Here is a 122,214-nt window from a genome sequence, read left to right as displayed (position 1 = left end):
CGGCGAAGCCTTGCAAAAAAGCTGTGACTTCTTTTTTGGCATTTTAATGTGACGCGCGAAAAGTCTGGAAAACGGGATCAACAAAAGTATTTCTCTCTGAATAAGGATGTGTGCATATAATGGAGGCTTTAATCAATGTGCACGTAAAAAACCATGTCAGCACAAAATAAATCAATACATGCACTGCACTTGAAATCATTACATAAGCACGACGGAGGCTCGTGGGACGAGACAAAAAAGGTACAAAACAATTCTCCACAGCGACTCCCTTAAAATGACATTTGTGCCTTTAAGGGACACGGCAGAGCTCTTTATCTCCCAGGATCAACTGGAGCTGTTCTCACACGTAAAATACAGATGAAATATGAGAATGTTCCTTGTGTTGCTCTGTGCAGTGGAAGTCTTAGTGTTTAAACTTCAATAATTCAAATACCTTTCATTTAGATTTTCCAGTCCACAACCGGACTCTTTCTGTCCTTATTCAACTTTTGCACAAGTGGATCTGTTCTCTTCCTGCAGATGCATTTGAGAACAAGCGACAAGCTCTGCACAGTCACAGACATTCAGTGAGCTCCAACGCCACGTGGACTTAGATACTGTCCTTCAGAGGGGCCCTTTAACAGCGGCCCCCTGTGTCAAATGTTCCAAGGGGGCCAATACTTCCACCTCCAGGAGGTCAGGTTTTCCACCGAGCAGGTCAATCTAGATAAACATGTATTTCAGAACTCAAATGGATCTTTCGCATTAATTATGTTAAAAAGCGACATGGGCCGAGCCCGATGCATCGGGGCCTTTTTGTTTCTGGTTAGATGTTGTTTGATTTTCCTTTCTAGCTTTTACCAATATCACCCCCCCCCCCCCCCCTCCCTCCCACCTCACTCGTGTGCGTGGCGACCACAGCTATTGACAAGCCGTTTCATCGAATTGAACCGAACATTTCTACCTTTAAAAAAAAAAAAAGGCCTGCCAGCCAATCACCGCGCGGGGGAGGCGGGCCCTATGCAAATGTGTTGGCAAGGGAGACGCAGCGGTTCATTCATCTCCACAGAGAGAGGGAGAGAGAGATAGGGGGGGGGGGAGAGACAGAGAGAGAGGGAGAGAGAGAGGGAGAGAGAGAGGGAGAGAGGAGAGTTGAGCACGAAGGTTATTTTGCATGAGGGAGGAACAGCTTCGGACCGAAACAGAGCCGCGAGAAGAGCTGCGAAGCAACGAAGCGGAGAGAGGAGCGTATTCTTCTGCAGAACATCACAGGGTAGGAGGAGGACGTCGGGTGTCTTTGTGCCATCGTGGTTGTGTGTCTGCAAGTGTTGCTCAGATGTGTCACGTATTGCCTTTGAACTGGGTCTGAATTACAGAGTGTTGCTGGTCTGTAACGGGTGGAGGACCTGGCCCGCTTAGCCCAACCAGTGTGACACGCATCACCATTATAATGAGTGCAGGCTCCCAGTGGACTGGACTGCCCTGTTGGGGGGGAAGGGGTCTTGCTCAAGGGCACTCGGGGCTGGAGAGTGAATCGAACCTGCGACCGCCTCAAACACGGGTGTGAAAACGCAGCCGTGGACGTCGGTGCAGGACGTCCTTCACGCTTTTAGGGGCAAACCGGATGAACAAAATAAGGCTCCAAACCGGCGTGTCGCACCGCGCGTTAATACGCGCGCACACGGAACCACGTGTGTTTATTAGCCTGGACTTTGGGTGTGTGGCGGGTGGGGGGGGGGGGGGGGGGGTCGGGATGGGGGGCGGCGGCTGCTATATTTGCACCAACTCGTTTCAGCACAAGGAAGTTAGTGAGCAAACAGAGCTGCTTTCTAGTCATTTCTAATTGATCCGCGCCGGTCAGGACGCGCGGCGGTTCCTCTCCTCCTCTGCGTAATTCCGTCCTCCGTGATCGACAGCAGGTCCCGCTGCGGTAACAGGGACCGGCCCACATTACCGGAGGCCGCCGGGCGGCTCTGTGCATCGTCAGCGGGTCACACCAGATGAGATATTGCATCACAGAAACTGACCCGCGGGCGCGCGTCTGCATATTGTCGCGCGCCTCGCTGGATCCAAAGCATCGATTGTTTTAATACGCGATACGCAGCAGGAGCGCGATGTGGGGCAGAGACACGAGTTGTTTGCGTGGGCTTAACGTATCGACGCGTTAATGCTGGTTTGTCTTGCTGCACTTCTCCACCCTCAGGGGACGGTGTTTGGTTCAGTTCAGTCAGGCTGTCTGAGCATCACCGCAACACTGCAACCACCCGCATCTGTAACATCATTGTAAGAAAGTCACTCGTGGTTTTCTGCATGTGAACACAGAGTTTTACATTAGAAAATGAGCGCAGCTTTCATGGGTAAAACTCTGCAAACTAATTCTAAATTAGCAGTGAATTTTTATGCTTCTGACGACATCTGTCAGAAACCTGTAATTTGTGTTACCGAGCTGGTGTCAAGCTCGGCTCCATTATGTGGAGAATAATTTCCTTCTTTTTTTTTTGTTCTTCCCATTTATGTCATGTTCCCTGAGCCAACGTATATTCATGTTCTTCACAGAGAAAAGCAATGCGTCACTACAGCTGACTGCTAACACTTAATGGAATTAACTGCCCCAAGAAAAACAACCACCCTGAAAATGAAAACGTTATAAGATTATAGCAAGCGTCGTTACAAAAAACCGTGTCCCTCATAAAGTGGCCACTGAGAGTTATTCTGTGCGTTTCTCACATAGACTGTATGTAAGAAGTGGACGCAGTGTGAAGTCCTCGTTGGGGAACCGCTGGTTTGAGGCCTCACGTTGTTTTTGGGTCAGTTTCACTCTAAATTAACCATAATTTACTTAATGAACATCATGCTGTATTAAAGAAGACTTAAACCATAAACTCGTGTTTACAATGTTTACTGAGGGAATAAATCAAGTCGTTTTCTCATAGACTTCTATGGGACCGGCGCAGTCGCCCCCTGGTGGTCAGCAAAGATAATGCAGGTTTAAGGCTCTTTGGCATTGGTTTTCTTTTCAGGCTTCGTCAAAAGCATAACGATCTAGTGTTCTAAATGCTTTGCCTGAAGGTCACACGCTGTGTCTTAGATGTTGACGTCTCCATCATGGACCGCAGCGAGCGCAGACTGCAGCTTCATGCCCGGCTGTTGGCTGCAGTGCTTCCCGCTCAAACTCCAAGTCCACTCTGAGCTTCCACTTCCAAACGCTTAAGTGCTGTCTCGTTGACCTTCACTCAAAGCCTGTGCACAAACATGCGCTCCCACCGCCCTTCTTCTCGTCACGGCGCCTCCCAACGTTGTTAATGCCCAAGTTAAGTTGATTGTTTGGGTCTCTGCAGGGTCGCGGGCTCAGCTCGCCGTTATTCTCCACAGGTAAAAGAAGCCACTCACTGGATGGGGGAGCACATGATCACAGCGACTTCCTCTGTCCTAAATACCTATTATTCTAACTCATAGCTTGTTGGGAACTGTTCAATAACGGCTGTTTGGCCAGTGACTCCATATTTCATTGTATGCAAAGGGTCAGCAGCTCCGAACGGCGCTCTCCTCCAGAGGTGTGAACGCCGTCTGCACTGTCTGAGTCAGCTTCGAGGTGGACTGACAAGCTGTCAGGATGAAGCCCGCCTCGAGCCCAATGCATGCTGGGATAGACTCCACTCTCCCCCGGTTTACAAGAACTGCTGGAAGACAATAAAATGCCCCCGCGCTCAGATATTCAGTGTGGACAAATAATTTAAAAAAATAAATATTTCATTCAGACCCTGAATGAAGGAGTGAAGAATCTATTGCCGCTCGAGTTCAGCATGAGGTAGTTCGACCTGTTTCTTTGAGGGTCGTGTGCAAATGTCTCTACTGGATGATGTCATTAACAAAACTCAACACTACTGCGTCGCACGATAACGTCTCCGGCCTTTGGTGGAGAAGGTTTTTTTTCTTCCTAACGCCTCCCTGCCGCTGCCGCCTGCCCTCGCCCACTTCCCCGGGCGAGGAGCTGCTCGAATTAATTCACCAACGCCGCACCACCTGCTCAACGCCGGCTCAGCCCGCAGATCCAACTTGGCGTTCGGCATCCTCGCCGTGCCACGTGATCACGACGCTCAGTCTCCGTTCAGAGGGACTTGACTGCAAAAGCACTGTATATTTTTGCATGAAGATATGGTGGTTGTCAACATGACGAAATGCACGAGGGATTCCTTTATTAGTTGTAAGTGTTACGGCTGGTGGCACCACGGGGACCAGAAGAGGAGCCAGAGAGCAGGGTGAGGTGCAGCAACAGCTGTTACTTGTCCAAACAGGTTCGGTACACAGGAGGCCTGTGAGGAAAAGACAAGGTCAGGAGAAAAGAAAACAGCAACGAGGACACGAGGAACTGCCTGGAAGGCTCGACGAGTTTGACGATCACAAAGGCCGCAAAACGCATAAAAACAGAGACGGGAAGACTCTGAAATGGAAGGCAACAGACGGCAGTTGAGCCGCGGTAGTCATGGCGACGTCAGCGGTCGGTTTGAGGGCCGCATGCTTGGAAGCCGCGTCGATACTTTTCGCACACACACAGAGAGCGGAGAGGTGATTCGAAATGGGCGGTGGTGACGCAGCGAGACCGTGCATTTCCCCCGGCAGCCGCCCGTCAATCACAGTAAGCCCCGCCCTGAAGCCGCATTTGCTAAACGAGCATCATGCTGTATTCAAGATGACTTGGAACTAGAGATTGAGACCATGAACTCGTGTTCAAAAGGTTTTCTTGAGATAATAAATGACGTGTTGAGTAGTGTCTTTTTCTCATAGACTTCTTTCCCCCTGCTGGTCAGTACAGAGAATGCAAGCAGACTTAAATAGCAGCACTGAGCCGCTCCGAGCGCAACGTTGCGGCGCCTCCCTGCACGCTGTCAGACGTCGATCGGCCTCCCGCCACCACAGGAACGCGTGAAAAGTTCACACCAACGCAGGACGGTGTTCAGCACTGCCGCAGGCGCTCGTCCCATGCTGCTCCCTGAGCCGGCTTTCAACACAACACACGGTGAACACACGTGTGTGTGTCTGTCGCTCTCGCGCCCGGGCCGCAAAACAGAAGAGTCTGTTTTTGTGCGTGCATATGGTGTGTGTGTGTGTGTGTGTGTGTGTGTGCGACTGGTGGCATCTTCCGACCTCCGATAGTTAAAGTGTCACCGACGTGAATGTGAATTACCCGCGTGGTGGCTGTGCAGGTCCGCCGGGGCCGAACCAACAGGGGACGCGTCAGCACTCAGACATGAGTCACCCCGACCTCGCTGAACCGCGGCAATAAACGAATCCCGAAGTGAGCGCATGGCGTGTTGTTGGTTTTTTTTTTGGAGGTACCCGGGAGATAAAGGTTAGGAGGGAGGCTGAATCACGAGGGCACACGGACGCCCCCCCCCCCCCGTCCCCCCACCGTGTTTCCTCCCCGCGCTCCAAACCGCACAGAGGCGAGCGGCGTTTCTATAGCGATGCACCGGGGAGAGGCATGAATTACAGCAGGCATAAGATCCACGTCTCAGTGGTTGGACCTCAGCGCCACCGAGGTCTGTGTGACTTCTTATTGACGCCGTTCATCGTCAACGACCCCCTCAAGTACCCAGTCGAGCGCTGATGTGGCCTAAATGTAGGCGTTCAATGGCTTCCGCCAGGCCCATCGCTCAGGGGGTCTCCCGGGTGGACCCGCTGCGACCGTCCGTCTGGGCAGCGAGCCGCGGCAACCGTTGTCAAGGCAACAAATTGTCCCGTTTCACTTCCGATGCTGCACGAAGACCAGCGAGCGAGCGGTGAAAGCTCCACGCGTCGGCGTCACCTTTCTATCCTCTTTTAATGCTCCCTCTTTCTTCGGCACACTCGGGACGGGAAGTTCGGGTCATTTTACCGACTCGGTCCTTTGAATCTCGTTCAGTAAAATGAGCGAATCTTTTTTCGAGTCATTCGTTCGTTTCGGGGGGGTTAACTACTCCCGGCCGTGTCCTCGGGTCAACGTTTCGTTCATTGAGCCTATGCAAAGTCCCGATGCGTGGCCACGACAAAATGAGCTGATCTTTTTTCAAAGAGGACTCGTTACTCTCGAGTCCTTGTAAGGATTCGTTCAAAATGAACGGATCGTTCACGAGCGACACGTCACCAACGCACACACACGAGTCAATGGCTCGGGCTGGTATTGGACTGGTTCCCTATTGATTGCTCCCCGACTGCAGCTACGGGTCCATTCTACTTTTTCCACTCTGACAAACGTTGTCGCCGCTGCAAACACACAACGCAGCTACGCACAGGAAATTGACTGTTACGTCGGAGGCCCAGCTTCCCATTTTTGCTCCCGTTCCAACTCAATTACAGCTTTTCCCGGGCTGATCATTTCCCCCCGCCCCCCCTCTGGGCCCCGTCCAGTCAGAGACGCGGCGCCTGGGCTTCACGACGACGTGCCGCTGTAATCTCGCTGCTTCTCATTGCTGCTTCGTCCTGTCGCCATAACAACGGAAACACACTCTGCTTAATTAAAAAGCAGAATAACTCCAGCGTGATTCGAGTTTAGGTCAACTCCTGATTCTCACACACCGACCCTACGAAGAGTAATGGATTGTAATCCGTCCAAATCCCAGAAATACCCAGAAGTCACAACGCCACTTTTAATCAAAACCACAATCCAAGCCCAGCTGTGGACTTTTGTGAATCGACTATTTGAAGAGAAACGTGAGGGAAAAAAAGGGTGAATAACAAACAAAAACATTTAATCGAATCGCCTCCACATGGGCAAACCCGACAGTCGTCCAGCTGCAAAGTCCAGGGTTTTATACTTCGGTGTAATTATTAATTATTAATTAGTTTGCCCGCCTGGCTGGTCACATCTCTCGATGGCATCCTCAGGAAACTCTATTATCTGCTTCATTTGCGTCCCGAGCAGACGGATAATCTCTCCTCTGCCTCAGCCGGCATAGCAGCTCCGAGGAAAGTGCTTGTGTGTGTGTGTGTGTGTGTGTGTGTGTGTGTGTGTGTGTGTGTGTGTGTGTGTGTGTGCAAAATTTGAGTTAAATCAATAAGGAGATCAATAAAGATCATGATATTGAATTCTAAAAATACATTTCTAGATCTGTAAAGGAGGATCACTCAGGACGGAAAGCCGTAGCTCCTCCCCCTTAAAGACGGATCCATGTGGACAGAAGCATCGGCATATCTGAGGGTGGAGTCCAAGCTCCAAAGATAAATTATTGCGAAAAGCTCCTGATCGAACTGCGACCTGTTCGCCGGACAGTCCTCCACATCTTCGGCCCGGCCGCAAATGGTGCTTTCGGCGGAGAGGTCCCGTGCAGAGCGAGCGCCGCGTCCCTCCCCTGATCACCTCCGCCTGCCTCCCTCCTGCAGCAGTCCACCTCGCGACCCAAACGGCGAGAAGAGGAAAAAAGGTCCCCGGTCCTGAAATAAACCCTGAGTCGTCTCCGAAGGGATCAATTTGTGTTACTGCACAGAGTCCTTTGTGGGAACACTTGAGCTTTGCTCTTTTACGGCTGCTCTCGTCGACGTCATAACAGTGGAAGCTCCTCTGTGGCAATAACAAAGTCACATGTGTGACTCCGACATTTAACATCTGTTTGATTTACTTATTTTCCTCCTTTTCTGCCTGACCAGCCTTTTATTTTCTCAAGCACCTGTAAGATGAAACATTTGTTTTTAAGTCTTTCAACCTGATTAGATCACCGGTGCTGGAATGTCCTGCGCGCCACTAACGTCCTTCATATTGTTTTTCCTCTCAGCGCTCGTTTGTCCTGCAGGGCCTCCAACATGTTAGGACAGTTTGGAGTGTCCTGGGGTTCGGCTGTGTGACATTAAGCATGACGGCACGATGGTTTAGCCTCTCAGCCGAGTCCCGTGTCCTCGCTCTTCGTTCCTCACTCCTCTGACTCAACGGGGTTTATGGAGATGAGTCATTATGGAAACAGGAAAGAACTTTTGCTGGTGTTCAATGCAAAGGCCGTATACAAGAAGTGGACGCCACGTGGAGACAGCATCACCGCGGCGGTTTGTCTACCACATCCTCACCCGTCTCACCTGTCTCTCCCTCTCTCTCCCCTCCCCCCCCCCCCCAGAGAGGTGAAGCACCATGGGGAAACACAACAGCAAGCTGGCTCCGGAGGTTCTGGAAGACCTGACCAAGAGCACGGAATTCAACGAGGCGGAGCTCAAGCAGTGGTACAAAGGCTTCCTGAAGGACTGTCCCTCCGGCATCCTCAACCTGGACGAGTTTCAGCAGCTCTATGTGAAGGTGAAGCCAGGAGAGAGAGAGAGCGACGTTCTCATTGTGTGTTTCATTGACGCGTTCCTTTCATCTTCATCCTTGCGTCTTCCATGAAGTGTCGCGCGACGTCACCGTGCCGCTCTCTTTCTGTCAGTTCTTTCCATATGGAGACGCGTCGAAGTTCGCCCAGCACGCGTTTCGGACATTCGACAAGAACGGCGACGGCACGATCGACTTCAGGGAGTTCATCTGCGCCTTGTCCATCACCTCCAGAGGCAGCTTCGAGCAGAAACTCAACTGGGCCTTCAACATGTACGACCTGGACGGGGACGGCAAGATCACGCGCGTGGAGATGCTGGAGATCATCGAGGTGCGGAAGCATTTGTGTTAACGGGGCTCCCTATTGTTCATGTGTTTGAAGACGCCGTCTCATTACCCCCCCCCTCTCGCCTCTGCAGGCCATCTACAAGATGGTGGGCACCGTGATCATGATGCGTATGAACGAGGACGGGCTGACCCCCCAGCAGCGCGTGGACAAGATCTTCTCCAAGATGGACAAGGACCACAACGACGAGATCTCCCTGGAGGAGTTCAAGGAGGCCGCCAAGTCCGACCCCTCCATCGTCCTACTGCTGCAGTGTGACATGCAGAAGTAGAGGGAGGGACGGGAGGAGAAACAGACGGGGGGGGGACTGAAACTAGAGGAGGAAGGAGGATTAGAGAACAGAAGGGCTCTGGAGGAAAGGGGAGGAGGAGGAGGAGGAGGAGGAGGAGGAGGAGGTAGGGAAGCTTTATTTCGCTTTAAATATTTCTAGGCAGTGATGACTGCAATTGTAACACAGTGCACCTCTGCACAAACACATACATGTACACACACACATATATATATATATATGTGGATCTCCTTACTCCTGAATGGTTTGCCAAGATCTTAAAAGAATTTAAATTACGAGAGATTTCAATGGTTAAAAAACATTTTCTTTTGTTAGCTTTCTTTGTGTCTATCTGCCAAATGTTAAGCTGCAAGAAAGGTTAGCTTAGCTTAGCTTAGCATTGAGACTGTAAACGGGGCTCCGTTCAGAGGTAAATAAATGTGCTCGCATAACGTTGGAGCTTCTGCTACGCGGCGCTAGATGGTTTCCATGTGCGCCTCTTTAAAGGCAAATGAACACATTTCTGTTTGTTCAGCGTCTCACTCAAGTGTAATTTCTGGGCCCCCGAAGCCAATTTGGAAACACAGCGGCTGTTCGGAAGCTTTGCACCGCGGGAGAGTTTAAAAAAAAGAGAATGGCATTAAACCAACGAAGAAGCTGTTTGGTTCCAGGAGTCACCAATGATATGTAGATAGGGAACGGATTATGTAAAGGAAAAACACCACAGGCTGTGTGTGAGTGTGTGTGTGTGTGTGTGTGTGTGTCTAAGAAGCTGATGAAATGTTAAATGCATGAACAACAACTGAAATTAGAAGTCGTTTCATCATCTAAGTTAATCACCTGTTTTAGATCACAGTTTATTAATAAAAAGAAGTTACTTTTGATCACTTTACTCAAAGTATTAGGCATGAGACCTGTAAGGAGTTATTACATTGTTACATTATTACTTTGGTATAAATGCATTAGAAACATTTTAACTGTGTTTTCTGTTGGGAAACCAAACTGAAGTAACTCTGACAATTACAGGAAACAGAAATAAAAACAAATAAGACAAAATAAAAGCCTACAGAATAGTATTAAAGCTAATGTTGCTTCTTTAGGACCAGAGATTTGTCCTGATATAAATGTATCTACATACGTACATACGACAAACTACTGTTTCTGAAACTAGAGGATATATAAATACATTAGGACAGTAGTCACTGTGAGACAGAAACAGGAGTTTGTGGTGAAGGTCAAGCCTCCTCTTCCTCCTCTTCGTCCTGCTTTCCCTCCTCGTTCTGTGTCTTGTTCCTCCCTAAATGTCAGAAGCGCTCCGATAATCGTGGATCCAGAGGAACTTTGCTGAACTCGGCTCACGTGTAAACAATCTATTTGAAAAAAAGAGCAAAAGGTTGAAGAGGAAACCTGGGCGCCATGCTGTGTGTGTGTGCGTGTGTGTGTGTGTGTCTGTCTGTGCGTGTGTGTGTGTGTGTGTTTGTGCGTCCACGGATCACCTGCTTGTGAACGTAAATGATGACTTTTAGCTGTACATTGCGTTAAAACAGTAACTTTAACTGGATAATTATGGAGCGTCTGGTTAGTCACAGGTACGATAATGAGCATCCTTTGTTTTACATCTTTACAAATGAGCATCGCTTTAATGTAAGTAAAACGTCACCGCGCGGCTACTTGTTGCTAAGCGCCTTTTATTAAGACACTTAATTATTATCTCTCTCTCTTGTTCCAACCACAAAACTTCAACCATCTCAGCTCGCCCTCCTTTTCCACGTCCCTTCACCCTGTGTGCTAAGCTAAGCTAAGCTAAGCTAAGCTAACTGTAACCTGGCTGTAGCTTTTCTACTCAGCGTACAAATAGGACGTATTTCCCAAAACTATCGTTCTCACTATCGGTCGTAGTCGGCGTCGATCTCCCCGTGTGCTCCCGCAGAGGGAGAAACGATAAGTTATGAAAAGATAATCCGCGTTAGAAGAAGACTCTCTGCGTCGCGTCCTCCCGTCAGCCAATCAGATTAAGCCCCTCCTCCTCGGCCGGCCAATGAACAGGCTCCCTCCCTGAAGCGTTACACGATGATCTAACTCTATGTACATTGACGATTCCAGTGCAATCGTGTTTATTAATACAAATATATTATGTAAATGTGCCGCTAGCGTAGATCTAATTTCATATGATGACACAGCTGTGTGTGTGTGTGTGTGTGTGTGTGTGTGTGTGTGTGTGTGTGTGTGTGTGTGTGTGTGTGTGTGTGTGTGTGTGTGTGAGAGACTGAACAGCGCGTTCTGTATGTTGGGACACTTTTGCAGCCATGTGTTTTTGTATTTGTATAATTTGTGTAACAAGAGACGCCTCAGTTTCGTTTAACTTTGTAAAGAACAGTGTGTGTGTGTGTGTGTGTGTGTGTGTGTGTGTGTGTGTGTCACACAGAGTGTTATTAGCCACACCTCCACCTGCTTCCTGTGGTACCTGGTTCGTACTGCTGTGCTGTGCTGCATGTGATGAGAACACAGGTCGATTCATCCTCTTTGTTTTAAAGGTAAAAGTCTCTTCGGCGAATAACGTCTCACGCGGCAAAATTGTTAACTTTACTTTTATTTTTCACAAACGGTGTCCTGTGTGAAAGTTGTTACGGTTTCTACCTTATTTCAGAAAGAAAATACGTACACGGCACAACAGGAATACAGCTTTTGACGCCGCTTGAATTGTTCCATGAATCACACGCGTGATGTCCGTCACGATATTTGACAATACAGTCTTTTAAAGGGACAAACATCACACGCTTAGTTCACAGCTACTGAAATACTTTTGTTTCTGTTGTTTCGATTGCAGCCGCGTTTTTTTTCTCCATGCAACATGTAATTCAACATGCAACATGTAATTCAAAGCTACTATTTAAGACCGAATTCAATATTTACTCTTTAGATTTGATGTGCCAAAAATGGGATCGCATGAAGTGAAATATAATCAGGTGGAGTTCAACATGAATGTGAAGTAGCTGAGTGGAATTAATATGATCACGGATAATGTACTTTTATTTAGATAGAGAGGGTCACATGTGCTCGCTTGTGTAATATAAATCTATTCAACATTTCTCTATGATGTTCATGTAAAAGTCTATTTCTCCAGTCTGACGATTTTGCTTTTTGTTTCTTTTTTTGTTTGCAATGTTCTTAGTCTCCTAGAACAAAGACAATGTACTTATTTTTGTTACATAGAATAAAACACATGGATGTCGAGAGTCGTTGTCGTCTCGCCTCCTCTGATCGCATCTTCACGCACCCACACAAACACACACACACACACACGCCCACACACGCACACACACACACACATATATACACCCACACAGACACACACACACACACACAAACACACATACATACACCAACACAGACACACACACACACAGACACACCCACACAAACACACACGCCCACACACGCACACGCACACACACATATATACACCCACACAGACACACACACACACAAACACACATACATATACCAACACAGACACACACACACACACAGACACACCCACACAAACACACACACACAAACACACACATACATACACCCACACAGACACACACACGCCCACACACGTACCCACACAAACACACACGCACACACACAGACACACACACACGCCCTCACACGCACCCACACAAACACACACACGCCCCCACACACACACCCACACACACACACACACACAGACACACACACACGCCCTCACACGCACCCACACAAACACACACACGCCCCCACAGACACGCCCACACACACACACACACACACACACAGACACACACACACACACCCACACAGACACACACACACACACACAGACAGACAGACACACACACTCACACACGACAGTGAGCTGAGAGATACATATATACACCCACACAGACACACACACACACAAACACACATACATATACCAACACAGACACACACACACACAGACACACACACACAAACACACACACACACACACACATACATACACCCACACAGACACACACACACACACACACACACATACATACACCCACACAGACACACACACGCCCACACACGTACCCACACAAACACACACGCACACACACAGACACACACACACGCCCTCACACGCACCCACACAAACACACACACGCCCCCACACACACGCCCACACACACGCCCACACACACACACACACACACCCACACAGACACACACACACACACACCCACACAGACACACACACACACACCCACACAGACACACACACACACACCCACACAGACACACACACTCACACACGACAGTGAGCTGAGAGTGTGAGTCACCATCCAGCAGTGATGTCACAGTGCTGCAGTGATGTCACCAGTAATGCTGTTCCCATGGAAACCGGGCTGATGTGGCGAAGCAGGGAGACGAGCGCGGCGATCACGCGCTCAGGCCGCCACCGGCACGCGCATCAAGTGACTCGGGAAGATGAAGCTCTGCCTGTAAAAATCAACCACGGACGTTAAGCACCCGCGAGAGACGCCAACGCCAAGGGAGACTCTTCTCATCTAAGAAAACAAACTGCTATGCGTTTGGTGATGTGTGTTGGGATAAACGTCTGATTAAGGACTAAAGAAACTCTAACAGCACTTACATGATCATTTAAGGTCAGTTTCTTTCAGAACAAGCCATATTTTTAAAGGGATTTTCCGTCTGGTTTCAGCTCATTCACATTCTAAATAAGTTATAAATAACCCACTGCCCCGTCCAGCCGGCCGTCACGGATCGATGTGGATCCATTCCGAGCCTCGCTGTATCGGGCTGCAGCTCAGTGGGAATCCAAACATCACGAATGTGCTCGCAAAGGCTCAGGAACATTGACTCCCGCTGCAGCGGTAGAGGTCAAACTGAAGAGGCGCCGTGTGCAGGAGCGGCCTGCAGGTGGCGCTGTGAGCTCAGCAGCCCCCAGAGCGCCACCGTCAGAGAGACAACACTTCTAATTAAATAATAATAATTAATAACAGTGATGCATACGTCAATAAATCATTAGATCCTCTCTAATACTCTAATATATTCATTCCGAAAAAGCTCTTTCTGTAAAGTTATTGGTACTTTTACTGCATGTACTTGAATGCAAGATTTTTAATGTTCACATGTTTTATCTTCATATATATATATTGTGGCACAGAACAGAAGTAATTACTCACACAAGAATTTGTACAGTGCTACTGCAACGATTACTTCTACCTAATAATGCTGATGATTGCAAAGTGGTTCCATTACTACTACCAGAAATGGACCTGCACTGATACACAGACACATGGAGCTAATATGCAGGTACAGTATGTTCTCCTCTGCATCTGGGTTGGACTCAGAAGACCGTTAAACATGCAATGCATTAAATACATGCAACAACATGCATAATATAATTAAATAATAATTAAATTAAATAAAAAATTAAAGTAAGTAAGAAGCCCCACTGTTGTTCATTTTGAAAGGTGATGCCACGGCCTCTAGACATTTGGGAACAGTTAACTTTCTCTTCTATTTTTTTTTTGTGAAATCGATTATTTTTCACAGACTCATTGGTTTGTAAAACTAAAGTGTGGTCGTGAGTTTAATGGGCCGGACGCTTACGGCCCCACCGGGAACTCAATGGTTTTAAATAAAGTTTACATCCTTTATCCGCTACCTTTGAGCTAATTTAACTCTCAACCTGCCGCTCAGATGAGAGTGAGTACGAGAAGTGAAAACAACAAGAACTAAATGTGTGTGAACTCAAATCAGGTAAAAATGGGGACTGGGACGGAAAGGAAAAGAAAAGAAAGCTTCATGTGATTTTGCCTTTCTTTGCAAATCATCTCCCTCAGTAAAAACATTTCTCACTCCACATTAAATGGCTCATCACCAGGGCTATTTTTTGCTGCTGTACTTATGTTTCCCATGAGCCTCTTGGGCATATTGTACTGTCCACGAGGGGCAGCGAGCGGGTTGTTGTTTGGGGCGGAGCCACGCTTAATAAGGAAGCGGGGCCGTGATTGGCCAGCGGGAGCAAAGAGAGTGACAGAATGGGACGGGGAGGGGGGCCGGGGGGGGGGCAATAAGAGAGAGAGACACGGGGAGAGAGAGAGAGAGAGCAGCAGATGCTCTTCTGCACAGCCTGCAACACACTTCCATAAAGGACAGACTGCACGTGGGACAGTGTGTGTCTGTGGGACGGCCGCAAACATCTCGCATGTCCTCTGGATTTGGACACTGAGCAATAATCCTCTCGAGGGATAAAAAAAAAGGACACCGGACGCTTCTGTAAACCACCGTAGACGTCAATGGGAGAATCTCCAGAGCGGCACGTTTTGTGCTTCTGAGTTTGCAGGGGGAGAAGATCGAGTCTCCATCGGTGGAGGTCGGAGGGTCGCCCCCCCCTCGCCCCCCCTTGGGACCAGAGAGACGGTGATTCTCTATGGTGAAGATGAGTCTGGATCCCGTACAGGTGAAGGAGCTCAATGTTTCCCCTTCGCCCAACGGGGACAGCAGAGCATCATGGGAGGAGGAGGAGGCGGAGGAGGAGGAGGAGGACCGCTTGGGCATCGCCACCAAGACTAAACCAGTAAGTGTCACCGACCTGTCCAGCGTGTCTCCGTCTCTTTGCTTCCGTCTTGCCGCGAGGATGTCCAGGACGCAGAAGCTGTCTTTACCGGACTCCAGATTTCCTTTCCAGGACGCTTCTGACCGCGGCTCCTCTGAGCTTTTTACGACTAGTCTCTTTAAAGTCTGGTGTTTGCGTTGCCCACCTGTAGCTCATCAATGGGGCGGGGCATCAGACAAGGTGAGTTCTGTGAAGTCAAATCACATCATGAATGGAACAGCGGACACAGACAGTAAAGACAATAACACGTGTGAAAGTCAGAGCCACAGAACGGCTTTTACCTTCTTCAGAGGTCATCTTAGATCTTAGAGGCTTGACTGACGAGCTAACCAGCATTTTTCATTCTTATCATTAACTTTGATGTTAATGCTCATTTCCATCTATTCATATTAATTAATTAATTACAGTAAACCTCATAAGGGCAATGAAATCTGTCTGTATTTTATAATATGAGTATGAAGCTAAACTCAAAGCAGATCAATAAAAAAACATAAAATCAATATTTTGATTGACTGGATGCTATTCTTTTAACTCGGAACAGTTTCAGGATCTACCGAGAAGATAAATTGAGTGGTTAAAACCCCCAGTAGGTCCATGGTCCTCCAGCAGATTGATTTATATTTCTGAGAAGTGACATCACAGTTTGCAGCTGATCCTCAGTGGACGGCTTTATTGTCGTTCATCACGTTGCAGCACCTACTGCACAGGACGCACCAGCGTCTCCGGGGACTTCGGGTGAAAGATCGGGAACAAAGAAGGAGCGCGAGGAGCACAAGGGAGCACAGTACCGAGCAAAAGGGGGGGTGCAAGGCGCTGCGGCTGAAAGTAAAAGCGGAGTAATCTCTGCAGTTTGGGGATTAGTTTCAGACTGTAAGCATCCATTACATGGCAGTCATACCGTATAATGGGCCGTGCATGTGAAGAACCACATGTTCACACTGCGGTTATAACCACAAGATGTTGCTCATGTTAATCATGTATCCAATTAATTTCACCACAGCGAGCCTGATGCATACTGCATTTCTTGGATCTGTATTAACTGATCATTTATCGCATACTGTGGGCCTACATGTCCCAAAAACTATTTAGGTAGGTATTGTTATATTAAATCTGTGTTGGCTTAGTGTGTCAACTCTAGGAAATGCACAATTGATCATGAGATTTTCGATTGATGAGCTAGTATTTGTTCTTATGGGGCAATAATGGAAGGTGTTACATTGATTTAGTAAAGAGAGTTTTTATTCAACAAGTAATTAAGTAATTAATAGAATAAATGGAAAGAATACTTTTTCAAGCATAATATATTTAAATCATGGGTTCCTACAGAAAACTGGATACAGCATAGAGGTGTGTGTGGGGGTGGGGATTCAAATCAGCCGATGAAGTGTGACTTCCATGTTTAAAGTGACTTTGCAATTGACCCATATCTGTTACCACGGCCCACATCTGTTAGCACGGCCCACAGCTGTTAGCATGGACCCACAGCTGTTAGCATGGACCCACAGATGTTAGCATGGACTCACAGCTGTTAGCATGGACCCACAGATGTTAGCACGGCCGACAGCTGTTAGCATGGACCCACAGATGCTAGCACGGACTCACAGATGTTAGCATGGACCCAAATCTGTTAGCATGGACTCACAGATGTTAGCATGGACCCAAATCTGTTAGCATGGACTCACAGATGTTAGCATGGACCCACAGCTGTTAGCATGGACCCAAATCTGTTAGCATGGACTCACAGATGTTAGCATGGACCCAAATCTGTTAGCATGGACTCACAGATGTTAGCATGGACCCACAGCTGTTAGCATGGACTCACAGATATTCGCAATGACCCACAGCTGTTAGCATGGACCCACAGATGCTAGCACGGACTCACAGATGTTAGCATGGACCCAAATCTGTTAGCATGGACTCACAGATGTTAGCATGGACCCAAATCTGTTAGCATGGACCCACACAGCGTTAGCATGGACCCACAGCTGTTAGCATGGACCCACAGCTGTTAGCATGGTCTAATGGCTCATCAGCTGCGTGAGCGCGGTGCAGATTGGCGGCTATGAACTGGCCCAGTAGGACACGCTCACGTGGACTATCACGCTCCAAATAGAGCGTATGCCGCCCGCCCAGGAGGCACAAGGTACCTCTGACAACAACACTCAAAGAGGTGCTCAAGTAAACATTTCTCCAGCGTGTCTTTACAAAGACAATATCCACTACGTTAATGCTCTCATCTCCAAATCCAGAAGCTCAGCTTTACGGTCTTTTAGTTTTATGTTGTCCTTTTTTTTTTAGCAATATAACAACAGTTGTATCGTATAACATTATAAAACTTTTTAAAAGGCTTCCTTCAGAAGTATCAGGATGAAAAATACCAATAGTAAAGTTGTATTGACTAATTTATCCAAATGGTTCTATCCAGGTCTATAAGCCACTGATTAGCATTGCTGGAACTGGCAGAGTCACAGCTCCTGTGTTACCATATCTGCCAAGGCATCATCGCTGGCCTTTTACTCATCTATAAATATCAGCCTCCCCGTCGCTGCCCCCCGTCACCCTCTGCTCACACTCCAACCGCTTTATTTTCCCCACTGCTTCCCTTCTCTTCTGTTTCTGCGTGTTGTCCGGACGTCTCTGTCCTCCTTTCAATCTCAGGCCGTGAGATGTCTCACAGCCTCACATGTACAATGCTCGAATAGATGACTCATGGATCTGCACAAGTCCTTCTTATCTGGCAGAGCTCTGACAGGATTAATATAGAGGGTGGGGAAGAGAAGCGGGGAAAGGTTCAACGCCATTTTCCTTATTTTGTTTGTAGTTTCTGTAATGAATAAACAAAAAACTGGTAATAACAGGTTACTCTTCACTCACTGTGTATTTAAATGCGTCTAACTGCCTTTGCTATCACACAAATCAATAAGCAGGAAATGATTGTGGTGATCAATGCGAGCCTTCCTAAGAGGGCAGGAGGCTGTTAACACTGTTTGACCGCAGCAAAGAACTGGCCTACGGGCTTCCACGCCGCCCGCGTGCCACGTTATTCATAGAGTAAACTGACATTAAGGGATAAGCGGCTAAAAAAGGCCGGTAAGTCTGCAGCAATGTGTCCGGGTGCTAAATAATTTAAAAGTCAGAGCATTGATATCGTAGCAAACAACCATTTAAGAAATGGCGGAGTGATGTCAACCTCCTCCCTCCATCTGTTGCTGTCCAACTTTCTCTGTGCTTTGTATACACAACAGGTCCGGCTGCACATGCATGTGAATCTAAGTGTAAAAAGACAATGTGAACTGTGAGACAGATACTGTATATTTGTGTGGGTTTTTGGAATTGGTGGGATTGTCAATGAAGCTCAGTTGGATAATTAAAAACAAACTGTCATTGTGCGAAGGTGACAGGGAGACGAGCCCGGAAGGTGGAGGGAGGCGTGTTTTTTGTAAGTATGTCCCGTCAACGTGAGGTCAAAGGTTGTGTCCATGGCTACCGAATGAATGTCAACGACTTACTACCCTTCTACTAACCTTCTCTGTGATGGCCGTCAATGGGCCTGAGTGATCACGAATCCCTCCCCCCGTCCCCTTAACGCACCAACACGCTGCCCCGATGCGTCCCCCCGCGTGCTGTTGTTCACATTATGTGCTGGATGGTTACAGGCTGGACGGAGCCGATGAACCAGAACGATGCTCCTGTTTTTCTAAATATCAGTCCGCTGCTCTATAGGCGGAAAATAAAGACATTTAAGACTTTTGTGTAATGCATGCACATGCACTCATCGAACGGTAACAGCCAGTGCGTCAAATACCCAGAGGCATTCTGGGGGACATCACCGACACATCACCGCCCTGGCGTCCACGAAGCGCGGGGAGACGATGTCCAGGTTCTTGCCAAAGGCAAATCAAATTTGTCCAAACTTGGAAACGTTTAGCGGCGCTTGTTTCGTGCAACCTGTTGCACCTCTGACGGTCGGTGTCGTTTATGGCGGTAGAAATAGTCTCCCACGCTGACTTTTTGTATTTGTAAATAACGGTTACGCGCCGTGTCACGCCATCGCCTTGTCAACCGGATGGTGTCATCATTATCGCCAATAATAGCATCCGTCCTCACATTCCCCCTCGAGTAAACGGCGTTAGCTACGTTAGCTCAGGTAGAAGCAATAGCTGCCATGTTGAGAGCCGTTGAAACGCATTTTTTTCTGACTGACTCACAACCTTCAGATGCATTCAAAATAATTAAGCCAGTGCGCGATACCTTTCTTAGCATCACCTTTACGTGTGTAATAAGATATTAAAGCCTGCTGGGGGGTCGTGTGTGTCGTCGTCTGGCTCAAGCTGAGTTTTATGTTGCTCCATATAGTCGAATGGATCGAGTCTAATTCCGAGCGTTCAACACAAACCAACTGTGAGAGCAGGAGAAAGTATTACACAATCGCTATTACATAAGCACTCAGCATGTAAATGAGTGTTATCGTTCCATCACATTTTACATTTAATCTGATTTAGATGTGCGTCACGACTAATCCTACGTGTGTGTGTGCGTGTTGGCAGGTAAGTAGGTGACTCGTCAGCAGGCAGCGGTGTTGCGATAGAATGAGGCTGAATGGAGGAGCAGTGAATCATTGGCTCTGTCCAGTCTGTGGCCTATTTACCAGCACACAACCCGCGTGCGTTTTATTACACCGAGTTCAGCTGGACGCTGGAGGCATTAATGCCCGCTGCCCCCAGAAGAATGCCCCCCCCCCCCCCCCCCCCCGCCCCCAGGCTGCGTGAGGCCCTGTTCATCATGGATCCTGCAGGAACACGCGTGTACAGTCGTCACTTTGTAGCAAACTTGGTAGCAAACTTGGTAGCCCAGCGTGTCAAACTGTGAGTTAGAAAAGAACATTACGATTGGGCTCAAAATAAGTCACAAGTAAAAGATACAGAGTTTAACTACAGGCTAAACATGTACAGGTGTGAGACGCCAAGGAGGACTTAGCAAGTTATTTTAAGAGCCTGGGCCGTAGATGCATGGCACTTTTTACCTCTTCCACCGGCCATAGACGTCCATTCGTATGTGTGTTTCCGTTGATTGTGGCAGTAAGTGAAATCTATCAAGGCCAAATGCAGCTTTAATGAGGAGGAAGTAGCATTATTAGCTTAGCTTAGCTGATGCTCCCCTCTGCTCTGCAGGCCTCTGACACCTTTCACCTCTCCTTCCACTGTGTTTCAATGGGCCGTTTTTCTTCGTAACCGTTATCCATCGTGTTCTCTGTTTTTTTTTTTCTTCCTCTCAGCCAAAGCCAGAGAACGCCGTGACCGTGGCGGTCTCTTCTCGCGTCTTGTTTCGCACCGAGCTGGAGCAGAGGGTGTTTGAGCAGAAAGGCGTGGAGGAGTATCTGAGGTACCAGATCGAACACGAGAACGAACCCTTCGCCCCTGGACCCGCCTTCCCCTTCGTCAAGGTGAAAGGTCACGCGGACGCGCGCTCCACGGGCAGACCGCGCCGCGCCGCGTTCCCGGCTGACGCTCCGCTGTGTCCCGACAGGCCCTGGAGACGGTGAACGCTCGCCTGCGGGAGCTGTACCCTCAAAGCGAGGAGCTGTTCGACATCGTTCTGGTGACGTACAACCACGCCCACGTGGGGATCCGCCTCATCAACACCATCAACCATCACAGTGAGTCGTCCCGGGACAATAAGACATCAGATTGACATGTGAGAGAAAATGTAGTTGATGCCACATTTAAGGGGCCAAGGCTCATAAGAATCATCCTTCTTCTCCACGTGTGATTTGTTTGACCTGCCGCCGCGTTGGACGCTCCTGAGACGTTGCGATGATTGACAGTGTGAGACAGGATACAGGAGCTGATACAAGCCCAGCTGAGACTAACAAGCGTAACACCAGCTGATCCTTCCCAGGGACATCTCGGCCCTTGCGATGACGTCGCGCTCGCAGACCGCTTCCTGTCCGCCGCGAATGTGTTTTCATGTCCTCGCCGCGTCGGGGGGGGGGCTGGGGGTGCGTTCACTGTCCTTCGGGGATGCGAAAACCCATCCGAGAGGCCCCCAAACGAAAACAGGTCTGAGCGGATCCACCAAAGCTGCACGCTGGCCCCCCCCAGATGCTTCCTCGTTGGATCTCGCCGGCGGGTCTCTGCGTGAGGGGGCCTCACCAGCGTGACCCCTGACCTTTCCTGCAGCCTCTGTGATGTCACGGGGGATGAGAGTTTGTTTGAACGCGCTGTGTCTCGGCGTGACGGTCAAACGAATGATTTCTCAGCTTCTCACATTGGAAACTGAATGTGGGAACTTCGGAGAAACATTCAAACGCAGATTCATCACTCGTCCCCTGCTTGCTATTTTTAACGGTCGCAGGATGCGGTGTAACGTTCCCCTCCGTGCATTTCAACGAGTCTACGGGCTCGTTAGTCCACGGCTGTGAACGACGAAGGCCTGCAGGCCACGAACATCTAACACAGCCGTGATTAAAATGCCCACTGTTTGATTAGAAGTAGTGTTTGTGATTCCTTAGTACCGCCGTTGTAAAGTTGCCACAAACGGCGGTAAAGCTGAGCTGCAGCAGAGCGCGGACTGGGAACATCACAAAGGATGCTGGGAAGACACCCCAGGGGGTCCTCGCGGCCCCCTTTGACCTCAGCGCAGCCGCCTCTTGTCACCTATATCACTGACGCTCGGTTTCTGGGTACCTGTGATGCTCTGGGGGGGTTTTCTGTACCGACCTCTGAACAAAGCATCATCATATGTTCGCGGCCAGGAGGCTTTTTCTCTCGTGCTGCTCATGTTAAAGTTGTAACTGTGACCTTTTGAGTGGGAAAACCACCAAACGAGACGTGCGAGTTGAGGCGTGTGATGGTGGTGTCAGTGTACACAACGTCACCGAGATGACCGGCATGTGCCGTAATGTGCAAGCAAGCGGAGATTTCGCGAGGTTGACTCGGACGTTCCCGAGGGAAATCAAACGTTGGGACGGGGACATGCAGCCGAGTGCTGTGACTGTAAAATGTCAAACTGCTCCACAAAGCGGCTCATTGTTTGATGTCTTTCTGCATTCCTGCTTTTATATTTTCCATGTTTTTGATCTTTTGAACAAGCAAATAAATCAGATAGATGATATGAAGAGAGTTTAGCAGCAGGGGGGGGAAACGGAAAGATACAAAGACATCAATGGCGAGTTCCTCTGTGGGACTCCCACGCTCCCCGTGTCTTAAAGCGAGGGGGACGCTTGGGAGGTTTGAGATGACGCGGCGCAGTGAAGTTTGGGGGCCAAACTCAACACGGCCGGACTACAAAGCTAAATAAACCACTTGGCAAATCTGTGGAGGACAGTTGGACCTTTGAATTCTTTTCCTGCTCCATCTCCACGTCCCTGTTGGTGCGTCGTATCGTATTCGCCTGTGTTCATATTCACAAGCTCTTTTAAAGCTGCACTACATAACTTTGCACTTTTGCTAATTGGGTTTGAGATCAAAAACATGATAATCCAAAATCATTTAAGACAGAGAGACGTCGAGTCGAGTGCTGATGACTCAACCAACAGCCCGGATTCGTGATTAAATCACACGACAATAAGGGAAAATGTTACTACGATGAAGCTTTCAGTGATCTGCACCTTCTCCATGTCTGCTGATCCACATGAGAAGTCAAAAGAGAAAGTTGTTTGTATGAAAACGTCCCGGTCGCGTTACAGTCCCTGTTGAAAGGTTTGACCCAAGCATGAGAACCAAAAGGACACCGGGAAGGAAAAGAGACGGGACGCACGGAGGGTGAAAGCTGACAAAGAGACGCGACACAAAGAACACAACAAACCGACTGCACGCAGGTGGGACAACTGGACGATCCAGAGGGAGGGAGATGAAATAGGAGACAAGGAGCGGCGAGTGGAGTGAATACTTTCACAATTCCTGCCCAGCCTGTTTATTTATACCAGCAGAACATCCTCCGCTTTAGCATTTTCACAAAGAGCCCCGGCCTCCGCGCCTCTTTGTGCTCTTTCATCTGCAAACCCAAAGCGGCGCTTCACAAGCCGGCACCCGGCCGCCGGAGTCCGTGACCTCACGCAACTGCTCGCCGATGAATTATATATGAAAAGAAATGAAGCTTTGGTGTGGAACCGCGGCTTGGACACGGCACGTGTTTGCAAACTGCGCCTGTGGAAAATTGTAAAACACGAGAGAGATGCTGGTGTGTGTGTGTGTGTGTGTGTGAGTCTGCTGCATCGACGTTGAACATTATTTTGGTCAATTTGTCTCAAACGAGCCCCTCATCTTTCAAGCTTCTAGCAGACTGACGCTATTAATAAGAAACTTTAACCTTGCCGCATCAATCGCCCCCACAGCACACTAACCTTCTCTTTGACTACATCTCCATCCATCACAGGTGTCCCCTAGTCTCACTATGTACACCCTTCAAGTCCACAAACTCCTTTAATCACACAACGACATTGTCTCCTCCCCCCCCCCCCCCAGTAGCCAATGAGAAGCCTCATTCCACTCTTCTAGTCCTTCGTTTTTCCTCTCCTCATATTAACTGTGACTCCTCCTGCTCCCAGCAGAGAAGGAGGATGTCTCTGTTGTTGTTTCCGTTGCTTTGTTTGTGTCTCGGATGGTTTGGACAAATGGAGGCGGACCTCCGGTGCCGGGCCCGCCCCTCTGAACCCCCACGTCCACGTGGCGCTGCTCTTCTCTGCAGACCTGTTCATCGAGCGGTTCTGCATGACGGGGGGAAGCAGTCCCATTGGCTACCTGAAGGCCTGGCAAACCAACCTCTACCTGTCCGCTGACGCCGACAAGGTCCGGGAGGCGCTGGCTGAAGGTGAGGCCCCCTCCCCCCCCCCCTCATCCCTCCCCCCCCTCATCCCTCCCCTCATCCCTCCCCCCCTCCACCACACACACACACACACACACACACACACAGATATACCGGCGTGATGATTTGTGTTCCTCGATGGATTCCCGCGTGTCATCATCTGAATACACGTAGATGTTTTAAACCCCAGATGTTACCGGGCAGACGGGGCGCATTGGTTGGAGCAGAACATTTCATGCTCATTGTTACTGCTGTACAAAAGGTAAAGAGCAGATAGTGAAATAGAACGCTGCAAAAAAGAACTTCAGACCAAAGGGAAACCAGACTTCTTGATTTTCTAGTAATTAGGAACCAGAAAAATCAGTTATCTGTTCACTTGGAGGCTTTTTGTCTCACATATTGTTAATTATGAGAAGTTAAGTTAAGGGACATGAAAGGTTTCACGTTACAAAGGAATGTTTCTGTTTCAAATTGTGATCCAACAATCTGTCAGTCGCATGAAGTGAAGTCTATATTTGGGATTATTTAAAGATTAGTGAAATAAAGTGAACGTGTCCGTCCACTTATTATCTAACCACCATGTGACGGTCTGCAGGATAGAAGCTCTCTAGAGACTGATGTCTGTGTTCATGTTCAGGCATCGCAGCAGCCACCATGTTTATGACGGAGAAGCTGACGGAGGTGTCGGAGTCCCAGCTCAGGGTGGCCTTCGACGGAGACGCCGTCCTCTTCTCCGACGAGTCGGAGCGCATCTTCAAGGCTCACGGGCTGGACAAGTTCTTCCAACACGAGCAGGACAACGAGGACACGCTACTAGATCACGTAAGTGTTCTAGTGGGTTAAAAGTATTTCATGCTAGTTTATGTAATCAGTACATGTTGGCTTTCACTGCTCCTTCGTGACGATCATCTCCTCCGGCACGGCAGGGCCCCCTGAAGGGCTTCCTGGAAGCTCTGGGGAAGCTCCAGAAGAAGTTTTACGCCAAAGGCCAGCGCCTGGACTGTCCCATCCGAACGTACCTGGTCACGGCTCGCAGCGCGGCCAGCTCCGGGATCCGGGCGCTGAAGACGCTCAGGGCCTGGGGCCTGGAGATCGACGAGGCCCTGTTCCTGGCGGGGGCGCCCAAGGGCCCCATGCTGGAGAAGATCCGGCCCCACATCTACTTCGACGATCAGATGTTTCACGTGGAGGGCGCGGCCGAGATGGGCACCGTCGCCGCCCACGTGCCCTACGGCGTGGCGCAGAAACACAACCAGCCGCAGAAACCCGGCGCCAGGAAGTAGAGGGCGGGACCTCAGGCACTCAGATGCCCCTCCTCCCCCCCTCCCTCCTCAGGGGAGCGAGGAACATCACAACGGCCAAATGGAGCTGAGAGGCGTCAGAGGGCATGCGAGGAAGAACTCGCACTGAGTTGAATGTGGCGACGTTTGTTCACGGTGGGAAGCGGGTCGGCTCCACCTTCACGCTGGCAGGTGTCAGATGAAGGATGGCCACAGTCTTACATTTCAAACCCAAAGCTTAAGTGTTTTGTCAAATCTTGGTGGATTTTCGAAGGTGCTCGGTGATCTTCTCCAGCGTGTCACCAACAAATGAGCCGAAAGCACAATGCGGATCTTTTAGAAGGTTGAAGGTTAAAAGTTAAACGGACAAAGAGATGAAAATCTCTCAATATGTGATGCGTTTTTTCTCTAAGAAAACAAAACACCTGCGCTTTAAATGCATCATCAGGAAAGTCACAAGGTGAAGTGTCAGTGATTCCGCACAACGTGTTGTGTGTTACTGGAGATAGAAAAGCCGTACGTTTCAGTCGGGGCCTTCGTTTCAGTGAAGACGCCGTTCTCAGCCCGTCGGGTGGATCGATAAAAGTTCAGCACAGACGTTTATAGACTTTTGTCACACTTGTTAAAAAAATGGGAGTCCTACAACACAGTTGAGGGAAGAAAAGCGCTGAAATCTAGAGATACTCAAAGCAGTAGCATGCAAAAGCGAGATGTCTACGATGAAGTACATAATAAAGTGTTATATTTTATTTACAACATCGCGGCTCGGGCTACATTTTGCACCACGTGAGACTAAGCAAAGTTGTATCGGTGCTTCAGCGTTCCGGTGTGTATAACAAGCAGACGCTCTTATTGCCGCAGGGTGTTCTCGTTGGTGATATTTCTGGCATCAGCAGCGAGGGCCTCAACCGGCAGCCGTCTTCACGCCGCCGCCCTCTGCTGTCGCGCCTCTGCTCAGCCGCCATCGAAACGCTTCCACCGATAAAACTGCATCCGACCTTCAATTCTGACCTTTTGATATTCGTCTTTCGCTGACGAAACGGCCTCTTGGTAAATGAACCCACGTCACGTCACTGTGACCAGCGATCAGCCAATTTAACTTCACGTTGAAGAGATGTGGAGTCTTTGGGCAGAATGAGGTCCGTTTGGACTTTATATTCAGAAATAAATTAATGAAGATCCCACAAAAGAAAGATAAATAACAAGTCCATAAACACTAATGTAGTGTCTTGCTTTACACGGATTGTGCACTTCTTCACTCTACCATTGAGTGGCAGCACTTGAATGATAAATGACCTTCTGCAGCTGCATTCACATGTTTTTATTTAGGTATTAGTGTTGGGAAATCCTCCCATGTTATAAACGTTGTCTAGAAACAAATAAATTAAATATTTTCCTCTTCACGTCTTCTTTGTTTCCTTTCTCTGGGCTCAAAATCTCACTCTTAACTTGCCAAACCTTCTCAAAAGGCAGCATCATATCTCCACCCCCACGACCCCTCCCTCATTCGCAGTGATGGAGATGTTAATGTTCCCGATCATGCCGAACTTAATGGCCTCCTCCCCAAAGGCGCCGAGACATCCAGCGCCGGTCCACCTGGAGCCGGCCCGCAGAGACCGCGTGATGGATGCGCGTCCTCGTGGATTTGATAAGCTCACACAGCGGCGAGCGAGCGAGGCCGGAAAGATACGACGTGAGCAGCTGCCAAGCCCCCAGATGTTAATGACACACACACACACACGCAGGCGGCATCTATACAGAGACAGTAACCATCAGTCTGAATGGAGGGTGTTGTAAGAAGATGGCTTCAATACGGCGGATTGAGGCCACGACCCTCCAGCATCCCGGCCGCTCGGTAAATGCTGGAAGGTGTTCAGGCGAAGAGGAGAGGAGAAAATGAATTGCGGATCCGTGGATGTATTTTCCATCCAGGCGTCACACCTTGTGTTCCTCTGCCAGGCATCGATCACAAGACCCTCATGAGAGGAGTCGTACAGGTGGATGGAAGGGAAAGTTATTCCTTCCTCTGACTACAATTGATTAGATTTTACTTCATTATCCCAGGGAATGAAAAAAAGCAAAAAGGCCGATGTGAAGAGCTAAGTTTTTCCTTCTGCCCGGTCACAAAGCAGAGCGGAGGGAAACGAAGGGATCAGGGATCTTTTCTTAATAACCTCGCCCGTGCACGTTAAGCTCAAAACAAACAGCTGTGGTTTATTAGTGTTTTTCCGTGTTTTCTGTATATTTTTTGCTCTATCAGCCCCTCCTGAATTTGAATGCTGTGCCATGAAGATGTAGCTCTGACAGAAGCATCGTGTGCGCGTCGTCTCACAGAGGCCCTTTGGTCTCATTCAAACTGCTAAAGCAGTGAAGAATGAAAAATGAAAAAAAAGCTGCAATTCCAATTAAGTTCAGCCTCATTAATCTCTATTGATCTCACTGCTGGAGATGATTCTGCAATAAGGAGACAATACACAGTAGGTTACTTTCACGCCTGAGACACATAAAAACATCACAAACAGGATCTTTGAAGGCCGGATTCTTCGCTGGTATTTGGTTCAAGTCCAACGTGGTTCACAGACCCCAGAGAGCTTCTCTCCTACATTGTGAACCACCGGGTACCAAACCAACGCGATGCTAATCTCTGTCTCAGTCTGACTTTTTCACGTCGCCACCGCTGCCCGCCGGCTCCAAACGACGACCTCAGAAAAGCGAGAAAAGCTGCAGCAGTTCGTTTGAAAATAACAGAAGTATTTCTGCCCAATTTCACCGGATTAGTGGAATCTCCCTTAAATCTCCGTATACGTTTTTTGTCTTTTACATAGTTTCTTCCGGACTCAGGCCCCCGTGTCGGTATCCATGGCAACAGAATAAGGCTGTCCCTCGAGAGAGATAAGAGGAGAGATGGGTACACGGAATGTGTGTCTGTGTGTTTATAAGGTAATAAACCAAGGAATGGCCTTTACAAAATCTATTTAGCCACCAATACAACTGTGTTTCCATGGTTACCTTATCCAGGATGTTGAAAGGCGGAAAGGGAGCCAAAGGAGGGAAACAATGATAAGAGTGAGTACATTGAGGGGAAAGAAATAAAGACGGGAAAATGGTGGGAGAGCCTGGAAACAGAAAACTGCGAGGAAAAGACAGCGGACAGGAAATCAAAAGGAAGAAATAAGCAGCGTTTTTAATAGGATTATAAATCAAAGTTCCTACAGGACCGACCACAAAAACAGCTGCATACTGAGTCGCCTGAAAGCGGGATGTTGCTAAAATCAAATAATTGTTTTTCCAAAAATCGCAAGCTCTAAAAAAGAGGTTAAATTGACTTTAATGAATAGTGTCAGTGTAATTATTAAGAGCAGATGGCATGAAAACAAACCCTCTCAGGCACATTGATTAACTGCTATTCACCGTTCATCTCTTGTGGCACAATTAAAAAGAGGAATTAAAGTAGCATGATTTGTATCTCCTGATTATTATTGTTTTATGTCCCAAATGCATGATGTATGCTTTGTGCTTTGGAGAATGACAAAAAAACAATTGTTCCTCTGATCAGTGTGTTTATTCTGAGTGCGGCTGAATCTCAGAGGAGAAAAGAGCCCTTTGCATTCGATGCGTCACAACTGTGATTATGTTTTAAATGTGAAGCGCTGGAGTCACACACCAAAAAAAAGGGCAAAAGAACACGCCGGCCTCCGGAGGAACGAAGCATGAACTCCACTCTGAGGCGCCGCGCTCATGGCTGAAATGATGGAGACCACTCAGGATGTTCCTCTGTCACGATTTTGCACTCATAATAAACTGATCTGAATATTTGTAACTACAGTGTTGGTGTTGAGCAGCATCACCGCTCTGATGCGTGGTCGCCGTGATCACCGATCAGAGAGACGCTGATGCCCTCAACGTGCACAGATTAGAGCTCTCTGCATGTGCGTTGGTGTGTGTGAGCACACAATAGCGCCGGATGTTTCTCTGAGCTTTTGTTTGGGTGTGTGTTGCGGATCTTGTGTGTGTGTGTGTGTGTGTGTGTGTGTGGTCTGACAATTAGGGAGGAGACTGACAGAATGGATTTCCTGTCGGAGCAATAAGAAGACACAGTCCCTCAGTGCACAAAAAGACACTTAACACACACATTTGTTTTTCGCTGTCCTTGTGAGGACCGATGCTGAGCTGAGAAGTGGACAAAAGCTAAAATTTCTTCATGCAGAGCAAATATTCCAAACTTTTAAAATGCAACTCCTGGCGTCCTGTTTGCTCCTCACTGAGGATCCGGTCACACGAGGGAACTAAAACAAGACCGCGAGGGAAAAGATGATGTCGCACACACAGAAGAATCCAACGCGAGGCCCCTTCACCACCTGTATACACACACGCACACGGACACGCACAGAAGAGAAAACTCACCGAAGTCGGTCTCTGAATGAGAACGTCAACAGCGGCTGCGTTGCCTGGCAACGCTGCGTAATGGTGGCGTGTGAGGACGGCGGGCTTCCTCCGGTGCTTCAGCCTGTGTGGACGGTGGGTGTTTTTTTTAGTGGTGTTTTTTGATAATAATTAATCATTAATAACGTTTTATACATTTTGCCCATCAACATTTAATTCATTTACCATCACTTCTTCATCTGTTTCCCTCTCATTTCATTGGGAAATATAGTAAAGTAAAATATCCCAAACAAACCAAAATTGCATTATTAAAATACCAAATCATACAGCAGCATCCTCACACCACACTTACTCTTTGAAAGATGTTTAATTTGAACAACAGCGTAATGACACAGTTGTATTATATCGTAATAGACGAGCTTCTTTGTCCTTATAGAACAATTCTTTTAATTCAGATTTCGTAAATTGATCCATCTGCTGGGAGATAAAACAAAGTGAGGAGGATGTAAATCATTCATTTACATCCTCCAGGTCCTCCTCACTCCTCCACTGCCACGATGCGTCTTCTCTGTCCCAGAGGTCCACCAGGCAGTACGGGACCCACACACACACACACACACACACACACACACACACACACACACACACACACACAGCGGATGGGCCGACAATGAGAGGATTTGCTGCATCGGACAAACGCCGTCACTCTCTGCGCTAGTGAGGTCAGCGCGGTGACCCCCCCGCTGTGCTTGTAGAGCAGATGGTCGGTGTGTGTGCTGCTTCTTAGTCGCGTGTGGACGTGTTTTCGTTCTGCAGCTCCACGCAGACCCTCAGTCCGTGTAAATTGGGGCCTTTTTTAATTTACTGTAAGCAAGTTGCACAATTAGAAGCTTCACTCGGCTTGACTGAGCCCCGACAGACGCTGTCATGCGTTGCCTTTATGGTCCAAGCCGTGCACAAAGAAAGCTGACACATGGTGTTGCTGCGCACACAAGTTGGTTTTGAGCCTCTATTATTGAACACCTTCCAGTGTCAATAATGCAGCGCATCCCGCCTGTGTGGGTGGAACACGCATGTACCTTGAGACAGTCGAGACGCGTCGACCAGCAGCGCGTTCATGGCGATCGCTCCGATGCTCCTGGAGTTTGATACTCCTCAACGCCGAAGGCCCGCGTGTCATGACGTGTGCGTTTCACGCCAAACCCGCCTGGCGACAGCCCGAGCTCGTGCCGCCTCTGACGGCCTGTGGGAACCATCCTCTCCGAGGCCGGAGTGCCGCTCTCAGCGCCGCAGCGGCGTCCGCTTGTCAGTACTTCAAATCTCTGTTCCAGAACACTCGGGTTGGACCTTTCGAAAACGCGTCGTGGCGGCAGCGCCATGTGAGCCTGGAATGGAACGGAATGGATTCAGATCCTGTGAAACTACGTCACTTTGCCGACGTGTGCAGATGGTGGGAACACGAAGCGCGCGCGGCGTGGATGTTGAAACGCTGTTTGGCCTCTGCTGATAAATCAATGATGACTGCGTGCCATCGTCCCCGCCCTCCCCGGCAGCACAGCGCTTCCCCGGCGCAGCTTCTATATTTAGATGCAGGACCCAGAATACAGTAGCGGAGTAATCAGCCCCGTCCTGTGTGAGCGATGAGCTGCTGGCGGCCGGCCTCCTTTCAGAATCGACAGACAATTAGTCGCACACGAGCAGGAACGCAGGCGCGGGCCCACGGAGACGTGGACGTCATGCCTTCGCCAGTCCCTCAGCCCAACCGTCGCAAGTAAACGGCTAACTTTAGCCTTTAGCCTAAGCTCCTGCAGTATGAGCCCTCAAACAGGCCTTTAAAAAAGCCCCAAATGACCTCACGTTTATTCCCACAATCCTCTCAGGCCTCGTTTGTCAAAATAAAGTCTGTATAATTAAGGGGAAAGAATTAAATCCCAAATGAAATAAACATGAAACAAACACGAAACAAATCCTATAAAAAATAATAGTAATAATAACTCTAATAACAAAAATGTATGTATTTGTATATTATATTATAATATAATAATATATATATTTTTTTCAGACACTGAAAATGTTCTTTTTTATATTAGACACACTTGTTCTTATTCACAATCACAGGAGTGAACACAATCTCGCATTGGGCTTCTGCTATCTGAGCACAGAAACACTGTTGGGTGGAGTCAAACCGACAGTCATCTCCTGTTTGCTCTGACTCACACAGACAGTTAGCCTCCACCCCCCCCCCCCCTCCTTCCCCTCCGCCTTCCCCACCCCCTCCACCTCCTCCGCCTCCTCCTGTCCTTCCCTCTCAAGGACCCAGTCCCAAACCCCACCAGGAGGCCTGAACACTTATGTGCAAGTGATCATGTGAAACGTATTATTATATAATATATATTATTATTATTAATATATATTATTATTGTTATTGTATACATTATTATATAATATATATATTATTATTATTAATATATTATTATTATGTATATTATTATGATTCTAAACTTGAGTGCAGTATTTACTGAGGTAACAAATCCAGCAACCAGTGTGTCGCCCCCTGCTGGTCATTAGAGAGATTGCAGGTTTGAGGCAGCTCTGCATGGCGGAAAGGGACGACCCATCGTGACGTCACACATTTCTTTAAAAAAGACGAAGAGGAGCCACTCCGGTAATTACGCGTATGACTTGTCGGTCTGTAGATTCATTGATAACTATGCGCATTGATTTTCCGCGTGTTAACTGTTGTTTGCTCTCTAATAAGGCTCCTCCCCACATGTCCGGAGGTTCGATATCAGACCAATCATGTGTCGCGTCGCATTCTTCACGCGAGAAAGTTCCAGCTAATTAAGGCGCCGAGAGAACAAATTGGAAACGTTTGACCTCCTCCGGCTTAAAAATAAGTCCCACCCAAAGGACGGTTGCCAGAAGCGCACAAGGGGACGTCCCCATTTCCAGCGCACGCATGTGTGCGCACGTGATAATTACTGCAGTGCAGAGGCTAATTGGGCCAATGCGTGTGAACTTATTAGAACGTCTCCCTGCTGGTATCCGTTTCTAATCTGGGGCTCATCTGTTGGAAGCGGAGGTGTCCTCCTGGGGGGCAGAGGAACGGTTCTCAGGTAACATCCAGAGGTGCGGAGACGTCTGTGACGGCTGAACTTCCTCTTTCTGTTCCAGGCGCCTCACACAGAAAAAAAAAATGTCAAAAACTTTGTTAGATGTTTAACTGTTTACGGGAAACACATGAAAAAGGCCACTGGCGCCTACGGGGGCCGAAGGGGCCTGAATCAAGGATGATTATTGACTTCTGGCAAAGACTCAGATGCTCTGGTTCTTCTCCAATCGCTTACTGTGTGTGTGTGTGTGTGTGTGTGTGTGTGTGTGTGTGTGTGTGTGTGTCTAAGCCGTTCATCGGAGGATGTCTTCTACTCCATGAACCCAATGAGAAGGAAGCAATCAGCTAAAGGGCGAAACAACCTTCCGCACAACAACAATGCAACACGGGCCGGCTGTGACCTTCAGCCATTGTGTGTATGTGTGTGTGTGCGTGCATTTGTGTGTAGGCTACTTGAGGCCATATCATGCAAACAATAGATACACAAAATAGGACCATCAGCCAAACATCCAGAGCGTTGTTTTTTTTTCTTTATGAAAGTCATTATTCATTCGGAGAATAAGTCGAACCATGTGGGTGAAAATCCAATTTACCAGAATGGGAAAGAAGGTGGAAAAAGACAAAAGGGGGACTGTAGATAATTGGGGGGAGAGCGAAAGCCAAAGGGTGAGAGGGAGACACAAAACAGGCGAGGTGAGAGAGGAAACAGGGGGGTAACAGAGTTATCTGTGACAGGGGGAGAAAAGGACGATGACGATGATGAGATGAAGAAAAAGGAGAAGAAAGGAGCACCCAGTGGCTGGGCAGGGGAGGCAGGAGAGGCAGGAGAGGCAGGAGAGGCAGGAGAGGCAGGGGAGGTAGGGGGGGCAGGAGAGGCAGGGGAGGCAGGAGAGGCAGGAGAGGCAGGAGAGGCAGAAGAGGAGAGGCAGAGGAGGCAGGGGAGGCAGGAGAGGCAGGGGAGGCAGGAGAGGCAGGGGAGGCAGGAGAGGCAGGAGAGGCAGGAGAGGCAGAAGAGGAGAGGCAGAGGAGGCAGGAGAGGCAGGGGAGGCAGGAGAGGCAGGAGAGGCAGAAGAGGAGAGGCAGAGGAGGCAGGAGAGGCAGGGGAGGCAGGAGAGGCAGGGGAGGCAGGAGAGGCAGGAGAGGAGAGGCAGAGGAGGCAGGGGAGGCAGGAGAGGCAGGGGAGGCAGGAGAGGCAGGGGAGGCAGGAGAGGCAGGAGAGGCAGGAGAGGCAGAAGAGGAGAGGCAGAGGAGGCAGGAGAGGCAGGGGAGGCAGGAGAGGCAGGAGAGGCAGAAGAGGAGAGGCAGAGGAGGCAGGAGAGGCAGGGGAGGCAGGAGAGGCAGGAGAGGCAGAAGAGGAGAGGCAGAGGAGGCAGGAGAGGCAGGGGAGGCAGGAGAGGCAGGGGAGGCAGGAGAGGCAGGAGAGGCATGGGAGGCAGGAGAGGCAGGGGAGGCATGGGAGGCAGGAGAGGCAGGGGAGGCAGGAGAGGAGAGGCAGGAGAGGCAGGGGAGGCAGGGGAGGCAGGGGAGGCAGGAGAGGCAGGAGAGGCAGGACAGCGGATGTCTTTTCCCATTGATACGGATCCGTGAAGATGGAGCAGAAAAGGTGAGATGAAAAAACAACATACAGGGTTAGAAGACAAACGCAGAGGTTTAAACATAAAGTTTACAGTCAAAGCAGCAAAATGCATTCTGACGGGAGGCAGAGGCCCCTCAGCCAGACGTGAGGAGAGTAAATAATTGAGGCGGTAAACGAAAGGATCAGGGAGCAGATCGGCAGGTGTTCCTCCTCTTCTGTGATCCCTCCTTCCCTCAGTGGGAAGCTGAGCGGAGGAATCAGAGGATGACTCATCCACCTCGGCCCACTTCCTCCTCGTACCTCTCCTAAAAAAAAATTGCACCGTGGAGGAAGTGAAATTCCGCAGCGAGGCATCCAGACGCCGCGGGTGTTTAACTGATGCTGCGAGTGAGCGCGGCCCGGAGTATATTTGCATCCTTCCCGGTGCCACTCGGGAGCGCGCCGAGGCAAAGGGTGCATTACTGCCCATCTATAATTGATGTGTCACGTTCCCCCCACCGTGTAAAGGGACACTCCGGACCCTCCAGATTGAATCAAATGGCATGCGCTTGCTATCGCCGGTCTTTATCTACACATTGCAACGCCCTCTGGGGCAAACTGTGACGCTAGAAGTGAAAGAAGGTTCCCACAACCCTGCAAATGCATAAACCTCAATGTATTTTATTTGGTTTTAAAATGCATCAGCACCTGAGGACCATAAACCGCTTTGCAGATATACACATAGTATATATTGCACATATACACCAAAATATTCCAATATACTTTTACTTTTATTGGATTACTGCTTTAAGAAATGTAAAAAGATCTGACTTTCATTGTCATATTTGAGTCTTTTTATAGGTTTATTGGTTGATTGAAAAGCCTGGGAAACGTTTAAACTAACTAAAATATCTACCTTGTAGTCTGGAAGGTGAGTTTTAGTGTATCCACCCAAATCCATGCTGTTAAGATATTATAACATGTACAATACACATAATAAGGTGACTAAAGATGGAAAGTCTTTAGAGGGACTTTGATCAAGTACAACATTTGGATGTTTGCTGTTGTTCACGCGCACACTCATTGTGTCAGGGGCGTGTGGGTGAGTGCGCACGTTGCCAAGGCAACAGACAACCGCATCCGCCCAGCGACACGCGCCTCCCAAACCAGCAAAACACGCACGCGCACGCTGGCATCACTCTGGCGTCTGGTGTGTGATCAACTGTCGGCGACGGTGCTCGTTAGTTCTATTGTGGGGAAACAGCTGGACGAGCCGCCGTCACAGCTTTCAATCGCAACGCGCACATTTAGAAAGAGGCGGCGTGTGTGGTGTTTGTTACGTCGTGGTCGTTTTCAACGCGCTGCGGGAACAATGCGAGGCTTCAGCTGAATGTTCACACGATCCACGTGTTCTTGAACCATAAATAACAAATGACGTAAAGCGTTGGACATCATGATGTGAGCCCGTCTTCCCTTTTCGTTCCCCAGGTGTGTCGGCCTTCTCGCTGGCCTCGCTTTGTCTCGTTAATCAGCCTCTCTGGTGTTGTGGGCTTCATCACTTCGGCCTCAGAAGGTCAGCCGGCTTCCCCTCGGCGGCCTCTGCTTCAGACGTCGTCGCCTCCAGCTGCCGAGTCTTTTTCAAGGCTGAGAAGAGAAACCTTGAGAAGATTAAAACCATGTTGATCCATTTCTGTGATGTGGACTTTTTCCTTCTTTTGCATTAAACCAAGCGTTTATGTGCTCGTAGCGAAAATGAACACTTTTCGTGCACCCGCCTTCGTTTGAAGGGCGACACTCTGCATCTGGGCACCAAACGCTCTGCTTCGTTAGCGGAACGCACAAAGAAATGCGTTCACCTTGGTCTCCAGAAGACCTTGGACCATCTGCCAATTTCATGATTGGGTTACGGTGCGCCGACCGGAGAGCCATCTCCTGCAGAGGGGCTCCTGAAGGAGGGAAACGGTCTCATTCGGCGCGGCCCGTTTTCCTTCTCCTCCTCCTCCTCCTCCTCCTCCTCCTCCTCCTCCTCCTCCGGGGAGAACTCCGGTTCCTTGACGCGAGGTATTCCACGCTGGTCGGCTGGAAGACAAATGTCGAGGACAAATGTCTCGTGTGCGTAGCCGAGACGCTCTTCAAGGACGGCCGTTCATCATGGTCACGGGGGCCCAGCAGAAGTCCTGCAGCGCTGATCTCACAGGTGAGAACATCCTCTCCTCGAAGGGGGGGGGGATTAAGTGGGAGCATCACAGCGGGCCGCCGGGTGCGTTTAAGCCGTCTCCGTCTGGCTGGAGTGTTTAAGCCAGTGGAGTAATGCACCACTGAGACTGGGAATCAGTGAGACATTACCAGAGAGAGTTTATGTGTGTGTCATGGTGGTGAAATGTGCCGGAGGGACGTACAACAGGCGAGGTTTACATTTCATGTCAATGCATCACCTCCCTATATGCAATTGCAAGAGTTAACACACATATATTTTCATATGTGCTCAATAAATAATGAACAGGTGAGTTTAAGGCTTTCGTTCATCTCACATGCTTTTCATCAGCAGATGCAGTTTGCGTGTTGTCGTGATTTTCTGACTCTTTAGCACCATGTATGTTTCCACCACCGAAGACCCTTCGTGCTCACGATTCTCGTTTTAAATCAATCTTCTTTTTAATCTAATAGCACAACACAGTGCATTCATACATCAATCCGTCTGAAGCGGGTCACGCGTGACCCCGACGTGCACTCCGTGTAGTTTTGCGACATGTGGGTTTGTGTGCGTCTCTCCTCTTTTGAAACGATATCTGCTGTTCGTCGAGCTCCCCTGCAGAGCGCGAGTCACTGCTGGATACGCCGCTGAGGTTCAGGTCCAACGCGGCCGCCATTGTCTGCCCTGAAAAGGCAAATATCCGGTTACACGTCCAGCTCGTTCACTGGGTTTCCACGTGTCATGGAGCTCGGGTCAAACAAAGCAATGGAAAATGCTCTGAATGGTTGAATAAACGACGAACAAACTACAGTTATTAGTTCATTTCCTGTGGCCGTTGTATCGCAGCAGTAAAAACAAACCTGTATCCTAGCAACACGACGGCTGGGATGCAAACCATACGCTGAATGCTGGACCTCAACAATCAGCCTTCGAGGGCTTTGAGAACACGCTCGAGCACACGATGTCATTTAGACCTTCCTGATTTGTCTTCTCCTCCTCAAGGCACCTTCAGGTGCTTTAGATGAGAGTCGTACGAAGCAGAATTTTTCCACGTTCGTTAAATTCCGTCCTCCGCCAGAGAAAACATCCACCGGCTGTTTTGATGTGGCGCAGTGAGCAGCGGGCAGCTCTGTTGGGTTTAAACACGTTGGCATCAACAACAACTCACCCTAAAAAAAATTCAAATACAGTGAAAACACATTTTTTTACATCAAAAACCTAAATGTTGCTTCATCAAAAGATGTTTGTCAATGATCACAGTGAATGATCTTTTACTACAATCTTTAAACAAACACACTGGGCTCATTTTCTATTATACATCAACCCCAACATCTCATCACTAAAAGAAACAAGTACAATATCGAAGGTTTCCTCCCACAGATGTTGCTGTTTACTTGTGAATTCCTGTATTTAAACGCCCGTGAGAACCTCGGAGGTGAAGGACATCGAGAACCTCAGGAAACCAAAACACTCGACCACCAGCGGATGACGAAATGTCCTCATTGAGAGGATCCGGCCGCTTCATCCAGAGGTGGAAGCGTTGGCGGCGCCGCTGGGCTCTGGGGGAGTGGAGCTCCATCGTGCGCGCCGGCCTTTCTGGTCCTTCTAGAATGCTGGAATGAAGGTGGTCTTTCTGGGCCGCCGTGTGTCCCACAGTGGCCGTCCCGCCCGGGGGAGGAGGAGGAGGACGCCGCCACGCGACCGCTGCGCTGTTACGCAAGACCGGAGAAAGTGCAACAGCAGCGTTGAACCCGCGTGCTCGGAGGAGGGAAAGTGCCAACAGTACACAAAACGCCCGGAGAGACAGAGAGGGGGGGTGAGGGGGTGAGGGGGTGAGGGGGGGGGGGAGGGGGGGGTAATCCAATCACATCAGCGTCCTCATTCACAGGACAGAGAGACAGTTATGAACAACTAATGAAATAAGCAAGAAGCTGAGTCAGATATGTGTCCCTGTCTCACCTTCGGTGATACAACAGAGGGGTGAGACGAGTCGGGGGGAGGGGAGGGGGGGGGGGGGGGGTGGTGGTGGAGGTGTGTGGGTGGAGAGCACACCACGAAAAACGAAGCAGGACACCATGTTCCTCCGCTACAGTAACTCCTCCACTCCTTTCGGGTCGCAAGGTCACGGAAATAGAAGACGAGAGAAACTCTCGCATAGCAGCTTCCCATCCGCTCGGATCCCTGCGAGCTGAAGAGAGCACGCGTGACCACGCACACGCACACGCACACGCGCCCCGGCAGGCCTCGCTCACGCAACTCTCCAAGCACCAATCATGCACACTTCCATGGACTTTGTGGAGCTAAACTTGGCCCGAACGTCGGAAATGAGAGCAGCAAAACTGTGCCAGAGCGCGGCGCAGCGTCCACGCTCCTCCGTATGGTGCACATGAAACCAATCCAAGCAGAATCAGGCGGTGTGCGTGCTTTGACCTCCTCGCCGAAGATCTTTCGCTCTCCGTGGCCTTTTACTGGGGACGTTTGGAACAGCTGGAACACCATTAACCAGTTGGTCTGGGTTCGCTCGTCATTACAAATGCAAATGTGTGCGTGTCGTCAGGCTTTTCTAGATGGTTGCCGTGGTTAAGACCAGGAGTCCTGATGTCTGCGCTCATTCCTCTGGCCCAAAGGCGCAGAGCTCTTGGGGTATGAAAGCGGTTGGATTTGGTTTGGACTGTTTTAAATCAGTCCTCGGCGGATTCTGAGATGGAATCAACGGCTTGGGACTAATCTACGTCTACGACTAATCTTACCTCCGCTAATCTGAAATGATTTGAGCGTTTTTGGACTCCCTGGAACCAGTCCGACATCAGCTTCCCACAGCGGTCTCAGGGCCTGTGAGGTGCGACCACGGCTCAGGTGGACAAGTACCTTCAGAAGTAAAAGAGCATCATGTGTGTTGTCTCGCTCTGGTTTATTATTCCAATTGTGCATCAAGAAGTCGGTGAGCAAACGCCGTGAATTAGAAAAGAAAAGTTGTTATGCTCGGCTGAGGTGCTGCTGAGGGATGAAACCTGATTGTGACGAATATACATGAATAAATCAAATGGCACATGAAGCACCTCCTCTCCCCTGAAGAGAAACAGAAAGAGTGCGTGGAGAGAAAAGGGGACTGAGATTTGTTCGTTTCACTTTTTTAAAGTAATTTAACATTTAAAAAGAAGAGTTATCACGATTATCATGATTATTATGCAATTTATTTATTTTTAAGTCTCTCTTTTCTCAAATGGCACTTTTCCTGTTGATGTTTTAGTGGGAAGTGTTGGTCACTGAGCTCCTCACATATTAAGAACAAAGAGTGAAACTTACTTTCCAAATATTGGATCAAATTGCAGATATACAACACATTTAGGGTCTTGAGTGGAAATCCTTGTCAAATCTGCATCACATGGATGGAAACCTTTTATTTGCATGTCACAAATAGTCCGCTTGACTATTTTATATTTCCATTTCCGTGTCGTTTTGATGAAGATAAACCACCAGTCATATCATGCCTGTGACCTCTGCGCCACCTCCATCTGCACCACAAAGAGCCCCAATGTGGCGCTGCAAATCACATTAGCACCCACTCAGCACGGAGCGCCGTCGTTCTGTGTGACACACACACGCATGTGCGCCTTAGCTTTCTGCAGCGAGAGGGGGAGGAGGGGGGGGGGAGAAAGAGAGGGAGAGAAATAAGAGGAGGGCTGTGCGCAACGTCGGTGCCAATAGGCTCAGCGCTGTCTAATTAAAACCCTACCACGTAATACCCCCCCCCCCCCCCCCGGTTTAAATCCACCCCACCGGGGCGCTCAGCATCTAAACACACACCGTCCCAATCGCCCATCGCGTCCCGACCGCCGGAGGAGAGGAATCAGCCCCAACGACACCGCTGCCTCCCGGAGACATGGTTCGCAGGGCTCGGCTGCCGTAGCCAAAGGACCCCAGCCCCCTCCTCCTCCCCCACACTCCCCCACTGCATCGCCCCCCCCCCCCCCCCCCCCCCCCTCCCCTCCTACTCTGCCAGTCTGCGTGGAAGGAGGAGAAGCAGCAGCAGCAGCAGCAGCAGCGGTGAAGCAGAAGGAGGATCCGGCATCAGCGGCACCGCGGGGAGAAGAGAGCGTCTGCAGCCCGAGACGAGCATCCGATAGCCGGTCACAAGTCCCGCACACCGGCCCCCCGCTGCACCGGAGGACGGAGACCATCCTCCCCGCGACAGACGCTGCCTCGGCTGCATCGGGTAAGGGCAGAAGGGCGGAAGGGTGGGGGGGCATTCGTGTAGTACAACGCAGACGTTTAGCCCTCCTTGACGATGCGCGCTTTACGCAACGCCGCCGCGGGTGTCGCGAGGGTCGCGTCGGGGGGGCTTCTGGAGACGCGACGCGGGCGCCTTTGCCCGCATGTGTCGGATTGTGTTTGGGGGACAGGAACCGGCCGATGGGACCTGAACCCGCCCCGCGGGACTCCTGCGGGGGTCGTTCGGTCGCGTTGAGACAGACGCCGGTGCTGCGGGTTGATCATCTGCTTGGATCGAGTAAGTCAAAAAAAAACCCGGAGCCGCTCTTCCGCGCGGGCCAATAGGATGAGAGTATTATTTATTTCTTTTATGAATGACGCGAACGAGGATGGATGCGCGTGGTGCTGCTCTGTGCCTCACGGCCACGAGGAGCATTCATCTCAATGACAACTAGGAAGAGAAGAATCGGACCCTCGGAGTCGCCTCCTTAATTCGACCTTCTCGGAATTACGAGCTACGTGAATTCTCTTTGAGGAATGTGGGTCATTTTACGCAGCGGTGGTTCCTCTTATAGCAACAATCAGGCTGTAACTTTGTAAAGATGTGCCTTATGCATCAGAAGAGTAGGATTACTACAATGTGAGCAGAGTCAAAGTTGTGTTGCTGTAATGCAGCGTGTGCTCTGTCCTCTCAGCTCCGCATCGCGTGCGTCTTGTGCCAGATGTGGAATTTTATCTGAAGTGGAAATCTCTTCTCGTTGGCAGTGGTTTTGTGGTCAATAAAACAGGAGGCAGCTGGGGGGGGGGGGGGGGGGGGGGGTGCATGCACCGTGACACCTTCAATCCCTCACCAGGTTGTTTTGGGACTTCTCTCCTTTTCCCTCAGACGACGAGAAGAAGAAGGAGAAGAAGCTTCACCTCTTTTTCTTCCCCATATGCCACCCAGCTGCGTCCGCACCACCCAGTCAGATCGAACTGGTTCCCGTCCTGTGCAGAGAGTCAGCTTACCCGACCCCTGCGGGGATGTTGGGAGGCGTCACGTGAAAGCCAGTTGGGGGGGGTGAGAGGTCAACGTGGCCGTCATTTGGGGGTGACCCTGGGGGGGGGGGGTGTAATGGTCACGTGGGGCACGGCGGCCCCCGAACAACTTGATCCATATTCAGGGGAAGATCGCTCCACTCGGCCCCATCGGGCTGATGTTTTGGTCTGGAAGGAGCGGGGCTTAGCCTTCACGTGCTAACGCTAGCGGTTACATAAGGAAGATGAATGTGTAACGGGGTGTTTCTCCCTCCCGCCTGCACACACACACACACACACACACACACACACACAACTTGTATACGCACACATCTGAGCAGATGTTAACCCTGAGGTGTTAAGCCCCAAGCTGAGGTGTGTTTCATTGACTCCGGTGCTGTGCGATGCACTTCTTGCAGCCGGGTGTTTTCTCACACAGGTGACCTTGCCCTCGTACGTCACCGCGGCGGGTTTGCCCCCCCGACCGCTTGTTTGCGCACAACCCCCGAGAGTCACTTTGGAATAAGGAGTCTTCCTCGGGCCGCTGGTGGATCACGGGATGGAAGCACATGGCGGCTCGGCCTCTTGGCTTTCTCGCTCTTTGTCCTCCAGAGAGACAAGTGAAACCTTTGAATGCTCCCGACGCTTGGAGACCTCTGAGGAGCCAGAGAGGCCCCCAGGCTTTGGGTCAGGGTCCCCCCCCCCCCCCCACACCTACTCCCCTTGCATAGGAATGCTGTTTGTACATCTTCAGGCAGCAGAGGAAGGCCAGTGGAATTCGGCCCATGGAGAGGAAACAAGTTGTGTTGCATTTGTCATTTGCCTTTTGCATTTATTTCAAATTATCTGATTTTCATCTTAAAGAATTCTAGAGAAGCTCCTCTTTAAACCTTTGCCCAGAAATGTGGTCATATCTGTCCAAAAAAGACTAAACATACACAAAACAATCTGAATATGAAAGTTGTGGAAGTGACATTCCACTTTGTTTTTGTTGCTTTTAAGGTCGAAAACATTCAAATGTTACTTATTTAATGAAAACATTTTTACTGCCCGGCTTTGGTTTGATGAGATGTTTTATTATTACAAACACCAGAAGCCTTTCTGACAGCGTCGGCCTGCAAAAAACATCCCCGCAGTGACCGAAATAGTCCCGATGACGTCAGCGCGGCGTCCTCGCGGTGCTTTCTCAGCCGTGACAAAGCTGCTCTCGAGCCACAGGAGACATTACGCGGCTGTAGCCGTCCTCATGACGACTTAAGTGGATCTCGCGTGCCCTTTTGATGCACCACAGTACCCATAATTCACGTGCCGCGGGGCATCCCGGCTTATCAGATCTTTGCCAGGGAACGAGAGAGCATCGGATCCACCTCGAAACGGAGCTCCTGCGTCCCTGTCTCCACGCGTAGGGGCCACGTGGCCCCGCCGGGGTCGACCCCAGGTCTGTGACCCCCGTCCCGTCGTGATGAGGCCCACGATGAGGCCGAGGGAGAGCGGCTGCTCCGCTGGAGGTCCCGAACCAAAGACGACACCGCCGCTCCAATTTGTGAGCACTTTGTTCGACTGAAACCCGAATCATTCAGTCACTTTTTAGGAATTATTATCGGCTCTTTTGGCTCGAATATGTAAACAAATCGTTATTGTGTTTGATGTCAATTCAAACCACATTTCTGTTTCACACCAATTGAAACTAAATTATTATTTCCATCATTATCGACCCGAGATCCTCATGGTTGCCTTGTCAGAGCAACCCGGACCATATGAGTGGAACATCTGTGTGAGCAAACCAGATGTGGAGCTTAAGCAACATGATTATTCCAATCCCCCGTCGTACGGACGACGAGCTGCTGCCAGTGAATCCAATCAAAAGACGCTGGGCCGGATTGATGTGATACAACTGCTGCGCGATTCCGCCTCTTGTCCTCCAGCAAAAGCGTCGGAAAACGAAATGAGTTGGAACGAGAAAGAGGAAAGAGCATCGAGTCGAAGCAGTGAATCGGCCCGAGGGCGAGTAAGAGAATGACGACTGATGAGGAGGTTTGAACGAACATCGGCGATTAGGAGCTCAGAATGTGGCCTAACGGGGAGAAAAGCGTGCGTGAACCACTGTGTGTGTGTGTGTGTGTGTGTGTGTGTGTGTGTGTCTTCTGATGAGACGTGTTGGAGAACACACACTCAGAAAAGAGAGGTCCTCTGTTTCGTTCCCAGCGCTCTGCTCCACGTCCTCTCCGCGGGGACGATCACGCCGGCAGTATTTTGGGATTATGAAGTGCGGTGAGTTTTATCGTCGGCGTCCTTCAGTCGGACTCAGGAGTCTGTCCACTTGCCCGTCCTTGGTCGCCCTAAACCTCCGGATGAGTGTACTAACGAGGACGCTCGGAGCGAAGCGCGGGGGGCAGGGTGGACGCAGCCTCCGTCTACGCTCCTCTCGTTCCACCTCTCCGCAGAGCCAGATTACACCTACACAAAGACACGCGGTCATGTGGTCCCAGTATCAGCGGCAGGAGGGATGTCCGTCCACTGGAATGTGACCCGTCCCGTTTCATGGGAGCCTCCTGTTTTTCCTCTTTGGCTGCTTCCCCCGATGGTTTCGACTGCGGCGACTTGTTTGTGTGTGTGCATCCTATTGATCGCTTAACTTGTCCGTTACTTTTGCTTGGTTATAGACGGCTGTCTGTAAACGGTCCTTGTGGGACATGAAAGCTTTGCTCCACCCGTTTCGGTGAAGAAAAAGGACCAGGTGAGTCTCTACCTCGGCCGCACGCATGGAGGCAGAGTGTGTTGTTTCTTCTCCCGTCCACACGAGAGTGGGGCGGCGTTTCCACGGTGACGGGGGGCGAAAGAGAACGTTCCTGTTGAAATATTACAGCAGCGTCGTACCATGACACCGTCAATTAAGCTCAGCCGTTTCCCTCTGGCCCCGACTCTCGCAGCCTCTCCGGGCAATAACAAAGGGCCGATCCGAAATAGAAAAATCAATGTGGCGCCGGCCGGCTTGGACGCGTTTACGAGCAGCTGTAATGACTGCAGACTCGTTGCTGGTGCAAAATCACGTTGCAACCTGCATCTGTGGCGCTGCTCCCCGGAGCCGGGGTCCATTAAGCGTGACGTCCGCCTCTCGGGCCCGGCGAGCGATACTCTTATTATGCAAAGCGCTGCGGTGCGTGCGTTTGTGTCTTCCCCCCCCGGTACGTCACGCACACAAACACACAGCGTGCATCCTTGAGGTTTAGAGGATTCGCTGTGGGATATCTCCACCACGCGTCGGTGCGACAGGCTCGCCTGGCGAAGGGCGAGGTCTCGCTGAGTCGGCCCTTTCGGTCGCCGAGGGTATTTTTAGACGCCGGCCTCGCGCTCGTTGCTTTCTGCCAGGTGGGATTCAGGTTGTCGTCGGAGTCGAAGATTCCCCTTCATCGTTTGACCAGAGCCCCTCACACCGCTTTCCCACGTCTCCCTCTACACCGGCGGGGGAAATCGTAACGCGCCGAGGGGGGTTTGTCGATCTCCCTCGGACGCGTCCACATTGGTTTTATCTCCACGGGGCCAAACAGCAGCGAAAAGGCCTGCTGGGGTGTTTTGGTGACGGGGACCACGTGGCCGCGCTCCAGCCGGTCCCGTTCGGTCCTGTTGCCGATTTCCTTGGCAGAAGCGGGACGGAAAGATCTGGAGCAGCGACAACGGGGGGGGGGGGGGCTCAGGCAGCGGCGCGCTCGGCCCGAGGCGTTGAGCGGAGATCAGGGGCTGTTAGGAAACGACAGAATGACTTTGCCGTCGTTTTATTTTGGCGGGGCCAGAAGGAGGAAGGACAACAGAACGGAGTCTGTCAGCGTATTGATTGCAGCTAAGGATAGAAGTATATCATGATCCTCCTTCAGCTCGCGGCATGAATAGAACTGGCGCCCCCTGAGGGGAACCCGTCGGCGCTATGGATTGGTTTAGGGGTCGGTCACACAATGTCACATAACCCGTCGATGGGAAACGTGATTTATGATTTGGTCCAAGAATAGAACTGATTTTTCAAACCAGCAAATGTCCCCGTTGACTTTCTTGTGAAAGCGGAAGCCATTGTTGGGCCCACGTGGAGACTTTGTCCTTCCTGAAAGCTTGGATTCAAATTGTTAGCTGCCTCATGAGCGCTGGCTGAAAAACAACCAGCATTAAGTTCCGTGACGGAGGATCTTGGTTCAAACTGAACAAACCTGTTCCAATCAGCTAATTGATTCCTGATTTCCACGTCGTGTGCCGCGTGCGTGCCTGTGAATGTCGCATCACCGGTGAAAACTGCTCCACTAATCTGTTTATAATCCACGGGATTACGCTGATCGCTGTTTGGGTGCCGCGGCGGTAATTATTGGACATGTTTTGTTGGCATACCTGAAAAAAGCGTCACACGCAAACACACAGGAATCCGGCTTTTATAATGAGTTACACAGCAGCTTTAACATCTGCCGTAGCGCCCTGACTAAAGGTTGGATTATTTTACAGGAGAGAACAGTACTGACGTCTATAAATATCGCCGCGCCCCGCGGGAGCCGGAACCGAGACTAGAGGTCGAGCAGAACTCCGGGCCCCTCTTTCTCTTTGCGATTGTCGCAGTTGACCCTTTGCTAAGTCCCGCCCCCGTAAAGCAGACTGGCCAATGGTAGCGTTGAGTTGGCCGGGCTTGGTTTGCACCCAATTGGGCGTTATGCTACGCTAGCTAGTAAAGTGTGCTAAATGTCCTTTTCAATGACCGTTACAGCAAATAAAGTCCCGCCTTCCCTCGTGGGGACGATGCTGTTCCTTCATTTCATGTAACATCAAACCTTCTGTCCTCAGCGGCCCTTCGGCTCCACGGCCGCTCCGACAGCTTGACGCAGTAGCAGCGGGGGGGGGGGGGGTCGGGGGGCTTAACGAATGGCTCAATTCCTTTCGCCTGTAACTCAGCAGGACACGTTTCACCTATTATCATCGTCGCGCAATGCAGAGAGGGAACCGGCTGCTCGGCTCAACTGGTCGGCTGACGCGTTACGCGGCTACACGGGTGGATTCTGCGTTGCCGTGTGCGAAGATGAGCTTTCTGGTGTGAATATTTCATGAGGGAAGGCAGCGAAGAGGCTAGAAAAATATGACATAAATATTACATCAATGAATATCTTCTCTCTCCTTGTTGCCATCAGCCGGCTTGTATCTCTCCCCTGGAAGGAAACACAGAAGAAAATGTGTGCTGACATGTTTGTATGCTTTCTTTTTTTTTTTTTTTATTAAAAATATAACAGCAAGAGAGATTTTTGTGTCCTGGACATCGGCAGAGGAGGACACTCGGGTCGTATGCTGGGGAAACGGTGTTCTTCTATAATCACTTCGTATTCAACGCAAACAGGAACGCATTCATCTTTGTCGTCGTTTTCCCGCAGGTCTTAGATAACAGAGTTTTTTTTTTACTTACTTCCGGACGGAGGACATTAAGCTTTGTCCTTGTGGTCCAGTTGGAGGTTGCGTAACGAGGTCGGCCTCCTCCCTGGTGGCGGTCTGTGTTCCTAAAAAAAGGGAGGTCTGCCGCCGTGGTCCTGCAAGTGTGCGTTAAAATCTCAATCACGTGTGGCGACGTAGTGAAAACACTGAGAACACTCTGCAGGAATGGACGACCATCGAACAAGCAGGAGGTCTTTATAGACTCAGAACAAGTGTCTCTTAATGTGATTATGATGATCATATTATGATTATTATTTCCGTTCTCTCCTCCCAAGAATGACATCGACGATCTGAACGATCTCCGTCCCTCTTTAAGGTTCCGCCCCCCCCCCCCCCACCGAAGCCTTTTGATCCCTCGCTTCTGCACATACGTGACCTTAAGTGTTGCTTCATCACTTTCTCCTTCGCCAAATCATTGTGCGGTTTTCACATCAGATGCTTTAGATGAAACGAAGGAGATGGCAGAGTACAACGAGGCCTCTTCAGGAGTCATTATCAGGATTCGTGCAGCAGGGGAGAGAGCTCCACACCGAGGACCAGCCCTCATTCTTATTTTTAACCGCTCCCTGAATGTCTTCTCCTTCAATAACTCTCCGCACCTTCAACCGCCCTTCTTCTTCGTCTTCTTCTTTCCTCCCGGTCCCTTGAGATGGAAGCGAAGCGAGTGAACTCATTGGTATTGATCAGCAGCTTGATGCCGAACGTATCAGTAAGCAGGGAGGACGCAACATGCAGCGAGCAGACGATGCGTTTGAATCCATTATTTACACGGAGGAGCTGCCGCCGAGCGTCTCCCCAAAGCAAGAATGACGCATCTTAGTCTTCATCGGTGACGATCTTTCCATTTCCATCACAGGCTCACTTCTTCGTGGCCGGGATTAAGCTCACCGGAGGACTCCCCGATAGTTACGTAAGGCCTCAGATGACATCACCGTGACGCCTGTTGTCTTATCCGTCGCCATGGGAACAGGCGGAGACCCAACTGGGAGCCCCAACGATCTCTGCTGTTCTTCTGAAGACCCGTAATCACATCTGCGTCATCGTGACCCAACAGTATGTGGCAAAATGCAAGGGGGGGTGGGGGTGAAGGCACAACGAGGGGAGTGGAGGAAGAAAATGAATGTGTTGGTCCTCAGGTGGTCTCAGATTGCTGCTCTGTGAGAAGATGCAACGGGAGGCTGAAGACACTCGAGAGAAAGAGATCAATGGCACTTGTCATTTCTTTGATCTGTTCTTTTCACTTGGTATCAGCTCGACTTCGCTTTATTCTTCAGCCGCACGTCTCTTCAATCCCCCCCCCCAAGGGCTGAGCTGTTGGCAGACTGAATTTTCTTTTCTTATGAGAACATTAAACCAGCTGGGGGCGGGACGGGGGGAGAATGTCTCTCTAAAGCGTTGAATTGGACTTTTGGACTTATCGGTCCTCTAACCTTTTCTGACGTTCTCCTTCTCGCATTCCTCCGACCCACTTTATTTATTGCAAGTTGTGCTGACGCCGTGAAACCGGCCTTTTATTAAAAAAGAAGACGGTCTTATGTGTTTTTGTTGTTTCAGACGGTTTGTGAAATTTGCAGTAAAACTTCAGTCCTCCTGAAGGAGCAGCCGAAGCAACTCAATTCATTTTAGTGTCCACTGATGGGCAATATGCTGCTTTAGGGATTATAGGGCAATAAAGTGGCTTCATAAAAAAATAAATTCCATTATAATATTGGCACAAAACATCTGGTTACTGGCTGCTTAAAATAACTATATTCTGAATCACACCTCAACGGTTTCATTAAAAGTTGTGCCTTGATTTAAATTCTATTAATTAGATTAGAGTTCGTCAGGTTTGAAACCGGGAGTTTGTTGCTACTTGGTAATTATTATTCATTATTTTCTATTTTCATTGATCTCTGAACTCCGATGCGATGACGTACTCCGACTTTCTATCATCCAACAAGGCTCTCTGTCTCTGGAGGAACCGCTCATCGCCGCTGGTGATCCGCCGTCTCCTCCGCCTCCCCTTCCGTCCACCGCCATCCTGTGCCTTTGCACGTTTTTGTCTCCCTCCGTCCTCCGTCTCGCCCTCCTTCCTCCCCGGCGCAGGGATCATCGGCCCAGATGTTGGCCACCCGCTTAGTGGCTCTGGAACAGATGTTGGAGGGGCAGAGTCTGTGCGCGTTGGGGGCTTCCACTGGAGAGAGGGATTGGCGATCCGTGCCTCATGATGGAGGGACGGTACGAAGCAGGGTTGGGTTTTTGAGGGGTGTTTGTTATGGCGAGATGCGCTCATATCCTGAGATGGCTCGGAGCGTTGCAGACGCCGCCCCATCACTGCCTTTGTTCTGACCAGAGGGAAAAGGAAAACGAGGGCGGCCAACTAACCCGAGCAAATGAGATTAGAGGAGATGTGTACTGTCGATTTGAGACGACAGAGATAATAAGAGATCATTATTTTTCCCGCGTTGTGAAGGTTTTGAAAGGTGTTTTCCAGCGATCGTCCCTCATCACACCCCGGCACAGTCTGGATACAAGCAGCACTATTATGCCACGTGGCAAAAGCCCAATATATCGCTTCCTATGTCTCAGTGTGCAGCCGGTCCCCGAGAGGAGGGACGGAATCATAATCGATGGCTGCAGTTATCCCTTCAGTAGCCTGGGAACTGACTGCAAGCGTCAGCGTCAGTGTTACGGGCCTTTAGTGGAGCCCGTCGAGGACTCAATGTGAGTCGGACTTTGTCAACTCGAGCAACGGGGCGATCGGCCGTGTGGGTTTTGTTTTGCAGGGAAGCAAATCAAAGACCTTCGACAGCCACAGCGCCGGTTAGTTTATACCTCATCAGAAGGTGTCCAAGCCCTGTAATTGTAATACGACTGTAATTCAGATAACCAACCCCCCCCGCACACACACACACACAGAGGACACTGCTTTGAAGGTGAAACCCTTTTTAATTAGCTGCCTACTGCAGAGGAGGAAAGTTGTTAGTTGATCTTTTTCTCTGCACTATCGTCCATGAAATGCAACCAAAACAACTTAATTGCTCACATGAAGTCTAAAAATGTTTTCAAGTGAAAGAAGCCGTATTCAGGTTGTGTGTTCATGCGCAGTTTAAAATAATATCAATTATTCTGTTTGTAAGTTGATTTATTGTTGTTTATTGTAAGAACATTGTCACCTTAGAAAGACCTTAATTTGTCAGTTAATTTGCAAAAAAGTACTTTTTAAAGAGTGTAAGAGCATTCATTGTCAAACGCCATTGTATTGTCATAAAGCTTCTCTTCAGAGCTGAGACGAGGATTATGAAACGAAAACACACACACACACAAACACATGCACGGCCACATAAACACACACACAGTCACACACGCAGCAAACAGCTGATTTGACACAAACACGCAGCTGGCCAGATAAACCCGTGAATGTGATGAGCGGGCTAACGCTTGACGTCACGCGGGTGCGTTAAGGATTATTTCATGTTCTGCTCATGCGAGGCAGCAGTCTGAAGCTGCGTGGCGTTGCGTAACATTCCGTGTCGAGGGGTCCGGGACACGATGTGACTAAGTCTGAATTCTGAATGAGTGAAAGACTTTCTGTGCTCTGCACGGAGATTTAATTTGCAAAAACTCAACCCCTGTGTATTCCGGGTGGTCGGTAACAGACACCTTCCTCACCTCTCGCCGACAGTGTCTCTCTCGTTGAATAATTGCTCTTTTTTTGGTGGGTGGCTCCGGTGACGTGACGGTGCTTCTCGTTGGTCACCAGAGGTCACCCATCGCTCTGGCTAACTGCTGCTGACGGCGCGTTCCTCTGTGCCTCTGACTGACAGGTGGGGAAAAGCGGCCTGTCCGGCGCTGTAGACGCTGTTGTTGTCAAGGAAACCAAGAGTCCGGTCCCGTCGCCATGGGGAAACAGAACAGCAAGCTGCGGCCGGAGATGCTTCAGGACCTCCGGGAGAACACAGAGTTCTCCGACCACGAGCTGCAGGAGTGGTATAAGGTACGCTGGTACTAACCCCTTAACCCTAACCCTTAACCCTAACCCCTTGAAACTAACCCCCTAACCCCTTAACCCTAACCCCTAACCCTAACCCCTTAACCCTAATCCCTTAACCCTAACCCCCTAACCCTAACCCTAACCCCTTAACCCTAACCCCCTAACCCCTTAACCCTAACCCCATAACCCCCTAACCCCATAACCCTAACCAAGAACCGTACTAACAGTACAAGTCACGCTGTACTATAAACACTGTTATTTACATTTCATGCAACCACTACAATTGACCGGCCGATATTAAACATATTAAAGCATATGATTGTTTCCGTTTTAGAGATTCAACAGTTTTAGGTATAACGTGTATAAATGATCTCTGCATTGCTTAGTCGTCTTGGTGTATACTCATTTCAGCAGTTAACTTCAAGCAACAACAGTAAACGGGTTAACACTGAAAGACAAAAGCACATACGACTATCAGAGGTCGTGGCAGGTGCCTGTCAATCACAAGTTAACCCCGCCCCAAGGCATACCCATCCGGCATCTCGTCCTGTGTGCGGTGTGTTTGTGTCACTTCTTTGCTGCTTTATGCGCGGATTAAACCCATGCAACAGCTGTGTAAGCCGTCCCCAATAAGAGCTGTGCATGATATCCCAGCACTTCCCCGACTTTACGTCCCACTGAACCCGGGTCTCTACGGGAAGTGGTGCTCGCTCTCAGCAGATTAACAGCTCCAGGATGCTGGAGACGCCGTATGGACTGCAGAGGATATTCCACGCGTGATCTCACGTTGTTTGACAGTTGATCAGAAAAAAGTTGTGTCGCTCTCTGATACGACAAAATTAAGATAGTAAGTAGTAGAAACACTGGCTTCTTGGGCACAAAGCTAATTTATCAATGTGCCTCCCTGAAAAAAGGATCGAACTGCTTTCAACCATCCAACACCAATCGTCATGTGGATGAAACGTTTCCTGGATTTGAAATGGTTAATTTGGATCTGATGATGTAAAACGTCTTTCCTCAAGGAGATGTACTATATTCTCCAGGACCAACTCATTTCCCCGCCGTCTGTCGTCTTCTCCCCAGGGCTTCTTGAAGGATTGCCCCAGTGGCACCCTGAATGTGGAGGAGTTCAAGAAAATCTACGCCAATTTCTTCCCCTACGGCGACGCCTCCAAGTTTGCGGAGCACGTCTTCCGAACGTTTGACACCAACGCCGACGGGACGATAGACTTCCGGGAGTTCATCATCGCCCTGAGCGTGACGTCACGGGGCAAGCTGGAGCAGAAGCTGAAGTGGGCCTTCAGCATGTACGACCTGGACGGAAACGGGTACATCAGCCGCGATGAGATGCTGGAGATTGTGCAGGTGAGCAAAGGACTCTGGGTATTGTTGTTTCTGTTGGGGGCCAAGTTTGTTGACAAGGTGAACGGTATTCAAGGTCCCTCCCGTAACAAGGACCCACGAGAACACTTTTTATTTAGTATTTTGTCGAGAACCCCTTTCTTCAAAGAACCCTTCGTATTTGCAAAAGTCGTATCTAGAACCCACGCTGGAGGGTTCCATCGAGGACCCTTCAGTGTGAAAGGCTAATGCGGTGTAGTGCAACACACAACAATAATTGCTCACAATCACATTTCCTTTGGGGGAAGGGGGCTGATGGGTTTCCCTGTCAACACTCATATTATCAACAGGCCTTGAAGAACTCTTGTCTTCCCGAGAGGGTTCTTTGGATGAAAGGGCTTTAAGTTCCACTCATAACCTTTGAAAAACAACTTAACCCAACAAGAACCCGTTTGGATCCCTTATTTCTAAGAGTGTAGGAGATGTTTGTACTCTGGCCCAAGAGTAAACCGCAATAACATCATTATTTTGTCCTCTTGTTGGCGAGTCTTCTACAGTGTAAGAGGACTTTTTCAAAAGCTGAGTCATAATTGTCAATCCAGATAAACTGGCGCTGCGAGCGCAATTAGTGGAGTTCCTTACGGTTATTATAGGGGCCACAAACAAATTACAGTAAGTTCAAAAGGATCCAAAGCAGAGACACATGACGTGTGTGGTGACCCCAAATTATGTCATAAATATATTAGTTAGCAAACTTAACGCATTTGTTAACCAAATACGATCCTTAGATTTTGTGAGCACTTACACTCACTTGAATTATGCAAGTTGGTGCATTCATATGTTCAAAGAGGCTCAAGCACCGACGTGCAAAGACTTCCTTAGACATCCTTATCTTAATGTGCTGACTGCAGTGTTGGCTCAGGCGTGGAGGCCGTTAAGCACAGGGCTCCATTAGTGCAGGATGTAATCCTGTCACTGAAGAGGAGAAATAAAGACGTGTGGAGATATTTGCCCATGGATCTCGCTGTGTGTGCGTCTGTGTGTGTGTGTGTGTGTGTGTGTGTGTGTGCTTCTGGGTTCTCATAGATTAGCGGGTTAAATTTAACCAGAGTTCATCCCTGAGTGTGCAGAATACCGGGATCATCCTTAACCTCATTACGGTCCGTTGGATGAGAGAGGAGGGGCCCATTGAGAGACACAGACTGTGTCCTCGTGGAGCGAGAACGATAACGATCTAAGACACCAACAAAACATGAATGAAAATGCACGTCATTATTAACCTAATGTATAACGAGGTTATTAAAGAGCTGTATGGCGGGGTTGCTGTGTTACTCAAAACCTGTGTCATACACATAATAATGAGTCTTATGAATCAGATATCAATGGCAAACATCCGTAAATCAGGTCCTGATCATTAACTTTTTAACAAGCTTTCAATTGCATCGATGTGAATTTCTGTGTGAATCGAGTTTGTCCGCGGTTTGAATAAATATTTCCTCTTGCACACCACGATTAATCTTTCTTTCTAAGGAAGACGTGGACTTTTATAGCACAAGAGAGAAGGTCTTACAGCCGTTACCAAAGAGCACAGAGGGCTTATGTTGTAAAAGCCCCCTTCCCTTCTAAGGATGCTGCAGTCAGTTTTAACACCTCACTCCCCCAGTGGAGAAGCTGTGATTTAATGGGCACGTAAGCTGACTGTAGATCTGCATCTGAGGCCGGCTGATTCTCTTTCTGCTCACTTGCAGAGGTGAATTTAATGCTGTCAGGGGACACGAGGAGCTCGTAACGATCCGCAGATGAAGATGTATCAGATCAATACTGTGAGCTCTGCTTGTAACCCCCCCCCCCTTCCCCTGATGGCATGTGTCATACGTGTGATAGCGTGGTTTGATAGCCATGAGGACCCGGGAGCAGCTCTTGGCATCGGGAGTAACAAGTGTCCTTGAATCGTGTGGACTTTAGAAAGCGTGTTCATCAGCATCTTGGAAGCTGCAGCGGCTTTATTTTTGAGTTCTTTCCTGCTGAGTCTCCTTAATGGGTCCCTGACGGCCTGAGTTCACTTATCTTTCTGTTCTGCCGCCCACCCAAAACCTCGTCCTCCTGCCCCTCGCCTCCCCCTTCAGGCCATCTACAAGATGGTGTCGTCTGTGATGAAGATGCCAGAGGACGAATCCACGCCGGAGAAGAGGACGGACAAGATCTTCAGACAAATGGACCTCAACAACGACGGTGAGACGAAATATTTCTGGGCTCCTGGTAAAACTTTTAATAGAGGTTCTAGCTTAAACAAATTCAAAGGGTTCTACCTAAAGCCAAGTGTCATGCCTGGAAACATCTATGATTCATCCAAAACCCCTACATGGTGATAAGAACCAGAACCTTTCAACCGTTTAAGGGTAGCAACAAGAACAAGGGGTTCTACCAAGAAATATTCCACGGGGGATGTTTCTACCAGTAATGGTTCTTTGGATAAAAATGGTTCTTGACAGAAGTGTCTCATGTAGCACCCTTGAAAAACTCAACAAAGGTTCTTCAGAAGCATATGGTTTTGGAACCAACATCTCTCAGGGTGGAAACAGGTTTTTTTGTTAGAACCCAGGATTGCATGTATTCCTTTTTTATATAAAACAATGTAATACATCCTCCCGTACACTTCAAGATATAGTCCCTTCTATTCTTTGACTTCGCAACACAAATCTGAAACTGCTCTATATCATTTAACAAGTGCACGTTTACATAATGCATAACAACACAGTATTGGCAGCATAACTGTTCCTCCCAAAGCTCTTGTAAATGACTCGGCAGAATCATTAACCTATAAGATGAATGTGTTCATCAATACAGGACAGAGTACAGAGGTCTTTATGTAACACAGTCCTCCAAAATAAATACTGATTTTTTTCCTTTTTTCTTCTCTCTCTCGCCTGCAGGCAAATTGTCCCTGGAGGAGTTCATCAAAGGTGCCAAAAGCGACCCCTCCATTGTGCGGCTACTCCAGTGTGACCCCAGCTCGGCCTCCCAGTTCTGAAGACCCCCGTCCGTCCCGCTGCGACCCCTTTGCCCCTCACCCGCGCTGTTGCTTTTGAATCACTCAAATCAATGCATGATGGTTTTCTCGTCTCTCATATCTATTTTCTTTCGTCTGTTTTGTGTGCGAGGATGGAGGAGGGATTTTAAGGAGGATAAGAAAAGCCATCGCTATCATTTTGCTTTTATTTTTTTGTTATATTTGGAAAAACTGATGGGACATTTGAGGACGAGCGTTGGTGGCCTCCACTAATGTTCCTGGATATCTCTCCCTCTCTCCCTGGAACGGTGGATTTCCAAGGAGCTCGTGACAAAGTGTGGATTTTTCTGTCCTCCGACACGCATGTACATCATGTATATACTGTATGTCTCTGTACGTCACAAGATGAAGGTCTCCTTCATGTACGGTTCACTCTCTCTGGCATTGAAAAGGCAGTATTATGTAGCACAGCTTTCCTTGTCTGATCAGAGTGGTCGGCGAGGATAATGGGGATTTTACTGCTATATGATCTTTTGCTGAAAAAAAGAAGGCCTAAGAACCCATTTGCTTTCTATTGATATCTACTCGCATTTTTGTTATTTGTTTTTTAAAATGAGAAGTTATTTTTTCTTCCATCCAGCTGTTTTATTTATTCATTTTTACTTGCTTTTAATCTGATTCCAGTTTACAGTGACAGGGAGAGAAAGCGTGAGATGCGATGGATCCCTTTGGGAGCCGTGGATGTGTTTAGGCGCTGTAGACGCTTTTGATCGACACCAGTAGCACATATCGTTTGAGCCGCCGCGTGTTTGTGACGTACGGGCTGCGCATTCGCCGCGAATGTAACGTGTGCATGTGAATCTGCAACTGTGAGCTCGCGGCTGACTTTCACAGAATTTACATGTTGTGTTGTTTCCTAATTTGCAAGTATTTAGAAGTTCTTTCGACGACGAGCAGTGAGCGTCTGAGAGAGCCGCAAGCCGTCGCCGTGCCGCATGATCCCACCAACTGACCACTTCCACAGGGACGGCTGACGCACGTCGGCATATTTTTGTAGCGCCGCAGTATTTGTCTTGCTTTGGCACTACCCACCCCCAACAACCCCACAACCCCCCCACCCTCTGACAGACAGAGAACTCACCAAGGGCTCGCTCATCACCCTCCAGCTGAATGCTTTTATGACCTCCCGTCAGTTAGACGAAGGGACTTGTTCCGCGAGTTTTCAGGGTTTCCCCGCGTTGGTGGCCGTGTTCACGTTGGCGCGTTAGATCCGGCGCGGTCTGCTAACGCGACATCGGGAGCACCGAGGGAAGTGGAGCACGTCGACGGCAGACTGCCGCTTCGGACGTGAAGAAAAGATGCAACTTGTAAAAGGTTCAGACATGCAGGCACCACTCACAAGGCCCCCATCGGCTGGGCTCCATTCACATCTTCCCTTTACTGAGGTCAGGCATGAAATAACTATAGTTACTGGTTAGTTCATATTTGCAATCAAAAGATCAGTGCATAAAACATACTGCGTTGCCACAAAGTATATGAGAAACGTCCCCTTTGAAAAGGCTTCATTTCAACCGAATACCATAATTCTTGGTGGTTTAGCGTCTCCACAAAGGTGTAGACAGACTTTACACATCTGTAACAAAATAAACTAACTTGTGGGAATCGTCTCTTTAGCTCGTTGGCGTATACCGGACTTCACAGACAAAACATGTGATTTATTCATTTCACTAGCTCACAAACCAAATCAGTGAATGCAGCGGGGGGGCGAAGTGAGCTCTCACCGCCGGTGCTGCCGCGTCCGCACATTAGGCCGGACGTAGGAAGGGCAGCAAACATCGGCGCGGGAGCCTCTTCTCTGGGATCCCGAAGTGTCACTGCCTCCGCCTGACAGGATAAGGAACACCAGTTGCAGGAATCCGGCTCGGCCCTTTTTCTCTCTCGTCGCTGCCTCTGAGGAACCGGTACCCTGCGATGGAGAACGACCCCACCTTCTTTTGTTCTTCCTTACTAACCTCCTTTTACTTCCTATTCTTTCTGTTGCATGGAAACCTCTTGCGAGGATTGTCATGTTTGTTCCAATGTATCTGAAATTGATATATTGAAATATACTTATGTGTTTCAAAGCTGCCCGTGTGGACTGTTTACTCATTTCTGGTTGTTTGACTTATGTAAAGAATGCACTGCGCATGCTGCCATTATCACATTTTAAGTTCAGCAACCCAACGCACATGGAAGGATGCAAAACTTTGAATAAATACTTTATTTACGTGTCGACTTGCAGTAGCACTTTGCTTTGGCCTATAAAAGAAGAGGCGCACCCAAACAGATGAAAGCTTGGACGTAAGAAAACGTTACGACTCGTCGCCGTCACACCTCTGCTTTCGTACTTATTAATCAAACGGGACTCTTTTCGCTTTTACAGAATAAACAAAACACAAATGAACAGGTTGTTCAGTGAACTTTAAGTGGGGTTTTTCACAGAATGGGCACTTTATGCGAAGTTAAATTAAGCTTGACCTAACTCCATTGATTGAAATCAATCTGGTCAGTTCTGAGCAAAACTATTCTATTAAAACTGAACGATTTGTCCGACGCGTCCATTCAGAAACAGAAATAATGTGACCCTCGTTAGAACAGCGATACATGAGCTCCCATAACGGGCACCCTGCACAACTAACCTGAACCGCTGCTAATTAAAGCATCCTTTGAGTTCACAGCTTTCGCTGCACTGACTGAATGATGATTGCAGCTCGCACCGCAGTACACACACGTAGAACGTGTCCAACGTGTCTAAATCCAGAAGCTGGACCTTTCCAGCGTGGCCCTCTGCAGCAGTCGGTGCCGCTCCGGGGCCCTTTGCAGGCTTCCTCCGTCCGGCCGGCGGAGCAGCCGCTGCTCGGAGGGAGGGAGACTCTGGTGCTGATGGGGGGGAAGCTGTGACCGGCGAGGAGCTTTGTGCTGCCGCCTCGGAGGTTCAGAGGAGCACCTTGGAGGGTTGGTGATGCTTCTAGGAGGTTGAGGCGTTGGAGTTTCAGTCTGGCGCGTTGGGGCGTCAGTGTGGCGCGTTGGGGCGTCAGTGTGGCGCGTTGGGGCGTCAGGGTGGCGCGTTGGAGCGTCAGTGTGGCGCGTTGGAGCGTCAGGGTGGCGCGTTGGAGCGTCAGTGTGGCGCGTTGGCGCTTCAGTGTGGCGTGTTGGAGCTTCAGTGTGGCGTGTAGGAGCTTCAGTGTGGCGCGTTGGAGCTTCAGTGTGGCGTGTAGGAGCTTCAGTGTGGCGTGTAGGAGCTTCAGTGTGGCGTGTTGGAGTTTCAGTGTGGCGCGTTGGGGCGTCAGTGTGGCGCGTTGGAGCGTCAGTGTGGCGCGTTGGAGCGTCAGGGTGGCGCGTTGGAGCGTCAGTGTGGCGCGTTGGCGCTTCAGTGTGGCGTGTTGGAGCTTCAGTGTGGCGTGTAGGAGCTTCAGTGTGGCGCGTTGGAGCTTCAGTGTGGCGTGTAGGAGCTTCAGTGTGGCGTGTAGGAGCTTCAGTGTGGCGTGTTGGAGTTTCAGTGTGGCGCGTTGGAGCGTCAGTGTGGCGTGTAGGAGCTTCAGTGTGGCGTGTAGGAGCTTCAGTGTGGCGTGTAGGAGCTTCAGTGTGGCGTGTTGGAGCTTCAGTGTGGCGCGTTGGAGCTTCAGTGTGGCGTGTAGGAGCTTCAGTGTGGCGTGTAGGAGCTTCAGTGTGGCGTGTTGGAGTTTCAGTGTGGCGCGTTGGAGCGTCAGTGTGGCGTGTAGGAGCTTCAGTGTGGCGTGTTGGAGCTTCAGTGTGGCGTGTAAGAGCTTCAGTGTGGCGCGTTGGAGCGTCAGTGTGGCGTGTAGGAGCTTCAGTGTGGCGTGTTGGCGCTTCAGTGTGGCGCGTTGGAGTTTCAGTGTGGCGTGTTGGAGCGTCAGTGTGGCGTGTTGGAGCGTCAGTGTGGCGTGTTGGAGCGTCAGTGTGGCGCGTTGGAGCGTCAGTGTGGCGCGTTGGAGCGTCAGTGTGGCGCATTGGAGCTTCAGTGTGGCGTGTTGGAGCTTCAGTGTGGCGTGTTGGAGCTTCAGTGTGGCGTGTTGGAGCGTCAGTGTAGCGTGTAGGAGCTTCAGTGTGGCGTGTTGCCGCGTCAGTGTGGCGTGTTGCCGCGTCAGTGTGGCGTGTTGGCGCGTCAGTTTGGCGTGTTGGAGCTTCAGTGTGGCGTGTTGGAGCGTCAGTGGGGAGAGATGGAGCAGCTTCCTCCATCGGCCTCACCACATTGATCTACAAAAACAAACGAACCGTTTAGTTACATTTTGTAACATATGAAAGCTGAGTTTTATCATGGAGATCTCACCGCTTGTCTCAAGTCCCTGGTTGTCTTCCTGTTGCGGCAGCAAGTCAGACCCAGGAAGGAAAGACACACTGCAAAGCACCGGGCGGAAAACACCATCTGGGTGACACAGGTCAGGATCAGAGGCACCCACAGGATCAGAGCGGTCCTCTGGGGAGAGATGGAGCGGAAAAGATAGCTTAAAATGCGCAGCTCAGAATGGATCAAACAGAGGGGATTCAGAGAGAGAGGACCTGATGTTTGTGCTCACAGACTACAAAGAGGGTGAGAGGTAAAAGAGCTTTCCTTGGAGCGCATGAGGAATTATTATGGAGAAGCACAGAAAAATGATTTAAACTGGCCGGAACTTCCTTACTGGCTCTAAGCTACAGCTGCTAACATCAGAAGCAGAAGCCCGAAACCCCTGGCAGCCATGATGGACGGTCCCCTGTCCTCTTAACATTGTCAGGACAGCATGGTCTGAAGAACTGCTTTACCTCAGACTAAAAGATAAATCTTTATTTTGGTTTAGCGATTTTTAAAATTGAACCTGAGGTAAAACTCTGACCCGGAAGCCGGGCGGCAAACATTTACACCGGGACGCCTCCCTCGAGTGTGAATCCAGCTCAAGACAAAGGTCACTCAAGTGACAAATTGTAGACGACTAGCCGCGCTAAAAAGGCCAAAGTGGTGCTGATGCGTGACGGCGTCTGTGAGGATGAGCGGGCCGGACAGTCACACACACACACACACACTTCAGAATGTGCAACCGCGGCGTTGCGTTTGTGCCGACGCTCGGGCCGTTTGAAGGAGCTCGCCGCCGCAGAAACCAGGAAAAGGTCAGAGGTCACACCCCGCCCTCTCGTGACTCACGTAGATGCGCGTGGGGTCAAAAGGACACTCGTCTGTGATGCCGAAGTAGCCGACGGCGTCGGGGAAGCGGCAATGGGTCAGGAGGTTCCGCCCGTCCCGGATGGCGGCGCTCACCGCGGACACGGAGAGTCCGACGGCCGAGGCCGCCGCCGTGAGCGCCGCGGCCAGGCTGACCGACAACAGAGACCACGTCTGGAGGCGAGACACAGGAGGGGGGATCAGACGGCTGACGGTTGATGAGGCGCAACTTCCACAATGCATGGTGGGAAAAAATGAGGCAAAAGTAAATAGGGGAAAGGACGCTTTGTGTAAACGTGAAGAACGTATTCCTCTGTGGAGCAGATTGACGGAGCAAAGCAGAGAGAGGAAGTGGGACGAACACTGACCAGGCCTCTGCTCTTCTTGTTTTTAGACAAGACGATAGCCAGAATACCGCCGACGATTCCCTGCAGAGACCAGACGGAGGACATTCATATAATATTCACGTCGCTCTCTATTTGCAACCGTGAACTAAGCGGTTTGAACGAACATGTTTACCCACCGTGAAGCATTTTAAATGTCTTTTAGTTCCTCTGTGGGCTTTGAATGTCGGTAGAAGAAAACAAGCACTATTTAACTTTACGTCTTTACTTTAAGTAACGATTGGAACGATCAATTTGAGATTATCAGATAAATGTTTTAAGGGGGGAGATCAACATATATCCAACAAGGGGGGTTCAAAAACCCAAAGATGTCTGTGTGATTCATTTTCATGGTGTTTGCAGCCCTTTGTACTGTAGATACATTTGCGGTCTAAGTGGCCATCCTGGAGACACGAATGCAGAGATGTGTCACGAAATGACGGCCGAGATCCCGCCTCCTCCATCGTATTCCCGGGGGACTCACCACGAGGCCCGAGGCGAGGGCGACCACGTTGGCGATGGCGTGCCCCGTGGCCCCGGCCTGCTTGTTGATGCCGACGTGCCGGAGCACCACGCCGTGCATCAGCGCGCCCAACAGGAAGTTCACGTGACCCAGGAGGAGCACGCACAGGCCCATCTTCATCAGGGTCTGGGGCACCTCCAGGCTGGCACAACACAAACCTGGAGGAGACACACACACACACACACACACACACACACACACACACAGGATCAGCAGAGACAGCGAGGTCAAGCGCCCGGCGGCGATGACCGCGGTGTCAATGATTTGTGCTGAATACACAACCGCAGGACGGGCTGCAACAAAAACAAGAGGGACGCCGCATTTGACACGCGACTAAAATTATGATTTATTATTAGCAATTTTTGCCAATATGGCACATGAGAAAAAAAGATCACGATATAGCATTTAGCAATTGACAAAATAAATAAATATTGGAAATAATCGTTAATAATAAATCATTATTTCTTTACTCCAGTGTGAAAAGTGTACAGACATCTTTGTATTTAATTTAGAACTTTATTGCAAAATTAATCTTTAAAAAATGACAGTGTGTTTCTTTGTCTCCATGCACGCAGGCAAATACAGAATATATGAAAATAGTTCCATGTAGAAGTATAAACACAAGCGGAATTCTTATCACAGAGACAAAATGTATACGGAGAACTAAAACAATTTTTTTTTTTAAACATTTAGGGACAAAAGTGTGTCCATCGGCTTCATTTAACCCCTGAAAACAGTGACATGGTATTTCCGGTCAGCATGACGATTAATACACACCTGTGTCCGTGTGAGCCTCAAAGACATTTATTTAAAAGTAATTAATTAAAAGGACTCTGTGTCGGTTTCATCCCAGGAAACATATCGATTGATGAAGGGATTTAAGCAGAAACTCCTAAAGATGAATCGTCACGCTTTACGTCACAGCTCGTTTGCGTACAGGTGTGCGCAACATTCCTCACAAACTCATCACGTCTCCCGTTTAAATGGATTTTTACAAAGTTGCGAGAAACGTGTCGTCTTTTACCTGCACGCGTCATCTCTGTGAGCACCATCGGGAGAGATTATCGCCGTGTCCGAGCGGCCAGCAGCCCGCCGCCCTCCGTCACCCAGCGGGACATTTTTCAAAATAAAATACCATCACATGCAAGTGTTTCAGTACATGGCCTCCAGATGATAAACGCTGCACTGTGTTGAGGTATTAGAGACCAAAAATAAATCCAGTCATATTCCCGTATTTTTAAATATTACCTTTATTTATTTATATTTACTGTGCTGTACTTATTTTATTAGTTCCAGTGAAAATCAGACTAAAAGAAAGAAACATGACAGACAGCTGTGGGTTTTTTTTAAGATCTGATGACCAGATGAAGGAGCAGAATGTTAAATATAAGTAAGGAATATTGCATATGCTTAATTGCCTGCGCAGTACAGAAGCACACCCCAGTTGAATTCCGAGAGAAACCATTGCCAGGTTTTCTGCATGAGGCTCAATAAGCCTGTGGTGCCACCAGGTGGAGAAATGAAGGTGGAGAAGGCGGATCTTATCCATGCTGGGATTTTATTATGTGGTCAGAAATGTTTTCAGTGCTTTGACAATGTTTATACTTTTTGGGGAATAGAAAAAACAAATGATGTCAGTTTTGATTGTTGTTCATGGACACAATCTGTAATATGATCTTTAGATCAATGGAAACAAATATTACAACATCCTCAGAAATCATACTGTTTCTAACAAAAAAACAATATAATTATATAAAAAGTATTGGCTGAATCAGCGGGAAAAGGAGACCCGGTTCAGCTTGACTTTTTAAATGAATGTGCCCTCAAAGGGGAAAAAGGAAACACCTATTTGTGTGTCAGCTAGAGGCCGAACCACAATTACTGATCGCCTTTTAAGAGGCGAGAGAGGACTTGCAGTCGTTCGCGTTCGGGTGCACCTTCCTGGACGAGGTGTGGACGCTGCCTGTCCTCTTCAAGGTCACCATCCGGAAAGCAACCAGATAGAAGATCTCGCAAACGTTGAGCACCACGCACACGACGGACGCCCCCACCATGAAGTAGGTGAAGACGGTCTTTTCGGTGGGCCGGGATATGTAGCAGTCCACCAGGTTGGGACAGGGCTTGACGTCGCACTGCACCTTCCTGGGCAGCCGGAAGCTTTCGTACACGTAGTGCAGCAGGTAGAGGAAAGTGATCTCGAAGAAGGTCTTGATGAAGAGGCTCATCAGGTACGTCCACCACAGGCCGCCGTGCTTTTGGCCCGGGTTGTCGTACAGCCCGGTGTCCTCGCCGTGCTTGGCTCGGTACTCGCGGTCCCGCTTCTTCCGGTAGAACACGTGCAGCACCACCATGAAGGAGGGGCAGGTGACGAAGATGAGCTGCAGAGCCCAGAGGCGAATGTGGGAGATGGGGAAGAAGTAGTCGAAGCAGAGGTTGGTGCAACCCGGCTGGCGGGTGTTGCAGTCGAAGTGTCCCTGGTCGTCGCTCCAGACCCGCTCGGCGGCCACCACGAAGACCAGCACGCGGAAGACAAAGACCACCGAGAGCCAGATGCGTCCGAAGGCAGTGGAGTACTTGTTGACTCCGCTGAGGAGCCCCTCGAGGAATTTCCAATCCATGAGTTCGGCTTTAGTGGGTTTCTTTTGACCTGTGACCTGTGCTTTTTTTAAAGGGAGAGCTGAGAGACAATAAAGAGAGACGTGGACAGAGTTAGGCAGCAGAGAAACGTCTATTTCAGTGTAAAAATATGCGTTGCCTTGTTTTGACCTCCAGTCAGCCTTGATTTGATTCTGTAATCTCATCCAAATAATTCACTGCGTACTTAAGATAGTGCTTCTTTTTTCACATCAAACCAGTTCTTTGACACAACCTCAATCCTCTCTTAAAGCTCACAGTCAAAGGCGTTTTCACTCACTTAAAACCTTTTGGCTGGTTGAAGAAAGACGTCTTCAGGAACAACTTCTGAAACAAACGCAATCTTACACGACTGGTCTCGGCCTCGCAATCTTTTCCAGAAAGTTCAAGGTGACGCTCGAAGGAAAGATTCCTTTAAACGCCCTTTAATTAGAAAGTCTTTGCTTCAAACCGCCGATGACTCTTGGCCACACACGTTTCTAAGCTTACCTTAAGAAAGGCCCTCAGTCCATTGTGTTCAGGCGAGGAAAACGCTCAGCAGGTAACCTCTCTCCTACAGCGGGGCGAGGACATTAACTTCGCTCAATGAAACCACTCGTGGACACAATCAGGAGGTGTGGCCACTTTTGGTGTCGACCCAAAGATTACATTCAAACCTCCGGCTGACTTCCTGTCAGCACTGATGTACCGTACACTCACGCCGTACACTTACACGCCGCTGTCTCTTTTACTGTGGCAGTCGTGTCGGGATTGTGTACCCTTAAGTTTGAATGGGACCCAGAACACAGAGAAATCTTCCACACACAAAACCCATCAGGGGTTCAACCCAACAAGGAATTTTGGTCGCCGTGTGACTTTAAAAAAATCAATAAAGGTGATAAGGAATCCCCAGGAGGCCTTGTTGGAGACACGTTAAGGAGTGGCTGTGTGCTCCGTATCGCCACGTTTCTCCACAGGTGACTCAGTATCAGCTCCATTAGGCAGCCGTGATTCAGACATGAGATACGTTCCTTTGTATCCTTTGATGAATTCTGGATTAAACCAGGCCACTCGCGTCTGTTTGTGCAAGCACTCCGGAGCCACTGGCACCCAAACATGGCAGAGATATGGAGCGCCGGTATCGGGCGGTCAGCATTACCGCGCTCGTGTTCTCAGCTGAGATTAGTACACTCAGTCCTAATCGACCGTATCCTGCATTCCTTCACAACAGCAGGGCGAGAGTAGCTTGACGTGAAGGTGGAGACCGTAGGAGTGATGGTTTTTATCAACTTTGTCAATAATGTCACTCCCATCGATAACCGTGTGTGGATTGGTTAGTAAGCATCTAAAAACGCCACTATTTTTAAATGCCCATTGGTTAATTTGACTCTACCGCTCCCATTTGTATACGAGCCGCATGCTTCAGGTCATTTAAAGAGACGAAGCCTACGTTAGACCAGGGGTTCTCAAACCGTGGGGTGCGACCCTCTGGTGGGGCGCGGAAGTATTACAGGTGGGGTGCGAGGGGCTGAGGGAAATGTAGATTTTAAATAAATAAATAATATATATTTTTTTTATTATTATTATTATTTTATTTATAAAATCCTTTATTAATCCGGAATAATTATTAATGGATTGCTCAAGGACACTTAGACGCGCAAACTAGGGAGAGAACACAGATCGAACTGCACTGTAAAACATCACAGCCCTGTTTAGTTATACAATAAGCTATTTTTGACAAATATTAGTTATTTTTTTGCACAACTTTATTTGCATTGTTCCAACAAAGTGATTGCACATTTCATTTGTTTTTGTCTGATGGAGCAATCTGGTTTACATGAAAGTGACTTACATTTTCTTTATACTATTATTAACAAAAGCACACATGGAGTCACAAAATGTCGTTATTTCAATAAAAATTCAGCAAGGACCATTTTGTTACGTTTTTGGGGCCCGAACGTTTTTCTTCCTCCAAAGTGGGACCTGAAAAGTTCTCAAAAGTTTGAGAACGACTGCATGCGACCAACCTGCATACAAGTCATCAGTCTAACATGTAAGATCTACGTGCACCAACATGTGGCAAAGCAAAGTTTCACAAGATAGATATTTCATAAAATATCATCTTCACTTGTGAAACTCACAGTGAGTTTGTGTTCGAGTGCGACGCACTGCAGCTCTCACATCTCAATGAGAAAAAAAATCTCATTTAACAAACACTCTTATAAATAGTCAAATTACTGTAAACATCCTTTAATTCTTAGTGATTTGGGGTCAGAAGCCGTAAAAAGACAACAATATATTATGGGATAGAGATCGTCATTTTGAAAGGGCGGAAAATTGGACACGACATTTGTAGAAAGAACATTGACATGTTGCAGATAAACGTGGCCAACAGCCCGGAAGCTACCAAACACAGTTCCATACTCTTACAAACATGTCAAACGTGTCTCTCAGGAGATGGCGACGCTGTACGCTGGCGCTGAACTCTCCTTGTCCACCGCCTTATCCTTCTGCGCGAACGGCTCCTTGTAGGCCGAGTTCTCCTTCCCGCTCAGAGGAGTTTGGACCATCTTGAAGGAGTTCCCTCTCGCCGGGCGACCTCCTCCTCGGCAGCACTCCCGGAGCCTCTTACCGCACAGGTAGAAGACCTCGATGAGAGTGAGGAGGATGCACACAAAGCTGGTCACCACCATGAAGATGGTGAAGATCTTCTTTTCCGTGGGCCTGGAGGAACACATGGTGTAATGTTAATGTCTCCAGTTCCGCCGTTGAGTTTGCAAGGATCGTGAGCTCACCTGGCGATGTAGCAGTCCACCACGTTGGGACACGGCTCCTCGTTGCACTTCACCAGCGGCGGGAAGAACGTGGCTTCGTAGATGTAGAACAGCAGGAAGACGAACACGCCGTCCACCAGTATCTTAAACAGCAGACTGAAGAAGTAGGTCCACCACAGGCCCCCCCGCTTCTTCCCCGTGTGGTCGTACAGGGGGGGGCAGTCCTCCCCGTGCTTCAGCCGGTGTTTGCGCTCCCGTTCCTCCCGGTAGGAGACGTGCAGCGTCACGAGGAGGGACGGGCAGGTGACGAAGATCAGCTGCAGGGCCCAGAGACGCGTGTAGGCGACGGGGTAGTAGTGGTCGTAGCACACGTTGTGACAGCCGGGCTGCCGGGTGTTGCAGTCGAAGTCCTTCTGCTCGTCGCCCCAGACCTTCTCGCAGGCCACCAGGAAGACCAGGAGCCGGAAAATGAAGACGATGGCGAGCCAGATGCGGCCGAACGCTGTGGAGTATTTGTTCACCCCGCTGAGGAGGCCCTCGAGGAAGGCCCAGTTCATGGCGCCGTTTTCAGGTGTGCTTTCGGACCACCTTGAAGGGGGAAGAGAGGGAGCAGCGCGCGGCAGGCGAGCATGGAAGGCTTGGACATAAACTGAGCTCAGCCGCGCACAAAGGCTCTTTAATAGAGCACTTATTACTGCTGCCTTCTTGGCACGGGCTGAAGGGGAGGGAGGAATATGGAGGAGAGCAAACATAGACTCATTCTTCTGCTGAAGTCACCGGTGGAGCTGGTGGGTAGCAAACACCTTCACTAACGGGAGGGGAACAGAGAGAGGCAGGCTGCTCGATACTAATTCAAACACTCGAGCCCCCGTTGCTGTTCAGGGTGCAGCAAGTTAAATATCAGACAGTTAAAAAAAATAGTTTGACATTTTGGGAAATAAGTTATTTGAGGGTTTTATGAGAAGATCGATACCGCGCTCATATCTAAAATATAAACTAGAGCCGGCAGCCTGACTCTGGCCAGACGCTGGATACAATAAATCTGCGCACCAGCATGTCTGACCTGTGGGCAGATTTCCTTTTATAGGGGGAAAGAAAATTATATTATAAGTATAATTCAATTTATTCCAATTGAATGTTGTTTAAAAAATAACAACATGGCAAAGCATCATAATAATCAGTGAAGATGTGGCAAAACAAGCCAATCTTATAACGTCCACCGGTTTTAGTGTAAACCAGAAAAAGGACAAACTACTGAAAATGCTGAAAAGATGGTTTTGCTTAATAAACTATAAATGGGTTATTATCTAGTCTATCTAGCATCGTTTTTTTTTTTTACGAGTTACATTTTAAAATATAAATAAAACAAAAAGGATGTTTTGGGGTTTTTTCGGGTACATGAGTCAAACAAAATAAAAGAACTATAGCAAAAACTAAAATAAGATACAGAACTTAAATGACACACGTAGTGTCAGTAATGCTCCATAAACTAGATACGGGGTTATATGTAGCCTATGGACATTTTTTATCTCATTTTAATTTGTACTTTGCTTTAATTAAATGAGTGTCATTTTATTTGTATCTTATTTTTATTGGTACAGTATGGCCGGAAATCATCGGGAGGGGGGAGGGGGGGGGGGGGGAGTCATAAACCGAGACAGACTTGCTCCCACTGCAGAGCCGAAACACATCATGACCCCGCCGCGGTCCCGCTCCGCTCCGTGACCCCCCCCCCGCCCCCCCACCCCCACCACCACCCCCCCTCACACCTTCAGCTGCGGACCCGGAGTTCACTGCCATCGCCGGGGGGGTTTGGGGTGAGCCGGTCACGCTCCCTCTTACAGCCACCATCTCCTCTCTGCACAGCGACGGGAGGTGAGAAGAGCGAGCTGCCGGTGGGACGACCCGCCGCCGGCTATCGGCTAACCTAGCTGTCGGCTAGCGCTGAGCTAACCTAGCTAGCTAGCTAGCGAGCTAAGTCGTTAGCGCCCGGTCGAACTAACAAACCGGACGCCTGCCCGTCAGCCACGTTTAACCGTAACCGTTCTGTACACAGCGGCCCGTCTTGTACGCGGTCGATGTCACTTCGACGGTGGAAGTTTTAGTTAAGTTTTTGGCCAAGATAAAAAAATACTAAAGTGTCAATTTTGACAGACTCACTAGGAATGTTTTATGTCCTTTAAAATAAAAGCCCGACCGAACTCATATCTTCTTAAAAAAGCAAAGCTGCAGAAGCGAAGCTAATGTAATTATTAGCCTCATTAAAAGTGTTGTGTTTCCGAATATTTCACATATGCCGAGATTTTGCATTAGCTCAGAAACAACCAGTTGATTCTTTATAATGTAAATAATTTAGTAAAGCAACACTTTCGCTATTAACATTAAGTCAGTGTGTGCTGGTGATTTTTAATTGGTGTTTTAGTCATCAGAGCTGTACATATATGTTGTTACAACCATTGCCAGATTAAAGTGAGGTGATTATTACAAGTGTTATAACCATTACCAGAGAACAGTTAGACACGTCAAAATCTGCCCTTTAAATGCTTTTATTGTGGTGGCCACATTGCAACACTTCCGCGTTGTACACGTCATCTACCTGCTAACTTACCGAGCTGATGGGAGGCTGGTGCTCCCGGGAACCGAGCGGAGTTGACGCCGTTAGCCCATCCGACGCATCCTGCAGAGCGACTCATCTGCGGTCGCGGTTTTTTGTTTATTTGCGCGCGCGCGCGTGTGCGTTTGTTTGTTTGTTTTTGGCAGCATGCGAACGGGGGGCGCTTAACCCCGCAGCCCACCCACCGCAGCGAGGCTCCCGTCCGACTCCGCAGAGGTCCGGCCGAGCTGAACCATGCGACAGTGGTGCGTCCCCGCCGCGACCCCTCGCACCGAACCCCTCCCGGGGCGGCTGTCCGTCTCACCCCCTCCACCAGGTGAGGAAACCTCGGACGCGGAGCAAACTTTAAACCCCCATAAATAGACCATAATAAAAGTGAGCGGACCCGCTGTGCCCCCCGAGAGGCGCGGGTCTGTCCTGTGAACAATGTGACACACAATCCTCTGCATCGGCTTAGATCCCATTGAGACCCACTTTCTTTTTTTACTGGCTCTTATTTTAGAACATTTTAACGTCCTAAAATCCTCCCTATGATGAGTTCAAAGTGGGTCCGCCACATGTCAAATGTATAAAGTGCTGTTGTGTACCTGAACAGGTCGAGTAAACAAGGTCCAGGTTTAGTTTAATGCTGTCGTGGTGTGGACACTGAGCAGAGAAGGGCCCGGCCCCCGGCCCCCTGCACAGCACAGGCCGTGCAGAGGATGCATGTGACTGGCCCTGATGTCAGGTTATGTATGCAGCAGTGATCTTACTTTAATTCCACCCTGGACGCATGGAGCAAGGTTAGCCCCAAGTGTCTGTGCCAAGTGTTTGAAAGGGTGCCAACATTTCTGAATGGGGTTCTTCAGAGGAGAATGCAGTCCCCCCCCCCACTAGTCCCTTGTTGTTAGCATAACTAAAGTTTAAAGCGTTGTACTTAGGATGAATAAACCCGGATGAAAGAAGTGTCACATTCATTTTGGCTTTTAAATGTCTTTTCATCTATTTATAATCCTTTTATCAGTTTGTCTGCAGGTTCCAAAAGACATTTTATCTAAATTTGCGATCTGTCAAAGTTAGAGATAAATATAGCTGCATATGTCCTGGTAACACTTAGTCGGGTGTTTGTTGCCGTTTATCTGGTGAGCAAATCTTTTGGGTATTAATACACCCCCCCTACACACAAACACACACTTTGTATCTGCAGATGCCAGGATGGAGTGCTGCGGGGTGGAGCCGCGCTACACCATCGAACAGATCGACCTCCTGCAGCGCCTGCGTCTCTCCGGCATGACCAAGCCTCAGATCATCCACGCCCTGGAGTCCCTGGAGAGGCTGGACCCGGACCGCCGCCCGCCCCGCTGTGACTCTCAGCCCGCCCCGTCCAACAACGCCCCCACCCCCGCCGCGGCGGCTCCCGCCCCGTCCTCCTCCACGTCCTCCTCCTCCTCGCTCTCCCTGGCCTCCGCCACCACGCAGACCTCCGGCCTGGACGGCGCCGCGCTGTCCCCTAGCAACAGCTACGAGGCCTCTCCTCCGCCCCTCTACCCTCCCAGCGTGGCGGTTCAGCGGTCCTTCAGCTACGACATGATGGGGGAGGAGGAGTGGGACCTGGAGGAGAAGGTGGAGGAGTACATGAGGTGAGCGGGGGAAAGGAGGAGGAGGAGGAGCAGCTCGCTGTTCTCAGAGAGCTGGGTGAGGACAGACGCCTAAAGAATGGGAGAGACAAGGAGAGACTATTATAACACCCGATAATGGCAGCTGAGGTCCCCCGAGCTGTAGGCTTATTCTCCAGAATTTGAATGGAGTTAATTCAGGTCGAGTGTTTAGGGACGGTTGGAAAAAAAGCGAAGCATCAGTGAATAAGGTTAGTGGGAGCAAAGGGCGCCGCGCTTCTGACGCCGCCGCGGCTTGTTGTTGCTTCTTGCAGGAGAGACAGCAACATGGTGAAGGAGGAGATCAAGACGTTCCTCAACAACCGCAGGATCTCTCAGGCCATCGTGGGCCAAGTCACAGGTACGCGTCAGATGCGGCGAACGACTTGATTGATGCGAAGGCAGTCCGTCGTGTCCCGATGAGCATCGATTCCTGATGCCAGAGGTGGAATCCACTTAATCTGCCACAGAATGGAAGCGGCTAAGAAGCAGCTCTGACAAAAACACAAGCAAAACCCCCAAAAATCATAGAACTTTCCTAGAAAACTCGAACTGCAGTAAATTAGAGATGTGAAGCGTAGTTTACCGAGCAGCAACACCGGTGTCTAGATTGTAGAATCTTTGGATTAACGGCTGTAAAACGGTGAACTTGAAACCCAGAAACGGAAGATTATTCGCCAACCTGCTTGATAAATTATTTCTAGTTTCAGTCACCTTTTAACAAGATTACCTCCCAGTGCCAACATTTCTTGGTTCCAGCGTCCAAGCTTCATCCGTGTTTTGATTTTATTTTAAATGAAGTAAATAGTCAAATTGGGAATGATGAGCAGAAATGTATTGTCATCAAAATACAGCTGACTGGTGAACCTACAACAATAATAACGAATGTCTTAAGTAAGTCAAATAAAGTAAAGCGGTGCCTTCACTTCTGGTTTTGAAACGGCTTGTTTGACCGAAGGATGAAGGAGGGACAATGCGACGAGCTAAAGTAGGTCGGTAACGTCCGCAGCCAGAGGCTCCGCCTCTCCGCAGTAAACCGCGAACTACGAGTAGCGGCACGTTGTCAAAGTACTGCACCAAACCACGTGTCCTTAATTAAGGTATTGATATCGGAGGGAGGGGGGGGGGAGCTCAACAGGGTCTGGCTCGCAGCCGATCCCGCCGGTCCAGATGCTGTTCGGGGGCCGCCGCTTAATAAATCAATGTTTGTAATGTGTGAGGGTGACGTGCCCCCCCCCCCCCCCACCCTACCTCCCCCATCCCTCCCTCACAGGAATCAGCCAGAGCTACATCTCCCAGTGGCTTCTGCAGCAGGGCCTGGAGATGAGCGACTCCAAGCGCCGCGCCTTCTACCGCTGGTACCTGCTAGAGAGGAACAACCCGGGTGAGTCGTGGGGCGGGTCGAGCCGGTCGCGGAGGGAGGGGGGATTATAGACCACTGCTTGCTCTCCTCCCCTCTTCTGATCCCCCCCCCCCCCCACCCCGTCACCCTGCATGTAAACACCTCTAACGTCTCACACGCAAAACTCCATCCCGGCCCTGCAGGTTCCGCGAAGTCAAGGAAGGACACAATAAATTTCAAAGCCAAGACGAATGATAAAGGTAGTTCTGTCACGGGAGACGCTGATCGATAATATCAAGCCTTCTGGTTTTGGAAATAAGACCTCGTGGTCGGGTGGGGGGGGGGGGTAGAGTAACAGCTCGGGGAGGCGTTGACCTCTCGGTGTCCTAGGACACTTTAAAGCACCGCGGTGCTCAGAGCTTCATGTTCCCGCCTCAGGCAGCATGTCAGATCTTCTTTCTGTGAAACAAACGGATGGACCACCTGCCGACGCCCCCCCCCCCCCTCCCATCCCAATCCTCTATACCCCCCCCCCCCTCCTCCCCGACCCGCCCAAGCTTTGCTGTAGCTCCTCTGTAGTTCTCAGCTGGATGCTGGAGGTACTCTGGTGCTGGTTTTCATTCCTTAACAGTGATACTAACAATAACTAATTCCCTCGGTGGCCCACAATGCTTTGCCTCCGATAAAGGCTCCTACAGACCCGCCCAACGTGAGTAAAACAAAGACACAAAGAAGCAGTGCTGTCAGTCAAATGGACTTGTTATCCAAGGAATCTATGACAGACCTTATTAATCCGGCATTTGTTCTTAAGTTGATAAATCTGAGTGAAACCGGCCCGGCGGGTCCACAGGAGTTTGTCACCTCACCCAAATAACTCAATTTCTATTGGCTTAACCTGGTGTCCGTCATCTAACCCCGTGGCTGAGGCCCGCCTGACCGTTGGTTTTGTCCCAACTGAAGGGCTGAGGTGGAGTGAAAGCCAGCACAGCGTGAGTCCCAGGGCCAGGGGAGGGGACAGAGACGGGACGGTGGCGGGGGCCAGCGGCTGCCTCCCCAACCCCAACACCAACCTCAACCCCAACCCAGTGTGGAGCAGGCAGAGAGAGCTGCTGATGCACTTGCTGCCGTGGTACGCCGCGGCCGCCCAGGCCCAGCCAGGTAAACACCCCCCCCCCCTCCTCCCACGCCCATAAGCCCCCCCAACGCTGGGCCTCAGCCGCCTGCACGCCGCCTGTAGCTCTGGGGGTGGAGGCCTCTCTCCTGCGGGTGGAACGTAGAGGAGGAATTAGGGGGAAGAGACTTTGGAAGGTTCAAATGTTTCCCCAAAGGTTGCTGAGAAGTAAACATTTAACGGAAAAAGGTCCGAAACTTTGTGTGAAAACCGACTCGTTGGCGGCGGCTTTTTTTGTCGAGCTGTTTGCGGCAGGAAGCCGCAGTCTCATCGGTTTTCGCTGTCGCTCCCCTTCAGGGGCCACCCTGTCGATGCGCTCCCTGGTGAAGGAGGAGCCCGATTGGAGGACGGGGATCGTGGCGGGCGACCGCGTGGGGGCGGTGGGCGGCGGGCCTCTGAGGCTGCGGAGGGGGAGCCGGTTCACCTGGAGGAAGGAGTGCCAATCCATCATGGAGAGGTGAGGTTGTTTTCAAATTTCAGATTTTGATTTCCTTCCTGCAGATGTTCCTCACGCTGCACGCAAGGGAGCATGAGACCGTGAGATGATCTGCAAAGGATTGTGGGTCTGCATAATGCATAATACACCTATTTATGCATAAAAGTATGAAAAAATGTTCAGTGTGACAGTTTCCTGAAAGCGACGTTTAACTAGTTTGTTTGGGTTCAGTTTGATACCGTGCCTGCGCCTCGTGGCTTGTTGATCACAGATGACAGCTGGAGGTGATATTAGTCACCCTGTGCTCGGGTGTGTCGCTGTAGTGACATTTATTAGGTGTCTCTCGTCTCTTCTCGGTGTTTGTCTCTCAGTGAGAAAGAGGCACGCAGAGGAAGGAGCGGATTGATTTCTGTATCGCGTGGTAGCTGTAAGTAGACGGCGCAGTCTGGGCACTCCCAGTAATCAGACCACACACACACACACTACGCAATCCTACCGCAGTGCTGATCCCGATGAGCGAGTTTACACCCAAGGACACGCGTGTGTGTGTGTGTGTGTGTGCGCGCGCGCCTCAGATGGCGAGACGAAGAGGTCTGGAGGAAAATTGATCCCAGCGTGTTTTGTAATGCGAGCTAATGATTCTTATTCAGCCTTCGGGATATAAAGAAGCTCAACGTGAGAGAAATAAAAAAAGGTTGCTTTCATCTCCACCTTTCATACTCCGTGTCTTTCATTACCGGAGAACCCGGAGGCCTCAGAAGAGACTTGAAATGAATCCGCTTGATGACTCTATTCCTTTACAGTGAGGACGCTGCTCTTACCTGCCGGCCCGTCGGACGTGACCTCCTGAATCTGGAGCCCTGCCGCTGTGAGAGGATCTGATTCAGATATCTTGTTTCTTCCCCAGTTTCTTCGTGGAGAACCAGTACCCGGACGAGGCGAAGCGGGAGGAGATCGCCAACGCGTGTAACTCCGTCATTCAGAAACCAGGTGAGTTATTCGGAGGGGGATTGAGGATAACAGCCACGCCGGCTTTTCCTCAGGCTGTGGTAGAAGGTAAAAAGGATGAGCCAGAGGTGCCTTTGTGGGGGGGGGAGTGGTCCCTTTTTAAGGGGGTCCGTGGTGTTTCTCCTCTTCCAGGCTGCAAGCTGTCTGAGTTCGAGCGCGTCACGGCGTTGAAGGTGTACAACTGGTTTGCCAACCGCCGGAAGGAGATGAAGAGGAGGGCGAACATCGGTGAGGGCCGCACGCGCTCCGCGCATCAAGAGAAAAGCCTTTTTTTGTGTCTCCGCCCGTGACCCCCGCCTCTCTGTCTCGACGCAACCAGAAGCCGCCATTTTGGAAAGCCACGGAATCGAGGTGCCGAGCCCGAGCTGCCACTCGAATGGCGAGGAGGGAGAGATGCACGAGTTTGCCGACCAGGTGAATCAGCGATTCTCAGAGCAGGCAAGTCGACTCGGCGCCGCCTGACCTCCTACAAACGACAAGAAACGGACAACTGGCGGTCGTAACTGATTATAAGAGCCAATCGGCTCCGTGGTCACAGACAGGCCGCTAAAAAGCTTTGCGAGCTAAAGCTGCGTTCTCTGTAGTGACCAGCAGGGGGCGGCGACTCCTCTTGTCCCATAGACGTCTATGAGAGAATGACTTATTCCCTCAGTAAACATTGTAAACACGAGTTGATGGTCTCAATCTCTTTTTTGGTCCAATTATGGTCCAAATATGCCGAGTGTGACTGTTGTTGCTCATTCCTGCTCTTTGTCCACAGGAAGACGCCTCCTCCCACAGGATTGTTGACCAACAAGACTCGTCGTCGTTGGCGACCACGGAGGAGGCCGCGGCCCCGCCGAGCCCCCCCCCTCAGGTCCTGGACCGGAAGGAGGAGCTCACCAAAAGGGACACAGTGGACGAGGAGTGACCGAAGCCGGTGGAGTTTGGATCACATTTGAATTTCCACGAGAGGAAATAGGAAAAGGTGTCTCCTCCTCCGGCCACGTAGAGACTTTCGAGACAAATTGCACCCAAAGGTCAAAGGCAGACGGGTGCTGAAGCTCGCTGAGGTGCCTCTGATAGTAAGGAGGCCACTGTATTTATCAACAGTAATCCTGCTTATATTAATGGCAATATACAGTATATATAAATATATATATATATATCAATATATAGTGCATTCCAAGATGGTATTAAAGAGCCTAAATTCCTTAGAGGGAGGATTATGTAATGGATACCTCACCCGTTTTAAAGCTAAGCCTTTTCTTTGTGTCTTCGCTACATGCCTTCCGTTAGCCTTTAAAAGGAGCGCTTGTTTTGATGGACTGTGGTGACGTGAGTGTGCCAAGCCTGCAGGTCAGGTGCGTTTGGGTCCGTGAGACTCTCAACCTCAATCGGCTGATCAATTTCAGTCGGTCGGGCCGGTCAATCAACGCGTGCTGTTGCCACGGAGTCCGAAAAAGCCCTGAGGGACGTCTGGAATCTCAGGTAACCCCCAAAAAGAACGGCGAACGGATCGCCTCAACGCGCGTTGCTTTCTTCATCTTCGTCTTCTGTCGTCTTAAATGTGTTTAACCAAAACAGGACGTGTTATTTATACCTTTTGATATTAGCAAAAACATGCGCGTGTGTGTGTGTGTGTGTGTGTGTGTGTGAGTGTGTGTGTGAGTGCGTGCACATCGCAGTATGCCGACCCGATGCTGCAGCTTGGTCCTCTTTGGCGTCTTCCCTCATTTGAAACCTCAACTGAAGCTCGACTCGATCCGCGCCGCCGGCTCCGGGTTCCTCGTTTTCCTTTTGTTACGTTTGAAAAAACGCTGAAAACAACAATGTGATCAAAACCGACGCGTCGGCACCTTTGCCTCCTGTTGGAATAAGCCTGTGTGTGTGTGTGTGTGTGTGTGTGTGTGTGTGTGCGCGCGCTAGATGACCTCCTACAGACTCAAGCAGCTGCCTGTAACGCTGCATATTTCCCGCTCCCTTGAAGTTCATGACGGACTACCACGTTACCTCGTAAAGCCAAAGCTTCGCCACAGCAGAGCAGAGCGAGCAGGAAGTGAGGCGGGCGGCGTGTTTGATTTGCTCGGTGCCGCTGTAGCTTACCTCAGAATGTCCCTCAGAGACGGGGACAGGGACGGTGTTATGTAGCATTTCCAACTCTCGTCCCAAGTCGCTTCTGATTATTACGCTTCTCTGCTTTTATCTTGACAACCAGAAATAAAAAAATAACAATAAAATTGTAAACGAGTGCTGTGTTGTGTCGACTGGTTCTTCGGCGTGAGTTTTCGGAGCATTCGGCTGCTGTTGATAAAACGGAAGTGAAGTCAACGGAAGGAGTCCTCGGGTGGAGGGAAGGAGGGAAGGAGTCCTCGGGTGGAGGGAAGGAGGGAAGGAGTCCTCGGGTGGAGGGAAGGAGGGAAGGAAGCACGAGAAGGTGGATGAATGGACTCGTTCTCTCCATGGTGTAATCAATAAAAGTTGAGAATGAAAAAAATACCTCATGATCAAAATGTCTTAATTAAGGTGGTTGGTACTTCTGCAGTGAACATAAGTGTTTCTTACTACACGTATAAGTTTAAAGTTAACAGCAGCACGGTAGCTGCACCATCACCCAGAGGATGCAGGTGGAGCCGCTGAGCCGCTGTGAAAGAATAAAACCATTTCTGTTTAGAGCAACGTTTTCCTCCGATATGCTCAGAGCCTCGCCTGCCTGTGTTGAAGTTTAATTTGACCTGGCAGCGTGCGGGAAAAACAAAACTGAGGAAATGACATTTGGAAAAGCATCAGTGTGCTGTTGCCCCCGGATACGATGACTGATGTAATTACCTCAACGCCATAAGAGTTCTCCCCCAAGACCCCCAACGTCTCAGGCTGACGGCTGGAGGTTGTGGGAATGTTTGTGGATCCATTGTGTGCAGGATGCGTCACGGTGAGAAGGCGCCAAGCACATGAGTGGGTCGTTCCTCTTTCATTCCACCAGGGGGAGACATTGTCCACCCTTTTTGCGCGCTCTGATGATTCGACGTGAACTTCTGCAAATTTTAACCCTCGGAATGAGTCTTAAGTTTGTCTGCACGTCTTGTTCTCGATCTCATTTGCAGGACGAAAGAATCAGACGAGAGTCGGCCTCCGTTGGCCGTCACACTGACCGATTTCAACGCTCCTCTCGGGATGTGAGGTGTCCTCTGCGGCCGTACCCCCAAAAACATCTGGTGGACGCCCGAACGCAAACTCCTGCAGGATCCTGCAGCTGAGCGGCCTTTCAGAGAACCCGGCTAACAGTAAGGAGCTAACGTTAGCGCACACAATAACCACAACACGCACACACACATCGGGTCAGGCTTCAACACCAACCAGGCCCTTCTATCATTCATCACCTCTGAAGTACTCACACACAGGGTTCATGACCTGTCACCTTTTCCCGCTGACTGCCGGTAAACGGTCCCCCGTCTGTTTTGGTGGCCTCGCAAAACACCCGGTGACACAAGTGGCGTGAGGCCTTCTTCTTGGTTGGTGGCTCGTGGTTCGTGCCGAGTGGTCCCAGTGGTCCCAGCTAGCTTTTTCATCACGCGCCTTTTTTTTTTTTTTACCGCCGAGAGAAACGCGTTCCTTCTCTTTGGCGATCAGCTGAACAGCCTGCGCCCCCCTCCCCCACACCCGCCCCCCAGCCGCTCTTGTCTGATTACATTTCTTCTTATTGCGGCTTCACCTTTTAAGCGAGGGGTCCTTTTGTGCGGCGAGAGAAAAGGAGGCGCGGGGAGGAGGTGACAGCCGAGATAAAGGAAGCAAGGGAAAGGTCACCTTCAGACCAGAGGCCCGCTGGGGTGAAAAATGTCCCTCTGATTTCTGTTACCGCGTGTGCGTGTGCGTGTGTGTGTGCGTGCGTGCGTGTGCGTGTATGTGCGTGCGTGTGTTAAATAAGGCCTCAGCCAAATAGGTCATTTGCCCTTGAAGGAACAACTCAAGAGTGAGTAGGAGCCTTTTTTAAAACATTTTTTACAATGTCCTATTTCACAGGACAAATAACAAGGAAACACACACACACACACACACACACACACACACACACACACACTGCTCTGAATCTGTCACCCCCCCCCCCTCCCCACCTCCACTCAGATCCCAATAAACCACAAAGGACTTGTCGCAATCTCACCGCGCTTATTATTTTTCTTTTTCTCTTTCCCGTAATTCAGAGCATCCCTCAGCGGCGCCTAGCAACTCTCCTTGGAGGCTTTGTCCCCCCCCCTCCACGCCCCCCCCCCCCCCCCCTCCACTTGCTCTTTCCGCCATCGGGAACAAGGGACTCTTTCATGTTGAAACGCAAGCGTCAGCTACACGTATGAATTTCACTTTATCCGTGTGGGGGGGGGACGGGTGGGGGGGGACGGGTGTATACAGTCAATTTTTGCCTTTCTTATTTATTGATTTGTGCAGGTTAATAAACATGCAAAAGTTAGCGAGGATGCTAATTTGGTCCCTGGGCAGGTAAACAAAAAGGAAACTAAGGAGCAAAGCACAGTTGATGATGTGGAGCTACAAATAGAGCGTAAGATAAAAGACAAGACAGCGGGTCGACCTTGTTCAAGGTCGAACCTGAGACATGAGAGGTTTAAAGAACACTGAGTTTAAAGAAGCTCGAACGAGATTCTAATTAATAATAATAATATAATCATAACTGGGGCAAACGTATTTAAGCGTGATGGAGCAACCGTCTTTGTTTCCGTCTTTGTTTAAGGGCGAAAAAGCGTCCCAACGTTTTAGGTTGAACGACTTGTTGGACCCCGAAATCCGACAAAAGCGATCCGGCTAATCTCCCCGTTGCCTCGGCGCTTAGTCCCGGCTCTGCGGCCTCCCATCCGGCTCCGCCTCCTCGGACCTCATGTTCCCGCCGGCTCGTGGCGGTTCAAAGCACCTGAGCGCGCTGAGCCTCAGAGAGCGCCGCGCTGCCCCGTGACAGATAAGACCCCCCCCCCCCACACACACACACACACACAAACACACGCACACACACACACACACACACACACACACACACACGCCTCAGTGAAAAAGATTCAAAGCGGTAAACGGGATCAACAGCTTAGACGGCTTTTCACTTCTCAGCAACTTCTTCCTGCCTAATGGTCATGCTTCTTTATTATTGTATGTAGAGGGATGCTGCTGTGTGTGTGTGTGTGTGTGTGTGTGTGTGTGTGTGTGTGTGTGTGTGTGTGTGTGTGTGTGTGTGGTGGGGGGGGGTGGGTGGTCTTGTGAGGGACTTTATTCTCCTGTGTACTGGAGTGTAGGAGATGCCAGAAGGATGTCTCTTACTTCACTGGTGATGTGCAGCAGCCTCATGAAGCAGGGAAATCAACCACACACACACACACACACACACACACACACACACACACACACACACACACGCATGGCGGGACGGCAACTCTTGCCCTTTGACCTCCACTTGGCGACATTCGTATGAATATACCATCTCAGTACAAGTACATTATTACTTAAAAGAAGAAAAGGGGACATTACTCTGAGTTCCCGCCGGAGTCACTTTAACGGGCCGCTGCCGCGCGGCGTGAATGCGAATGAGGCCCGAGCGCATCCACCCGCACGCCGATGAGAGCTGGGGGGCCGGCGTGCCACAGCTGACTCTCCTCCCAGCCTCTTAATTCCTCGGCCACCTCATTGTTCCGCTCCGTGGAGCCGAAAGCGGTGATGGGTTCAGTCGGGCCTGTGTGATGTTTGCACGCGGCGTTTTCCTTCCGAGCGGCAAATCGGATCGATGGAGGGGGATGAGGGGAAGGGCGGGTGGAAGGGGGGTCGTCTTGTCTGGCTGCTGACAGGAGACGACGTTTTAGGCAACCGGACCGTTGTTAGCGGTGTCATGCTACTAGTGGCTAATGTAGCATCAAGATCGCGTTTTTCTAACTTCACTTCTCTGGTTTCTTCTCATGTTCAGACCTCGAATGAGGACGTTGCCAGGCAGCAGGACCCGGAGACACACTTCGGTAAGTGGTCCCGTCTGATGGATCGACTGAATTGACAGTTATTATTTTTCGACTGACAAACACTGTGAAAGTAGAATTTGATGGAATGAGACGCGGCTGAACACGGGAAATGGATCAGCTGTTTGTTCGGCTCCTTCTCCGGACTGTGTGCCGACCTCTGACCTCGATGCACCAGGCACTGAGCCGAGCTCTCTCCCGACTCGCCCCCCCCCCCCCCCCCCCCCAGCCTTCCTCCCTCTCCAGGCGCCCGAAACAAGTCGAGCCTCTGCAGAAGGCGAGGGAGGCTTTCTGCTCAGAGATGTTCCTGGCCGGTCCCCCCCCCCCCACGTGATTCCTCCTCATTCTCATTACCGCCCGCCGCCAGCGCCTCGGCTGACCTCGGAGACAGTCGGACGATAATGGCTCATTTAAGCCCCATCAGTCCGTGGGAGGACAGTGGGGGGGGCGGGGGGGGCGCTGGGAGCTAGTTTGTCTCCTACACAGGTAATTAACACGCTTATTAACTCCTCAGCTCGTATTATAATCACGATCATGAGGGGAAGAAGGTGGAGCCGGAATGTCTTCACGGCGTATCTGTGTCTCTGGCATGGGGGGGGCCGGGGGGGTCGATGGCCATGGAGTGCGGGGTAGTTTCATGTGAAGTTGAAAACTGTTTGAGGTTATTTCCACAATGTCACGTTTGATGCTGCGGTGTGAAGCTCCTCTTCAGGGGCTGTTCAGGGGGCCGCAGGAAGAAGAAGAAGAAGAAGAGTCTGAACGTGAACGTGGCTCTGGGGGGCAAATGAACTCTCCTAATTATGGTTCCCCTGGAATATTTTTAGCGCCACGCGGGGCGAAGAGGCGACGAGCGGCAAAGCGCTCTGCGGCGCCGCGTCCAAAGAGGCGGGTAATGATGCAGGGGAAGTTGTTCGACGGCGCCGAGGAACTTTTCCTGTTTCTTGCCATCAGCGGGGAAGAGCCCCACTTTCTGACACACGTGCGCTCGCTCCCAGACGCCCCCCGGGGAGGGGGGGGGTTTGCATTTGATCACAAGTCCTTGGCTGTGGGGAACATGGCGTTTTAGTTGTCATGAACACATGCCGACACACACACACACATATATGCACCTGCGTGTACACAACCACACACACACACACACACACACACACACAGACCTTGATCAAAGGAATCCCTGAAAAGAAGCTCAAAGGCGGATTTCTCTTCTCTCCTTTACGCTTCTATTTCGCCCTAAAAGAACAGCGGCTCTGAAGAGGCCCCGTGCGGAAAGGTTTATCATTTACAGTCATTAAAACCTGAATGCGGGATGTATTTCTATAACTACCTGACAGCTGAGAGCAGGTGAAGAGAGGATAATCATGGACTTGGACCCTGTGGTCTCCTCCCGCAGCCGGCCTTCGTAAGCCTAAACACATTTCTGATTACCTATAAGCACTAAATCCTGTATTTCAGAGATCACTTTGGAGTATTTGTGCTCTCCCATGTCTAATATGCACAGGGATCCAATGAGCCGTGAGGCCCGTTTGAGGCTCTCGGCTCCGGCCTCAATGCTCCACCGGTTCTGGGGGGGGAGGCTGAGCTGAATGCCTGATGCTTTCAGAAGTGAGAGAGAGAGAGTGATGTCTACACTGACAAAAGAAGACTTCTCCCTCTATGTATCCATCCGTATCCGCTCACCTCTTTCCCTCCTCCATCATCCAGCCCTCCATCATCCATCCCTCCATCATCCATCCCTCCATCATCCAGCCCTCCATCATCAATCCCTCCATCATCCATCTCTCCATCATCCAGCCCTCCATCATCAATCCCTCCATCATCCATCTCTCCATCATCCAGCCCTCCATCATCCAGCCCTCCATCATCCATCCCTCCATCATCCATCCCTCCATCATCCAGCCCTCCATCATCAATCCCTCCATCATCCATCTCTCCATCATCCAGCCCTCCATCATCCAGCCCTCCATCATCCAGCCCTCCATTATCCATCCCTCCATTATCCATCCCTCCATTATCCATCCCTCCATCATCCAGCCCTCCATCATCCATCCCTCCATCATCCATCCCTCCATCATCCAGCCCTCCATCATCCATCCCTCCATCATCCATCTCTCCATCATCCATCCCTCCATCATCCAGCCCTCCATCATCCAGCCCTCCATCATCCAGCCCTCCATCATCCAGCCCTCCATCATCCATCCCTCCATTATCCATCCCTCCATTATCCATCCCTCCATCATCCAGCCCTCCATCATCCATCCCTCCATCATCCAGCCCTCCATCATCCATCCCTCCATCATCCATCTCTCCATCATCCATCCCTCCATCATCCAGCCCTCCATCATCCATCCCTCCATCATCCATCTCTCCATCATCCATCATCCAGCCCTCCATCATCCAGCCCTCCATCATCCAGCCCTCCATCATCCATCTCTCCATTATCCATCCCTCCATTATCCATCCCTCCATTATCCATCCCTCCATTATCCAGCCCTCCATCATCCATCCCTCCATCATCCATCTCTCCATCATCCATCCCTCCATCATCCAGCCCTCCATCATCCATCCCTCCATCATCCATCTCTCCATCATCCAGCCCTCCATCATCCAGCCCTCCATCATCCAGCCCTCCATCATCCATCCCTCCATTATCCATCCCTCCATTATCCATCCCTCCATTATCCATCCCTCCATTATCCATCCAACCCCGAATCAAACCGTGGATGTAGATGCAAACACATGTGCAGGGTTCTCTTTCATTTCAATCGCTCGAGGACTTCAGATGAAGATCCCTCCGCGGAGACATCGATCCTCGTGGGACGAGGGGGGCTTGTTTCCTGTGGCGGCGGTGGGGGGAGATGAAGGGAAGAGGGGGGGGGGGGTTACAAAACTAAGCAGGTGTGACCGTTCTGAAAGCTTTCATGGGGGAAAAAAAGCTTCCTGTGGCCTTGTAGCGACGCTAAACTGAGCGTGACCCTCCGACTGAACCCGGCTATCTCGGCCTCGCATGCTTCCTCGCCTCAATCGGCCGACAGCAGGAGAACCTCCGCTGACAGCGTGACACTAAAGGATTTCAGCCCACGCTTCCATGTTCTCCTTCAGTTCACCTCCACACACACACACACACACACACGTGGGATCTGGTCCTTGGGTTTCTAGAGGGGCTTGAAATTGCACGTCGTCCGTTGGGTGCAGCCTCTGAGGAGATGAGCGTGACCACCTTTAGTTCACGTCAGTCCGTTTGTCTGCGTTCATGTGAACTACTGGAGAGAGTCATGGTTCCCAGAGGAAGAATCCTTTTCACTCTTGAAGGTTGCTAATGGGCCAAAAGGAAGTTGACATATTAGTTTTGTGGGGAAATGTCATAAAAAGTATTGTGACAATTTGAGCAGAAGTGCATGGTTCCCCGGGGAGGAATCTTATGGGTTCCTAGAGCGCCAAAATAAAGATGACGCTATCGTTCCCAGTGCAATGTCTCCAAAACTATAAGCTATGACATTTGGTGCAGACGTTGATGTCCCCCATAATTCCGAATGTTCCTGACCTCTTATCTTTTCATCTTGTGCTTATGCTAATGAGCAAATGTTAGCACGCTAACGTGCTAAACAAGATAGTGATCATGGTAAACTTTGCACCTGCCCAACGGGAGCATTTTGTCCGCGAGCACGTTAGCACGTTAGCTATTCTGATTTTAGCACAAATAACTAAAGCCTCAGAGCCAAAAGCGAGTCCAGCTTCCATAAGCCGCTCGTAGGAATGTTATTGCTGGACTCTTTTCGGAGTCCCAGTGTTTACGCCGCTCCATCTGCCCCTGTTTACCCCACGCTGTGGGCCTGTATGTTACGGGACAGGGGGAGTCCACACGAGCAGAAGGAAAGAGCTCGAGCTATCCGACTGGAACCCCTGCAACCTGCCAGGAGGAGTAACTCTTCCTTTTATGAGCCGATTGAAATTCAGCTCACTGTCTATCCGCTCTGTCAACGAGGAGAGGAGTCAGGGGCAACCTTGCAGCCCCCCGACACTAATAACGCTGTAACGGTCAGAGATACATCAAGCTGAACGCTGATAGTCGGAGCAAGGTTTTTCGCCCTCCCGTAGGAATTTATCGCAGGTGGGTTTTTGCCTTCATTTGTTTTGAGCAGGTGCATTCTGGGTACACCCGCGGGTGATTGCCATGGTTTTCACTCCGGCAGCAGACTGGCAAATTATTCAGCCTCCTCCTGTGCACATTGTGCACGCTCCTGCGTATGCTTAGAGACCCAGTGCGCGGGGAAAGATCTGCTCTGGATCCGTATGCATTAGGCCAGCTCTAACCTCTGACCTCTCGCGCTCCACTCGGCTCCGCGACAGGTTCATTACCCCCCCCCACCCCGCCCGGTGGGAGAGATCAATCCTTCAGGGCACGCTCCAGCTGTTCTCACAGGGGTGTTGTTGAATCCAGGGAGGTGTGGGGGGGTAGGAGGGGGGGGGGGGGCGGGGGGCTCTTCTGATGGACCCAGTTTTAGCAGCAACAGTTTCGGAGAGACGCTCTTTGTTGTGACCGGCTGCGCCACCGGGGGGCAGTAGAGAGCCTGGAATGAAAGTACCACATCTCCCAGGGCACGTGTGGTAACTGAAGTTATATTAACCAGTTAAGCACTGGAGAGATGTCAGGCATCAGGATCAGGAATTAGGAAACATTTATTACCAAAATATGTCAGACATACAAGGGATTTGGTGCATTGCAGCATACAGTTAGACAATGGACACAAGACAGATAAGGCAACATAGTGCAAGTTAAAGAGGAAATAGTTACAAATAAAGTGCACCAGCGAACAGGTAGCCATATTCTACACAGCTGTGTTGTGAGTATGTGACAGGTGACAGGTGCATGTGGAGTGTGAAGGGAGGGACTGGTGGACTGTCAGAGTCAGTCAGTGGGACTGGGCTCTGTTGATGAGCCCGACTGCCGACGGGTTCGTGTGGCGGGAGGTCTTAGTCCTGATGGTGAGAGGGGTCGGCTACGATCTTTCTTTCCCTCCTCAGAGTCCTGGAGGCGAACAAGTCCTGCAGGGACGGCAGATTGCAGCCGATCACCCTCTCTGCAGAGCGGATGACGCGCTGCAGCCTGCCCTTGTCCTTGGCTGTGGCTGCAGCGTACCAGACGGCGATGGAGGAGCACAGGATGTAGAAGTGCACCATCATCGTCTTTGGCAGGTTGAGTTTCTTCAGCTGCCTCAGGAAGAACAGCCTCTGCTGAGCCTTCTTGGTGATGGAGCTGATGTTCAGCTCCCACTTGGGGTCCCGGGTGATGATGGAGCCCAGGAAACGGAAGGACTCCATAGTGGTGACGGGGGGGAGGGTGTGGCTCTGTTCTTCCGGAAATCCACAACCATCTCCACTGTCTTCAGAGCGTTGAGCTCCAGGTTGTTCTGGCTGCACCACGACACCCGATGGTCGGACCCCCACCTGTAGGCGGACTCGTCACCACCAGAGATCAGTCCATGATGAGGGTGGTGTCATCCACAGACCTCTGGTGGCTGGAGGTGCAGCTGTTGGTTTAGGTAGAAGAGCAGAGGGGAAAGGAGGCAGCCTGGGGGGGGGGACTGATGGTCCGAGATGTCATCATCATTATCCTGCTCTCACCAATTATTACACGCTTGGTCTGAAAATGTCTGAATCAAACTACTTACAACACAGTAACAAGTCATTACAGTAGATGGTAATTAACCAATTAAGCTAAGCTGCACATCAAACATCGTTATAATACGTACGTTCCTTTTTATTTGTATGGTATTATTATTATTGTTTAGTATTGTAACAGCACCGTTCAACGGGCGCACCCACACCGGGGCTGAAATTACCTGATAGTGGGAGGGATTACCGCCACGCACACACACACACACACACACACACACACGCACACACACACACGCGCGCACACGGTGGGCGGCGTCAGACCTGAGCTCACTTCCGCCGGCTCGAGCGGGACCTCCATCCCACCAGTCCTCCCCGCTTCTGTCCTCCCATTCCCGTCCAGGCGGAGCGGCTGCGAAGAAGGGACCTGCAGTCAGCTGAGGGGGGAGGAGGGGGGGAGGCCGGGGGGGCGCAGACCCGAGAAGCAGCGGAGACGTCCGTGGCACAAACGCCCAGGTATCCGTCCACGCGCAAAGCGCAGCAGCGCGCACAGCGGCTCCGCGACCCTCCGTCCTCATTACGTAACTGGACTACTTTTTTTGCTTTTTTTCTATTATCGTTGGGATTTCTCGCGCATATTTTTTGTTTCTTTTGATTTTTTGGCTGCACCGAGAGTGCAGCCCTTGACCCCCCCCCCCCCACCCCCCACCCACCATACAGTAAAAATGGAGAACGACGACAGATATCTGCCCGAGCTGCTGGCGGAGAAGGACAGCCTGGACGCGTCGTTCACGCACGCTATGAAACTTTTAACTGCAGGTAAACTGGGGGGTTCACCCATCGGGGGGAGGGGGGGAGGAAAGGGAGGAGTGGGGGGGTGGGGGGGGGCAGTTTGTATACAACGCGGCGATTCAAAGTGCTTCGCATGAAAAACCATTAAAGCGCGCAAGCCCCAAAATAAACGGCACATCGCCGCGCTGTTACTGCCATGTGTTTCGCACGGGACGCGCACGGAGGAGAAGATGCTCTCTGACATCACGCCGTGACACTTCGTGCGTGTGCGTGTTTGTGCGCGTGTGTCCCCCCCCCCGTTGGTTCCAGCGCGTGACAGGCGCGATGCGTAAAGCGCCTAAATAGATGCGCGGCAGAAGACCTCCAAGAACCGCGCTGCCGAAGTGTCCCTGAGCAAGAAGAGGCGGCCGCCGTCTGCAGCCATCCGCTGTTAAGTCTGTAAATTGAAAGCGCATAAAAGAATATTAGACCGGCGTTGAGGTCCGGCAGCCGGCGGCGCGCTGATATCCGTGGTCGGTGCTCTGTCTTGGACTCGGGTGGAGCACCGGGGCGGCTGACCCCCGCCAGGTCAGCGGGCTCGGTGATGGAGCGGAGGGATGCGGCGGTGCTGAGGTGGAGGGATGCGGCGGTGCTCCCGGGGCTGGAAGGTGGTGCTGATGTGGCAGGAGGTGTGAGAGAAAGATAAGATCTTTTTTTGGGGGATTGAAGCTGCGGTTCAAGATTCTTTTTCATTGTTATCGAGTAGATCGACGGGTCCATTGATGTCGGTGTGTGATACAGAGAAAACAAACATCACCACGTTTGACCCAATCGATGATTATTTGTTAATAAAACATCGGTAATGTGGATGTAATGACAACGCAGGTGACAACAGCGAAATCTCTTTTGTGCCATTAAAACACCACGATGCCACATCGCTCATCACAAGTTCCCAGAGCCCGAGGTGACGTCTCCACGTGTCTCATCTCCATCTGCGGTCCCTGAACAAAGAGATGGCGTCGCCTGAAGCAGCACGAGGGAGTCTGTGGTTGTAAAGAGATGATGTCATCGGTCAGCCGATCATCAGAGCTGCTGATGGATTGATGAATTGCTTCCGGGTGTTGGGACGAGAGCACAAAGAGCTCCCTGAAACCCGTCACAAATGTTCTTTCCTCATGTGGAGGAACCCGGTGAACTCTGATCGGCGGGTCTAATTGTCTCCGGTAAAATCCGGCCTAAAATTGGACCTTTTGGGTGGAATTTTTCTTCATAAAATAGAACATTTTCAACCAAGTTTCGCTCAAAGTTCAGGCTCAAACTTTCAAATGTATGTGTACTTAATGATGGAAGTGCACTTCAATCCTGCTCTTACCTTCGCCTCTTCTAAATCCTCTTTTGATTGCACGCAACCTTTTGCCTGAAACGCTGCCTCTCCCCTTCTAGAAATCGATAGAATCCAGAAAGACGAGACGAAAAAGGAGGCGGAAGGATACCTGGACCTTTTCACCACAAAGAACATCAAACTTAAGGAACGAGTGCTCATACCTGTCAAACAGTACCCCAAGGTGAGCTGTCCTCCCCCCCCCCTTTTTCTCGCCCTCTTCTCTGTTCTTCTCTCTTTCCTTTTTTTCCTTCTCCACCGTGAACCCCTCGTGATTTAATTCATCCTGCAGCTGGGTTTCAATTACACAAAGCCACGGGGTTACTCGGCAGTCTCAAATGACTCCTCTCCGCCTCGGTCCTTAAGCTCCAGAGTATAATCACAGCCGGTCCCGGCTTGTTTTAAGACGTCTAAGGATCAGAATGTTAATACGACCACGGCGGAGACGTCGCTCCGTGTGGCCAAGTGTGGCTGCACCAGCTCAGTCTGAGTCCCGATCACACATCTGGTGATTTTGATGTGTCTGTTTGGGGAAATTTGAGGTTGTAAACGGTCCCCGTAAAACTCCCACAATGCATTGCAGTGCGCACAACGCTTTACATGCACGTCTCCTTTTTAGCTCACTGGTTTCGTTTCTAACCAAAACTCCTATGAGATGCACAGATGCTGCCCCCCCACACTCCTCCTGCCCGATCAATGTGGTGTAGAGGTCCGGCCTCCGGGGGGGGGGGGGGGGTCCGGGCAGCCCCCTGATCCCCGGGAAGCCCGTCTCAGTTTTAGTCCCTACATGAGTCCGCTGGTGCCGGATCGCTAGAGTCAGCGCTCGGCCCTCTTTGGAGCTTTTCCCTGCTCAGTGCGGCTAATAGCGACAGCTAATTGCAGGACACGTCCCAACATGATCACTATGTGCAAAGGCTCAGGAGGAGTCGGAGTCCGCTCCGGCTCAGCGCCCGGATGATTGCAGCGAATCGTAATCGACGGTGTTCCGGCCCCCCCGGGGTCTCATATCGACCTCCTCCGCTAAATCCGCCGCTTAAGCGAGTGCACGGCTCCTTCAACCCGTCCGCGTCGATCGGCGGCCCTGATCCTCCTCTCCTTTGTGTTGCCGTTAGTTCAATTTCGTGGGGAAGATTTTGGGGCCTCAGGGCAACACCATCAAGCGTCTGCAGGAAGAGACCGGCGCCAAGATCTCCGTGCTGGGCAAAGGCTCCATGAGGGACAAATCCAAGGTAACACACTCACACATCTAGTGACCCTCGACCTCAAGTGGCCGTCCCGGAAACCCACTTTCCCTCTCTGCCCCCCCCCCCCCCCCCCCCCCAGGAGGAGGGGCTGAGGAAAGGCGGCGAGCCCAAGTACGCCCACCTGTCCATGGAGCTGCACGTGTTTGTGGAGGTGTTCGCCCCGGTGCCGGAGGCCTACCTGCGCATGGCGCACGCCATGGAGGAGGTGAAGAAGTTCCTGTTTCCTGTGAGTGTGTCTTTATTTTGTATTTGATACGATGTTGACACCGGCTAACGGAGGCTAAAGCAGTTTGTCGCTCTAAAGATGGAAGCGGACTTTTATTTGTGAAAAGGGTTATATTGGTGTTAAGATTTGATGAGATCTATTTCTTTTTATTAGATATCAACCTCAAACTTGAAATCAGTATCGGATCAGAGAAAGAGGGGCGCTGAGAAATTGCCCCTTCGTTCATTCGTAACCCATTTTATAGAACATTTTATTTCTGAGAATATTTTTCTCTTTGAGTCGCATTTCTGAGGTATTTCCAAAGGATTCTGCCCCCCCCGCCCCTCTCTCTAAAGATTGGACACAGTTTCTCATGAGAATTCAGAATGTGTCATATTTGTGGACGCCCCCCCTCCCCCCAGCCCCCCATTTGGATGCGGCGGTGTGAAGAGTTCTCTAATTGTGTGTTTTTTTTTTATTACTGCTTCTTTTCTCCGTTCTTTCGCTTTTAATTTGAGCACCTTCACACCCCCGAAGTGTCATGCTGCTGTTCCTCACGCTCTCCCTCTTCGTCTTCCCTTTCTCTGTGTGTGTGTGTGTGTGTGTGTGTGTGTGTAGGACATGATGGATGATATCTGCCAAGAGCAGTTCATGGAGATGAGCTACCTGAACGGGGGCCAGGAGCACGCTGCCAGGGGGCGGGGGGGCCCTCCGGTCAGGGGCCGCGGAGTCCCTCCTGGTGGAGCACACAGGTGTGGAGACACACACACACACACACACACACACACGCACACACACACACAGAAATAGACAGCCCCTGTTGTTCACCTGCTGGTAGACGTGTGCACCTTGAAGCAGCTTCATGTTTCCTCTCAACCAGACGGGGTTCAGACCTCAGAGCCGTCGCTCTCGTCCTCTCTCAAAGAGCTCTCGCTCTTTGCCGCTTATATTTTTTAATTTTAAAATATTTTTAATTTTGTAACTTTAACTTTAGGCTCTTATTTTATACTAACCCATTACATTAGCATTTTATTACTTGTGCACTGCTGTCTTGTTGTCTACTGTCTACTGTCGCGCACCAACCGCCAAGACAAATTCCTTACATGTTTGACATATTTTGGCAATAAATGTTTCCTGATTCCTGCTCATCGTTGTTTGAAGGCCTCGCCTGTGTTCATATTTTAAAAAGCAACATCAAGCAATTTATTTATTTCTTCAGCTGTCCAGCAAATTGGATTAGACCACTGTCCGTCCAGTGGCTCAAACCAGTTAGCAGTTAGCTTAGCATGAATCAGCTGGCTCGGTTGCAAACCTCCGCGTTGTCATGCAGCCGAGCCCTTTCCACCAGCATTCTGCGCTCTATGCTAAGCTAACCGGCTAAGCCTCGCAGTATTGACTCGGCGCTCTGCCCTCCAGGGGACGGGGGATGCCGCCCCGCGGCGCTCCGCCCAGGGGGGGGGCGCCCCGGGGCGGCCCGGCCCGAGGCGGCGCGGTGCGGGGCGTGCCGGCGGGCCGAGGGGGACACCCGGCGGCGCCCGCCAGGGGGGCCGCCTCGGCACCCCGCGCCAGGCCCCCGGCCTCCGGGCCCCCGCAGAGGATGGCGCACCCGCCCCCCCACCAGCACACGCCCGCTGCAGCCGCCGACGGCTACGAGGATTACGTGAGTACACAGAGACCGCGATGTCGCTGCTGGAGTCCCTCTCCAGTACCAGTGTAGTGCTGGGGGGGGACGGCTTGACATTCATGAATCATGAACAAGCCTCTCCCTGAATCTCACTCTGCCCCCCCCCCCCCCCCCTCCTGCCCCCCCATCTCCAGGGCTACGACGAGAGCTACGCAGACACGGCCTACGAGTCATACGACAGCTATTACAGTCAGCCGCAGGCGTGAGTGAATCAGACGTCTCTTTGGTTTTCACCTGCTTCTCACGCACTCACACACACACACACACACACATGCATGCACGGACACGCACTCACACACACACACACACACATGCATGCATGCACGGACACGCACACACACACACACACATGCACACGCACGCACACAGTGAGATTCGAGAAGAGCACAAACATTTTTTTTTCTTCTTCTTACCACTCTGCACAATTCTGCGCTGATGATGCTACTTCATGTTTCACGGCTCGGATTGGCCGGCGCTGAGATGTCTGATGCTGGAGAGCCGAGCTTTGATCTTATTCGAGGAAGCCAATTATCGCCCCCCCCCCCACCACCTCCCCCTCCTCCCCCTCCTCCCCCGTGCATTACACTGGGCAGCTGCTTGATGTTTTTCAAAGATTAAAAGTGTTTTTTTTTTTTCTTCCCTTCTTCTCCTTCCATCGCCCCGCTTTTGACCATCAGAGAGCCGGAATACTACGACTACGGACACGGAGAGAGCGCCGAGTCGTACGAGTCATACGGTGAGGAGGAGCTTTATTCACACCGACGAGGAGAGGAATAGGATTCACACACTCGTTTTTTAAGGAGAGTGATATTCTTCCGACCTCAAGTAGGGTTGAGCGGATCCATCGATTATCTGGTGTCGAGTCATTTGGAAAAATAGTGCTAGTTAGCTGGTTTTCCCTCCTTTGGTGTAACAGGCCTGGTGGGCGTGGCCGGCTCATTATCCAATCAGAGCATTCCTGTTTACGAGATGGCTCCACCTCTCCAATGTCCACTAACCAGATTAGGTTGTGGCTGGAGTTCAAAATGGATTATGAGTGTGTTTATTTCCTGTGCCTCCCCCCCTCTCCCCCTCTCCCCCCCCCAGGCCAGGACGACTGGAACGGAACCCCGCGAACAGCTTCAGGGAAGGCCCCGCCCCCCTCCAGAGGTGCCAAGACGCCTTACCGGGAGCACCCTTACCGACAGTACTGAGGCGGAACCCGCCGCCCGTAACGCGTCGCCGTGACTACCGCCCGTCCCCCACGGCAGCTCTCGCTTTACGCCGCCCGACAAAAGTAATTGTCCGTTTTGTCTTTGGTTCGGTCTTTTCCTACACTGGACTTTATACGAGAGGGAGAAAATTGGATAACCGGAACTGGTTTTTTGAGATTTGACCGAGCGACCAACTAACCAACCAGCCCCCCCGCCCGCCCGCCCGCCCCCCCACCCGACCACCCAGAGCGGCTTTGAGACGGGTTAGAGAGGCGGAGTTGGCTCTGCTTTTTTATTTTTTTATTTTGCTGTGATTTTTTTCCTCTGACCCTTTTTTATCCCCCTCTGTTTTTTCTTTGGGATTGTTGGTCTGACGTTTTTTAACTGTTTTGAGTGGCGCTTTCCAGCGGAATCATTGGCTCGTGATCCGAATCCATTTCAACTGTTTTCAAATACAAAGAATCTGTCGAGGGTCAGTTGCAGATTCCCATTTAGGCTACATTTCAAAATTCTGTTAATATAGCCCAATAAAATACCTTTTAAACTTACAAGTATGTAATATAGAAACAAAAAGAAATCTTAAATGAAGTGAAGGTTAAATACTCAATGCTAATGGAATCAATTCATTCTTGATGATGGTTTGTTTTTAAATAGTTCTAAAACGTTGTCCATTAAGATTTAGGCAGCAATATTTGTCACTGTCCTCAGAGTTTTGAAATATAGCCCTAATAGACACTGTTGAGATGGACTGTCCTCATATCCTCAATTTGTTATAGATATTAAAAATGAATCCTAAGACTCTGAAGACAAAAGAGATGGGCCTCGTGTTAAAAACAGTCCAGGTCTTCATTTTGTGATCTGATCCTCTATAAACCGCATGCAAAAAGTACACAAAGAAGGATCGGGACAAAAATCTCCACATGGGTCTTCTCTTTCTGCAGAGAAGGGATCCTGCAGCTCAGTCCCAACTCTTGTACATATTTTAAAACATCCTAACTGTTCTTATTCTGCCACTAGTATCTGTACCCTCTCCATAAAATGCATTATGCTACATGTGTAAGCTTGCCTAAATAGGTTACTAAATCTGTCCAAAAGATGTTTTGCAGCAGTTTGTCAATAAAGCTTAGTTTGTTTTTTACGAAACTTAACCTGCTTTATTTGTTTCCTGTCCTAGTGAGACTCTGAAATGGCCTTTTTTAAACATTCAGCAGTCAGATGTAGGTGTTTTCATTTTAAATCTAAATGAATGTATTGACGTCTGAATAATTTAACCCTACTAAATGATGTCTTGATTGATTACCAAAAGAGCACAACTTATTCTTTCTCTCTCTTTCTATACTTTTTAAAAAGGACCCAGAGGTAAGACCTCTAAAATAACCTGGATAGCTTCCTAATGTGTATAGAGTTCTAAAGCATTGAATGCCTGGGTATGTATAAGACTTTTTCAATCCTCTTACCTGTGGTCGTAACCGTTAACGAGAATTGCTTTCCTAGCTGTAAATTAACTGGATTCAAACCACCATCCAGGTCTTAGCCCTCATTGTCCCGAATGACGCTGGCACAGAGTAATGGCCGTGCACTGGTTATAACCTAGACAACTCCACCGTAAAGGTAACCTAACCCTAAATGTGTAGATTCCTAGTGTGTTTATCCAGCTGGTAAACGCGTGCACTTTCTTAAAATATCATTACAGTCATGGCAACAAAAAAAGGGGTAGACTAAAGTAAGAAAAACGTAACTTTTTATGTACCAAAATAACTGTTCTGTGTACTAACAAAATACAGTGTAGTGTTAATACGACTCTTGTTAAAATGAACAAAGCCAAATCTACGTCAACGTCGTCCGTAGAGTTGCTTCTTTCATTTGCTGTGTAAACGTTGCTTACTGTAATATTTAAAAGGTTCTGCCGATGCCCAAGTTGTCCAAAAAGAGGAAGCTGCGGTTGCATGAGCGCACCTTCTCCCGTAGACGTTGCATGACCTGCCCCAAGCTCCCGCCGGTGCTGTTGGGCGGGGTATTGATCTGGGCTCTGTCCTTCCTCCAGGCACCGGCTGTCGGTCACCCAGCGCCCCGGAGGAGGCTGGCGGTCTGCAGGAGGCCGAGCGAGCACACCCCAGGTTGGTCCGCCGGCGCCTTCATTTCCATCTCCACTCGCGTCAGCCACGTCGCCTCAAGTCGCGATGGACGGACTCCAGGCCTCCATCAGCGCGTGTTCGTACCATGTCGGACTGAATAAATATTAAACTATAACAGAAAACAATCCAGCTTCTTTATTTAGCTGATCTCGTTTTGAACTTTGGAGGAGCAGCGACGCTCTTCGTTGAGTCGCGTGGGCTAAATACGACGCTTCTTCCATACGACCAGATTAGATTTAATGCTTTTATGGACATTTATTTGCGATTCATGGAGCTGGTAATTGGACACAGGAGCACGCGGGCGAGTACGCAGGAAAAATGTTCTTCTCGAAAGACCAAACGGCGACAAATACGGTTTGATTTCTCTAGATAACAACATAAACAATTATAATTTTAAATGATGAAATTTAACTTTTTGTGTTTGAGGGCGAAAAGGGAAGATAAGGGGGGAGCCCTTAATACAAGTCATTGGGACTGGACCACCAGGAACGTCCTGTAGTCTCCTCCGGTTGCTTAGCAACCGGCGTCTCACGCCTCCCTGTAGAACCCCTTAACTTCTCCCCCAGACGAGCGATGCGCTAGTGGGGCTGCTGCAGACGCCTGCGGGCATCTCGGGCCGCGGTGACATCACGCACGCAGCGCCACCGCGGACACGCCGGTCGCGGCGACGGCGGTCTCGGGGAGAGCGACTAATGAGGATCCGCAGCTCAAGGCTCTCTTTGACAGAAGGTGTGGGGGGGGGGTTCTCTCCTCGTGTCTCGTGGGAAGGAAAAAGACTCGGAAAGAAATGGCCAGAAGCGCGGCGTTTGCGAAGCGCGACTGTCGTTGGCATTTCGGCGGCGCGAAAGCGAGATAACGGGCCGCTTAAGGGGGGGGGCTCCAGATGCGCTTTGATGGAAAGGTCACTCGCTGGTTTGATGGTGTCGGACACTGTGGCCGTGGTGACTAAAGCAGCGCGTTGGAACCAAATAGAACCACTTGATTCTGTCGGAACCAACCAGGCATTTCTCCTCTTATCACCTTTAATTCATCACCTCGCATCAAAGTGACCCCCCCCCCCCTGTGATTTTTGTCTCTCTCTCTGCAGTGAGGCCGTGCACAGGAGCAGCAGCACGGTGGAGTTATGGGGGAGGGACGGGGGCGGTGGAGGGGGGTCGGGGGGGCAGCTTGGACTCTGGAACTGGAACGGGACTTTGACGTTCTGCTCGCTGACACCCAGAAGAACCAGAGACGGACTCCAATGTCACGGGGGCTTTTTCCTCTGCATTGAATCATTTGGTAATTGTTTTCCAACGTTGAAGCCCCCCACCCCCACCCCCATCCCCCCCCCCCCCCCCCCCCCACCTCAAAGGCTTTGCCTCTGCAGACCACCCACTCCTCCAGCACATGTAATTGCGACGGCCTGATTCGCCATCAAATGAGCGCTCTGGTTACGGTGGGCTGTGAAATTGTTTTTAATTTCTATTAATCCTTTAAATTAGCCGTGATTCAGAGACTCTCGCCTCCCGCGAGGCGGCGTCCTCCCCTTCAGGGAGAGGCCGTCCACATCGCAAGTATTTGATTTCTTTTGTACGTTCCGGCCGGGTGTGTTGCTTGGTACCGACGTGGAATCGCTCTCGGTGCCTGAGAGTTAAAAGACGCCCGCGGAGAGCGGATCGCCATCTCGCTGCGGCCGACTTCACACTCACACACACACACACACATCTTGGCACGTCCAGGCATGGCGGCCCACGCCGCCCCGAGGATACCGAATGCTAATGCGGCCTATTTGCATGTACCCTCCACGCAAATGTGCAACACTTCCATAAGCGGCGCTGGCGCGCTATCGACGCTTCGCCATCCAAGTGTGATGATGCGGCGAGACGGGCCCGGGAGGGGGGAAGGGGGGGGGGGAGGGGGGAGGCGGACATTGCTAACTTCCCTCGGCCGATCCATCACGCCTCCGTTGATTCGATTCCCCTCTGTGCCGCTTTCCGCCATTACCGCTGATGTCATTACGGCTGCCCGTGGTGCCGGGTTACATTCAGAGGTCAGAACTCTACTTCCCTTTGTTAAGAACAGATTTGCTCCGGCCCCGACCCGTCCGAGGCTCCACTCTGGGCCCTTGAGAAAGCCGGCGTCTTGGAGGACGTGCGCGTCAGCTGTGAGGGCAGACGCCGTCACCCGAGATGAGACGTCACCAGTGCATATCCAAAACACGGCGTCCGCCAGCCCCCGTGTGCCATCATGTCTCCAGTAATGATTTCCGTGTCTGCTGTAATCTGATGAGTGATAAGTGATGGCGGCGGAGCCGTCTCCTTTTGTTTGAATCGACGACCTGTCAGCAGCGCCGGGCTGGAAAAAGAAAGTAAATGTTGCTGTGCACTGATCAATAAAAGTAGACTTGAATACCGGCGAGCTGTCTGTGATCTCTCTCCCCCCCCCACCCCCCGCCTCCCCCACCCCTCTCCCCCCTTCTCCATGTAGCACTCACACAGCGGGGGGGGGGGGGTGGATGGAATAAGGTGACAGACAGCTGGCCAGGCTGTCTTTTTGAGGCCGCGGGAGAGAATGTGTTAGAATGCTGTGTGTGTGTGTGTGTGCGTGTGTGTGTGTGTGTGTGTGTGTGATGCTGTGGGAAGATTCACACCGTCGGAGGAACATCGCACGCCGATGCTGTGAAGACGCTGACAATCCGCCTCCCACAGATGCACATCAGCTGCTGCTTCAAGGGGGGAGGGGGGGAAATAGGGTGAGATAAGTGGCACATGCACGATCCGATAGAAACATACTATATGTGTGTATATATATATATATATTATACACATTGTATTATACATGTGAGAAACGCTTCATATGATCTGATTCCTCGGGGCCACAGAGCGTCTTTCAGTAGCACCACTGCACCTGTTCCTCCGTCACCCGCCAACACGGTTCCTGTAGTTTATTACAATTCCGCTCGCAGCGCACAAAGCGCTCCTCTGTGGATTAATCTCCTCGAGCTCAAACGATGGATCCTCCGTTGGGTCAACTGAACGGTGCATTTTCACATGCTGAATTATTCATAGTTGTGCTCATAAAAGTTGACCTTTTGTTTGTGTTTTATGCTTCATGTCCAATGGGACAGTGTCCTTATTAAACTAAACATTTGCGATTAGTCAAACGTGTGACTTTTACCTGATGGAGGTTGTGGATCCACCGGAGGCCTTTCAGCCTACAGTCACAGATTCAGCTTTTCTAACTTTCACTCCTGAAACACAAATCTGGAAGGGATGCTGCTAAACGGACACGTTGGTACCTTTTAATCCGAAAAATCATTCAGTCGGATGTCACAAGAAAAAGATTTTTAAGACACAAAAGACACTACAGAGAGACAGAGAATGTCCTCCCGGTGACCAAAGACGTGAAACATCTGCGTCGATGTAAAAACCTAAAGAAACGACACACGTTCGCGGCGTGAAACAGCGTGACGCATAAACACCAGAACACATATCAGCTCACATCCTCACGGACTGTTTAAAAAAAACCTCAAATCGCAGGTTGAGCCGAGTTTCCCGACAGCAGGAAGATCCATAAACACAAAGATTCATCCTGCTGCCGTCAGGTTGTCAGGTTGCTCCTCTCTCTTTCTCTTCATCTCATTCCTGCACTTTGCCTTTTCAGACCCTTCAGTGAAGCGCTGCTACTATTTTTTAACACCGCGACCTTTGACCTATTGGTAATGAACACTGCTGCCGTGTTGCTGCAGGAGGGCGGATGAACGCGCTGAGGCCCAGTTAGCAGGAAGAGGAAACCTTCTATTTGATTCATGCATCACTCGTCCACCTGAAGAAAAATAACCATTTTAAATTCAAAATGTCAAGTTAAACTGCGTTTTTGTGTGACGTTGACACTAATTCCTTGAGTGGTTTAACCGTGATCGTTAAAAGTACTTTTTAAAGCTGTTTCTTGCTGTTTTAATCCGCCAGCTGTGTTCCCTTATTTTATCATCGTTCTCGTATTCTTTGCTTCAATCGCTCCAATAGCAGCTGCTCGTTTAAATTACCAGCAGATGAACTAACTATTCCCACGTCAGGCACATAAATAACGCTGATCAGGTTCCTCCGGGGTCACAGGTGTAAGGAGGCGTGGCCTGAGGAGCGAAGGGAAGGCGGAGCAGAAAGGGCGGAGCTTTCAGTGGTTTTATTTCCCGCTGAACTAATGAACCCAGTGAAGTCTTTGAGTTTCCTCGCTCGGTTCCCGGCGTGCCGATGGCTGTGACACCAGGCCTCCGACCTCGGGGGCCGGCTGTGATGAAGTGACCGTGGGGGCGTTAGCGGTGGTCCGGCGTCTGGTCCACGCGCTCGGCTCTTCTACTGGGACAGCTTGTCCTCGAAACGCTCCACTCACGCTTATATTTGGGTCTCTTCTGGGAGGCTTTTTTAAAAGTAGAACGTGGAACTCTGAAGACTGAATGTGGACTGGATGGCGTTTGCTCGGCGGGGGGCTGCAGCACGCAGAACTAGGCCGGCGATGTGAAGTGGAGGAATCTTACTTTCGGAAACGGTTGCCATGGAGAACCCGATGAGACGCCGCAGTGCAAAGTGAGTCCGCGTGTTGGCGAGTTAGAGAGCACATCTCGGTTCGTTTACTAATGAGAGACGAAAGGGGGAAGAGAACAGCGAGTGCTTCTCTGTGCGTTTGTGTATCGGTTTCTGCAGAAAGGACGGAGAGGAGACCGATGGAAGGCGAGAAAGAGAGGGGGGGCTTTCACGTCCGCGTGGGAGGGAAATGTCACACCTGTCGTGCTTCCTAAATGACATTTATCAAAGTGCCACATGGCGTCTTAAAGAGCGGCCGTGTGTTTAAGTGTAGTTTACGACCTGAGAGCTCACGGCAGACGGACCTTTGGCTGCCGTTGGTATTCAGACGTTCACATGTTGAATGACAGCTCAGGTACGGCGTGATGGGGGATGGGGGGGGCAAAGAGTGCTCTTGCTGGACCGCTTTGTGATGTCCTCGCGCCTCTTTGTCGTGTCTGATTTCCATCAAAAATAATGAAGTTGCTTTTCCCCTTTTGTCCCAAACCGGTCGCAGAGATGCGACGCTGGGAGGCACAAAGCAGTTCGCAAAGGGGGAGGGAGAGTTTGATTAAGTGTTGGATGTGTCTCATGAGGACTCACTGGCACTGATTCTGATTCTGCTCATCGGTTCGGTTCCGTATCGATGCTCAGATGAACGGAGCTCAGCTGAAGTCGGTTGTTTATGAGCAGGAATACAAACAAAAAGACTCCAGCTGGTCTTTAGAATACTCACTTGTGATTGGCTGAATCATTTCTGTTATATTCGTTTATTTTTAAGCATGAGGCCCGTTGTGACCTTTGCCCCCCGCATGAGCTACACATTCATCGGACTTTTTCTGCTTTACTGGATTTTTCCGGCACCAGCTCACCTCCCGCGGAGATGGAACATTCCAGTGAACGTTGTTCTTCCTTCGAGCTGCGCGCCCACGCACAGACTTGCATACCAGCGCTCACACTTACTAATGTATTTATTCCCTCTCTCAGTCGGCTCGGAGCACACGGCGGGAAATCATCAAACTTTGACTCCCTGGTTTCTCTCCGACTTTGCGTCCATTTCTGTCCCCCCGTCCCTCAAACTCCTGCCGCCGTCTCTTTGTGCCCTCTGCTTTCCTTGTTAGCGCTCGCCTCTCATTAGCTTCTCCTCCGCTGACTGCATGCACCTGTCCTCAGGTCCCACGCCGGGACTCTCAGCTTCTGCTTAAATCAATTTCCTTGTTGAATAGCCGCTGCGCGCGGGGGGGGGCGGTCCCTTCGGTTGGGGCATGGATGGATGGAGGGTGATGGAGGAGGTTGAGAGACTGGACCACAAGTCTTTCACCCCCCTCCCCCCCCCACACTCTTTCACCCCCCTCCCCTCCCCCCCCGGTCGGCCTTTTATCACCGCGTGTTCTCCCCTTTGGCCTTTCTCTTTCATTTCATTCCCCTTTCTGTCCTCTTTCTGTCCATGCTTCCATGTTCCCAGTGCGGCCCAGGGCTTGTTCTCATTTCAGATGGGAGCTAAAAAGGCTTGTGACAAGGTGTGTGTGTGTGTGTGTGTGTGCGCTTGTTGGTTCTCTCCGTTCTGCAGCCCGCGAGTCGCTGCACGGACTTGTTTTTTGGCTCAACGTGAGATTTTCCTTTTTGAATGAGCCTGCAGAACGTGCCGTCGGGTCGCTTCACATCTTCTTTTGCTCCTTTCCACGTCACCCGGCTGACACGGAATCCGCTGTCTGATGTCACCTCGGTGAATCGTGGTGATTATCGTGTATCCCAGCAGAAAGATCTACACCGACCTGAAGCTGACTGCGTGCTTCCTCCTCCTCTAGTTCCACATTGGTAATTGGTGGATGTGTGTGTGTGTGGAACAGACACACACACACACACACACTCCTCCAATAAAGTCCAAGCACTCTGCTCCGTATAATTATGGCCTATTCCCTGATTACGTGCATTACTAGTTAATTGTTAAACTGTGTGTGTGTGTGTGTGTGTGTGTGTTATGGTCGCAGCTACCACGTTGGTTTCCAGTGGGCAAACGGCGCTGAGCTTTAATCCGATGAGATTAAAGATAAATGACTCCCCATTAATCCCCCTTTAGCGTAAACGAGCCGACCTGCGGACGAGCCCTTCACCTGCAGGTGGAACGTCACATCCACGGATGTGAAGGATAATGTCGAACGCTCGGCCATCGCTCCATCATTCCACGTACGGCGCGTTTGTTCAGCTCCATCGCCTCATGGGAGGAATCCATCATACGAATCGGTCCGGCGCCGATAAACCGGCGGCCTCGCGCTGCAGCTCCCGCGTGTGGAGGATTGGATTTGGATCATGCTTGGTGCTTAATATTCACGAGCTGACGAGGAAACAAACGGCGGCGCGGGTCGGGCCGCCGGCCGAGTGGCGCACGTCACACTGCTGGAGCAGAGATGGGACAAAGGAACGAGGGGGAAACTTGAACATAGTCGGCCTCTGCAGAAATACACTAGAAGAAGCACAAAGAGGAACCGCGTTTAGATAAATGACCCCCTCTCTCGTCAAAGAGAGGGAGAAGGAAACCGCCGCTGTTTGAGAGCGCGGATTCCCCCCCGGAGAAATGCGACGAGCCATCAGAACCTGCTCAGGGACAGATGGAGAACACCGGGCGGCTGTAACGGGCAGAAGAGGCTTTGTGGTGGAATAAAGCGCTTCTGCGTGGCTGCGCTCTCTCCGTCCCGCAGCAGTGACCTGCCCTGCAGCTCCGGGCCACAGAGGACACGATGGAGAAAAGCAGCATTAAGCAAAGTTTTCCCCCTTTAGCTCTGAGCCAAACGTGCTGAGCTGCACTTAACCGGTGAAGTATGTAGTGGGGGAGATGGGAGCTCATTTGATTGTTCCCGTACTATCACACAGATTCCATTCAGACTGGTTTGAACTTGTAAAATGTTTAAGAACTTGACGGGATGTGGTGGGAATCTCAGTCCCTTCATCCTGCTCCTTTCATCACCTCTGTTCCCCACTTCAAATAACCGCCGATGATGGGGATTATTTCAGCGCTCTCCGAGACTCTGAGGTGGATAATGGACCCGCGCGAGGAGCAGCGTGGGTTTTAGCTGCGGGGAGGACGGCAGTTTAGACTCTACATGAAATACAACACAAATATCACTTTGAGTTTTTTAAGAGTGTGTTGCTCGTTGCTGGTTTATTTTCTCCTCTCATAATCGTCGTCACCAGCGGCGAGACGAACCTGCCGGCGTCACCGCCGCTCCTCTCCTCCCAACAACAGCCAAAGCTATCGATCGCTGAGCTTTAATCGACCTTTGGCGTCTTCTCATTAACGTGGTTAGAGGTAAACGAAGGGAGTGGATCAACCTGAGGGGTCGGGGAGGCTGACACGAGGGAGAAGGCCGCCGTGGCGCGGCGGGTCGATCGATGCGCCGGGGGGAAAGGTCGAGCGGGTCGAACAGAAGTGCGCCGCGATCGCGCCGTAATAAGGAGGATAATGACTTTCCCATAATGCCACTTGTGAAAATGTCAGAAAGGCGGCTTTCTATAAATAAGGCGTTTTCCGTCGCAGGGCCCCGTGACCTTTGCCTGAGAATCACCCGGGTCCTTAGCAGGGAAAAGGTCACATTCAGTTCCAGCTGTGAAGGGGAAAACATACACATATACAAACCTTTCTCATGCACTTTCACTCGGCAAATGACGCTGCTCTGCGTGTCATAAGAACCAATACAGCATAGAGAATAAAAAAAAACGATTCGCCTCATATTGATATTGATTAATTATTCCCTTTTATAGTGAATTGTTACATAAACTGGTTTGCATTAAAGATCGACATAACACTGCAAAACCCCCCCGTCCACACCTTTCACCCTGCACCTCTTTCATAAAAGACCGTTCAACTTTCAGCTGTTCTCACAAGATTTACGTTTTCGACGGCTTTCAAAGTCGTATTGGGACAGAACTCAACCACCATCGTAGGCAAGTTTATTTGTACAGCGCTTTTCACACACAAGGCAGAGAGATTAATTCTCTAACATACTGGGAGCCAATGTAAGGATTTAAGAATTGGTGTAATGTGCTCACATTTTTTGGTCTTTGTTAGAACTCTAGCAGCAGCGTTCTGAACAAGCTGGACCTGCCTGACAGGTTTTTTTTGGCAGACCTGCAAGGAGACCATTACAATAGTCCAGCCTACTAGTTATAAAGGCATGTACAAGTGTTTCTAAGTCTTGAGCTGACATGAGGCCTCTAAGTCGTGCTACATTTTTGAGGTGGTAGTTGGCCGATTTTGTTACTGATTTGATGTGACTCTCCAAGTGTAAATCTCAATCTTAGTGTCATTTACCTGCACCGAGCGCCAACAAAAAGGACAAACCCCCTCCCCCCCCCCCGCCCGCTCGGGTTCCACTCAAGTGCTGAGTGGGAGAGAAGGAGCGACTCTCTCTGCAGTCGTCGCCCCCCAGCTTTTCATTCCCGAGTTCGAGGTGTGCGCCTGAGGTGCAACAATACGAGCCGGGTTGGAAGTTTATCTTGAGATGCTCCTCAGTTCCTGTGAGCGCCGCTGTACAAGAAAGGGAACAGGGCGAGATTGAAGCTCTGATAATACGAAAGGTGCTAAACTGAAGACACAGAGTAATCAAGCAGCTGTTTGAAGATATAGTAGAATAATAGAATAGAATAAAGTCCCTCCTCCGATGTTGTTCAATAAAGACCCTCTTTACGGCCACAAAAAAGAAAGAAATTGGTACTTTTACCTGTTTTCCTGCTGCACCTCGCTCTCCATTCCTCACCAAACTAAGCAATGTGATTCATAATGATCAATTGAGTAACACAGAAATAATAGATAAATGCTAGACTCAATAGATGTGGTTTTAATGTATTTTATAGTATGTTAATGTATTTATCATCATTATTTTGAAAAGTTTGATTTCCCCTTTGTGGAACTTTAAACCAGTAAAATCATTTTTTCAACCAACTCTACGAATAACCAGGATAAGAACTCTCGTTTGGTCCCTCGGGCAGCAGACTTTTGAATTAATTGTAGTTGATTTATTGTAATGCCCAGTGGAGCGGAAAGGGGAGCGGGAGTCGCCCAACAAGCTGCTCTGCTCCGTTACTTTCACCTCCAGTCAAAACCCGTCTCCAAGGTCAACGATGAACTTTTCAGACTTCTACTCCAGAGGTGCCGTCCGCATTGGTCACCGGCCGCAGCAACAACCCAGTGCAACGGCAACAACCCAGTGCAGCACCAACAACCCAGTGCAACGGCAACAACCCAGTGCAGCACCAACAACCCAGTGCAACGGCAACAACCCAGTGCATTAGCAACAACCCAGTGCAACGGCAACAACCCAGTGCAACAGCAACAACCCAGTGCAACGGCAACAACCCAGTGCAACCGCAACAACCCAGTGCAACGGCAACAACCCAGTGCAACGACAACAACCCAGTGCAACGACAACAACCCAGTGCAACGGCAACAACCCAGTGCAACGACAACAACCCAGTGCAACAGCAACAACCCAGTACAGCACGAACAACCCAGTGCAGCACCAACAACTGAGTGCAACGGCAACAACCCAGTGAAACACCAACAACCCAGTGCAGCACGAACAACCCAGTGCAACGGCAACAACCCAGTGCCACAGCAACAACCCAGTGCAACGGCAACAACCCAGTGCAACGACAACAACCCAGTGCAACAGCAACAACCCAGTGCAACGGCAACAACTGAGTGCAACGGCAACAACCCAGTGCAACGGCAACAACTGAGTGCAACGGCAACAACCCAGTATAGCACGAACAACCCAGTGCAGCACCAACAACCCAGTGAAACACCAACAACCCAGTGCAGCACGAACAACCCAGTGCAACGGCAACAACCCAGTGCAACGGCAACAACCCAGTGCAGCACGAACAACCCAGTGCAGCACCAACAACCCAGTGCAGCACGAACAACCCAGTGCAACGGCAACAACCCAGTGCAACAGCAACAACCCAGTGCAGCACGAACAACCCAGTGCAACGGCAACAACCCAGTGCAACACCAACAACCCAGTGCAGCACGAACAGCCCAGTGCAACGGCAACAACCCAGTGCAACAGCAACAACCCAGTGCAACAGCAACAACCCAGTGCAGCACGAACAACCCAGTGCAGCACCAACAACCCAGTGCAATACCAACAACCCAGTGCAGCACCAACAACCCAGTGCAGCACCAACAACCCAGTGCAACAGCAACAACCCAGTGCAGCACTAACAACCCAGTGCAACAGCAACAACCCAGTGCAACAGCAACAACCCAGTGCAACAGCAACAACCCAGTGCAGCACCAACAACTGAGTGTAACACCAACAACCCAGTGCAACAGCAACAACCCAGTGCAACAGCAACAAGGTGCACTGAAGTCTCGAGCGTGGGATTTGTGCTTGTTGAGCAGTTTTAAGCCACGAGGCCGGGAGGAGCCAATTAAAGAAGAAGCTGCCGGGATTCAAGTGTTTTCAGATCAAAGATGATCACGTCAAAGCCGCCTGTCGCGCCGCTTCCTGTCAGCGGGTTGACGGAAAACATGGACACAGTCTTGAGCCTTCGGATGTGTGTGCACGGACCCTTTTTAAATCAAGTTGATTTCAATCCGTAGCTGTCATGTGTTGAGAGGTTGATGATGACGAGCTCTGATGGTCGCGAGACGCTGCAGCGAATGAGCGCCGAGCAGAGATGCTTCCACGTTACATACAGCTCCAATCTAATACGGCCCCCTTTCTCTCACTGTTCACTGTCTGTTGCCCCCGTGCATCCCCACTGGGGCACTAAATAAATAATAAACGAGAATAAATAGCCCGGGATGCAAGGCAGACGTGTGCACAAGCGGCGTGCTGGCACTCATCATCCCCCTCTGCATGACACACGCCATCTGAAAGATTAAACTGTATGTGTAGGCGTGCACCGAACACGTGTAGAAGTCAGGGTTGGCATGCACCCTGGGGGCAAGGTGCTATAATGGGGTATTGATGTCTCGGAGGGGCGGGTGAGAAGAGGGCGATGATTAGATTTGGCCCTCGCTCGCCCAGCTCTAACGAGCGATAATCACGCCACATTTCCAGGAAGCCTTCCGCAAGCAGCGCCGCCGCGACCTCGGAGAAAACCCAACATTAGGCGGTCACATAATTAGATGTCAGCGGACGACCAAATGTGTCGGGATGTCTGCCAGCGGTCGCCTAATGACCCCGGCGACTGTCGGTCTCCGTCCGTCGGGGTCGCTGCTGGTGTTCTGGGGAGGAAATGGCGGCCGGGCAGACGAGCCAGGATGGAAGCTCACGTGCAACGTGAAGCAGGGAAGGATAATAAATGTCAGTGTAGTAATTTATTGCTTCGATTCTCAACATATACCATCAACCACCTGAAAGTCACCTAGTTTGTGCTTTAGACACTGGTTGGCCTTTGCAGATTAATTAAGATACAAATATTAGAATAAGCCAATGACAAGTACGGTCCACAAGTCGGATAAATTGAAACCTTGACAGTCTCTTGTGCAGGTCAATAAGTCTTCTCAAGCTGAACTCATTCCTCATGACAGTGAAATGACTTGTACCCATTGATATTTTTCAGAGGGATGCGATCCTTCTTTTAAATCCACGTCTTACATCCAAACCCCCCCCGGCTGGCCCTTTTCTCCATTACCCCCCTTGGAGACCTCATTCACACAAGTTTGAGCTGATTCTGATCTCAACCAGGATGCACTGAACCAGTGAAACCACTCTTCACAACTCGGTCCCACGACGCACACACACACACACACACACACACACACACACACACACACACACACACAAGCACTTGTCTCATTCCTTGTACTTGACGAGGCCATTGGAGATCAAGGACCATTTTCCACACCTGCTCGACGTTCGTGTACCAGTCGTCACAGCGTAGCTCGCTACTGGCGGCTTTTAGACGTGACGTGTCAGTAAGATCAATCAATATATTCAGACTTTTGGATAGATACAAATCACTTGCTGTCTGTGTGTCTGTGTGTGTTTAAAACATGAACCTACAGACGAACAGAATGTGAGGGAAAACGGAAATAAAATAAATAATAGTTTTCAAAACAATCTTGCATTGTAATTTATTAGGCCAGTTCCCTGTTGAAAGAAAACCGGACTTGAAACATCCGAGATGTCATTTCTGCTTTGCAGTGAGGCGTCTTCACGCTTCATCGCCTCATAAATCCTAATACGTTTCATAAATGAGCCGCCGCTCTCTTCGTTAGCTCCCCGTGTTCATTTGAGAGCGTGACTGCGAGACGGATTCCTTTACCGACGCCGCTGAGCCAGCACCTCGCCCCCCCCCCCCCCCCCCCCCCCCTCGCCCCCAGAGCCCCCCCTACCCATGCCGAACACATTTCACAGCTTTCCATCCCGTCGGATCAAATGTGGCCTCAGACGTCCTGCGGCGGCTTTCTGAGCGATCGCGTTGTGGGCGGAACATGGCGCCTGGCGGGCCCGTTCGCCGCGCTGCTTGATCGCCGCCTTCCGCCTCTCGTCGCAGAACAAGAACTCGCGGGATCATCGGCTGACGTGAAATCTCGTCACTTCGGAGGAAAACGAGTGCTGAACGAATCGTCGGTGCATGTATCTCATCGCGAAGATTTTCTACGTGATTTGTCTCCCCGCAAATGTTTTGTCCTTATTCTCATTGTTATATTCAAGTGGACTCGAAGGAAGGCAATTAGGGACCAACTATTGTGCCTCATGTTCCAGCCACAAAGCCTCTTTTGTTGCATCTGCTTGAACAACGAATCGGACTCAGTCGGGAGGCCAGTCGGTGTGAATCCGTTCCTTTTCTTCCCGGAGACATGTTTTCCCTCTCGCGGTGTGTTCGGCGGCGGAGGCTTTTGTGTTTCGACCTTGCTTCTGTGAGTCATTTCGGTAAATGATGAGGACTTGGCAATGGCACAGGCATGACACGCTAGATTTGCCGTGGAAATGTGCCGTGGCGAGACCTTCGGAGAGACGTCAAGGTCTTCTGCATCGAAAGTGGAAGCAAAGGGAGAGGGTGGAAAAGAGGGAGAAATAGGGACGAAGGTATTGCAAAAAGAGGGTTGGAGCGAAATGTGTGATTTCCACTCAAACTGATTTCGTTAGTTTAAAGGAAAATTTGTCACGTTTTTAAAAGTGTCACCGTAGAAAAATCTTTTTAGTGCTCCTAATGACATCTGCCGCACAGAAAACCAACCAATCAGTGTCCAGCAGTGTGGCGCACCTGTCAATCAACTCCGGTCAAGCCGCCAAACCAGGCGGATCCAATGTTACCCTTTTTAGAGATTACCTGATTATCTGTCTCATGTACTACCGTCAGGATAAAGTGACAGCTGGAGCAAAAATTTGATTAAAATCAAATTTGGGGGCGTGGACTGTGGCCACGCCCCCAAATTCCACGTGATCATTGACATCTTCATCTCTCGGGTGTCAGCGATCATTTACACAGCGGGAAGGAGGATAGCAAAGCAGAGGACAGACAAGCCAAAGTGGGGATTTGTCCCGTACCGGTTACAACGTGTTGACGGGTTTTTCTGTGTCTTTAGCTCAGCCGGACCGTATAATCGCTCATAGCATCCCCTTTGTTCTCTGTGAAGTCTGCCAGAAGGGATTGAACGTGGGTCCGTTTGAAAAAATTGCCTTCAATAACTGAAAAGTCGCTTGTAAGCAACCAGTCTAATGGAAATTTAGGAGGAAATTTGCCCTTTTGTGCTTTAATCAAATTGTAAAGCAGTTACTCAACTCCTGACATTTGCTGTTGTTATTCTGCGACGATGCTTTGTGAGGAAGGAATAATGACACGATCATCAAACAAACTCTAAAAGTGGCTCATTCAAGGTTAGGTTATCCGGGTCGGACACGGTTGCACCGTTTGAACATTGTAAAGCACAAAGCGTTTTGCACCAGCAACAAGCGGTGCGTCATCGGTGATTCATTCCGCATGTGTGCCGAGCGGTTCCTCCCCCGGAGCTACTGCAACAATTAGCAACAAAACACCATCTCGCCAGAAGCAGACATATTTGTCATTTGAGCACCGGCTCTTTGATGAATCTTATTGTTTCAGTGAAAACGAAGCACCTGCGTCAGCAAGACAGAGCGACCAAAATAAAAACGTTTTAGGCGCAAAGCCGGCGTGTTCGTAGAGAGATCGTGGCGCAGAGGCAGCGAGAGGGAAGAGGCACCAGGCGTGTGCGGAGTGACTGTAGGTATATAAACCCACAGTGCTGATTGTGTGTGTACGTGCCGTATACTATTGTGTAATCCGGCCCTAATCCCTGCCGGCGGCATCCGGCAGCTGGATATTAAAGCCGTTTTATTTACGGTTTCCCCTCCGAGTGTCACCCGGCTGTGATGTCACCACCTGCCACAGCGACTGAACCTTGACCTCTCCGCCTAAATAAATAAATAAATGAAAGCAATCATTGGGGCATTTGAGGGTCGCCCATGTTTACTGGAGTCTTTTTTTTTTTACTGTTCTAAGCTGTCAATCATTCCTGCCTTTCAAGTGCTTGTTGCGAATAACGCGGCTCACTCTGAGAGTGTGCGAGCGCGTCTCTTCAGCCAGTTTGCATGACGAGCACCATGAGAAAAAACAAAAAAAACCATCCAGTTGCCCGGGGCAATTAATAAATCAGATCGCAGCGATGGATCTCTTGGAAGGCGCCGTTCCATTAATCGCCATCGCCGTCCTCTTCCCGTGTCTCCGATCCCGGCGATGCCGTTCGCGGTTCCTAATTAAATTGTACTTTCTGTCGATTGTGCTCATTACTCAAAGCAAAACCAATCAGCGGTCTGCAGCTGGGCCTCGCCGCGTGCAAAGACACGGGAGTAAACGCCGGTGGAGGGGCGCGACGTGGGGGGGGGGGAGGTCTGCGTGTACGTCGCGGCGGCCCACCCGGGGGTTTATTTCCGATTCCTATATTTCCTTGTTGTCTCCTCATGCTCAGCCTGGCAGAACGTTTGCTTCCTACCAAGATCTGTCGCGTCGTCCCGCAATCAAACAACCTGGAGGCTGAACTTCTCTGTAATGTTTGTCCAGGGAACCTAAACCCAGCGAGCCGTCCTCTTAGGGGCCCCGCCGGGGCCGCTCGCTGGTAAGTGACCTGTGCGAAGAACACATGGACGATAGTTGCTTTGAGACTAGTGGGGGCTTTCAGTCAGTTTCACCACACATTTGAGAATTCTCCTGTCAGGATCTCCGATCCCCCCGAGTTGGTTGATGAGAAGAATCGCAGCACGTTGATCAATTAAAGTCAAAAAGTTAACATTTATTTAGAAGAGAAAAAGATGACATGAGCAATTCTCCGCAGATATCTGGCTCTAACTATTGCCCATAGGCACGTATCTCAGCGCTCGGCGTAATGACGTCTCCGAGCAGTGAAAGCGCTGAGTTTTTATACACATGTGAAGAACATTCTCCGTGCCAGTTACGAGAACCTGAGATAAGAACCCAGGTGAAGCTGAGGGTAGCACACACACACACACAAGATCCTCCTCAGTGGCCGGTGCCAATCATTATTAATTGACATAAAGTAAAAACGTGGATCCGGGACGAAAGCTCCGAATAAGATATGAACCAAGGCCATGAACAGGAGTCCTTCGTTTTGAAGCTTCTACGAGATCGAGTCGACCGTCCTCCCTTCTCAGTGCGCAGCTGCACAGCAACATGTTGTATCATGCTGCTCTTTGCACTTCTGGGCCAAATACAGGACACTTGAGACACGGCCTTAGCACAAAACAACGTTATAATATATTTGACCACCACATGCATCTCACACTTGTTGTTGTAGCCGTTTGTATTGTGGCTTTTTTGAGGAAATTGTACCTTGTTGATTGTGGTTGTTCCCGGTCTGCACCCTCTTGGTTAAATGCACTTGTTGTAAGTCGTCCCGGATAAAAGCGTCGGCTAAATGAAAAATGTAAATGTGTTCGCCACGCGATGGGGAGGGGGGGGGGGGGGCTGAGATAAATAGTCACACTGAGGGAAGCGATAATGGACTTTTCTTGTCTGCACTGTGTCAGCGTCCTCAGACGATGACAGACGCGCTGATGTGTTTAACTGCTCGCGCTCAGACAGCGAGAGGAGACGAGAGACAGCGGGGACAGACCACGCGGGGGAGACGTGGACTGGGGGGAGGGAGATGCTGACGCTCATCATCTCCCTCCCACATTGCCATTGGCAACCAGACCTCCTGCGCTCTGACAGACGCAGGGTAATAAAGACGGCTTCAGGTGAAATCCGTGTGCCCCCCCCCCTCTCTCACCTGTCACTCACCTATCTGTCCACGGAGATCTACCAATGATGAAGTGATTATCGGTTTGGAACTTTTGAACTTGAGCGTTTTGTGGTGTTGAAGGAAACAGTTTTTTCTGCAGATGGTTGGAGGTTTTCTGTTGGGTGTTAAATTGTTTTAGATAGATGGATAGATTGATACTTTATTGATCCCTCAAAAGGGACATTTGGGTGTCACAGCAGCATGTACAAGGAAGAAATCGGAATTAAAAGATACACATTATATAAAAAATAATAAATAATTAAATTAAATAAACTAAACTAAAACAAAAGAATAACCTTCAAGTGTTCGAGTGTCATTGCACTGGGCAGGAATGATCTCCTGTATCGCTCCTTGTGACAGCGGAGCTGAACGGGTCTGTTGGAGAACCTGGAGTTGGCGTTCCGTTAATCTCACCTCCACCCTCCTCCTCCGTCCTATTTGTGAAAAAGGAAAAACAAGATGGCCGACAGTGGCTAACTCCTCATTTACAGCTTCTCCTCGGTGTGTCTGAGGACTTTGGAGGTTTCATTAACGAACACGGGCACCAACCACCAAACATAAGTGACAAAACATGTTTGCAAAAAGATCAACTGGGTCCCTTTTCGAAAGAAACGCTTTCATCCGTCTCCTGTTGGGTCGAGTGCGAGAGAGGAAGGAGGGGAGAGAGCGCCTCGGCTGTCGGATTCATTGGCCACTTCATCTTCTAACCGGTTTCCCCTCGCCGTGGCGTCCGTTTGTCACCGCCAACGCACCCCCATGTCTCACTTTGCTGAGGATGTGCGTGTGTGTGTGCGTGCGTGTGGTGTGTGTGTAGCGAGCCTCGAGCAGGAGACACAGACAGATGGGTCGACTCCCACTGGTCACATGTGTTTGCTCTCCCTCAGAACGCTCTGCCAGGAGGTCCGGACCCGTGCGCCGCCGAGCGCAACGCGACCAGCGACCGCCGGGGGGTTTGCTGGTTCAAAACCCCCCCCGAGGCCGGCCGTTTCCTGGAAACGTGGACGAGGACGGCGGAGTGATCGGGCCCGTCCGGCCCCTCCACATCCGCTCGGTTTACCCATCAGCCCCGGCTCCTCCGCACAGCGGCCTACACGCGTCACTAACATCTGCCTTTAACTCAAGGGCAAGGGCAACTTTGCCCCCCCCGACCCTCCCCGACAGTTTTATTGTCTTTCCTTCTTCTGAGCCCCGCGGCGCTCGGTTCAACATCTGCTGCCGTCTCGGGGAACGAGGCGTACACACACACAGACACACACACACGCACACGCACACACAAATGAAAGGTCACAGACTAAGTCCTAATATTCAACACAGATGAGCACTTTGAACAATAAGGCGCTACTTGAATTTGAGTGTAGATACAGATGTGTTCGATCAGATTCTCAGGGATAGAAAGTGAAGAGCTTTGCCATACGGGACGTGAAAACAGCTCTGACAGAGCGCGTCGCTCTGCATCGGGACGCTTTGTGTCGCTGCGCTGACAAGTGTTAGAAATTCTGTGATGTTTCACATCTTTGCGTCATCTTCGACGAATGTTGTTTTGCGGTGTTAGAATCGAGCCGCAGCGTCCAAGACAAACAAAAAAAAACCCCGCAGAGGCCCGGCAAACCGGTTTCGACCGCTGGACATCTCGCTGTGCGTGTGTGGACAGAAGGTTGTGCTTTTCATCGCGTTTCTCCCAGATATAATTGTCTGCTGCCGCCCAGTTCGCCTTTTGGTTGCTCCGTTCATCCCTGCAGGGAATAGACGCCGGCGATCGGACAAACACGCGCGTGGGTTTAGCCGGAAAACGAGCAGCGGATTTCATCGTTTTCGGGGACAGTTGTTTGCTTGTCCTCCCGCAGCTGTTGAAACCGGGAGGTGAGCGAAAGAGGAGGAACCCCCGGGCGGTTCGAGGTGGTCTCCATGGCAACCGCTGAACCCGCTGCAGAGACGACGGCCATGACGAGCTCCTCCGGCAGTCACAAACTCACGCGGGGAGCGGCGGCGGCGGCGGCGAGGACGAAACTCCCCCCTCAGACTGGAAATCAATGCAAACATGCTCACGGTTTCAGGACGTCTCAGCCTCCACTTTGCCCAAATACACAATGTTGTTTTCACAGTGTAACTGATGCCCGTTGTGGACGCCTGCGCAGTGAGAGCTGTGTGTGTGGGATGCACTCGAGCGCGTGTGCGTGTGTGTGTGTGTGTCCGTGTGTGTGTGCGTGTTCACAGATGGTGCCGGCCAATTAGAGAAGGAGAGAGGAAGGGGAGCCATTAGTGCGCAATTAGCTCTGATTGCCTCAACATTGTTTTTGTGGGCGGCGGCGGCGGCGCTCTGTGAAATGACCAAATGGCGCGCGGGCCTCCTGCTCTGGCCCCTCCCACCGCCGCCCGCAGCCAACGTGATGCACTGACGTCGTCGCGGTGCTTTTTCTTCCCACTTCTCACTCTGTCTCAGCCCCTCGCTTGGTCTCCGCCCGTTGCTCAATATTTTTGACTGATGCGTTGTCTCCGCCCCCCCCGTATCCCAATGTGTCGACTTTTTCACTTAACTCTATTTCAGCAAGCCCCCTCCTCCTCCCTCCTCCTCCCTCCTCCAGCTTCTAATTACCAGCGTGACAAATGCCTTGCTAGGCTGTCGTATAAAAGCGATTTCCTTTCCTCGCCCTTTCTCTCTTCAGCGTTTCTTTTCATGCATATCTTTCCTCCTTTTCATTTGTAGATGTCAGCACCGAGAACGCTGCCGAGCGCTTTTTCTGCAGCGTGACATTGTTAAAAAGAAGAAAGACTCTTGCAGAACTTGGTGTGACCAAGCTGACCAGGGTGGTCATATCCAACACCCCTTTAAGGGGGGGCCACGGCGCGTTCGTGCACGTGTTTCGGCCCCCAAAATCAACCAAAAACGTTTCTTTCGTCAAACTGAATGAGGATGAAACACAAAGATTGCATTGGTAAAGGTGTAATTATTGATTCCCTGGTAGCTTCTTGAAGTCCAAACATAACCCATCCGCCTCTGTGAACAAGCTGAACGTGAAAACTGTTGATTGGCGACACGTGATCTTTCATTTCCGCCCTCTGCTGAAAACATTAAAGGCAAATAGTTCCGTGCATATTTACCAGAAGCTTCCATTCCAACTAAGGGGGTTTGTTGCCTGAACCAAGTGTTTCTTTTTATGAATACTCAATATAACCCTTTGTGTTCTGTGGCCGTAGTGGAGCGTTACAGTTTAGTTCTTTGTGTCTCTGTACTGTGAGACCACTCACTCCAGTGGTAATCCACCAGGGGGGTTTATGCCACTATAACAGCACAATATTGATGCATTATGCATGAAATCATGTTCTTTGCACCTAAAGAAGGGGCCGAGCTACGCGGCCATTTTTCCTCTCTTTTTGTAACGTTTGGTCATTTGATAAAAGATTGCATTCATCACTGCTGCAGCTTGAATCAATAGTGCTCTCGTGAGGAGGAGGAGGAGGAGGAGGAGGAGGAGGGGGAGGAGGGGGAGGAAGGGGGGGTCGGCGGCAAAGACACCACATGATAAATTGGAGAAATATCTGAATGTACAGAAAGCTGTTGTTGGAAAAGAATACGGCAGATATCCATAGGGGTGAAACGTGGTTCCTCTGAGTCGTCATTTCTACTAAGCGCTGGAGCCGCACTTCAAATGGAGATGAAAACCGTGGTATTCAAATGGGAGTGAGATCTTAGTGGCATTTTAGGAAGCTTCAGAAATATCAAATATTTGATTCTACCTTTCAGTCTGTGTGTGTGTGTGAGAGCAGGAGTTGAAGGCGACAGGGAGCCTCAGCACCGGGTTAAATTTAGGACTCTCACAAGTATTCTGCCCTCCTGCTTTCCCTCATTCGCTGCCTCTATTTCTGTCTCCCTCGCCTCCTCCTCCTTCTCCTTCTTCTTCTTCTTCTTCTCCTTCTCTTTTCCATGTTCGCACACCCTACATCGCCATCGCACCAGGTCCCCTTCTGTCTCCCCCGGAGTCGGCTGCCTCTCGGCGGGGTGGGAGTAAAAGTGTTGATTGGTGCCATGCTGGCGAAAAAGGCGGGAGAACGGAGGTGGCCACCGAACGGCGTTCGGCCCGCACCCCCATTCGACCTGGTCTGGCAGGAACGAGAGAGATGAAGCCATGGCCGGAGAGGGGGGGGGGGGGGCTAACCAAATAAAAAAAACAAATGAAATGCCACTTAGCATGAGAGGCCCTTTGAGCTCGTCTCCAGTGATGCTTCAGCCACTTTTAGCTCTTTAGTTTCCTGCTTGTTGAGGCATTTTTCCAGCCGACAGATTGCAATTAAAGTAATTTTCCATTCATGTGTGAGTTGGGATTTGAGTTAGCGGACCATCGAATTCCAAAGGGACGCATGCGAGCTGGTTTCCAGCAGGAAGGTGAGAAAGGCAGGGTCAGATGGAGAGATGGTGGACCTGGAGGTTTCTCTGCCATTAACCCGCAAAGGGGCCGAGGCTCGGTGATGCTTAATGGTTTCATGTCCAAAGAGTGGAAAATGCATCATGAGAAGTGTGTTTGCTTGATTGGTGTTTTGGTGCAGGAACAAGAATCTATGCTCCTGCAGGGGTCAGGGGGGCTTGTCTGGAACTATGACTCTCATCATAGAAGTGTTGCAGTACCACTTTTTAGACCATGGTCCTGGAATCAATAGAAGCAATATATACTTCCTGGTTTAACATCCTTACTTGTGGCTCACAGAGAAAACAAAGGACCTTTGCACACATACAAATGTGCAAGTCTTAGTGATTGTTTTATGAAGTCTGTCCTCATGGTAAAGTTCGAGTTCTTGGTCACTTGCCGTTGGTTCAGATCCTCACGGTTCCCTGTAATCGGTAACTTACATAAATGGTGCAGCTTGTGGCAGGCAAGCCTCCAGACCCCCAGAGCACCGAGCCAGCGGCACCAACAGGAGGAGACTGAATGTCAAGCGACGTCGTGTTGTGGCGGGAGGGTGTTGCTGGACTACAAAATGGGACCAGAGGATGCGGACAAAGGAGATGCAGAGGACCAGTAAGTTGGTTGAGCTCCTTGCCAGATGTCCTCTCCCCACCACCGGCTCCTTCTCGTGGAGGAACGATTAGCCGGTGCACCGTAGAGGTCACGATGGCGCGCTCCTCTCTGCCGGTGTCTGCCGTGGGATTGGATTGGCCGGCCTTCAAAGGGAGGGATTACCCTCCAGCCAGAAGCTAAAAGTAACCCAGCGCCGGCGGCCCAGTTCGCCGCCAGATGACAAATTGCGGCTGGTCGGGTTCGGTCCGTGGGCCAGGAGGAACCGGCGCGTGTGCAGGTCTACAGTGGAGCGGCAGACCGAGGCTGCTCGCAGCTACTGGAGTTCTTACTCCATTATACAGACGAGTGCTTCCATTCCCTCCCTGTCCACACACACAAGACACACACACACACCTCTAATCTCTGACATGCAAGCAGACATGCCCTTCAAAGGCAGAGCAAGCGGAGCGGATGAGAGAACGATGTGCACGGCGGCGACGGCGGCGGCGATGCTGCAAGGAGCTACGGGAGAAAACAAAGGTAACCGACCCGTCCCTGTTTATTCCAATTCATCGCCCTCCTGTCACCTGGGCTTCGTGCACCTATAGCTCGCGCAGCAATGGAAATGAACATGCGTTTAAAAACATTCGGCGAGGAGCCCGGTGAGCCGAGGTAACCGCCGCTAATTGCCACTAATTATATTTATTTGGCCCGATTCCGGTTCATTGACCGGCTGTGTAACCCGGCTGAGCACCTGCAACGCGGTTCACTCCCCGGTCAAAGCCTCCCCTCCTCGTCCTCATGGTGTCTCCGTCGATGTCCGTTTAGGGGACACCCGAGTGAGCAGCCGCTGCCTTCAGACCGTTGAAAGTTGCTGAAAAATCACTACATGAAATCCTCCGGCCACGACGCCGGCTTTGTGGATTTCCAGCACCGTGTTTTGAATTATGAATCCGTGGCTGTGGCTTTACTTTCAGAGGATAGATGAGCGACAAATGAAGATGTTGTTTGTGCAGCAACAGAACAAATTGCTTTGACAAACAAACAAAAAGACAAATGGGGCCGAAAGGCAGACAGACAATATATCCTCGGTCCTATGAATACGCAAACATGCAGGATCTGTGACTTAATTAAGAAAAACAAATTAAAACTGTACATGGTTGCAGGCTATTCCCGAACCCAAGTTCACAGCAAAACAGCTGCAACAAACATATAATCCAGAATAATAACAACATCAGCTCATTTCTTGATCATGTGGAATGTGCAGAATGCACAAGCTTTTAAATTAAATTATTTAGATTTTATGCTGTTTTTTTTCTCCATATACTTTCAGTTGGGCTTCGCTTATATTTAAAAAGAAAGATCGATATTAGGTCAGAATGCCACTGAAGGTAAACTGTTCCTGTGGTGTTGTTTGTTTAAAGGGTCCACACAGAACACTCCACGCAGGCACGTGCACAAACGCTTAAACCAAAGGAAATTAAAAATATTAATAATAAAATACATTTAAAAAAAACACAGTAGGACTGCTTTTGGAGTCTCTGTTTTCTTGGCATTTTGCTGCAAATTTTGTAAATTAGATCAATCAATGTTGTGCATAATAACCAAGAGAGTACATAATGTATAAAGCATTTTTCTGAGAAGCAGCATTGCACTAATAATATATCACAATATACCGCACCAGCCCGCCTTGTAGCTCAATTTAAGTAATTCAATACTTGAATTAAACAAAACTAGTAAACTTGACTAATTTGTAATACAGTATAACTGCCTTTAAATGATCTCCCTGTCTGTCTGTATTTCTCTCTCTCATTAACTGGTCCAACGTAATGTTTTCAGCAGCGCTAATCTTAATTTATCACCAAACATCGTCGGGGGGTCGGATATCAGAACACATTTGGGGGTAATCTATGACAAAGAGAGTCATTTTAATTCTTAATAATAATATTGTTGAATGATGAAAAAAGGGCAAAAGGGCCAAACATTATGTAAAAACCATAAAATGTGCCATGCGTGTCCCTGTTGGACACTGTCCAAATGTTGGATGCCACAGAACTTAAATAACTAAAAAAGGTGACGAGGTCCCCGTGGCCGCCGAATAAATCAAGTCTAAAACGCGTCTATAAATATGCACACTCCAAAGCCCGATATGGGCTCAGAAGACAAAGAGCCTCAGAGGACAGAACGTCGTATGCACATTCTCCCTCCTAACTATTCATTTGGGTATTTTCTTGAGAGTTTGAGAGACTCAGTCGTCTCTCGTGTCTCTCACTGCATTTGTTGTGCAACCATGAAAAGAGCAACGCTTCTTCTTCACAGAAATTCAAACCCGATTACTCAAGAAAAAAAACACAGACCGTCTTGTAAGTAGTTTCATGAAGAACCCTAATGTGTAAACATTTATTCTTAAAACTATGTTTTTTTTGTTGTTGCTGGTGACAGTTTTTTCTGATTTATGAAACTTTACGATACTAAATTCCACTTGGATCTAATTTGGCTTCACCCAATGATCACATGTTCTGTTGTGGTAATTATGCAAATGATGGCAAATACTTGATGAGAAAACGCCTCATTTGGATATTTAAATACGAAAACGATTGACAAAACTTTCCCGTTTGACCGTCTCCACCCGTAATGTCAATCACTCCCCTCAGTCACATGACCCCCTCCCAGGCCACGTGGTCCTCCAGCGTTGGACCTGAGCGGGCAGGTTGGTAGACGGGGGACCGAGGACCTCACTTCTCCTGCCGGCTCGGTTCTTCCAAAGCTCGCCGCTTGCAGGAGGAAAGCGGCGCAGGCGTCTCTCCGCGTCCTGAGAACCCGGACGAGGCCCCGGCGAGGAGGCTGCACGGAGCGGCTGCTCCGGGTTCTGCGGAGGCTTGCGGGCGGGACGCTGCAGGCCACAGGTTGAGTGGACTCCCTGGTTTTAGCCGGTGAAGAGCGGCACAGCCGACCGGCGCCGACTCGTCCTCTCTCTCTCTCTCTCATCAAATCCTTTCTTTTCACGCTTTTCAGGATTCATTCTGCAAACGTACATGACCTCTACGCCGCATAAGGCAAAATCTCCCTTCAGCACATCCACCACATGGCTGCGTGCGTGACCAGCTTCCCTCACCCCCCTCCCCCTCTCCCTCCCCCTCAACCCAACAGCCTTGGTGCAAAAAATGTGAGGCGAGGCGAGTAAATATTGATGCGCATTCTGTTCCCTCTCAGCCTCAGTCCATCTGGATCCACAGTGGCCCCTGGAGAACAAACAACCTGGAAGAAACTCATCACTCCCTCCCCTGCCAGACCTCCCCCCCCTCTCTTTGTCTTTCTCCCCCCCCGCCCCCCCGTCGCTTTCTAACACCCACCTCCCCCTCCTTCTCACCATTCCCCTCACAAACCCTCCAGCAGATACTTTGCTGGCATCTCATGTGTGCTCCCAGTCAACAGATGAATTATAGATGAACATCCATGAAGCAGAATACCAGAGATCACACGCCGCCCCCCCTCCCCCCTCCCCGAAGCAGCGAGACGCCACCACGCGGCCATTTAACAAACGCTTTAATCTCACGTGAGCAGCAATACGTGACGTATTTTTAGCCGTGACCTTTTCGCGGGGGCCTCTCGCTGCGTGTTGGGACTCATCCGTTATTGTCTCAGCCTTTGGTCCACATGTGGTGTGAAAAGTTGTCCAATTCCCTGTTATCTTGTGGCGGAAAAAAGAAATATCTGAGCGTGTCCAAAGCTTTTAGACGAACCGTCCGTGAAAGTGAATCGTAAACGCACTGCCTCTCGTCACGGCTCCCTCGTCGCCTAGCCTCCTTTCCTCCTTTCCTCCTTTCCTCTGCAAGGTTCTTTCTGGAGCTTTTTTTCTTCTCCGTCTTCCGCCTCTTTTATTAAAACAGAATCAGTTCTTCTTGTCAGAGTCCTCCCTCGCTCCATCACTTTTTAATAACCCGCCTCTCTTTAATGAGTTCTGTTATGTACACAGGGGGCAGCGGCGAGGGGCCAATTTGTGATTCCACATCAGATCAGATCAGAGGAAGGATGGAAAATAAAAGAGGGGAGAGAAACACACACGCGCGGCTTCCTGCGCTTCTACTCCTCCACCCGTCCGCGTCTCTTCTCGGGCGGTCCGGGGGGAATGGCGACGCCATTTTGAAAGCAGCGTCTGGACCGGCGAGTCGCCGCAAAGGGCGACTTTGAGGGTGGAGGGTGGAGGGATGAAGGAGAACGCTGATGTGCGCCGGTAGAGACGCGGTGAACCACTAATGTGTCCAACTTCTTCTTCTTCTTCTTCTTCTTCTTCTACGGCCCAAATTGTGACGGCATGCGTTTGTCGAAGAGTTTACGCGAACCGCTTTCACCGCGGCAGTGAAGGCACTGCTCATTGTTTTTGATGCTTTCGTTGATTTGATCCCGTTCATCCACAGAAGCGCCAGCGAGCCTCACGACGCATCACACGGACACAGTTAAAGTGTCAGGGGGTGTGTGTGGGAAGGCAGGACGCAAACGCAGAGTTCAAAAACAAAAGGACTTTAATAGTCAAAAAACGGGCAAAAACACACACAGGAACCGGGGGGGGGGGGGCAGGCAGGGACGCACATCCAGGACGATTGACAAGGACACGCATGGGGAAAAAGACAATGACGCGGCAAGTGACACAAGAGACAAGGGAGGTGCAGG

At 50.2% G+C, this 122,214-nt stretch overlaps 8 protein-coding genes across 19 annotated transcripts; 5 read left to right on the top strand and 3 right to left on the bottom strand.

The window, feature by feature from the left end:
* Positions 1–1,046: 1,046 nt before the first annotated feature.
* Positions 1,047–12,098, top strand: LOC120825969 (visinin-like protein 1). The gene is made up of 4 exons (XM_040187855.2): positions 1,047–1,252; positions 8,061–8,236; positions 8,364–8,579; positions 8,668–12,098. The coding sequence occupies exons 2-4, from the start codon at positions 8,075–8,077 to the stop codon at positions 8,863–8,865; spliced, it is 576 nt and encodes a 191-aa protein (XP_040043789.2). The 5' UTR covers positions 1,047–1,252; positions 8,061–8,074; the 3' UTR covers positions 8,866–12,098.
* A 2,842-nt stretch (positions 12,099–14,940) lies between these two features.
* nt5c1aa (5'-nucleotidase, cytosolic IAa) lies at positions 14,941–26,993 on the top strand. Of its 2 annotated transcripts, none has more exons than XM_040187845.2 (7): positions 14,941–15,466; positions 18,900–18,944; positions 20,781–20,948; positions 21,032–21,161; positions 24,194–24,316; positions 24,948–25,132; positions 25,237–26,993. In XM_040187845.2, the coding sequence occupies exons 1-7, from the start codon at positions 15,320–15,322 to the stop codon at positions 25,591–25,593; spliced, it is 1,155 nt and encodes a 384-aa protein (XP_040043779.2). In that variant the 5' UTR covers positions 14,941–15,319; the 3' UTR covers positions 25,594–26,993. The 2 variants fall into 2 exon arrangements, with proteins under 2 accessions (XP_040043779.2, XP_040043778.2); XM_040187844.2 differs by lacking the exon at positions 14,941–15,466 and adding an exon at positions 15,473–15,685.
* A 13,495-nt stretch (positions 26,994–40,488) lies between these two features.
* Positions 40,489–57,964, top strand: hpca (hippocalcin). Of its 2 annotated transcripts, none has more exons than XM_040187851.2 (5): positions 40,489–41,050; positions 51,324–51,493; positions 52,574–52,855; positions 54,958–55,063; positions 55,765–57,964. In XM_040187851.2, exons 2-5 carry the CDS (start codon positions 51,398–51,400, stop codon positions 55,860–55,862), a joined length of 582 nt encoding a protein of 193 aa, XP_040043785.2. In that variant the 5' UTR covers positions 40,489–41,050; positions 51,324–51,397; the 3' UTR covers positions 55,863–57,964. The 2 variants fall into 2 exon arrangements, with proteins under 2 accessions (XP_040043785.2, XP_040043788.2); XM_040187854.2 differs by lacking the exon at positions 40,489–41,050 and adding an exon at positions 49,598–49,734.
* Positions 57,965–58,086: 122 nt separating this feature from the next.
* Positions 58,087–63,100, bottom strand: LOC120825967 (uncharacterized). The gene is made up of 6 exons (XM_040187849.2): positions 62,969–63,100; positions 61,906–62,102; positions 61,407–61,466; positions 61,021–61,212; positions 60,172–60,318; positions 58,087–60,098 (listed from the first exon to the last, which is right to left on the bottom strand). The coding sequence occupies exons 1-6, from the start codon at positions 62,994–62,996 to the stop codon at positions 58,632–58,634; spliced, it is 2,091 nt and encodes a 696-aa protein (XP_040043783.2). The 5' UTR covers positions 62,997–63,100; the 3' UTR covers positions 58,087–58,631.
* Positions 63,101–63,483: 383 nt separating this feature from the next.
* LOC120825966 (gap junction beta-3 protein) lies at positions 63,484–65,176 on the bottom strand. 2 transcript variants are annotated; one of them, XM_040187847.2, is made up of 2 exons: positions 65,068–65,176; positions 63,484–64,621 (listed from the first exon to the last, which is right to left on the bottom strand). In XM_040187847.2, the coding sequence occupies exon 2, from the start codon at positions 64,560–64,562 to the stop codon at positions 63,837–63,839; it is 726 nt and encodes a 241-aa protein (XP_040043781.1). In that variant the 5' UTR covers positions 64,563–64,621; positions 65,068–65,176; the 3' UTR covers positions 63,484–63,836. The 2 variants fall into 2 exon arrangements, with proteins under 2 accessions (XP_040043781.1, XP_077937428.1); XM_078081302.1 differs by lacking the exon at positions 65,068–65,176 and adding an exon at positions 64,859–64,965.
* A 1,129-nt stretch (positions 65,177–66,305) lies between these two features.
* On the bottom strand, positions 66,306–69,029 carry LOC120826542 (gap junction beta-4 protein). Its single transcript, XM_040188923.2, has 2 exons — positions 67,353–69,029; positions 66,306–67,281 (listed from the first exon to the last, which is right to left on the bottom strand). The coding sequence occupies exons 1-2, from the start codon at positions 68,081–68,083 to the stop codon at positions 67,008–67,010; spliced, it is 1,005 nt and encodes a 334-aa protein (XP_040044857.2). The 5' UTR covers positions 68,084–69,029; the 3' UTR covers positions 66,306–67,007.
* LOC120826541 (homeobox-containing protein 1) lies at positions 68,991–77,765 on the top strand. 7 transcript variants are annotated; one of them, XM_078081298.1, is made up of 12 exons: positions 69,049–69,206; positions 70,092–70,261; positions 70,541–70,672; positions 71,132–71,564; positions 71,855–71,940; positions 72,853–72,963; positions 73,882–74,079; positions 74,390–74,549; positions 75,436–75,518; positions 75,669–75,764; positions 75,856–75,974; positions 76,297–77,765. In XM_078081298.1, the coding sequence occupies exons 3-12, from the start codon at positions 70,666–70,668 to the stop codon at positions 76,444–76,446; spliced, it is 1,443 nt and encodes a 480-aa protein (XP_077937424.1). In that variant the 5' UTR covers positions 69,049–69,206; positions 70,092–70,261; positions 70,541–70,665; the 3' UTR covers positions 76,447–77,765. The 7 variants fall into 7 exon arrangements, with proteins under 7 accessions (XP_040044852.2, XP_077937422.1, XP_040044855.2 ...); XM_040188918.2 differs by lacking the exon at positions 70,541–70,672 and having other exon boundaries at positions 68,991–69,206; XM_078081296.1 differs by lacking the exon at positions 70,541–70,672 and having other exon boundaries at positions 69,003–69,206; positions 75,856–75,978; positions 76,301–77,765.
* A 9,824-nt stretch (positions 77,766–87,589) lies between these two features.
* On the top strand, positions 87,590–97,041 carry khdrbs1b (KH domain containing, RNA binding, signal transduction associated 1b). 3 transcript variants are annotated; one of them, XR_013450977.1, is made up of 12 exons: positions 87,590–87,708; positions 87,848–87,946; positions 89,342–89,463; positions 90,392–90,508; positions 90,603–90,749; positions 91,347–91,480; positions 92,145–92,388; positions 92,547–92,614; positions 93,090–93,148; positions 93,499–93,688; positions 95,650–95,722; positions 96,828–97,041. XR_013450977.1 is itself a non-coding variant. In XM_078081300.1 (10 exons), exons 2-10 carry the CDS (start codon positions 87,853–87,855, stop codon positions 93,603–93,605), a joined length of 1,092 nt encoding a protein of 363 aa, XP_077937426.1. In that variant the 5' UTR covers positions 87,604–87,708; positions 87,848–87,852; the 3' UTR covers positions 93,606–94,753. The 3 variants fall into 3 exon arrangements, 1 of the variants encoding a protein (XP_077937426.1); XR_013450976.1 differs by lacking the exons at positions 87,590–87,708; positions 87,848–87,946 and adding an exon at positions 88,431–88,587; XM_078081300.1 differs by lacking the exons at positions 95,650–95,722; positions 96,828–97,041 and having other exon boundaries at positions 87,604–87,708; positions 93,499–94,753.
* Positions 97,042–122,214: the final 25,173 nt, after the last annotated feature.

This window comes from Gasterosteus aculeatus, chromosome 10 (assembly GCF_964276395.1).
Source record: "Gasterosteus aculeatus chromosome 10, fGasAcu3.hap1.1, whole genome shotgun sequence".
Lineage (NCBI taxonomy): Eukaryota > Metazoa > Chordata > Actinopteri > Perciformes > Gasterosteidae > Gasterosteus > Gasterosteus aculeatus.
The sequence above is the reverse complement of the archived record's forward strand: the minus strand, read 5'-3'. Positions and strand labels throughout refer to the sequence as shown.

Bases quoted from the DNA above. Each gene is read 5' to 3' on its own strand.
- hpca (XM_040187851.2), top strand. From the start codon at position 51,398: ATGGGGAAACAGAACAGCAAGCTGCGGCCGGAGATGCTTCAGGACCTC. The intron at 51,494-52,573 runs GTACGCTGGTAC...TCTTCTCCCCAG, and splicing joins AGCTGCAGGAGTGGTATAAG to GGCTTCTTGAAGGATTGCCC. The intron at 55,064-55,764 runs GTGAGACGAAAT...TCTCGCCTGCAG, and splicing joins AATGGACCTCAACAACGACG to GCAAATTGTCCCTGGAGGAG.
- LOC120825967 (XM_040187849.2), bottom strand. From the start codon at position 62,996: ATGGTGCTCACAGAGATGACGCGTGCAG. The intron at 61,467-61,905 runs GTGAGTCCCCCG...TGGTCTCTGCAG, and splicing joins CCCTCGCCTCGGGCCTCGTG to GGAATCGTCGGCGGTATTCT. The intron at 60,319-61,020 runs GTGAGTCACGAG...ATCTCTCCCCAG, and splicing joins TTGACCCCACGCGCATCTAC to AGGACCGCTCTGATCCTGTG.
- LOC120826541 (XM_040188918.2), top strand. From the start codon at position 70,180: ATGCGACAGTGGTGCGTCCCCGCCGCGACCCCTCGCACCGAACCCCTC. The intron at 72,964-73,881 runs GTGAGTCGTGGG...TCCCAACTGAAG, and splicing joins GCTAGAGAGGAACAACCCGG to GGCTGAGGTGGAGTGAAAGC. The intron at 75,519-75,668 runs GTGAGTTATTCG...CTCCTCTTCCAG, and splicing joins CTCCGTCATTCAGAAACCAG to GCTGCAAGCTGTCTGAGTTC.
- LOC120825969 (XM_040187855.2), top strand. From the start codon at position 8,075: ATGGGGAAACACAACAGCAAGCTGGCTCCGGAGGTTCTGGAAGACCTG. The intron at 8,237-8,363 runs GTGAAGCCAGGA...TCTTTCTGTCAG, and splicing joins TTCAGCAGCTCTATGTGAAG to TTCTTTCCATATGGAGACGC. The intron at 8,580-8,667 runs GTGCGGAAGCAT...TCGCCTCTGCAG, and splicing joins AGATGCTGGAGATCATCGAG to GCCATCTACAAGATGGTGGG.
- LOC120825966 (XM_040187847.2), bottom strand. From the start codon at position 64,562: ATGGATTGGAAATTCCTCGAGGGGCTCCTCAGCGGAGTCAACAAGTAC.
- khdrbs1b (XM_078081300.1), top strand. From the start codon at position 87,853: ATGGAGAACGACGACAGATATCTGCCCGAGCTGCTGGCGGAGAAGGAC. The intron at 87,947-89,341 runs GTAAACTGGGGG...CTCCCCTTCTAG, and splicing joins TATGAAACTTTTAACTGCAG to AAATCGATAGAATCCAGAAA. The intron at 92,615-93,089 runs GTGAGTGAATCA...TTTGACCATCAG, and splicing joins TATTACAGTCAGCCGCAGGC to AGAGCCGGAATACTACGACT.
- nt5c1aa (XM_040187844.2), top strand. From the start codon at position 15,527: ATGTCCAGGACGCAGAAGCTGTCTTTACCGGACTCCAGATTTCCTTTC. The intron at 18,945-20,780 runs GTAAGTATGTCC...TCTTCCTCTCAG, and splicing joins TGGAGGGAGGCGTGTTTTTT to CCAAAGCCAGAGAACGCCGT. The intron at 21,162-24,193 runs GTGAGTCGTCCC...TCTTCTCTGCAG, and splicing joins CAACACCATCAACCATCACA to ACCTGTTCATCGAGCGGTTC.
- LOC120826542 (XM_040188923.2), bottom strand. From the start codon at position 68,083: ATGTTTGCTCTCCTCCATATTCCTCCCTCCCCTTCAGCCCGTGCCAAG. The intron at 67,282-67,352 runs GTGAGCTCACGA...GTGTTCCTCCAG, and splicing joins GTGGACTGCTACATCGCCAG to GCCCACGGAAAAGAAGATCT.